Source organism: Pipistrellus kuhlii, unplaced genomic scaffold, assembly GCF_014108245.1.
Source record: "Pipistrellus kuhlii isolate mPipKuh1 unplaced genomic scaffold, mPipKuh1.p scaffold_m20_p_15, whole genome shotgun sequence".
Classification (NCBI taxonomy): domain Eukaryota; kingdom Metazoa; phylum Chordata; class Mammalia; order Chiroptera; family Vespertilionidae; genus Pipistrellus; species Pipistrellus kuhlii.
In genome coordinates, this window is record NW_023425460.1 from 3,531,367 (window position 1) to 3,673,112 (window position 141,746).

A 141,746-nucleotide genomic window follows, 5' to 3' on the forward strand; every position below is an offset into this window, starting at 1 on the left:
GTACATCCAGAGAGAAACCGCTTCTAGACTGTAAACAACTACAGAGAAACAGTTAACGTTTTGATCTCACACAGCTTACACACAAGCACACCCCCCCACACACACACACACACACACATACCGTGGGCTTTGTTTTCTGTACTCTATATGACCCTGACCTGGGCAAGCCTGTGCTATGGAAAACTTCACCAGCTGGCCGCCACTGGTGGGCACATAAGTCATAATAAAACTCCCCTTCATGGCCACTCCTCCAGCCTATTTCTTTAGAATCAGCAAGAAAAAGCTGACGTTTTCTTGGACCCCGGCTCTTTGCATAATGACTAAGTGTGTATTGAGCCCTGTGAATGCAGTCTCTGTTCTCTGCAAACCAACATTCAGTAAGTTCCCACTCCCAATTACCATCAGCAAGGGGAAGTCAGAACTCCCCAGGAACTAAGAGGGAGGAGTTTCAGGACGTGCCCACTACATACCTTTCAGCATCACCTTAGAAACTCTGTGGCCTCCCGCTAAGGCTCAGCTCTCTAACTAAGCTGGGCTGTTTCTGGGTACTAAGAAACGTCCTGGCCTATACATCTGCTTCAGATGCTACAAATACCAGTTCCAGGTTACCTCAGGAAAAAATACTTAAGTCAAAAGCAAGTTGATGACCCGATATTTCTGTTGGCACAACAGCATGACTGCAGAGTGGGTGAGTTGCTCTCTCCAGTGGTTGGTTCTCCAATTCTTTGTCAGTGCCTATTTCTGCCTTCCCAACCACTTGCCTTTGGCACCTTCACTGTAAAGCAGATGAAGTCCCCCAGTTTTTGCAATGCTCCCCTCCCCACACCAAATCCAAACAGGGCCTAGGCTAGACTTGGAGAAAGGGCAAGACCCCCTGAGCTAGGGGACCTCTTCCCTGGGGAAGGACTGGCCTGGAGGGAAATTATAATAAAAATAAAAGCAAGTTGATGAACATGCAATTTGATTAAAATGATCATCTGGCTAAAAAGAAAAAGGCAACAATAGCAACAGGTGATTTTAAGAGTTTGGGGTTCTGTACAGTAGCTTTGTTTTCTTTAAGTGTTTTTCTCCCAGGTCTCCCCACCCCAAGGATTTGGAAACACATTCTCCACTTTTTGGGTGCCATGAATTTTTAATTCATTTTCCCCATCATTTTTGTGATGTTAAAAAATTAAACTTAAATGTCCCCAACTCTGGTTAGTCCTCAAGTTTGTCTAATTAAAAAACATAACATTTTCCTTCTATATATAGATATTTCAAATATAGGTATTTGAAACAGTATTTCATCCATTCATTTATTCAATAAATATTTCTGAGCTTCTACTGTGTTCCACAATTGTTGTATGCAGAGATGAGCAATATTGTGTTTGTCATATCCAAATTTGGGTCATTTTTTCTTTGTTTTTATTTTTATGAAGACATTACATTGGCCTCTAGGTGACACTCTTTTCTCTCCTGATATATGTGTTCAAAGGGAAATTATTAAGCATTTTCACTTCCTTCCACTCCTACCCTACCATGAAATACTGCTCATTCATGAGATGTTGAACTCTGTCAAATTGTAAGCAATGTGCAGCAATGTTCCACAAGAAAGAGTGGCATTATTCACCAGGAGAGAGGATGCTGGGAAGGTTCCCCTCAGGGCACAGGTGAGAAGGAGTAAACTGGGAACAGGCCGAAGGGCCCTATGGGAGTCCCATTACTGGAAGTCAACATGTGGATTTGTGGGAGAAAAATAAGGGCTTACCTTCTCACAACTATAGCTAAATCTATCTAATTCAATATATCACCCGAGAAAATGCCTTAAAAAAAACAGCTTTAAATATTCTAAAGGTCAGCAAAACAAGAAATGATGTGTTAAAGGATTCACAAAATATTCCTATAAACAGAAAGTCGCACCATGACCAAGAGTAAACATGTCTGACAAAGCTATTTAACATCCCTATTAAAGTATTATAAAGCCACACTCCATAAATCTGATGAATTTTGCAAACTGACGATTCAGCAAATTGGCTTTGAGCACATTGAGTTTGGTTGAGATGATTTTGTGTAAATTGCCTGTTCATTGAATTGTATTTTCTCAGTGAACGTTAGCCATTTGCATGCCTCATCCTCCCTTATCACTGCACTTATTTCATTAAAGACTAACAGTAGTAAAAAGAATAGCTAAAGTTTATTAAAATTTTACTTTATGCCACCTCTAAACTAACCACTTCAAAGGGCATATTATATATATTTTTTTTGGGGGGGGGGGGATTTTTTACAGAGAGGAGGAGAGAGAGATAGAGAACTAGAAACGTCGATGAGAGAGAAACACCAACCAGCTGCCTCTTGCACAACCCCTACCGGGGATGTGCCCACAACCAATGTACATGCCTCTGACCAGAATCGAACCTGAGACCTTTCAGTCCGCAGACCAACGCTCTACCACTGAGCCAAACTGATTTCGGCCAAAGGGCATATTTTTAAAAATTTATATAGGCCAAAATCCTATATAAAACCTAATCATCACCATCATTGTCATCATTAATCATCATTATTTGAATCTGAACACTTTTAGGCTAGACAACCACACACTCCTTTTACCACATACACTACAGATTATCTCTGCCCCTTCATTCAGGTGTTGATTTAATGCCTTGAGGATATTTCTCTCTGTCACCTCTGAATGCAAGATCTCATACTTGAAGGTCAAAATGGTCAGTGTATTAAAACATTAAGTTATGGTCAAGACCAGTTTGGCTCAGTGGATAGAGTGTCAGCCTGCAAACTGAAAGGTCCCAGGTTCTATTCCGGTCAAGGGCATGTACCTTGGTTGTAGACACATTAGGGGGTGTGCAAGAGGCAGCTGACCAATGATTCTCTCTCATTGATGTTTCTAGCTCTCTATCCCTCTCTCTTCCTCTCTGTAAAAAATCAATAAAATATATTAAAAACAAACAAACATTAAGTTATGCTGCCTCTAGCAAATCCCTATTGATTTGCTTGTCATCAGACATACACTGTATCAACCTGACACTTGGTCTTGTTCATTTATCTTGTTTATCTCTAGAGTCTTAGCATCGAGCCTGACACTAAACAGATCCTTGGAAATATTTTTTTTTTTAAAGTGCCACTGACTCACCTTGGCTAAGGGATCAATCAAAACTCCTCAGTTTGAAAATGAATGCCATTAATGACCAGGACCCGACTACCTGCTTTTTCAGCCTCCCCTTCCCTCAATTTCACATTTTTCCCTCTTGCAACAATACACTGCTAATTCTCTGGACACACAGTGCTATCCATATTTCCATAAATTTCTTTATATCACTCTCTCCTTCCATGATCCTGGGGAAATGTGGGGTTTTTGCTGTATCAGCACATGCTCATCCCACTCTCCATCATCAGAACTTCTCTAGAGGGACTATTATCTCTCTACCTAACGTTACCACATTGTTTGCATTTTACTGTTGGGTTGAGGTAGGGTCTTAAATATTTTTCCCAAATAAATAACCAATCATCCAAAGATAGCTTAATGAATAATCATTCTTTCATCCTTAATTTGAAATGTTAGCTTTATCATAAAATAAATGTCAGGTCTATCTCTGGAGTGTCAATTCCACTGACTTGTATGTCAAATGCCAGATGCTTTTTGTTATAGTTCATTATAGTGTGTCTTGATACCTTGTAGGCCAATTTTAATGCGGAGGGGGAGAGTAGACAGTATTTTATTTTTGCTTTATTTTGCACATCCCAAATTGCCCTACAGCTGAACACCTTTTCATGTTTCTTGGCCATTCATGTTTTCTCTTTTAAGGATGTCCAATTCATATCCTTTACCTATTATATACACTGAGTGGCCTGATTGTTATGACCACTCCATCGGTACTTCATTGGGCCACCTTTTGCCTTCAATACTGTGGCGATTCTTCTTGGCATTGACTCCATGAGATGTTTAAAGGTGATGCGAGGAATCTGACACCATGCCTGATGAATAGCACTGCCCAGTTCTGTGAGATTTGATGGTTGTGAAACCATCTGCCTGATGGCTCTTTTAACTTTGTCCCACAAATGCTCAATTAGATTGAGATCTGGTGATTGTGGGGGCCACCTAAGCAAGGTAAAATCTCCCTCATGTTCTTAAAACCACTCCTGCACAAAATGAGCTCCATGGCATGGCACATTGTCTTGTTGGAAGAAGCCATTTCCATTGGGATACGACATCAACATGATAGGATGAACTTGATCAGCAACGATACTTAGGTACGTTGTGCTATTCATATGTTGTTCCACATGAATTAAAGGGCCCAGATCATGCCAGGAAAACATGCCCCAAACCATAACACTGCCCCCACCAGCTTAAAGGGTTGTACTCATGCATGTGGGGTGCATATTTTCATGCTGTTTCCGCGAAATTCTCACTCTGCCATCTGCATGATGCAACTGGAAACATGATTCATCGAACCACATGACTTTTTTCCAATGCTCGACTGTCCTATCCTTGTGTTCCTGTGTGAATTGGAGACGTTTTATCTTGGTAACTGCAGACAGCAAACGTGTTAGAACAGGCCAGGCCTTCAGGTTCCATATCCCATACGATGCAGTGTATGGCTCCCTCAAACGTCAGATGGTCATAATAATCTAGTCACTCTGTATATTGAAGAATTCCTCCCTCCTTCCAGGTCTTTCTACTGTATGGTGCCTTTCATAAGAATAAAGTTTTAGGATGTGAGGGCGATCTGGCTGCGACATCTGTCACCCATTGATCGCCAGGGTTGATTCGGCTAATCTGGCTGGCTAGGCGGGTGTCCCCCTCCTCCCTCACTGATCCATGTGCGCCCCTCCTGAAGCTGTGCGCTCGGTCGGTCGAAGAGGACAACTTTCCCCCAAGAGGAGAGGACCGGTCTTCGGTCGAGGATATACGAGTAGCTGCGCTCCCCTGCTAGAACCTCCAAACAAGCTCTCAAGAATAAAGTTTTAAATTTAGATGCCATTAAATTTTCTATCTTTCCTTCTATGGCTTTTAATTTTAATAACTTGCTCAAAAGTTGTAAAACTCTTCTCCATATTTTCTGAATTATTTTCAATATTTAGGCCACTAATCCATGTAGAGGGGAGAGAGCTAAATTATAATAGGGTGAGAGATTAAAGTTATAATAGGGATGGCGATACAGGATACCTGGAGGATAAAAAACTTAGCAACCCCTGTCACTTGTGGAGAGGGTGAGTTAGAAGTTAAACTGAGGCACAGAAGGGTTAGGTAACTAGTCTAAGCTTACGCAAAGTTAGTGGCAGAGCCCAGCAATATACTTCGCAACCCCTTTTCATAATTGCTGTGCCCTAAGGTTTCAGACATCTAATGAAAAGGAAGAGCATTATTTCTCACAGGGCACGGCCCAGCTGAAGTTCAAACATTAGACTGGTGGTTAGTAGACTTCTACGTAAAGCACTACATATTTCCAACGCCTTTATCTCAAACGCGGGAAAGTGACGCTGAGAGAGGGGTCTCCCCAGCAAATGAGGTCCAGCCCACCAGGCCAGAATCAAGCAACAATCGCCCTGGGAGTTTCCGAACCCGCAGAACCTGCTTCTTCCCCGGAGGGAGGAGGTGGGAGGGGCGCTGGCCCAGGCCCCGCCCCCGGCCCCGCCCGCCCCGCCCCCGAGCGATCGAGCGGTGCCCCGCGCACTCGCGGGGTCCGCTGCGGCGATGGGGAAGGCGGCCGGCGAGGAGGCTTTCTTCCAGAGGGGCAGTCTGTTCTGGTTCACGGTCATCACCCTCTCCTTCGGCTATTACACGGTAAAGGCAGCGAGGGCAGCGAACGAGCGCTCCATTGCACGCAGGGCCGGCGCCTGCGGGAGGCGAAGGCGGCGGTCGCGCAGGCGCAGTTCAGCGCGGCCGCTCTCGGAGGCGCGGGAGCGACCTGCCCGGAACGGGACGCAGGCGCACTGGCCGGCCCGCGCCCCTCGCCGGCGCTCCGGGCCCCGAGACCGGCTCCTCAGGCTCTCCCGGAATGGGGGCGGGGGCGGGGGCGGGCGCGGCTCTCCACCCCGCGGCTCAGTGTCTTCACCTCCCATGATGGTGGCGGCCAGGTCGGAGGGCGGCAGGGCTGCCACCGCCTACTTCCGCACCGCCAGACCCTGGCCCTCGCTGGTCACGGCCCTCGCGCTCGGCTATTTCGCGGTGAGGCGTGGGGGGCGGGGCCCGGGTGGCCCTCATTGGGTGAGGGGCGGGGGCGCGGTTCTGCGCCTGCGCTCCGGGCGGTTGCCTAGGTTACTGGAGTAAGCGGAAGTTCTTGGGCTCACGGGTCTGTTTCTACTTAGGAGGGTTCCAGCCTTTGCATCCCCTCCGCTCCAGGGTTACTACGGTTTACCGGAATCTCAGAACCCAGGAAGCCAAGGTTACTGGCTGCCAAGTCAGAGCAGGGCTTCCGAAGCAGAATCTTGGGGCAGTTAAAACTGCTTAGGAAACAGAGATAAAGCCCTGGCTAGTTTGGCTCAGTGGATGGATCCTTGTCCTGAGGACTGAAGGTCCCAGATCGATTTCGGTCTAGGACACATGCCCAGGTTGTGGGCTCCATCCCCCTTAGGGGGCGTGCAGGAGGCAGCCTATCAATAATTCTCTATTATCATTGATGTTTCTCTCCCTTTTCCTTCCTCTCTGAAATCAATAAAAACATTTTTTAAAAAAGAAAACGGAGATAAAGCTAAAGGATGGGTGAGACTTAATTGGTAAGGAGGGATAGAGAGGATGTAATCTGGAACCAAGGCAGATGATCTCTGATGAGAAGAGGGGTGACTTGTTTGACAGTGCATTTCTAAAAATAGGTTGGGGACTGAGTTGGTATAATTTTGAATGAAGGCAAAACTATTTGGATGTTGCCATGTAGATGCTGGTGATTGGGGATTGAAAGTGTGTTTGTCGTGTCCACAGTGTGTGTTGTGAAACTGGACCACCTTTGTCCTGATTTCCCCATATGTAAAATAGAGGTGTTGAACTGAAAATTTTCAAAGGTGCATTTCTGTTCTATGATTCTGCATCGCTGATTAGTTAGAATATAGACTGAGGAAAGCTTGAAGGCCTCAAATTGGGATATTGTGGATAGATGCTGCCCATTCCATTCCCCTTGGTTTGGGAGAATGGAGTGATATTTTATGTTTTACTTAAATTTTAGGTGTGTAACAACATAACAGGAGTAGTAGTATTGCTCTTGGCTGAATATGAATGGAACAATACATTTTGGACCTATTGGGACTTAATTATTCTCAAAAGCCTACGGTGACAGAGGTCACAACACAGAGACTGAGGGAAAGTTGCTAAGATTGCAAAAACCTTATGTGACTAAGTGGTTGCTGTGAGCACTTCACAAACCTGATCTCACCACTTTTCCAGTGGATCAGTCCCAGTTTTAGACACAGAAAAAGTGAAAGGAGGCGATGGGATTGTAAATTAAATGGAGATCTGTCTCAAGCCATAGTTTCTGCAGCAAAGAAACAAGTCAGGACAGATAAACTCTTAAAATGTGTTAGTAACCTGTATAAATTAATGTTTTAATGGAATTCATTAAGAACAGAAGCCATCCAGCCTGGGCACTGAGTCTGATAACCACATAGTTTCCTCAGAATGAGTCTCCCACTAGGACAGTGTTTAGGAAATAGAAGTCAAGATGTCTCAGATCACATTTCTTGGGTCTGTTCTTACTGTAGAGTCAGGATTATTTCCTAGCCTCTCTCAAAAATAACCAGCATTTGCTGGTTTCAGTGACCTAACAGGTATCCTGTGCCTCTGGTTCTCTTTCAGTGGGTTGTCTTCTGGCCTCAGAGTATTCCTTATCAGAGCCTCGGGCCCCTGGGCCCCTTCACTCGGTACTTGGTGGACCATCATCACGCCCTTCTGCGTAATGGGTAAGGAGGGCTGCGGAAGTGGGGTGCGGACACTGCCGTTCTAGTCCCACTGTGGACCTGGGAGGCCTGCAGTGGCCTGTAGATATCTGAGTGGTGTGAGTTCACAGTAAAACATTTTTTTTTTTTAAATAAAGGTTTTTGGGTTAGATTTCACCAGCAGATAACCATCACCTTAAACCTGGCTGACTTTTGTTCCAGGTACTGGCTTGCCTGGCTGATTCACGTGGGAGAGTCCATGTATGCCATGGTATTGTGCAAGTAAGTGTGTGTAATAGGTACTTGTTGCTTTGCGCTCGGTATCTAATTTGAGAGCAGCCACATTTAAATCATTCATGGGCTTGTAGACTGAGAGCATTCTCCGGATAGAGTTGAATCCCCACACCTAATGCTGGGCCTAGCCCAGAAGGAGTACTCAGTAAATATTTAATGAATGAATTTATTTTACTTGTGATAGCTCATCAGTTATTTCGTTGCTTAATGTAGATGATTTTTCTTATGTTTAAAAAAAATTTCTGTGTATGGTCCCCTGAAAAAAGAGCTTAGTCCCTGACCAGGGCTGATGATTCTCAATCCTAGTTTTACAACTGAGCCACCTGAGGAGCTTTCTCAAAGTACACAAGCCTGGTTTCCAGACCCACAAGGTCCTGGCCTGCTTGGCCTTGCTTCAGACATGGGAATGTGATTGCTACAAGCTCCACAAATCATTTTGGGATGCAATGCAAGCCAGAAGCCCCTTGATTAAACTCCACTCAGCAGATGCCAGTGTAGGTTAATACTGTGTGAAAGTATTAGAAAAGATTCTCTTTACATTTGTACTTCACGTAGCATATACGTGAAAGGCGGTGGAATGAAAAAGGTGTTGATGCCAAATTGCTATGCAGTTGATTTTTTTTTCTGGTCAAGATTAACCGTCACTTCTACCCTGTTTCCCCGAAAATAAGACAGTGTCTTATATTAATTTTTGCTCCCAAAGATGCAGTAGGTCTTATTTTCAGGCGATGTCTTATTTTTCCATGAAGAATACGGTACACATTTATTGTTAAATGAAAATAAAGGAAATTTATTACCTGTATACGGTACGGTAGTACGGTAGTTGTCAACACAAACCAGACAAATTGTGAATCCTACAGTATCAAGAATTTACTCATTTATTCAGTGACAATCATGTCATCATCTTCTGGAACATCATCATAACAATCCAATTCCTGAATTTCCTGTGACTCCTTTTCTTTCAGAATCAGTGGACCAAATCTCTCATGTTTAGCAATAGCATTCTGAGACAGAGCCTGGGGGGGGGCGCTTATTTTCGGGGGGATGCCTTATATTTCACTCAGAAGGAAACCTGTAAGGTCTTATTTTCGGAGGATGTCTTATTTTCGGGGAAACACGGTATTATTGCTGTACGAGAGACCTGATGCACGAAATTCCTGCAAGACTAGGCCTTCCTTCCCCAGCTGCCGGCACCAGCTTCCCTCTGGCACCTGGGACCTGGGCTTTCCTCACAGAGGGAGGCCCCATCCACCCACCTCAGCTCACCTATCGGTGGCCTGAGCCTCCCTCTTTGGGGCAGTTTGGAGGGCCCTCCCCCATCCCATTGATCACCCAACCAGCCTGTGGCCTGGGCTTCCTCTGCTGGGCAATCATGGGGCGATGATCAGGCCTCCAAACAATTGCATTGCACTCACTTTGGCTGGCCTGGCGCCAGTCGGTGTCATAGCACGGTCCTGGATGGTCGTCCAGAAGATTGTCTGGATGGTCGTTCCACTCTTCGGCCATCCAGTCTAATTAGCATATTACACTTTTATTATTGTAGATTATTTCTAAAAGTGGAAAATGTGATACTTTATTACTACGGTGTTTTAATAATAAAAATAATAATTCTTGAGTACACACTTGCTCTGAAGCCATCCCAGTGCTGTTTAACCTATCCAGTCATCAGAATCACGTGAGAAACAGTTCTGTGGTACAGCTAGGCAGTAGCCAGGCTGCTTCCCGGGAAAGCGTGTACCATCCTAACTGCACAAGGAAAGTGAAAATAAATGAACTAACCATTCGAGTTAAGAAGCTGGAAGAAAAGGCAAAATAAACCCAATGAAAGTAGATAGAAGAGTACAGTTAAAAAAAAATAGAAGATAATGACTCTGTGAAACCATAATATTAAAACTATTTTTTCTCTTAAGGTCTAAAGGCATCACGAATGGTCGGGCTCAGCTACTGTGGTTCCTGCAGACGTTCCTCTTTGGGATAGCCTCCCTCTCCATCCTGATTGCTTACCGACCAAAACACCAAAAGCGCACTTAAAGGAGATCTCCAAGCCTCTCCCTGCACTGACATCCAGCCTCGCTTTTATCTGGGGGCGGTGTGTTTACTCCCCTTTCTGGAAAGTTACGACCTTCTGGTATTCATTATTTCATATTCTCTAGTTGGGTTTGAGTAGATAACAGGAAAACGTTTAACTTTCCAATTCTGCAGTCTAACCTATTGAGCAGAGTCCTTCTAGCTACCTTCTCGAAGGCCTAGGCTGTGTTGGTGCTCTCTCCCGCCATCTGGTGTAAGCCACGTACTAAATTTGCTGGTTGGTATACCTGTGCTCCCATCCTTTGACTAAAACACCTTACCCATACCATCTCCATCTTAGCTGATGAGGGGTTGCTTTTTGGTGAGGTAAGATATTTCAGAGCTAATCGATGGAAATCCAACTCCGATTTTGTAAAAGCAGGGTCCTCGCCAAGGGAAATAATGACAGTAGCATTAATGGTGCCAGGAACAATATGGTGCATTATTGAATGAAATGGACTAAGGAATAAAATGCTGTGAATTGTCTCTCCATTCAAATGCTGTATCTATATGTCAATTTTGATATGTTGTCACACCTTTCATCCTACCTTTTCTCAAATAGACTATTATAGGACTGTCTGTCCAGCTCAGATAGCAGGGTATTTTTCCCACAGAGAAATACAGGAAGCCCTGGTTGTGGTTCGTGTCCTGCTTGTTATGTTTAGAGAGCTGCCCACAGCCCACTTGATTTCACACACACTGAGCCACAGGCTGGCATGAGAGTCTCCTTTTATTGCAGGATTACTCTCTGGTTTCCATTAACACTTAATTTAGCTTATGATACAATCTACACAGAAGTGAGAGGAGTATTCTGACTTTTTTGTTGTTGTTATTGACAGTATTGCAGATGTCTCCCATTTTCTCCCTTTTTGCCCCCTTCACCACCCTCCACCCCATACTATAGCCTATGCCCATGGGTTATGTATCTACCCTGTTTCCCCGAAAATAAGACAGTGTCTTATATTAATTTTTTTCTCCCAAAGTTGCGTTAGGTCTTATTTTCAGGGGATGTCTTATCTTTCCATGTGCTAGGTCTTATTTTCGGAGGATGTCTTATTTTTGGGGAAACACAGTATGTTCTTTGGTTAATCTCTTCCTCTCCCCTCCCACTGCCCCCACCCCTGAGATCTGATATTCTGTTCCATTCATCCAAACCTCTGACTAGTCTGAGTTTTTAAATGCCAAAAGTATAAAATCCTGCCATCTTATTTGGGGCATTATCATGCCTTGTAGCACAAAATGATCTTAGTGGACAAATGGTGCCGGTCCTTCCTTTTACAGACCCATGGATGCATCCCATCCAGGTGAGGTAGCCATCGCACAGAGGGGCCAGCCTCTCACTGGGCCTTGTGTTTCTCTCCTTCCCAAACCACAGTGGTGTCATTGCTTTTGAACTATTCAATGGACAGCAGGTACTTAGAAGTAAGTGTGTGAAGCAAAAAATAAACAAACATGGGGACATCTTGGCTTTGAATGGCGGTCATAGTGGTGATACAGAGAAAAATCTTTATGATGAGTTTGGATGAGAAAAGGCTAGAGGCATTTTGGTGAAAGTAGCAGGATAGTAAGAAGCCAGGCAAATTCCTTGACAGGAATAAAGAAACAGGTGAAATAATTAAACAAGGCCAAACAATTTGAGCAATTTACAGCCAGCTAATGAGTCACAAGGTTTTATCTCCCCTAACCAAGGATACTTAGAAGCAAATGGTTGACACATTCCAGACCATCCTGGTCCTGACCCCTCTTTTAATTCTTTAAAAATAAAGCTAACCAGCCGAAGTCGTTTTGGCTCTGGATAGAGCGTCAGCCTGCGGGATGAAAGGTCCCTTGTTCGATTCCGGTCAAGGGCATGTACCTTGGTTGTGGGCACATCGCCAGTGGGGGTTGTGCAGGAGGCAGCTGATCCGATGATTCTCTCTCATCGATGTTTCTAACTCCCTATCCCTCTCTCTTCCTCTCTGTAAAAAAAACAATAAAATATATTTTAAAAATATAAATAAATAAATAAATAAATAAAGCTAACCAGTCCAATGGTTGAACATTGACCTATGAACTAGAAGGTCACAGTTCAATTCCTGATTGGTTTTTAGCTCAATCCCCGGTGTGGGGCATGCAGGAGGCAGCAAATCAATGATTCATCATTGATGTTTCTCTTTCCTTTTCTCTCTGAAATCAATAAAAATATATTAAAAATAAGAACCTCAAGCGGCTAAAGCTGCCCAAGCCTGGCATCTCTCCTGCCTCTTCTCCAACCTTGAAAAAGTTACCAAGGACACTAGGCGATGAAATAACTCACTTTGAGCCCACTAAAGAAATGCAGAAATCACTAAGAGTCCAAATAGATAATTTAATATCTTAATGTTATTAGCATAAAACATGCTTGTTTTGACTGGGTTTACAGAAAAAGTTCATGTTATCTGTCATATGCCTTAAAAATTTAAGTGTATTTGCCAATGCAAAACCAAAAATCCTGTTTTTAAGAGTTATGAAATATATTAGTAAATTTTGCAATCTGAAAATACTAATTACTTTTTGTTGTCACTAAAAATTAAGAATTAATTTTAATTCTAAGAATTAAGTATTCTAATTAAGTTAGAAAAAACTATGGCTTTGATAATTAAAAGTGTAAGTTATGGCAATATATTTGTAAGGAAATAGTGAAAAGATAGTTATATCTAACTCCAACTAAAAGGAACTAGGAAAGTCGCAGAAGGATTGTGTACATCACAGAACCATTCCAGACTATCTCAGGCCAGACAGGCCTTGGTTTTAGTCCTTGCTTAATGACATTCTTGAATTTTTTTTTTTTTTTTAAGAGGAAAGAGAAGCAAAGAGAGACATTGAAGTAAGAGAGAAACATAGACTGCCTCCCAGACACTCCCCTAGCAGGGATCGAACACACAACCTGGATTTGAGCCCTGACTGGGAATCGAACCCTCCACCTTTTGGTGTACAAGATGGTGCTCCAACCAGCTGAGTCACACTGGCCAGGGCATGACATTCTTTAAAAATAAAACTAACCAGCCTCAGTAGTTCGGCTCAGTGGATGGAGCTTCTGTCTGTGGACTGAAGGGTCCTGGGTTCAATTACAGTCAAGGGCACAGTCCGGGTGGTGGGCTTGATCCCTAGTGAGGGGTGGGGGTGTGCAGGAGGCAACCAGTCAATGATTCTCATCATTGATGTTTTAATCTCTACTTCCCCCTTCCTCTCTGAAATCAATAAAAATATATATTTTAAAAATTGTAATAAAAGTAACCAGAAAATAATCCCTGAAAATAATCTATGCACACATTTTGATAAAGTAGCATATTAAAGGACACACTTAAAAGCTAATTATTCTGTTAAGACCCTCCCCTGAGACCTCTCCTAGGATTCCCATTAGCCAACAAAAGAAAGCCCTCAAGACAAGGACCCACAGCAGGCTCTCACTAGGGCACACCCACACCTTGTATATCTGCTGTATTTCTTCTAAATTCTACGGGTCCCCATGAGACTTACAACCAGGGGATTAGTGGGCAGCAGCAGCTCGTCCCGGGCTTACACCCTGAACCTGTCTTCAAGGCCCCCATTTTCTCTGATTCTCTCCTGTTGCTTCTAAAACCTTTCTTTGTTGCATTCTAATAAACATACTCTCAAAATCACCTGGACTATTTTTGTGAAGTCTTTCCTACACCAAGTCAAGAACCCACACACTACCAGCAGGCCCAAGGCAGACCCTCTCTGGGCCCAGACCTTGTCCGGAATCAGAAGTAACTGTGGAGGCCAAACTAAACTGTTTTCTTACCCACTTCCTCCTCCCACCCCAAAATAATTGTCAAGAACTGGTATAATTTGGAAGAACAAGAAAGGATCACTAGAAAAAAAACACCAAAAAAACTCCCACAAAACTAATGACCTCACAACTTAAACAGCAACAGGCCAGATTTATAAACTAATACTATTTCCTACACTCACCAAGTTTATTACTTGGCAATCCAAGTCTAAATGTGTTTTATGTCATGGTTTTAAAATGTGTCTTGGGTTTAAGAGGTTATGTTCCTATTTTAAAGGTTATATATTCTGCTAAAAAAAAGTCTTTAGCAAAACACCTTGCCGTCTGAGAGCCTGTGTGTGTTTACATGGAAAGTCTGAAATCACAGACGTTATATCACCCACCATTGAGGTCAGAGTACAGAGAGCAATCATATTTTTATCTTTGCCCCAGCCCTTCCTGGGGCCTCCTTAATTAGTTATTTAGATACTCAAATTTGGCCAGTGGGAGCCCCTTCAAAGTGATTCTGTGTCCTTTTGAAATGCCTTCATCAGTTTTTGAGTATTTTCAACGAGTTGTCATTTTCCTGCCCTGGACCTAGAATCAGCCATTTCCCCAAGCAGTTTGGCTTCCTTTTACTGGAGAAAAGTATTTTAAAACAACATCTGTGTGTCCCTTGTTGTCAATGGTGTCATTGCTTAAATATTCAATGCACAGAGCTGAGGATGCACTTTTTTTTTTTTTTTTAAATCATGAATTGACTAGAGGCCCAGTGCATGAAATTCCTGCATGGGTGGGGACGGTTCCTATGCCTGGCTGGCGATCAGGGCCGATCAGGGTCTTCTGGCTGCCGGCCAGGGCCTTCCTTCTTTCCAAGCCACCCCCTGGTGGTCAGCACACATCATAGTGAGAAACACCCAGTCGAACTCCCAAGGGGGCAATTTGCATATTAGGTTTATATATATACTGTGTTTCCCCGAAAATAAGACCTACTTACAGGTTTCCTTCTGAGTGAAATATAAGGCATCCCCCCGAAAATAAGGCCCCCCTAGGCTAAACATGAGAGATTTGGCCCACTGTTTCTGAAAAAAATGGAGTCACAAGAAATTCACCAGGAAATTTAGGAATTGGATTGTTATGATGATGTTCCAGAAGATGATGACATGACTGTCATTGAATAAATGAGTAAATTCTTGATACTGTAGAATTCACAGTTTGGTTTGTGTTGACAACTACCGTACTACCGTACCGTATACAGGTAATAAATTTCCTTTATTTTCATTTAACAATAAATGTGTACCGTATTCTTCTTCATGGAAAAATAAGACAATCCCCTGAAAATAAGACCTAGCGCATCTTTGGGAGCAAAAATTAATATAAGACACTGTCTTATTTTCGGGGAAACGGGTAGATACTGACACCTTGTAATTCCAATTCTTCCCACAAGAGAGCATTCTTCCTCTCCTGTGTCTCCTCCCAAGGGAGAGCTGTAGTTGGAACAATGTCAGTGTATCACTCAATCCTACAGCAAGCACAGAATAGCTTTTGAATATCTCAGTTTGCCAGCCAATATTACTATGATCTATACAAACTTTCTTTGAAGTTCTTTCAGTTTTTACAATATATGTCATAGGAGTTATAGTTTTTCCCCCCTTCTTTTTGTGAATATGCTATTCATTGGTATTAGGTTTTAAGTTCGTTTGCTAATTTGTATTCAATTTTAGAGTTTTCTTTTCCCTCCATCCTTGATAATTTTCTCTTATATCATTTAACATGGTTCTTACACCCATCAACAAGGTTCAAAAGACAGCACTATATCAAAAGACATCAGAGAAGTCTATTCCATCCTCTGTCCTTTCAGCTCATTCACACCCACTGCCTACAGGCAACCGTACTTTAAAATCTCCTGCTAACCCGGAAAACCCTCTCCAAATGTAGAAAAGAAAGAACAGTTTTATTATTGAATAAGCATAAACCAGACTATGATATATGTCACAGGCAAAATGTTTGCTAATGAGATTGCAAAGGCAGAAAGAAATATCACCCTGTAAATGGCCAAGCAGATACCAACCATTACATACATGTTCTCAAGATAAATGGTAGAGCCCTGGCTGGTGTGGCTTCATTGACTGAATGTTGCCCTGTGCACCAAGAGGTCACTGGTTCAGTTCCTAGTCAGGGCACATGCCTGGTTGTGGGCTTGATCCCCAGTATGGAGTGTGCAAGAGGCAGTCAATCAATGTTTCTTATTAATGTTTTGCTTTCCCTTTCTCTAAAAGCAATACAAATATATTCTTAAAAGAAAAAAAGATAAATGGTAGCTAGTCCTCCTGTAGTGTACTTGGCAAGATCATTTTCTGTACATTCTTTCACAGTTGCTCCTAAACTCCCCTGGTAATTGAGTGTCATCTGTATTATTTGCTTCCATCTTTTTGTAGTTAGAGCTTCAAGCAAAGCTAAACTCCCACTAGAGAGCTATCTTCCTTGGTATTTACATCTCAAGGAAAACATTCCTGGGTGTTAAGAGATTTATTTAGCTTTTATATGTTTTTCATGCATATCAAAGCGACAGGGAAAGGACTTATAAGCATGGTTTCTTCCATTTCATGCAGGTCGCTGCAAAAGATAAGAATTCCTTTTTTTATGGCAGCATAGTATTCCATTATGCTGAGTGAAATAAGTCAGTCAATGAAAGAAAAATACCACATGATCTCACTCATTTATGGATAATAAGGAACATTATAAACTGATGAACAAAAAGATAGATACAGAGACAGTAAAAGAAACAGACTGTAAAATTACAGCTGGGAGGGTAGGGAGATATGGGGGAGATAAGAGATCAACTGAAGGACTTGTATGCATGCATATAAGCATTACCAATGGACGAAAAACTCTGGGGAGGGAGGGCATGTATGGGAGTGGGGGTGAAGTGGGCATTGGTAAGGTATGTACACATATAATACCTTAATAAATAAAAAATGGGGGGGAAATAAAGAAAAAAAAGTATGGTTTATTCATAAATACAATTATATTGTTTAATATGTTATACTAGTGGCCCAGTGCACAAAATTTGTGCACATTAAAGGGGGATTAATTAGAGGAAATATTTTAATATTGCTATTTGCCCTTTCTCTTTATTCAGAGAATAAAGAAAATTAGTAAAATGTATATGAAAACCTTCCTCCTATCAGAGTCTGGGGCACACCATGGGACCCAGAGTCAAATCCCCGCCCACACACAGCAACTCAGAATCACTTGAGACCCAGACCCAGCTGGCCCCACCCTCATTGTGCGAGATCCAGACCCCTCTGACTCCATCCTTGTCAAGCCCTCCTTGGCAGGGGACACAGCCTCAGGTCACCGTCAAGCCCCGCCCTTTGGAGGATGCAGCCTCAGGTCCCCTGGCACAAGCCAGCGGGAGGTGCAGCCTCAGGTCCCCAAGCCCAGGGCTAGGGTAGGGGGCATGGCCAGAGATCCCTCGGCCCGGTGCCAGGGCAGGCGATGCAGACTGTGGTCCCCTGGCTCAGCACTGGGGCAGGAAGAAAACCTTGAGATCCCCTGTCAAGCCCCACCAGGTGGGGGGCGCAGCCTGAGGTTCCCTGGCCTGGTGCTGAGATGGGGTCCCCTGTCAAGCCCTGCTGGGCATGGGGGTGTGTGGTCTGAGGTTCCCTGTCAAGCCCCACCAGGTCCCCTGCCCCAGCCCAGCACCACGCAGCTCAGGTCCTTGCTGATTGCTCATTAAGGCTTGTTAGGGGAACTCATCCTCTGCTGTGGGTGCTGCCATCTTTTGTGAGGGTACGATGGTCAATTTGCATATCTCCTGCTTATTAGATAGGATTAGTTACACGTTATTAATATATCATCCTATGGAATAAAATGGTAATATGCAAATTAACCATCACTCTGTCACAAAGATGGCAGTGCCCACAGCCACAAAATGGCAGTGCCTGGAGTCCCCCAGTCCTGGGGGCAGGCAGCTGCTGAGAGCAGGAAGCATGAGCAGCCTGGCGGAATGCTTGCTTCGTTGCCACAGCAACAAGGCTAGTGTTCCGCATCTGGTCATGGATGGGCATCTGGGCCACAGAGAACCTCTGGGCAACAGGCGTGGAGAGCAGCGAGGCCCCACGGAGAGATACTGGTGCATGGATTTATGTGTAGGACTACTAGTGTAAATATGTTTATTATATTATATTAACTAGAGGCCCAGTGCATGAGTTCATACACAGGTGGGATCCCTTGGCCTGGTTGGTAATGAGGGCCAATGGGGAGGGGGACTGGTCAGCTGCAGGGAGGGACCATGGGAGGTTGGCCAGCTGACCGCTCCCCCTTCCAATCGGGGCCAATGGGGGAGACCGGCAGGCTGAGGGGAGGGACCATGGGAAGTTGGCCAGTCGGGAGGAGGGACTGCGGAAGGTTGATTGTCTGTGGGAGCTTGGCTGTGGGAGTGCACAGATCACCAGGGGGCAGCTCCTATGTTTAGCATCTGCCCCCTGGTGGTCAGTGCATGTCATGCAACCAGTCAAACGGTCATTCGGTTGTTCAGTCACTTAGGCTTTTATATATACAGATAGATTATAGACTCATAAATATTCTCAAGGAAATGTTCTTTGAAAAGATCTTTCCAAATAGGGAAAATTCAATCCTATTTTCATTTACCTTACATAACAAATATTATTCATTTCTACTTTATCTTTTCTGTGTGAAATTTTGCAAATAAAAGCAAACACATATAAATATTCTTATTTTGCTTTTTCCATAGGTGTCAATTTCTATACTAGATGCCACCATAGTGTAGATTCCCCAGACAAAAATAGGCAGAGGCTGTTTCACCAAACACCTGCTGTGGTATTTTGAGTGTTCATCCCTGGGAGAGTGGCATACAAGATTAAGAAATAAATTTTGAAAAACTTTTTACTTTCTAACCCTCTAGAGTCCTCATGTTTTCAAAATAAATGGTAGAGCCCTGGCCAGGTGGCTCAGTTTGTGGGAGCATTAACCCATACACCAAAAGGTTGCAGGTTTGAATCTGGATCTGGGCACATTCATAGGCTGCAGGTTTGAGAACCAGTTGGGGCATGTATGGGAGACCACTGATTGATATTTTTCTCTCATATCAATGTTTCTCTCTCTTCTTTTTCTCTTTCTAAAATCAATTTTTAAAAAAAGTCCTAGTGGTACATACAAGAAGGAAGGAAGGAAGGAAGGAAGGAAGGAAGGAAGGAAGGAAGGAAGGAAGGAAGGAAGGAAGGAAGGAGGGAGGGAGGGAGGAGGGAGGGAGGGGGGAGGGGGGGGGGGGAGGAAGGATGGAAGGAAGGGGCAGCAGAATGTAATGGAATAGGGTCCTGGGCTTTTGAGTGACAGTTCTGTTCAAATTGTTACCCACTATTCACTAGCTATATCATCTTGGGTAAATTTTATCCTCTTTTTTAGTCTCAGTGTTTACTTCCCTCTTGATTTATTTCCTTTTGTCATCATTTTCCTCCTGCCCCCACTTCCCAGGCAACAATTCCAATGTGTTTGCTGTGCCTATGTTCTTACAAAATGTACTCTGTTGTTTTGTGAGCATGTGTTTCTAATTAACAGTGTTTTAAACAGACAGTGTTGTGGTAAGACCCCATCGTGTTGCCATCCATAGTGGGGCAAGAGTAGGTTTAGCATTGTTCATATGGAAAGTAATACAATAATCAATAAATAATGATACAAGAATAAACGAGTGTTTCCCCTATTCACAATTGTAAACCTGCTTTTGCCCCACCCTGTATGTCAACTGCTGCTGAACTTTGACATCTTGAGAACGCGAGGACAGTGTGAGTTTGCTTACTTCATCTGATTTTCATTTAATTCTTGACAATTTGCCAACAAGAGCTGAATTGCCCACATTCCATGTTGCTCCGTTGGCGGAGGGGAAAAAATCTGTCTCCAAGACAGTGTGAGAGCCAAGTGAGACCCACGAGGTTTGAGAACAAGACAGATGACGACAGAAAAGAAAGCCCAGGCTGGCCAAGTAGCACAGCTCATCCTGGATGCCTCCGGAAATCTATCTTCATTTTGCACGACTTCATCAGAATCGCATTAAGCTACACAGGATGTGAGATAAAACCAAGCTCTGGCCACTTGCAATCAGGATTCTGGAAGGGACTGCAGCAATCTTCAGCGAGACCCCCTTACTCCACACGGGGAGAAACGAAGGGCCTAGGAAGCAAGGTAACCAGTAAGGTCACACAGCCAATCTGAGTCCTCAATATTTCACCACGCTGCCGGTCAGCAGTGTAGGATGAAACATCCAAAGAGATGTTCTCAACAGCATGCCTCACCTCCCAAATATTTTTCAAATATTATCCAAGAATGACCCATTAAGAGTGAGAATACTTTCCATCGTTGTTAGCTGCCCTAACCCCCTGCATCCCATCCCGTTCATGTTCCTGGCGCCTGCCTCTGATACTGTAACCATGGCAATGGACAAATACCGTAAACACTCTGCAGACCCAGGGGTTTCTTGCCATTGGTAAAAGGTGCAGCAATAACGTGTTGCACATGCACACAGAATAGAGGATTCTGTAACATTTATGAAGCTGTGACATCTGCACAGCTACAGAGCTTGCTGACTTGTCAGAGGATTGCAGAGGATTTCCTAGGAAACTCAAAAGAAATATAGTTATAAAATTTCAATTTCATTATGTCACTAATATTGTCCTGGCAGCCTGGTGTGCCGGTTGCAAAACACACTGTTGGCCAGAGGCAGGAATCCCTTATATAATCTCATCATATCCTTTGAAACTTCACGAATCCCACAGAATGTCCCCTTTACTAACAGTAATAAGAACAAACACTAACTGAACACGCGCTGTGTGCCAAGCATTGTGCTTGGCCATTTTCCAGATAGAACGCTGAGGCCTAATGAAGTTGAGTCCCTTGTTAATAATCAGAGCTAGCAGTGGCCAAAGCAGAAGTCAAATCTAGATCCCTGTGACTCCAAAGACCTTGTCTGTAACATCTGTGCTCCTGGCCTATTGGTTGTAAACTACAGGTAGAGCCATAGTATCTAAAATCACTCCCTGGAGGCAATAATTTCTTTAAAAAATTTTTTATTAAGATATTACATGTGTACATATCTTACCATTGCCTCCCACCCCAATCTCATACATGCCCTCCCTCCCCAGAGTTTTGCGTCCATTGGTTATGCTTATATGCATGCATACAAGTCCTTTGGTTGATCTCTTATCTCCCCCACCTCTCCCTAACCTTCCCGCTATAATTTGACAGTCTTGTTTCGTGCTTTACTGCCTCTGTATCTATCTTTTTGTTCATCAGTTTATAATGTTCTTTATTATCCATAAATGAGTGAGATCATGTGGTATTTTTCTTTCATTGACTGGCTTATTTCACTTAGCATAATGTTCTCCAATTCCATCTGGGTTGTGGCAGCAATATTTTCACAGTGAAATACACCCCTCGTGAAATACATATTTAAAATGGATGCCACCAACTAATTCCTTATGTAGAAATTATTTCATTTATGTTTCAAGCAAGGGATCCCGCTGAAATGTCTATTTGAAATGGTATCAGGAAAAGACGCTTTCACTGGAACATGAGTCTGAACACAGATTGGCTAACGCCCCCTGCTGGGGCCTTTGGGAAATGACACCAAAGAAGCTCAGTCCCTGTGAAAAATGGCAGTGACGCTTCCTGATTTCTCACCACAAGGAGTTAATTCAAAGGGAGGAGGAGGAGGAGCCACTCAGGAGCACAGAGCCAGCCAGGAGGCATGATACAAGGGCATGTCAGTGGCACTGAGGGCTGCTGTGGTAGGTGTGGCCAGGCACCAGCTCTGAGCAGGTACCCAACCTTTCTTCCATGGTCACTGAGGGGGCGAGAACCCCAAGCAGGTCAGCTGTAACTGCTACATCTGGACTAGTGGAGGGGGTAGGTAAATGAACATTAGCCTTCAGGGCCTCAGAGACCAGGCAGCTTCAAGCAGAGTCAAGGTAAAAATTAAGATCAAGGTGGGACTAATGGGGGCTGGGCACTCAAAAAGCCACACCCAGAGAGCTGAACCAATCCTGTGACCCTGAGGTGGTGCTGGGAGAGGATTGTCCTGCAGAATGTAGAAAGAAGAACCTGGACTTCATTGTCCAGCAGTTCTGAAATAGAGGCTCTTATCCTGGCGCCCATGGAAGGGTCAGTGAACTTGATATTCTCTAGATTAGAATCCAAAGAGGTCCAGAAAACAGATAGTTCCTCTTCCTTTTCTCTTTTGGATCTTTTCCCTGTGGTTCTTCTTGAGTGTTTTTCTATATCAACTTTAAAATCAGCTTATCTGATAATAAAAAGATTCCATTTATATTTCATTTGTGGTTTATTTACATATAGAATGACTTAAAATTGACATCTCCATGATCTTGATTCTTCCTATCCAAGAACATGGTACGTCTTTCCACTTGTTCTAGTCTTCTTTTGTATCTGCCAATAACATTTCCAAATTTTCGTTATGGAGATTGTATCAGTTAGGTCTTGTTGTATAATAAACCATCCCCAAATGTAATAGTTTTAAACAATAGTCATAATTTACCTCATGAGACTGCACATTATCAATTCAGGCTGGGCTCAGCTGGGTGGTTTTCCTGCTGATCTTCGCTGATCTCAGATGGACTCACTTGACAACCTGTTTGGGAGGACTAGAAGGACCTAGGATTCTACATGGTATCTCATCCTCTAGTTTGGGCTTTTTACTCCATGTCTCATACACTGAGATTGGTCAATAGGACTTTGAAATTATATGCAAAGTTATGTGCTTATGTGTGAGTGTAGGTGCGTACTCAGGGCACAAGTCCTCTGCTTTTATCAAATCCTAAAAGGAGTCTGTGTTCCAAAAGAGATTAAGAAGCAAAGGCTGTGATCCTCCTGCACCTACTTCAGGAAGCAGAGTCAGCTGCTGGCTCTTAACTTGGCCAGTAGTTGACTTTCCTTACTCCTTGGGAACAGGTCCGAGGGCCTCCATAGACCTGTCAGGCACTGCGCATACCCTTCCCAGCCTCAGGAAACTCCCAACCTGGGAATAAATAAGGCAAGGAAACAGGGACGCTCAGGAATGCTGGAAAAGCAGGTCAGAGGCAGGCAAGGGAATTCACATTTTCCACTGTGATGTGGGTGTTGTTGTTATTCTTCTTTGCTGGTGAGGAAATTGAAGCTCAGAGGAAGGACGTGACCTGCCTAAGGCTACCCAGCCAGTAAGGATAGAATCAGGGTTTGAAGCCTCCCTTTACCGAGGGATTCTAACTGAAATGCTTTGAGTAGTCAGGAGGCAAACCAAGTCCTCAGACAGTTGACATTTTAACCAATTCCAACCTAAAGGGGCAAAATGAGATGCTCCTAGAGAGCCTGCAAACAAGGTATAATAAATGGCTCAGGGACACGTCAATAGTCTACCTGACCCCCAGGCACACAGAGGATCCTGGAATCGTGGATTAACTGAATGGCCAATGAGCAATATGAATCTGTGCAAAACTATCTCCAAGCCAAGCAGGTACAACCCATTTCGCCATCTTTAAATGTAGATTCATCCCTTAAAAAGCACACTGCTGGGAAACTGCTATTGCCAGACTCTGGAGCAACCACAGAGCCCACCTCATACAGCGAGTAGCCCCGATTAACCGAGAAATGAAACACATGGTGCTTTGAACAGTGCTTGACACAAACTCAGAATCGATGAACCTGGGCTGTCAGGTCTGTGACTATTAATACTGTTGTATAATCGTTAAGAATACACCTCTACCCTCCTTCCTCACTTCACTTCCGCCTGGGCCCAAAAGATTTTCCCTACTTGCAAGGAGTCAGGACTATACGTAAGTGGGTACAAGATTAAAAAATGAAATAAAACAAACAAACAAACAAACAAAAACACACTTTTTAAAAAAGAATATATTTTTATTGATTTTTCAGAGAGGAAGAGAGAGGGATAGAGAGTTAGAAACATCATTGAGAGAGAAACATCAATCAGCTGCCTCTTGCACACCCCCCACTGGGGACTTGCCCGCAACCAAGGTACATGCCCTTGACTGGAATCAAACCCGGGACCTTTCAGTCCGCAGGCCTAGGCTCTATCCACTGAGCCAAACCGGTTTTGGCAAACTCACACTTCTTAAACCTCCACATGTCAAGTCCCCCTTCTTTTTATTCCCCCAACAAAGACATTCATACCCACACCCCACTGGTACAACTTCTCCGACCATAATTTATGTGGCCCTGGGCCCCGCATCTATGTGCGGAGGAGGAGGCCTGGCCCACAGGGCTGAGGTTCTCCTGGACCCGGTCTTGCCTGAGCCAAGACAGGGAGACAAGGAGGCTTTGTGCAGCTCCCACCTCCCGGCACCAAGGCCCTTTCACTCGGCTGTCCCTCACCCCCCTCCATCTGCACAGGAAAGGCCAGCCCCTATTTCCTGTTTCCCTGGCTGCCTGCCAGACTCCCCACATTGGTGCCCTCAGCACTGCCAGGCTGGGAGGCCCATGGGCATCCTGTGCCATTGCCTCTGGAGGCATAGGTGCCCTGGGAAACCACTCTCACATTTCTACATGGGCACCTCCCAACTTCTCCGACCTCACACGGTGCTCACTGTGGACCCTGCTGCTGCCTGCCAGGGTGGCAGGAGCCTACGGCACTTCATTTATGCAGGAGGCTGTGGGTGGGCTCCCCCTAAGTGCTAAGAACTTGCTACTCTGAGCCCACAAATGCCCCATTTGCCCTCTTCTCCTTACTACCTGGCTACTCCCCTAGGACCCGAGAGTGAGCAGGCATGATAATGCTTAAGAGCATGGGTTTTAGAATCTGATCGACTCACTTCCAGTCTTGGATCTGCCACTCTCTGACCTTCATCAAATATATCATATTTGAAAAATGGAGAAAAGGACACCTTTCTTATAGGTCTAATGGTGCAAGGAATACATGAGCTAACACAAGTACAGCCTTAGCGCAATGCCAGGTTCAAAGAAGTTTAGCAAATAACAGACGAATGGTACTTACTGCCATTAATCCCAGCTGGCCATCAACTTGCTTTCAGAACTGGCATGTGGGTGGCATATTTCCCAAGTTCCTGGCACTGGTGTCAGTTTCCATTGGTCATTTCTAGAGAATGTTGGAAGGAGGACATCAGCAAACTGAGTCCTTCCTGTCATCTTGCCCAGAAGGGTTCCTTCAAGGGGTCAGGCTGGTTTCTGTTGCTTTGAGGAAATAAATGACTTCCAAGCACTTATCTCAGTTCTTTTAGTTCTACTGAATTTTCTAAAAATCAACAGAATCTCCCACTATTACCAATGTTTTGTCTCCTTTGGAATTGCTCCTCTTTTAATTTGTGCTTCATTGATCAGACCATGAATAACTAATAGTGGTGATGGTGGCATTTTTACCTCGTGCCTGGCTTAATAAAAGTGCTTTCTCTCTGTCCTCCTTGCATGCACATGTGAACTATTTGTTTAAGATAAAATAGTTCCCTTGTTCAGGAAATGCCCCCTTTATTTCCTTTTTTCCTGCCTCTTAGAGGTTGTTGTTGTTTTTAAGTCTGGGATGGCTATTTAATTTCATCAAATAATAGTTTCAGTAGCTATTAAAATGATAAGCTTTTATTTTAGCTTCCTTGACCTCATGATAGACATGATGGCTAGAGAACTCCATTTAGGAATGAACAGCTAACCAACAATTTATTTTATGTTCAAATTAGGGGCTAAAGGATGGCCTATGCAATAAAGAGCATTAGGATTTTAAATGTCCATTCAGGAAAAAAATTAAGTTTTAATCTTTCCTCACAACCAATGCAAATTCTAAATGGATTTGAGATTATGCCTTTAAACACACAAACACACACACACACACACACCACCTTTTAAACTATTTGAAGAAAATATTGGAAAATTTTTATAGTCTTGGTATGAGGAATCATATACAAGTTGTAAAACTTAGAAACCATAAAAGAAAATAGAGATATGAATACCTACATATCTAAATATTCTGTATTATGAAAGACCCAACAAAGGAAATTAAAGCGATTGGTAGGATGGAAAAAACATTGTCAACATACACAACAGACATTGAATTAATACTCAGAATATGTAAAAAGAAAGGGGGGGAATATTTGAATTGGCAAATAAAGCTCAGCTTCACTCATGATAAATAGCATATAAATAAAAACAACAAGGTAACGTTTTTCATAATCAAACTGCCTATATTTTAAAAGCTATATATCCAGTGTTGGAGAATGTACAAGGCTACTCGACCTACAACTTCAGGTCTCTCCACTACAGAATTCTTTTATGTAAATAGCGCCCCCTGCAGCACAACTTCAACACAGAGCGAGATTAATTGGGGACCCTGAAAGTAGCTCTCAGTGCTACAGTCCCTTGCAATGGGCTTAGTGAGAAAGTTTGGCATATCCGGCAAAATATAAAAGGCCCTCTTCCAGGAATGTAGCCTTTTAGAAATACATGAGTACGATACATGTACATAAAAATATATACAAAAGTATGTTCCCTGAAGCACAGGTGGGGAAAGAAACAAACTACCTGTCCACCAGTAGAGGATTGTAGGGGATTGTCTGGGCAAATAATGGTGCATCCATTCATGATATATTTTGCAAGGCTTCAAAGGAATGAAGTGGATTTATGTGTACTGACATAGGATGATCTTCAAGATTTGATGCTATGAGTGAGATAAACATAAATGTGAAAGCAAGTTCCAAAAATGCCTATTTTTCAGTCCCAGGTACATGCTTGTGTGTATCTGAATATACATTAGGTGGATAGGGAGTGCACACACCAGGAGCGGGGAGAGTAGTCACGCTGAGGGGATGGACTAGAATCGCTGTGTAGGGGCGTTAGTGCCAGGGAGGAGTTTCACATTCTCCTCCGCCTGCTGTCCTACCCTGTGACTCACCACAAGAAAGTATTGCATGTGTGTCAGTTTCATTGCAAATTCAAATATTAGGTAGGTAGCCCACTGATTCTGGGCTGTTCTTTGGACAACGTCTCACCTGACTAACCTACCCAGGAATGTCCTACTAAGGAGTGTAAGACATTCTTGAAAGAAACCCTTCTGAGCAGCTCATCAGGGCATCCTAATCCCCACGAGAGCATCTTAAAAACTAGATCCACATCTCTGCCCAAGATCTGCTGCTTCCAAACTGGAATTTCTGTGCCTGGGGGGAAGAATTGAGCAGTGAGGACTGCTGGGTAGTGTGGTAACTGAATTGGAGAACTACAAGACCGGGATTGGGAATGAGAAGACAGAGACCAGCCTTGTCTGCAAGGACTCCCATTAACCCTAAGGGGGCCCTGGCAGGACAGATACCTTCTCCTGGGCTTGGTGATGAAGGCGCTCCACTGACACCAGGCTCCGCGCTCCAGGCTCTGCAGCGCAGAAATCAAGGCTGCTGCAGCTTTGGTTTTTGTTTTCACTAAAACTTGGGTTGTTTTGCACTTGTTGGGGGTGTGAATCCCATGAATGAGGCTTTGACTATTGTGTTCTAAACTGGAGGAAGGTGGATTGGAAGTTCACTGAGAAAGCCACCCAGCTCTTGCTCTGGGCGTGCTTACATGAAGAAAGACAACTTGGTTCTCAGGAATGCTGTGACAATTATTATCTAAGGCAGTGATTGTCAACCCGTGTGCTATGACACACTGGCGTGCCACGTTTTAAAATATGCAATACCTGACTAATTAGACAGGGGCACTGACCTCTTTTCCTTTAGATTGTCAAATAATAAAAATGGCAACAGTCAACACAACAATAGACATCCCATGTGAATGAATTAAAATTATGCCTATTTTATTTTTATTTGATATCCATAATTTATCATCAGATCGGCAAAATAGTGTAATTTTTGACATGCCACGGAATTTCAGTAATTAGTTTACGTGTGCCATGAGATGAAAAGGTTAAAAATTGCTGGTCTAAGGACTGGCCTGCAGAGACAGGAAGACTGGATTCAAACCCTGAACCCAGCCAGGTGACTGTCAGCAAGGAGATGCCAGCAGGTGACTGTTGGCAAGGAGATACTAGTAGGATGATTGTTGGCAAAGTTCTTAACATTTCTGGGTCTCAGTTTCTTGGTTTGAAGAATGGACGTAATGATGGGGTTGCAGTGAAGAGCAGAGGAAGGGTATATGGATCAGTTAGTCGATCAGCGCTCAGCTACTGTTTATTAATATTATGGTGGTTTCTAGGCCGTTAACTCCTGGAGGGCAGACATACGTGAATGAGAAGTCTTTCATCCACTGAATCAGAATCAGAGTTCAAACACAGGGCTGGACACCGATTCTGATTCTATTAGGGCTCCAGGCTTCCATTCCTTTAAGCTGTTTAATGAGTCTGTACGTCGATAGGAATGCAAAACGATGCTTGTCCAGATGTATGTAAACCAGTCCTGTTTGGGCTCAGTTAATTCTCCCCCAGTTTTCTTTATTTGCACATTCATAGCCATATTCTGATCTGTGTCTGTCCTTTGGCTTGTTGTCACCCCTTACTGATTCCCTCATTCGTGACTTAAATAAAATCTTCAGCACATGCTCGTTTTCACCTCTCATGATTTTAAGTTTTTTTGTTTTTGTTTTGTTTTGAATTCTCTTCTAACATCACTATGACTCCTTTAGCGGAACAGCACTTTTCTGTAGAAGGCAGACGCACTTCTCAGGGCCAGACACTGTCCCATGCAATGAGAGTGCATGACTTGCTCGTAGGGGCTCTGGGTGACACGGGGGATGAAGGCACTGCCCTCAGCTTCCTCGGCCGGCCAGGCTGTATAACGGGCTCATAGCGAATGCCGGGCCGCACCCTCACCCCCTCGCCATTCTCCCTCTCCTCTGCGCCCCCCACCCACCCCCCAACCCCACCCCCCAACCCCACCCCCGGAGCGGGGACTCCAGGGCAGCCCCTCGCCGGGCAGGCGCCCAGGCTGGCACGCCCGCCCTCCGCCCTCGGGGTCTCTGGGCTCCGCGCGGCCCGCGGGCGCGGAGGGGCCTCTGGAGGGGGCGGGTTCGCTGGAGCCAGAAAGCCCGGAGCCGCCCAGGAATCTTGGCCGGGGCCGCGCGCATTTCCTCCCGGCGAGATCCCGGGGAGACGGCGGCGATCCTCCCGGGGAGGCGCGGGCAGTCGGCACCATGCGGCCCCTGCTGTGCGCTCTGGCCGCGCTCGCCCTGCTCCGAGCCGCGGGCGCCGACGGTGAGTGGGGCCCCGACGGGCGGGGACGGGAGAGACGCGCCGGGCGAGGGAGATGGAGAAGGGAGGGACAAGGAAACAGCCAGATGGAGAGAGAGAGATGGAGAAAGAGGGAGATGAGAGAGAAAACAGAGAGAGGGAGAAAGGGCAGAGAAATAAAGGCAGATGGTGAGAGAGAGGGCGGGGGAAGAACTGAGAGAAAGGTGGGGACTGTCACAGAGACTTTGGAGATAACGGGTGGGTGTGAACCATGGGCTAGAAAGGAGTTTGAGAGGCAAATGGAACAAGAGGGAAAGAAACAGAGGACCTGACATGGCAAGAGAAGTGGGCGGGGGAGAATCTAGAGGAAAAGGGAAAGATTCCAGACCAAAAGGAAGGGAGAATATGGGGAAACCCCAGGTCTGAAGGAGAGAGGGGGGAGGTGACAGGGAGCACAGGGTGGGAGGCCAGTCTGCAGGTGGGGCAGCCCCCTCACCTGCTCTTACCTCCCACCCTCACCCCCACCCTCACCCCCACCCCCAGGGTCAGCAGAGGCTGGGGCCTGGCTCCCTGGGCCTTGGAAACCCAGCTTCCACACCCATGACAGCCGGTCAGGGTGGGGCAGGCGGCCCAGGAACAGGGCCCATGCTTCACCTATCCGGTGGCCTGAGGGGGCAGGTCGCTGGGTGAGCAGCCAGTCTCCAGGCTGCAGGAGGCATCCCGGAGAGCCTGGGGGCAGGGTGCTCTGCGGGCTGGGTGCTTTGTCTTGCGCTGTCCCCTCTGCCCTCCCAGGTGAGGCTCAGGGCAGGTGTCTGCAAGTGCACTTATTTTTGGACACAGACGCTCTGCCTATTGCACAGTATGTTACAGTTTACAAGCCACATTCCCATTTTCCGACGTCCCGAGAAGGCCTCAGCCAGGGCAGCTGGTGCCCATCCCAGTTGGCCAGGGGAGGGGAAGGCTCAGATCTCACCAAAGTGCCAAGGCAGAGCCCTCACGAAGCACCCGGCCTCCTGCCCCAGGCCACGCTGCTCCCCCATCGGCCTGGAGTCCGTGGGTGTTGAGTCCCCCAGACCAAGTGCCCTGCGCCAGGATGGAAGGCCCCAACCCCAGTCCCCCTCGGGGCACAGCAGCTGTGGGGGTGAGCACCAGGGAAAGAATCGGCTGGTCCTGATCCGGGGCAGCCCTGGCTGAGTGGCCCTGGGTGAGTCATTCCACCTCTCTGAGGCTGTTGGGTGGAAGGTACCCACCCCACAGAGTGGTCTGCGGGGATTGGAGGAGAGAGGAAGTGTCAGGTGTGTCAGCACATTGGCTCCTTCTCCCGTCCCCCCAGCAGCTCCACTGCTCCCTCTGAGCCTCAGTGTCCTCACCTGTTAGGAAGGCCGTGTAAGTGTGGCTCAGCACAGTCCTTCTCCCCCAGTAAATAATATAAATTTTACTTCTTGTCTCCTGGAGCTGAGGAGACAAGGCAGGGTCTGTGTCCCCACAGGGAGAGGCTGGCCACCTGCCCACTGACGGCTGGTGTTCTGTGGCCCCTTAGCCACAATTGGTATAGACCCTTTAACTTAAAGGCATTTTAAAAACATGATTTCCTTCCTCATTATGCATGCTTATCGCTAAAGATTAAGTAAGAAAAAGGACAGTAATGAAAAAAGAATAAAATAAAATAAAGAAAAATATTAAAATTTAAAAATAGAAAGGAGGAAAGTACAAATGCATTAAAAGCGATCTCACACTGAGTTCACACATTTTTGTGTGTAACCTTTCAAACTTCGGACAATGTACCATTGTTTTTCTTAACTTTTAATTATGGAATCGTTGGATATAAAGGCATACCTCAGAGATATTGTGGGCTCGGTTCCAGACCACCACAATGCAGTGACTATTGCAAAAGAGTGAGTCACTAATGTTTTTTTTGTTTCCCAACATAATTAAAAAGTATGTTTATACTATGTCTTAGTCTATACGTGTGCAATAGCATTATGTCTAAAACCCCAATAATTTAAAAATATTTTATTGTTAAAAAAGCTCTAACCATTATCCGAGCTGTCAGGGACTCATAATCTTTTTGCTGGTGGGGGCTCTTGCCTTCAATCTGCAAAAAAATGCAATATCTTCTAAGCGAAATAAATCGAGGTCCGCCTATGAAACAGAATTGTATAATTAACCCATGTACCTAGCAACCAGCTTCAACAAGTATCAACTCATGGCCAGCCTGTTTCATCTATTAGCCCCATCCTTTCTCTCCTCCCTCAAATTATTTTGAAGAAAATTTTAGACATCATATAGATTATTGTTTTTAATTTTTTTAAAAATATATTTTTATTGATTTCACAGGGGAAGGGAGAGGGAGACAGAAACATCAATAATGAGCATCATTGATTGGCTGCCTCCTGCATGCCCCCCAGCCCGCATCCAGGCATGTGCCCTGACAGGGAATCAAACTGTGACCTCCTGGTTCATTGATCCAAACTCAACCACTGAGCCACACTGGTTGTTTTATTTCTAAAAACACAGGTTGTTTTTATTTCTAAAAATTTCCTGATGTATCTCTAAAAGATAAGTAACCTTTTAATAAACATAAGTATGATACTATTATCATAACGTAAAAATGGACAAAAATTCCTTACTGTCATCAAATATCCAATCAGGGTTCAAATGTCCCTGATTATGTCATGTTTTTTCCTTTGGTTAGTTTGGTCCAAATAAGGTGCATACATTGCTTTTGGTTGAGATGTCTGATGAGTTTCTTTAAATATGTAAGTTCTCTTCTCCTGTTCAGTTGTTGTTTTTTCTTAAAGTTCATTTGTTGAAGAAACTGGGTTGTTTGTCCAGTATCTTTCCACATAGAGATTTTACCCCCAGCTGTCATTTAAATGTTCTTTTCACCCTGTATTGTCTTTAAACCAGTAGTTAGATCTAGAAGCTTAATCTAATTCCAGTTAGAATTTTTCCCCCAAGAATACTTTAAGACAGTGTTTTAAAAACACATATGTGTTTTTATTTCAGAGAGGAAGGGAAAGAGAGAGAGAGATAGAAACACCAGTGAAGAGAGAGAATCATCAATCAGGTGCCTCCTGCATGCCCCACACTGGGGATAGAGCCCGCAGTCTGGGGTAGGTTGACGCTCAACCGCTAAACCACTCTGGCCGGGCTAAGAGTTTTCATTGCTTTCATTTACATTTCTTTGATTAATATCAAGATTGGGCTTTTTCTTCAAATACATATTGGGCATTTCTACTAAATCATTTTGTACTTTTTCAGTTGTGGTGTTGGGATAGTTCCTATTGGTCTGTGAAAGCTCTTTACATGTTGAGTGAGACAAACTTTTGTGTCACTTGTAGATAATTTTTTCTAGGTTCAGGCTTGGCTGAGCTTCTTTCCTATTCTGCCCTCAGAGGGATCTGAAGTCCCTTTCAGCCAGTATAACCATTGTTACCCATGCCTCAGGGCCCATCAGAATCTCTCACTCTCCACCATCGACCACTCCAGGTCCCTGTGGGCATCTGTCTTCCCATCCTGCTTTTTTTTTTTTTTTAATTTTTTCTTTATTAATTTCAGATAGGAAGAGAGGAGAGAGAGAGAGAAACATCAATGATGAGAGAGAATCACTGATAGTCTGCCTCCTGCACACCCGCCTCCAGGGATGGAACCCCTAACCCAGGCATGTGCCCTTGGCTGGAATTGAACCCGGGACCCTTCAGTCTACAGGCCAATGCTCTATCCATTGAGCCAAACCGACCTGGGCTGGACCCTGCTTTTTGCTGTGGGTGGAAGAGGAAGATACTGAAGGGCTGTGGTGAGGATCCCAGCATTTCTTCTTACAAAACTAGATGTTGTGGGGAGTGAAGCACTCAAAGACGGGTGGGTCCAAAGCACACATTTGGGCTCTTGTGGGGCTTAAAACAGCTGTGAGGGTGTCAGTTGTATAGGTCCCCTGCACCTGTCCAGCCCTTCATTTTATATAAGAGGCACCAGAGGCAGCTGAGGCACCTCCCAAATAGGTGGCTTTTGACTTACACAAGGTCACACCACTGTCAAGGCGTAGTATAGACAGTGTTGGATTCCAATCCTGTCCTCACCACTTACTAGCTGTGTAATCTGAGGCACCAACATCTTTGATCTTGGTTTTCTAAACTGTATTTAAAAATAAAAAAATAAAAAGGATGCAAGAGTTCTGAGCTCACAGCTGGAATTAAATGAGATAATGCATTTAAGAACTCACCAAAACCTTGGCACAGAGTAAGTGATCACAAGTCAGGAGTAGCTTTGAGGAGCTGGTCCGGTGTGGCTCAGTGGTTGAGCATCAATCTCTTAGTCAGGTGGTCACGGCTCAATTCCCAGTCAGGCACATGACCGGGTTACAGGCTTGATCCCCAGTAGGGGGCGTGCAGGAGGCAGCTGACCAATGATTCTCTCTTATCATTGATGTTTCTCTCCCTTCCTCTCTGAAATCAATAATATATTAAAAGAGTAGCGTTGAGGAGGGCAAAGCGGAAAGGAATGGGGAACGTTTGTAATAGTGTCAACAGTAAAAAAAGAAAGAGCAGCTTTAAATACAGAGTAAGCTTATGTCCATCCTAAAGGTGAAGAAACCAAAGATCCAACCATGGGCTTGGCGTAAAGGAGCACTGGGTGCGTGTTGGAGAAGCCCCTCCCAAACACCCTTTGGGCCCCTGCTTGGGTTGAGGTCTAGGGCAGGTGCCACCCCATCACGAGGAGAGCCGGCTGGAGTGATCTAACCAAGAGCACTGACTCCATGTGGAGGGGCAGCCACAGGGGGCTCTCACCGACCCACTCACTCGTCAGCTCACCTGGGCGATGCCCTGCGTGGCATCCCTCAGCAGTTCTGAGGCGTCTTCAAGTGCAGGATCCCCTGTGATCCACACGGTGATCCTGCAAAGTGGAAGAGCAGGTCAGATCCCTGGCAGACAAGGAAGCCAGTGAGAGGCAGAGCGCAGTCCGTGAGCAGGGGCGGGGCACTGCGTCTCCAACCCCCAGCCTTGCATTCTTTCCACAGCAAGCGGAGGGAGAGAAGCTAGATATCCAGGTCCAGCTTCTTAGATGTTCTCCACATGACGGGGGTTTTGGAATGTTCTAGCACATTATAACATTAGGAAGCACAGTATTCCACAATAGAAGAAAACTTGGTTTCTGTACGGCCTCAGGGAGCAGAACTGCTTGCCAGCCTTGACCACAAGCCAGTCTGCCTCTGAACTGATTCATGAGAAAGACATTAACTTGTGTATAATTGAGGGGGCTCTTTGTTACAGCAGCCTACCTTGTATTTTCAGCAAAATACTAACTTGACCAGATAGTGAAGGTATTAGAATGGCATTGCTATGCTCTCAGAGTGGATGGCAAGGCTCCAGCCACATCTGGAAAGTGACTAAAGACCAAGGGAGCAAGACATGTCTCACCCAAAACAAAACAAAACTAAACTAAACAAGAGTGTTTCTCAGACCCTGAGCGCGCGCGCTCTCTCTCTCTCTCTCTCTCTCTCTCTCTCTCTCTCTCTCTCTCTCTCTCTCTCTCTCTCTCGGCCTGAGGGCCCCTCTCCTGTTTCAGCCACAGCAGTTCCACAGATTGGAGTTCTTCACATAATTATTTGGAAATAATTTAAATTTAAAAAAAAATCAAAAACCACCGATGTCTTTAAATGAATCATAAATTTTAATACAAATATCAAATGTGACTAGATGTATTAGTCTATTATACTTAATGTGGTCCAATAGACTTAACCCCCAGTGACAAGAGCTGCTGGTCCAGCAGAGTGTCTTTGATGACACAGGAGGCTCCCCAGTCCCTGTCAGTGTCACTGCCACAGCAGAAATCATTTGTGTCGTGGGCACTTCCTCAGCGTTTGGGTCCCAGGTAACAAAGGTCTCCTCTGATTGTAAGTGGAGGGGCCGTACTTCCCGCCCCGAGGGGACCCCGTGTCCAGGCCTCTTTAACGGAGCCCGGCACCTCCTCCTGGGCTTCTGGCCTCTGCTGCAGCTTGTTCTCACCAGCGCACGACATTCCACCCCTGGCCACCGTCCAGGGCGCACAGAGGCCGAGCAGGAGCCAGGCCAGGGAAAACAGCCCGGCGTCCAAGAAGGTCCATGTCCCCGCTGGCCGGGGCAGGGCGGGCGGGCAGAGGGAGGAAGGGAGGACTTGCCCCTCCAAGTCCTTCCTCTCCAGCTCCTCCGGGTTCATCATGGCAATCCTTCAGCCTCCCCGACCCCTTCTCTTTCTGGAAGCCCGGGGACGCAGGCCTGACCGTGAGCCCCTTCCTCCTGATGAGGTCCCCGAGGCTCCAAGGTGTGTGTGTGTGTGTGTGTGTGTGTGTGTGTGTGTGTGTATACAAGCTCAAAAAAGGAAAAAAGAGAAGGCACCCAGGCCTTGCCTTGCTGGAGGGTCTGGTCCAGGAAGCCACTTGGCACTGACTCCTCCCTGTAGCTAATTCTGTGGCCTCTGGGCAGGCTCTGGAAGACCAGCTGCTCAAGGATGAGCTGTATCTGGGCAGCAGTGTCGTGGGGCCACCCCACCCGTGTGGCAGGAGCGGCTGCAGAAGCTCATGGAGGAGGGAAGTTTCCCACAAGCCCACAACAGCCCATGGCTGAGCCGGGCCAAGAACGCGAGGTCCAGTGTGTTTTCTGCCGTCACACGTTGAGCTCAGCGCCATGGGACCCCTCTCCGATCGGGAGGCCGGGCTGACTCAGGGGCAGTTGGGCGGTGGAGCCGGGCGGGGTTCTGTCCAGATGTGAGAGATTAGAGCTGTGCGCCGTGGAGAGCAGCTCAGGCCAGCCTTCTCCCCGGATGGGTTTGGAGCCAAGCGAGATCTCATCACAGACACGTACAGAGCAGTGGGTCTCAGGCCAATGGGAGGAGCGTGTCCGGGCGTTCGGGACGTACCGAGCTGGCAGAGCCCCACTTGCCCCCAGGGTCACGCTGCTTCCTCCGCCTGAGCTGGGGGAGAGGAGGAGAGGGCCTGGGAGAGGGCAGGCGAGGCTCAGAGGGGAAATTTGGCCAAAGGGCCCAGGGCACACTGCACAGGGCGGGTGGATCAGCCACCTCTTTCCTGACAGCCCTCCCCACGGGAGGATCAGCGCCTCCTGCCCCTCCAAGTCCTTCCTCTCCAGGCTGAGCAGCCCCGCTCCTCCCGCTGAGATAAATGAATCCAAATGTGGGTCCCTGCAACCTGGCGCTCCCAGGTTTCCTAGGGCACGGGGCCCAGACGGAGCACAGCCCTTCAGGCGGGGTCTCGGACCACCCCTCTGTCATCCTGAACATTTCCCACCGGCGCATGCTGCCCTCTGTGGCTTCTGTGTTTTTGCTAAACCCTATCAGACAACTGGCTTTTCTTATGGAAAATTTCAAACCACACACACACACACACACACACACACACACACACGCACACGCAGAAGAGTGCAGTGAACTCCCAGGTCCCCATCACCCAATTTCAACAATTACTAATCTTGTTTGCTCTGTGTTCCCACCCATGCCTCCTCCACGCCCAGGCCTGGGTTATTTTGAAATAAATCCAAGACATCCTAGCATTTCATCTGTAAATATTTTAGTGTAGATCTCAGAAAGCGTCCCTTTAAAACAGTAACCAGAGCTCCATTCTAACACACACACCCCCAAGGCAACAAGCAGCCCATTGTCTCAGGGGGAGGCTTCTGTGGGTTCTGCGGAGGGGAATGGTGGAGTGGGGGATGTAAGACACACATTGTTCGCCACAAGAGATGCCCAGAGTGGAAGGAAGTTTTGTCCCTGCTGGTGGTCCCGGCCCTGAGGGGAAGAGCTGGGGTCCAGAGGGAGATGGAAACAGAGGATCTCAGGGGGACGCCTCGGTGGAGCTCCCAAAGGCCAGCCTGCTGAGGGGGTCGGAGAAGGCCAGTGCTTGGGGTCCAGGCATTTGCTGGCAAGACACTCAACCTCTCCCGGTGGCATTCATCACCAGCAAAAGGACATAGCAGCTCCATTCTTAACTCAAACCTGCCGACTTCTGGGCAATTAAATGTCCCCTTGGACAACCCGGCCCACATGAGGCCTGGCAGTCCCAGGAGTTTTGCAGGGACACAGACCCATGGGGTAACTGTACCCCCTCTGCTCCAGAGTCCCGCCCATGGCCACACCTGCATGCTGTCCCTCCGCCCATACCGCCTGCTCCTTCTCTCCCATCAAGGCCTCCAGGCCCTCAGCCCCTCCACCTCCCAATGGCTCTGCTTGTTGTCCTCTTTTCTTCCCAACCCAAGCCAGACCCCAGAGCTCATCACCTCCACCCCTCGCTGGTCCATCCCTCACTTCCTCTGCTCTCTTCTCTTTCCTCTGCTCTCTTCTCTTTCCTCTGCTCTCTTCTCTTTCCTCTGCTCTTTTCTCTTTGTTCTCTGGCTGCACACATCCTGCAGACTCCCAGGGTCTGCTCCATCCAGCCACCGACTCTGCTGCTCTGTACCAGCCTGTGGGCCGCGGGGGCAGGGCAGGTGCTTCCAGAGCTGCTCCCGATGTCAGGCCATCCTGCAGTCCTCCTGCGCGGCCTCTGGTTTTCCTCGCCCCCTCCGGGACCCCCTCTTCACACAAGCCCTCCACCCAGGGGCACACTGTCAGTGCTCTCACGGAGCTTCTGTTTTAGTGGCTGTTTAACAGCGCACTCACAGAATTCCTGGACACTCACAGCTCTCTCCCCCTTCCTTAACCCCACCCGAGTGGTCAGCAAACAATTCTCCTCTTATTATACTTTACAAAGCGAGCAGAGGCCATCAGGTGGGAACCTGTTCAACTTCCTTGCACCCATCTTTGCTGTGCGCTGTTTCTCTTCCCTCAAGGGTTGTCCCTACCTGTCATTCCCTCCTCCCTCCTCCCTCCTCCCTCCCCTCCCCAAACCACCACCACCCCTTTCTGGATTGCAAGACCTCTCTCAAATGCTTTCCTCCAGCTCTCCTTTCTTGTTCTTCAGGCCCTAAGCATGGCGTGTTTCTCTAGTGTAAGAAAGCGGAAGGGACAGCAATCAGCTTTCTCCAGACCTTGTGATCTGTTCTCCTTCCCGCAGTCACAATTCCCGAAAACACTTCCAGGGACCTCGGTTCCCCCTCTGACCTCTCCTTCCCTTTTCATCCCACCGCAGCCTAAACCCTGCCCGGCCCTCCACCAGCCCCTGGAAGAGCTGGGGTGGGATTTGGCAGTGACGCTCCTGTGGCTGTTTCTCCCTGTTCCTGCTTGGCCTCTGGCTCCTTTGGGCCTCGGTGGCCACTTCCTCCTCCCGAAGGCTCTTTGCTTCTCGTAGTTTCTGGAACAGTATCCTCCCTCCTGAGTGCCGGGTTCTTCCAGGGTCCAGCCAATTCCGATGGGCCCCAGGCATCTCGGAGCCACCAGACCGGGGTCCGAGACTTCCATAGGAGGGGTGGCGGTGCCAAGAGGAGCCAAAAAGGAATCCACGTTGGGGAGAAAAATGATGAATCGGGTTGAGCAGGTTGAACCTCAAATCTTCCACTTACCAGCGGCGTGACATTGGACACCTCATGTCACCCGTCTGTGCATACATTTCCTGTGTGTATGTTAAGGATGATGATAGGTGGTTGTGGAACTGACTGAGTTAGTACATGTGTTTAGCACTGTGTGTGCGTGTAAACACTCATGGATGCCAGCTGTTACTAGCTGCTCACAGATGTCAGTGCTACTACTCAAACATCTCCACTCATTTTCTTTAAAAAAATCTATATATCTATATGTCTATATGTCTATCTATCTATCTATCATCTATCTATATATCTATATATCTATCTATATATATATATATATATATATATATTGATTTCAGAAATGAAGGGAGAGAGAGAGAGAGATAGAAGCATCAATAATGAGAGATAACAATTGATTGACTGCCTCCTACACATCCCACACTGGGGATCGAGCCTGCTCCCCGGGCATGTGCCATGACCGAAATTGACCGTGACCTCCTGGTTCATAGATCGATGCTCAACCACTGAGCCACGCTGGCCGGGCTCTCTACTCATTTTCTTCCTTTCAGTCCCTACTACTACTGCCCCCTTGCCTCACTTCTCACCCTGGTTATTGCAAAGACAAATGCCTCCAATCCAGTGTCTGTATTTTAAACATTCATCTATGGTGATGTGACCCTTCTGTTAACCCCCAAACGAGCACCGTGACTGGTTGTTAGGGCCCCTGGCTTGGCGTCTGTGACCCACCTCTCCAGTCCCATCTCCCAGCCGCCCTATACTTCACAGCCACTCTACCTGCCAGGGCTTGTGCGCTGAGCCGTGCTGTGCACGCCTCCCTGTCTGCACACGCCGCTCTCCCTGGCGGACACCTTCCTTGTTCGGGCAGCGCCTCCTTGAGGAAGCCCGCCTGGCCTGTCGGTGAGCCCAGAGATGAGTGAGTGATGAGGGCAGCCCCTCTCTTGCCCTGATCCCCCCTGAGGCTGCCTTCGCTTCTCTCTGTGTGTGAGTGTGCTCAGGGCCCGCCCCACTGAACCCGGCGCTTCGCAGGAGTCTCAGGCGTTACAGGGGAACAGGCCACAGTGACAGGACTTGTCTTCCCACAGCCGCCGACCCCTCCATCCCCTCCAGAGGAGACGCAGCTCGGAGCACGGGGTGTGACACACACGTGGCTGTCCTCAGCCGCTTGGATGTCCTAGAGGAGGTAATAAGGGTGACCGGGGAGGACATGCACCTTCGGAACCACCTGTGAGGCTGTTGGCTTTATAGGGCTCAGCCAAGCTTGCTTTGGAAAATTAGGGAAATCCAGGCCAGTCCTGCTCCCTGCCCTCCCTGGCTGTCGGACTGACCAGCTGCAGGGGACCCTGCTGCCCCTGGGACCCAACCAGAAATCTCTGCAGAATCACCAGGTGAAAAGGTAGAGATTTGATCACTGTGTTTTGTTATACAGCCAGTTTGTAATCTGTGGTCCATAAATTTATGTGGAACAAAATTATACTTTATTTTTAAAAAACCTTAGCATTCACATTTATTATAAACTAGAGGTCTGGTGCACAAAATTCATGCTCTTGGGGGAAGGTCTCTCAGCCTGGTCTGCACCCTCTCACAGTCCCTGGAGCCCTCAGTGGATGTCCAACTGCCGGCTTAAGTGGGGAGTGGGCCTAAGCCAGCAGTCGGACATCCTTAGCACTGCTGCAGAGGCAGGAGAGGCTCCCACCACCGCCGCTGTGCTTGCCAGCCATTAGCCCAGTTTCTGGCTGAGCGGCACTCCCCCTGGGGAGCACACTGACCACCAGGGGGCAGCTCCTGCATTGAGCATCTGCCTCTTGGTGATCAGTGCACATCATAGCAACCAGTCCTTCTGCCGTTGGGCCAAAACTGGCTCTCCAATATCTCGGAAGGTCCTGGATTTCGAGAAGGTGCAGGCCATGCCAAGGGATTCCACTGGTGCACAATCAGGGCTGGGGAACAGAGAGATGTGGGAGGTTGGCCAGCCAGGGAGGGACTGTGGGAGGGCTCCAGGGAGTGTCAGGCCTGTCTTGCTCAGTCCTGATCGGCTGGACCCCAGCAGCAAGCTAACCTACAGATATGAGCGTCTGCCCCCTGGTGGTCAGTGTATGTCATAGTGAGCGGTTGAACAGCCTTATCATGTTTTGATTGGTTGAACTGCTGACTGGACACTTAGCACATTAGGCTTTTATTATATAGGATATAACAAACCATAGTAGTATTATAAGTATCAATAGTACTGTGATTTTTGTCATCAATAGAAATCAGGTAATTTCATCCCCTTACAATTATTTTGAACATCTCAACATATCAGTCAGTTTAATCCCTATGTCAAAATTGCAGTAGTTGTTAGACATTATGGTGGATCATGTTGTTTAGTGAGTTAATAAAAACAAATTTTATATAAAAAATTTAATCCTGAATACTGAATAATATGTTAATGAAATTAGTGTCCTTGGAATTACTATATGTTTTATTATTTTTTTCAATTAGATCATTTGTCTAAGTTGGAGTCTGTACGTTTCACCAGACTATTAATGGGATTCATTCATGAAAAAAGTTAACAGTGAATAAAGAAAATTTCAAAATCCCAAACTTGTCATTTGGCAGAGTTGCCACCAGGGGGCGAGGCAGCAAAAGGAATGTGAGCTCCCGTGATGAAGTCCTTGAAAGAGACTGGAATCCTGGTCACTCAGATCCTATGACAGAGAAAAACCCATGCCAGCAGCTCCAGAGAGGGGGCCCTAAGATTTTGTCATCTAGGGAACCCGGAGGTGGGCAGGGCAGGGACTGAACAAGAAGGGCCCAGGTCCCCTGGCAGCCAGTTCTCTCCCCGCTGCACACCAGGTGCTCCTGACTAAGCAGGACTGGGCACCACTCGTGTCCTCTGCCCCTCCCCACCCTGTTCCCATGTCTCTTGCCCCAGACGGTGGAGAAGACGGTGGAACACCTGGAGGCCGAAGTGAAAAGCCTGCTGAGCCAACTGGAGGGGCTGGCCTGGACCCTGCCCCCGGGGCCCTTCAGCCCGGTGCCCGACCTCCTGGGAGATGGTGAGCGCCTCAGGTGGCAGAGGTGACAGCCCTGAGCTGGGCAGGCAGGGTGGGATTGGGTGCTCTGGTGCCGCCTGCACAGGCCAGACCTCCAGCTCCTCCTCCGGACAGAAGGGGGCAGGCATTTCCCCCAGCTCACGCCGAGTGTTCTCGGCCCCCACCGGGGTGGGTGCAGGCCAGTGTCCCATCAGGGTCCATGGGACACACTCCCCCCCTTCTCTCATCTCCCTTCCAGGGACCACTTCTGTGCCACCAGGAACCCTTTCCAGAAAGACCGGCGTCCCTCCGACCAGGCAGTGGAGGGGTTGCACCTGCTCCCTCCTTGAGCCCTGTGTTCCCCGGCACAGTTCCTGGGACTGGGGGCGGGGCAGGGTGCCTTCAGCACCCCTCACTCTGAGGCACCCTTTCTTTCAGATCATCAGTGAAGCAGGAGGTGGAGAAGCCCAGCAGCTGGAAGTAATACCCCTGCCCGACAGCTCTCCTCTGAGCCTTGCCTCTGGCCTTCCGTCCTCAGCTTTGTGCGAATAAAAGCTACTCCTCTGACCCCGCTGACAGAGTGGATCCTACAGCGGCAGCCCTTCTCCACCTACCCCCATGCCCGGAGGCCCACATCCCCCTGGAGGAGTGGGCCTGGGCATCCCCAGCCCGGCTGGGCTTCGGCCCTCCTTCTGTACAAGGCAGGATTGTTCACTGAGGTGAGGCACCTGACGCTGAGAATCCTAAGATGACTCTGCGGAAGGGCCCTTGTGGGAGCCTGGCTACTCACAGAATGGGCACCTCTGGTAGTTTGTCAAAAATGCAGAATTTGGGGCCCCAATCCAACCTCCTGAATCAGAATTTACATTTTAATGAGACCCGCCAGGGGATTCCTGTGCCCTTTAAGGTTTTAAAAGAGACTTCTATGGAGGTAAAGTTCACCTAACACAACCTTCAGAGTTGTAACCACGTTAAGCTGTACAAGTTCAGGGCCTTCGAAAGGCTGTGCCGTCGCCACCTCTCTGATTCCAGGGCATGTCCAGTAGCCCGGAAGGAAGCCCTGTCCCCATGAAGCATCGCTTCCTGTTCCCCTCCCACCGTCCCTTGGACACCACTGACATTTCTGTCTCTATGGACTTGCCTGTTCTGGACATTTTAAATAAATAGTCTCATACAACACGTGATCTTTTGTGCCTTTTTTGTTATTGTTGTTGTTGTTTTGTTTTTGTTTTACTTAGCCTGTTTTCAAGGTCCATCCGTGTTGTAACGTGTCAGTCCTTCGCTCTCTTTTGTGTGGATACAGGCTTTCATTCCTGTCGGGTCTATAACTCGGGATGGAATTGCTAATTCAAACAGTAACGCCGCCGGCTGAAGTTTTGAAGAATCACCAAGCGTGTTCGCCTCGCCGCTGGACCACTGCACACTCCCGCCAGCAATGCTTGTGTGAGGATTTCAAGGCCTCTGCATCCTCGCCGTCTTTTTTTGCTACAGCCATCACACTAGGTGTGTGGTGGTATTTCGTGGTGTTAGGTTGCATTTACCTAATGACTCGTGATCAGAGCATCTTTTCATGTGCTTGTTGACTATTTTTATGTGTTTTTGTGTTGTTGTGTGGGGTTGTTGTTTTTTTTTGCAGCAAAAAGCTTTATTGTTTCATTTGGTCCAATTTATGGGCGAGGGCTTCAGGGTGGTGAGGAGGATGCCTAACAGGCTCAGGCAGAGGCTCGGGCAAAGCCAGAGCCCAGGGGGATGCAGAGGGGCCCCTAAGGCCTCTGGGCCCAAAGGCTCCTCGCTGTGCCTGAGAGTGAGCCTTTGGAGGAGATACTCTCCCAGCCCAGCCCGGCCGCAGCCTGCGGAGGGGAGCCAGGTGCGGCCCATCTTGTTGGCGAGTCCCACCTGCTCAGCCAGGCGGTAGTTCACCAGGTAGTCTCGGAGCTGAGGTCTGTGTGGGTAGAACTGGGGCCTGCAGCTCCAAAGGCCTCGTTCAGGTTCTTCTCCAAGGCCATGGCGGCTTCCTGAGTTACCCTCTCACGTGGGGAAGGCTCTGCCAGCCCTGGCGGAGGACGCGGCCACCGCACCGGTTTTGCATCTTTAAGGGCCGCTCAGTGCCCGCTGCTTCTGTGCTGACCCGGGAAGAGGCGCCCACGGCCTCCAGAGCCACATTGTTGTGGTCAAAGTAGAAGCCCAGACTGAGGTAGGTGGGGAGGTTGAAAGGGGCGGGGGAACCGCAGGTGCAGGCTGGCCAGCGGTTGACCGCAGCCTCCTCCTCGGTGGAATAATTCTGATGAATCTGGGAGCTCATGGTTGTCCGGCAATGAGTTAAGGTAGAAAAAAAGCGGTGTGTGGCGTGTTGGCTGGTCTCGGAGGTGGTTCTGAAGGCGGTGGCTAGATAAGAGGCAGGAGAGTTGCCGGAGGCTGGGTCTGTTCCGTCCAAACACTGTCAAAGCAGGAGACAGATCCGGGAGCCGAGGGCACTGCCTTTATGTGTGTGGTTTCACTTTTTTATTTTTTTAAATTTTAAATATATTTTTACAATTTTTTCATTAAGGTATTATATGTGTACATATCTTACCATTGCCCCCTTCACCCCACTCCCATACATGCCTCACCCCCCCGAGTTTTGCGTCCATTGGTTATTCTTATATGCATGCACACAAGTCCTTCAGTTGATCTCTTATTACCCCCACCTCTTCCTTACCTTCCCACTGTAATTTGACAGTCTGTTTGATGCTTTACTGTCTCTGTATCTATCTTTTTGTTCATCAGTTTACAATGTTCTTTATTATCCATCAATGAGTGAGATCATGTGGTATTTTTCTTTCACTGACTGGCTTATTTCACTTAACATAATGTTCTCCAATCCCATCCAGGTATGTGTGTGGTTTTAAATGCCTATTCAAGTATTTGCCCATTTAAGAAATTGGGTTGCCTTTTGTTGTTAGAATTATGTTGTGGATACTAGGCTGTTATCAGATATATAATTTGCAAGTATTTTCTCCTAGTTTATGGGTGATCTTTTTACTTTCTTGATGATGTTCTTTATCAAAAGTTTTAATTCTGATGAAGTCCAATTTGTTGTTGTTGCTTGTGTTTTTGGTGTCATGTTTAAGAATCCAGTGCCAAATCCAAGGTCATGGATGTTGTTTTCTTCTAAGATTTCTATAGTTTTAGGTCTTACATCTAGTTCTTGGATCTATTTTGAATTAATTTTTATATATGATGTGAGGTAGGGATACAACCTCATTCCTTTGCTTGGGATACCTAGTTGTCCCAGCACTGCTTGCTGAAGGTAATATTCTTTCCTCATTGAATGGTTCTGGGACCCTTATCAAAATCAATTGAGCAATTTAGGTTGATTTTTCAATTCTATCTCATTGTCTTTGTGCCTATCTTTATGCTAGTATCATACTATATAAATTACTGTAGATTTGCATCATGTTTTGAAATTAAGATGTATGGGTTCCCTTACTTTGTTGTTCTTTTCCAATGTCATTTTGGCTATTTGGGGACCAGTCCTTTGCAAATCCATAGGATTTTTAGGGTCAGTTTATCCATACCTGCAAAAAGGCAATGGAATTTGATAGGGATTGGGCTGAATCTGTAGATCAACTTGCAGAATACTGTCATGTCAACAATACTGTCTTCCAATCAATGAGCACAGGATGTTTTATATTTTTGTGTTTTTCAGTGTACAAGTCTTACACTAATTGGTGAAATTTATCCTGAAATATTTTTCTTTTTGATATTATTGTAAATAGGATTGTTTTCATTTCATTTTCAGATTGTTCATTGCTAATGTTTAAAAATACAACTGATTTTTGTTATGTTCATGTATCTTACTCTACAACTTTATTGAATTCCTTTATTAACTCTAAGAGTTTATGTGGATATTTTAGGATTTCATATATACACTGAGTGGCCAGATTATTATGATATTATGATCTCTGAATGCATAATCTGGCCAGTATATATATATTAGAGGCCCAATGCATGAATTCGTGCATGGGTGGGTTCTGGCCAGCCTGGCCAGGGGGAGGACATGGGCCTGCCTGCTGGTCGAACTCCTGGTCAAGGGGACAATTCGCATATTAGCCTTTTATTATATAGGATATACACCGAGTGGCCAGATTATTATGCATTCAGAGATCATAATAATCTGGCCACACAGTGTATACAATTATGTCATCTTTGCAATTTAGATACCTTTTATTTCTTTTTCTTGCCCAGTTGCCTGGCTAAAACTTCATTCTTTCATCATGAAGTATATCAGCTGTTTTTCCACAGATGCTCTTTATTTCAGTTTGATAATTTTCCCTTTTATAGTTAGTTTCTTGTTTTTTTTAATCATTAACTGTTGTTGGGTTTCCTCAAATGCTTTTTCTGCATGGAGATGATCATGTGGTTTTTATCTCAATAATGTGTATTACATCGATTGATTTTTGAATAATTTCTTTGATTTACCCCACTTGGTCATGGTAAGTAATTCTTTTAACATGCTGTTAGGTGCAGTTTGCTAGTATTTCAATGAGGATTTTTGCATTTTCTTGTGATGTCTTTGTCTGGCTTTGGTATCAGGGTAACACTGGTCTCAGGGTGAATTAAGAATTTTCTTAATATTCTCTATTTATTGGAATAGTTACTTCTATATTTTGTAATAGTTTGAGAAAGACTGATGTCACGTCTTTAAACATTTGATAGAATGCATAAGTCTATTTTTCTTTATTGGGATTTTTTTAAAGTACAGATTTAATCTCATAAGTCTATTCAAATTTTTATTTGAGTCAGATTTGAGAATTTGTATGTTCCTAAGAATCTTCTATTTCTTCTATAATAGGTTACCTAATATGTTGTCATACAATTGTTAACAGTATCTTCTTGTAATCCTTTATTTGTATGTAGTTGCTAGTAATAACCCTTTCATTTCTGACTTTAGTACTTGAATTGTCTCTCTTCTTCATCTAACTAAAGGTTTGTCAATTTCGTTGATCTTTTCATAGGGTCTTTTCATTTCATTGATTCTATTGCTTTTTCTTTTACTCTCTATTTTGTTTATCTGCACTAATATTTATTTCCTTCCTTTTGGTTGCTTTGGGTTTAGTTTGCTCTTCTTTTTCTAATTCCTTAAAATGGAAAGTTAGGTTTTTGGTTTGAGATCTTTTTCTTTTTTTAATGTAGGCCTTTACAGCTGTTTCCTTCTGAACACTGCTTCCACTGCAGCCCACGTTATTGTTTTCATTTTCATTAATCTCCAAGTATTTCCCAATTTCTCCTGTCATTTATTCTTTAACTCATTGGGTTATTTTTTAAAGAGTATGTTGTTCTGTTTCCATCTATTCATGTGGTCATAGAAGATACTCTATGGTTTTTATCTTCTAAAATTTATTTACTTTTGTGGTCTATCTGGATATTTCCTATGTGCACTTGAGAGTGTATATTCCGTTGCTGGGTGCACTGTTCTCTGTTAGGTCTAGGTAGTTGGTAGTGTTCAAGTTTCCCGTTTCCTTTTCTACCTTGTCCAATTGTTCTAATAGAGAAAGTGGGCGTTGAGGTCTCCACCTGGGATTGCTGAACTATTATTCCCCATCAGTTTCCCTTTCAAACTCACTTGGGGCTCTTCACTTTACAAATGTCAAGAGGCCCAAAGAGGGAAGTGACTTTCCCAGGATCACACAGCCAATCAGTGGCTCAGCTGAGATCAGAACAGGGATGCTGGATTCCCAGGCCAGTGCTCTTTCTACCTCAGGACTGGCTTGTTGGGAAGGAACCAGGTTCAGGGTGAACTCCAGGATTAGGCAAAGGAGAGCTTTCCAAGGAGCCAGGGCTGAGGGCGAGAGCCCCTCGCAGAGTTGGGGGCCTGATTGGATCCTTTGCTGAGAGGGGACCCTGCATGTGTCAGGTGGAAGCCTGGGTGATGACCCCCCTCTCAGAGCACAGGTGGCAGGTGTGGTGGGTGAAAATGTAAGCTGTTACCTTCCTGGGGAAGAGGTTTAGGTTGATTTCTGTTTATAGGTCTGACTCCAGTCATATCAGCCAGGGCAGGAAGAAGCTGACCGTAGAACTAGGGTCAAATCTTCGGCTAGGATTATAACTCCCCATCCAAGTAAGAGAATGGGCATCGTATGGCCCTCCAGCTGTTGCCTGGGCCAGGGGCATCTGCAGAAGTTCACCTCTCAGATCCCTCGGACCTGAGCACACCCCTCCTCCCCGCTCCTCCCCTCCCTTGCTCTCATGTGATCCAAATCTCCGCCCTTCTCAGTGTCTGGGCCCCTCATAGATTTCAGAAACATCCTTACAGCCTGGGTCCCTGTGAACTCCTCATGCCCAGGTTTCCTGAGCACAAGTTCTATGTAAAGCCACATAATTTCACTGGCTAAATAAGGTTGGAACCCCTGGGGACAGAGCAGAATCACAAAGCAGAAGAAAAGAGGCCGTTTCCAGAATGTTCCAGAGCTGGCTGGCTTTAATTGAGAAACAGCTTTTGGCCATCAGCGTCCAGGGTTACGTAAGGCACATCCTGCATTACAGAGAGCCCTGAACCAGGGCTGCTCTAGTCCCTGGTTTTACATGAAGGAATAGGTGACTTTCTGTTTTTTGTTTTTGTTTTTTTCCTCTAAAAAGCAGTGAGTTTGGCACTAACAAAGCTCATGACATTCTCACCAGATTCAAAGATTGCCCTGAAAGGTCCTCCCTCTTCCTCCGCAGTGAGGACATGGCACGGCCCCCGACCGCTCACACTTCCCGAAACGGGTGGCAGCAGAGTGGACGTGCCTGCTGGCAATGATTATAAAAAATGCCTCCAAAAACATTAAAATCATGTGACTGAAATGAAGCCGAGTGTCTCAGCTACAAACAAAGGGGAAGGCTGCATGAGTCAGAGTCAAAACATCTACTTTAGCAGCAAGAGGCTGAGAGGGGACGGGGGGAAGAGGACGTATCCTGAGCATCCAGGTCAACCAGGCCCAAGGGCATAGTCAGGAGGGGCGGGGTGAGCACGGTCAGGAGGGGCGGGGGGGGGGGGCGAGAGTACGGTCAGGAGGGGCGGGGTGGGGAGGGGGGAGAGAGACAGGGCTGAGGCTCTGCGGGTTGTCGGCACTGGGGTTTGGTAGGAACAGAAAGACATTCTTTGGGCCTTTTCCTAGCATCACTGTGGCAGGTGGACAGTGAGCCACGGTCACCGCTCAGTCGTTGCCACCACAGATCTTCAGCAGGATCTTCCGGTAATCCCCCGAGGTGTCTCCCTGTCACAGAAATGGGTGTGTCAGTGAGGGAGATGTGGCCAGTCTGGCCTCCTGGCTCCTCATTTTCTAATCCCAGGTGCCCGCACAGAGCAGAGGCCCATCCCAGGGAAATGCCCCTCCCGCAGGCCCCAGAGCGGCCGCGACTCCCACATAGGCAGCGAGGGCCTTGGCAATGCAGCTTGGCCTCCCCCAGCCCCTTAAAAACCAGAAAGTGACATCACCCCAATATCAAAGTCAGATTCTGAAACACACACACACACATACACACACACACTTTAAACCACATGTGTCAAACACAAGGCCCGCGGGCCAAATCCGTCCCGCCAGGCCTTGCAATGTGGCCCGCACCGCGCTGCCATCACTGCACTCCGCTGCGTTTCCATCACAATGACAGTTTATGACTGTTCAGTAAACCATTCGGCCCGCAATTTAGGCTGGATTTTAGATTTTGGCCCCTTCTCTGATTGAGTTCGACACCCCTATTTTAAACAGTCAGACACACCACCACCCAGGGCTAACTGCTGGTGCCACCTCCCCATGCATTTCTGAGGCACCCAATGGGGATTACACTGTAAAATAGTGGGCCCCACTTGGGAAATGTGCCGGCCTGACAGTGGGGGCGCTGTATCATCTGGGCACCCAGTTCACACTGCTGTCTCCGCCCCCCCGCCCCCCCCCCCCCCCCCCCCCGAGCCCACGGGACTTCCTTCAAAGTGCAGCCTCGCTTAGCTAATGTCTAATCATGTCCTTCATTGAAGGCAAGGCCTGTGGGGTCTTGTAGATGCCCACAGCCCGCTGGCACAGAAGTGATCCTTTGTGGCTAATTACTAATTCTCTTCTACAGAGAGCATCATCGCTATAGCCAGGGCAACGGAGTTAGCGTCTCCCAGCGACATGCCCAATAGTACATGCTAATGGGTTTGAATTGGGACTGGGTCATGGTGACTGCCTTTGCAAGGCTCACGCGAGTTCAGAATTTACTAGTAACTGTGGGGCCACGCAGACAGGGCTCTGCACCCGGTGACTGTCAGACACACGTCACTCGCTGTGCTTTACAGGGACTGCCTCATCCACGTTCACCTCTCCCAGGGGAGCACCAGCACCTTGCGGTGCGATGGGAATGGGTTGGAGGGCTGAGGTAGATCACACAGATCTCGCACGGCAGAGGAGCCAGGGCTGGGCTCCACGCTACTGCCCTGCCCTCCTCAATGCTGAGGGGTGGGGTGGCAGCAGGGAGGACCTATTTGGGGGCAGCTGGATGAAGAAGTAAAAGCTGAGAGAGAGCTGAAACCGGTTTGGCTCAGTGGTAGTGTGTCGGTCTGCGGACTGAAGGGTCCCAGGTTCGATTCCGGTCAAGGGCATGTACATTGGTTGCGGGCACATCCCCGGTAGGGGGTGTGCAAGAGGCAGCTCGTCTATGTTTCTCTCTCATCGACGTTTCTAGCTCTTTATCCCTCTCTCCTCCTCTTTGCAAAATACAATAATATATATATATATTTTTAAAAAAAGCTGAGAGAGAAAGGATAAGGTCCACAAACAAGACACCCAGGCCTGCAGAGGCCCCACCGTGGGAGCTGTGGGGAGGTACAGGGGACTGTGGTGGCAGGGTGCCCACAGCCCAGCGGGCGGCCGTACCGTGATGTCGTGGTACAGTGACTTGCCGTACAGCCGCTTGTACTCCGCCCTGATGTCCAGGAGGTCGATCTCGCTGCGGGACACCATGATGCGAATCAGGGTCCGGTCCTTCGTTCCTGCTCCCTAGAGAGTCCACCGAGGTGTGAGCACGGGCCTCACCGTCCCACCCTCCCGGGCCCCTGGTGCCCTCAGTCCTCCTGGCTGAGCTGAGCTCCCCATGCCTTCTACCAGGAGCGCTGGTCCCAGCCAAGGTGAGGCTGGCCCCCCCGCGCCCCGCCCCTCCACGGGGAAGTTGCGTACCCTCATGGCCTTGTTGAGCCTTTCAGCAAAGAAGGCAGGGGTGTTCTTGAGGCATTTCACTGGAAGAGAGAAACAGCATAACTCGCTCTGCAGGCAACAGTCCAGGGCCACCTCCTCCCCCTTCTCCTCCAGGGTCAGTCAGCCTCGGTCCAGGCTCCAGTTCTTTGGATAAACATGCAGCCTGGACGGCACCCCGGCCTCTTTCCTGGCACCAGTAGGGCGAAAGGAGCCGTGTAGGGAAGAATGGAACGGCAACCCCCGGTGGGAGGGGTGAACTGGAGACGCTGAGAACCTTGTGGCGGAAGGACGGCCGGAAGGACGGCCGAGTGAGATGTCTCCCCAGGGTGCTCAGGCCATGGGGCCTACCACAGGGGACACGCAGGGAAGCAGGAGGGTTGGTCACCTCTCCCATCAGAAAGCTCCAAGAAAAGCAAAGCAAAAGCTGGACAAACCGTGTGTCTCCCAAGTGGGTTTAAAGAGGAGCCAACCCTGAGGGCGGGGCCTGGAGCGCTGGCTTCAGAGGGCGGGGCGGGGCCTGCCAGGAGCTCTCCTCCAGCGATGCTTGTGTTGCTGTTGCAACCACGTGTTTCCATCACAAACATCTGACAACTGCCCTCGGGGATGTATTTTTAGAGGGAACTTGGCAGGATGAGTCCTCTCTCCCAGCAGGGCAGCTGGTTCTCTCCCACGAATACCCACACTGCACGCCCTCCCCAGGGCTGCGCTTGAAATAGAAATAAGACACCTCCAGGCGGCTGGGGGCGCAACCAGGCGGTGATGGGGAGCAGGGCGACCCCCCACGTTCAGCCCGCTGGACTGGGCCATCTCGGGTCCTGTGGTTCTTTCACTGCTCTGCCTGCCCTCGACCAGAGGACGGTGAGCACCCTGAAAGCTCCCAGTACGTGCCAGTCCCGGCGGGCACACAGGCGGCAGACACGCAGGCCCAGGACACCTACCCACGGCCAGCATGCCATGCTCCAGGTCCCCGGACATCTCTCGGCAGATGCTCTTCTCAATGTCCCGGCCTGTCATTCGCTGATACTCGTTGAAAACTTGAGAAGAGACAAGGAACACATTGTGGGCTGAATTCTGTCATCTTCCCTCAATTCACATGAAGTGCTAGCCCCCAGGACCTCAGAATGCAGCTGTATCTGGAGATAACTAATTGCCGTTAAAGTGGGAATTAAGTCTGCGCTGGCCAGGTGGCTCAGTTGGTTAGATTAGAAAGTGGCACACACAGCCCCCCTCCATGGGGAAGTAACCTCCCTCATGGCCTTGGTGAGCCTTTCAGCAGAGAAGGCTGGGACCAGGGCTCTGGGGAGAGTCACACCTCTTGAGTTGACCTCTTGCCATCTCAGAACCTCTAACACTTAAAAAAACAACAACATATTTTTATTGACTTCAGAGGACCCCGGCCCGGAATAACTACAAAGCTGAATCCTGTAGCTTCTGCTCATGTGAACAGGCTTGGGGTTATGTTACTGTCTGCTTGTCTTTTTCTTTTTTTAATATATCTTTATTGATTTCAGAGAGGAATGGAGGAGAGACAGAAACATCAATGATGAGAAAGAACCATTGATTGGCTGCCTCCTACACGTCCCCTACTGGGGGATTGAGCCCAGAACCCTGGTATGTGCCCTCACCAGAAATAAATGGCTCAACCACTGAGCCACACCTGCTGAGCCCCTTGGTTGATTCCTGCATATGCCCTGACTAGGAATCGAACCTGCAACCTTGGGGCGATGGAACAATGCTCTGACCAACTGAACTAACCAGCCCGGGCCAAATCTCTTTTCCTGCTCGAGATCACCTGGTCATAGTCACACAGACCCAGACAGGATGTCGGAAGAGATTTGTAATAAACTTTTAAGGTGAAGGGAAATGTCTTGCTCATCGTTCGCCTGAAATCTTGGCTACCTTGATATTGCACTGTGTGCCCACCACCCAAAGTCAGATCATCTCCCGTCACCATATATTTGGCCCCCTTTACCCGTTACTACGAGGCGGTGAGAGCCCATGCAGGGAGGAGCTGCTGTTGTACCTTGTCTGCCCTCCTTACCTAGCCCGGGAGGCCTGGCACTGCCTTACCTGCCACCAGATGGGCCCGGCTCCGGGCGCACAGGATTGCATTGAACTTGGACTCATCTGTTCCCAGGCGGTTCTCCCCAGCTGCATACAGCTCCTGGACAGACAGAGGGGACCATGGCATCCCATGCAGGCTCACCCGACACCAGGTCCAGGTCACCCACGAGAGCAGGGCAGAGACTCCGGGCCCCGCAGGCGCCGGGGGGAAGGGTTAGGGCCAGTGCCCCGCTGTGCTCCATTCACTGTGCAGGACCGGACACCATCCACACATCCCTACCCCGGCAACACCACGGGTCCTGAAGCTGGGAGAACTCGGACCCAGGAGAACCAAGGCCGATGGGAGCCAGGATAGGGCATGAGCTGCTTTAACCGACCAAGGGAGTAGCAGCACGCAGGATAAAGGACGAGGGACCCGAGTCCTCGCTCGCAGCCAACTCGCCGCAAGGCTCTCGGCAGCCACTGGCCCTCTCATCTTTACAATGTGAACGCTGCGTTAGGTTTGGGGGTTACAAAAACAAAAGCCAATAGGGCCAGAGAGAGGTGGGGACCAAGGCTAACCACAGAGGGCAGCTACTTCTCAGCACCAGCGAGCTCTGTGACGGAGCAATGCAGGCCCTCTCTGCCAGGCCCGCTGCACACAAGCAGCCAGATCCTGATCTAAGTGAAGTTTCCAATCTTTCAGAGGAACATGGAGATGAGCATGACAGTAACTGATAAGTCAGTTACAGACGTGGGATTCATATGCAGGGTGCTTTCCCTGTGGTTGCATATGCCATGATGTTTGCAAACGGGCAGAATTTGCATTTGCCTGTTAAGCTTTTGAAAATACGAGTCCAAAATATTTTTCAATTTGCAGCCCTTGCAACAGATGGCTCCAAAGTGCCTTCCAGCCTCAGGTAACAGCTTTTAGATCTACAGGCATGAACATGCAGGGCGGAGGGTGGCCATCAGGGGGTCCAAGGTCAAGTGAGGCAGGAACAGGTCCAGGCCATGAAGGCGGAGCAGCAGGCACGAGACCTCGAGACTGAGGCCACTTCCGCATCAGCTGGGGCACGGCCCACACAGAGATGGGAAAACAGGAATGTTCCCACTGAGGCCAGAACCAGAGCCTGGGAGCTTTGAGATTGTCCGAGTCTAGAAACGGGAATGGGTGTCTCCAGCCAGGGGGAGGGTAAGGCAGACCCTCAGGAGGGAATCTGGGGCCAGGGGTCAGCGTATTCCCTGCAGGAACACAGCCAGGAGGCTGGGCCCTCGTCCAGGCTCTGCCTCCATGTTTCTCTGGGCACAATGTCAACCTTTCGAGTCTCAGTTCCCCATTTGGCAAGCAAAATGGACCAGATCCTAAGAGTGGCTCTCTTCCAACCCCAGCAAGAGGGCACTCCACAGAGGTGCTCTTCAGCTTGACCGCTGGGGGAGACAGGAGACCATGGCCGTGCCCGGGGAAGCCTGCCGAAGTGCAGGAGCAGTGACGAGGGAGAGGGAGGGCCGCTCTGTCCCACCAGGGAGCTGAGCTCTCTCCAGACTCTATGCTCTGAATTCATTCGTGGGAAACCCAAACTCCTCCAGAGGGGCACTCAGGTGCCTAGACCAAGAGAGGAAATGGGGACATCCCCCCTCTGTCTGCAGCTCACACCAGACTGGACACAAGGACAGAATGCTAAGGCTGCACAATTAACGCGACAGGTGGTTTCCAAGCTCAGACCTTGAAAAGCTTCACCAGGAAGTGTGGGTTCTGCCCATTTGCAGACATCATGGCAATGCAACCAACAGAAGTGCCAGGTCACACGAAGTTCCACCTTCATAACCGCAACCTACCAACCTCTCTGACAGTCCTCACAGAAGTTCCCTCTACAGGTAGGAAAATGCGCCCCGCGGCGGCCGCCGATAGGGCCTCTGGAAGTCACACATCCGGGACCACTCCTGCCGGTTCTTGGTCCATCCTAGACTGCCGCCCTCAGGAAGAGGAATGGCCTCCCACCAGCTCGGGAAGCCCGGGCAGGTGCCTGATCTGGCCACACACTCACCTGGACATCTCTCTGGACGAGCGACATGTCCACATTGGTGCTTTCATCCCGGTTCCCCTGAAAGGAGACAGGCTGTGTGGTCAAGGCCACTGCCTGGGGCTGCCCCTTGCTCCCCTCCTCCCCCTCCCTGCTCAGGGAGGCCCCGCTCCACGGCGTGGGAAAGGCACCTGAGAGAGAGAGACGAGGAGCCGCTGGAAGTGTCCTGACGTGTCACTTCGAATGGCCTCCTCCAGGGTCTTTCTGCATTCTGGGAGAAGAGAAAGGCCCACCTTGTAGCCTGGTGGACTGAGAGGCCCACTGCAGACAGTCACCGGCCAGAGAAGGGCCCGGGTGTCCTGGGCTCGAGACAGGTGGCCCCCGAGGCTCCCCAGGAACACACACATTGGGAAATCTTTGTGTGGGGGGGGGGGGGGGGGGTGGGGGGGGGTGGGTGGTGAACTCCAGGTTGTCCTGGCCTCTTGTCAGGCTTGGCCCAAATCTGAATCCAGGAAGGAACAGAGGCCATGGGAGAAGGTGTGACCGGGCCCGGGACACACAGGGATCTGGGAGGGCCTGGGCCTGGGGCAGCCTACCTGCTTGGTAGGCTCTGCTCAGTTCCCGGATGTGCTCGTTGCTGCGGGAGGCGAGGATCTCGATCAGACAGGCTTCGTCCGTGCCAGCCCCCTGCAGAGGGCACCGCAAACCACAGTTAGTTACGCTTCCTCACTGGCACCCAGGAAAGAGCCAGCGCCGTGCCACTGCCGGGCTCCCCAGGTACAAATCCCAGCAACAGAAGCCACAGAGCCCCTGTGCGGCTGTCCCTCTGAGCGCAGCCCGCCATCCTCCGCAGCCCCAGGTGACAGGGATGTGGCGATGAGGGGACCACACGGAGGATCGTTCCCCTTCTACCCACCGGGAACCTGAGAATCAGAGGCGTAGTGACTTGTCCCAGGCACAGTGGGTTGAGATGGGGGCTCGGAACTGTGCTCTCCCCAGTTCAGCTCATGAATGAGATGAGAACAATGAGAGAATGGTTTAAAGCGAGAGTGGGCAGGCGGGAAAACGAGCCTCAGCATGGACCGTGGGCATTGGCAGACGTCCAGGAACGGTGAGGACGAGGGAGGCAGGGCACTGCTGCGGACTGGTTGTGTTAACTCACACGCCACTCGGCCCCCCTGGCCTCAGCTCACCGGTCCATACACTGGGCAGCCACCGTCCCATTTCACAGGCGCTCAAGGACACACCGCTAGTCAGTGACAGCTGACCCCACGCCTGGTTGCTTCCAGCACCCCACAACAAACAACAACTCATGAATGGCTGGGGCAGGGGCTGGCCAGAGGTCTAGGGCCACTCCCAGGTGCCCTCCCCAACTGCCTCCTGACCCCTCAGGAGAAGAAAGCACACAGGATGCTTCAGGGGGGCCTCTCCCTCCAGCTCCTCACCAGGCGCTCTCCCTCTCCTCCTGGGGCAGGGAAGGTCACTGCGCCTCCCCGCCTCGCCTCTCCGCCACGGAGGAAATGTTCGATTCCTCCCAGAGCACCCCTCTGTGGGCTGCCCTCCCATCCACAGGGATCCCCACTGGGGGCCTGGGGATCCCCGGGCGTACGGCAGCAGAGGATTCCCCGCTTGGTCACAACTGAGAGGCTGGGCAGGTACGAAACCAAACCGAGCCATTCAAAACCTGGGCTCAGGAGCCGCTGTGGCTGGACCTCGGGGGGGTAAATGGACAGGGGCCTCGCCGAGCAGACGAGGAGGGAGCAGGAGCAGATGGAAGCACAGAGTGGACTCAGAAGCAGCGGCGAGAGGGCCCGCCTGGTGCCTGCAGTGACATCCCTGTCCCTCTGTCCCCACGCCAGGCTGTTCCTCTCTGTTCTGCCACAAGTGCTCCGCGTGCTTCTGCCATTTGCTAATGAATGAGGATGAGCCCACCCGTGCCTCATACCCCTCTACAGCCCCAGCTCCCACCACGTCATTAAGGTGGAGACACTTGGATGGTCCCTGACAATGAATGACCCTCCGCTTTCCTCTTGGGGAGTCACCGGAAGGTCCCGAGGGGCTGGCGGAGAGCCAAAATGACAAAGGTAGCTAGTGAGCGGGCTAAGACACACCACGTGATCCAGGCCCTCCCCTGGGCTGTGTCCACATGTATGAACACACACATACACGCATGCTTACGCACCTTGATGGCTTCCTTTATCTCGTAAACATCAAAGAGGATTGGGGTCTTCATCAGCGCCAAGATAGTCTTCTCGAAGTTTCCTGACAGTTCAGATTTCAGGTCTTTGATCAAATCCTGTTTGGATAGTCAAACAAACAACAACCCCATTTAGAGACTCCACAGGTGCCGGACAGGGACTACTTCACAGATGTGAGGAGGGCGCACTGGCTGGTCCACGGGGCACTCTCCATCCCCAGCCCAGCCCTGCGGAACCGGAGCTGCGTTCGCACCCGTCCCAGGGGGCCCGTGGCACACTGATGCTGGAATACTAGCCTACACGATACTTACGCAGTTCTACCTTCCTAAGATTCAAAGGTTCCAAATATGCCCCTTGCCTCTGGTCAGTGCTGAAAGCCTTTTCCTTCAAGCCCTTCTCCCAGCCAAGCCTCAGGGTGGCCGAGAAGAGGGCAGGACAGCAGCCAGGAGAGGACCAGGCCGGGGGGAGGGAATCCCCTGCCTAGGGGCTCGGTGATCGAGGCAGCACTGGGGCAAGAACCCCGATCTCTGGCGCCTGTCATCAAATCTCAGTTCCCTGTGGACTCCGGTTTCCCCCTCAGAGCATCCGATTTCACCCCTAGAGATGCCATCAGCCGTGGGCAGCAGGAATACCCTGATGTGCCTCACTGCCCCCAGGAAGAGCAGGGCGAGCAGGGCTGTGCTGGAGGCCGCCTCGGTCAGGGGGACCGGCCCCCCTGGACCTGCCCCCAGCCCCTCACCTTCCCGTACGCCGTCTTGAAGGACAGGAGGATCTGCTGCCGCTGCTTGTTGGAGCGACTCCCCAGGCAGTCGATGATGGCCTGCTCGTCAGTCCCTGGGGGAGGCAGAGGTGGGAGCGGGCAGGGCTGGGGGTCGTTCTGCAGCTGGAAGACTCCCCTTCTTCTGGGTCCCCCAATGCACCCCCATATCCATCTTCTCTCCACTACCACTAGGGCCAGGCTGCCTCGACCCAGTGACCCCCGCCCACAGAGCCACCGGGTAACTGCCTAGGGTGTGGGGGGCGGGGGATGAGCATTTGAGCCATCGGGAACGCTCACCAAAGCCTTTCATAGCCTTCCGCAGGACCTCGGCGTCTCGCAAGGGGTCAAAGCCAGGAGCGTCTGTGATGGTCCCTCGATTCCCAAACTGCGGGACAGACAGACAGGTAAGATGCGGCATCCCCAGATGGACTGCCCCGCCCGACTCTGGGAATGACCTTTATGTGAAAGTTGGGGTAGCTGAAGGAGCTCAAAGTGAACAGCACAGGGGAACCCACTGAGTCGTCCTACGTGGCCATTATCTGTCCTGCGTCCTGGTACTGACGCTCTGCCTGGCTCGCTCCCGTGGCTAGGAGCCCATCTACAGCCGAGTCCTGGTGCTGAAAATCGGCCCTCCCCCCAGGTCCTCCGGGGTGGCCTGGGCTCCTGCTGAAGGGGAGGCCTCAGGCGCAGGAGCCGCTGGCTTCTCCTCGATGTCTTACCACCAAAGCATTGCTAATGGAGCCTGGCTGGTCCACGGAGCACCTCTGTGCAAACTGGAAAAGGTGACTCCTCTGGGGGGATGTAGGTGCCCACCCTTCACGATGGCCCAGCAGCCTGACCACCTCCTGGACCAGCACCAGCTCCTGGCACCTCCTCTAGACTCTATAACCTGCTGCCGCCTCACTCCCCGACGCTGGCAGCTGGGCTGGGTGGCAGCCGTGCTCCCAGCAAACTTCATTTCCCTGCCTCAGCCGCCTCGCGGTGGGCTAGCTCCTGTGGCTAATGCACTGATTTTAACAGCTAAGGAGATAAACCCAGGGAAGAGATGAGGTGGAAGGGAGGGAGGGAGGAGAGCAGGGCAGGGACAGGGGGATGTAGGGCGTAGGGAAGAGAGGGGACCCTCTGTTTGAAAATAGTCATCAAGCACATATCACTAGCACTGCACTTGGCTGGCTTGGCCATGTAACCATGACAATGAATTCTAGGTTCTGCAAACACAAACTGCTCTCCCAAAGGAGCCAAGAGCAGCTCTGGAGGAAAGGCCAACCATGTTCCCTACAGGGAGGTTTTACAAATCCTCTCAAGTGAGGGGGTTGGGGGGTGGGGGCCCATCCAGGAGCTGAAGGCTCAGAGCTGTCGGGCATAAAGCCTGAGCCCAGGCAGTAGGTAACCAACACAGAAGCATGGAGAGCAGCCGGACATTCACCAACTCGCACTCAGAACATCTAACCAAACCGGGGGAGAAGGGGGCAGCTCCCTGCTCTTCAGGAATTCACACCAGGCCTGGGGAGTCTGAGAAAGTGACACTCCGTTAAAACAAGAAGTAGTCACAGCCCTGGTCGGTTTGGCTCAGTGGATAGAGTGTCGGCCTGTGGACCGAAGGGTCCCGGGTTCAATTCCGGTCAATTGAACCTCCGCAGCCCTGGCCCTGGTTGGGGCACGTGCAGGAGGCAACCAATCGATGTGTTGTTTCTCTCACATCGATATTTCTCTGTCTTTCCCTCTCTTTTCCACTCTCTCTAAAATCATGGAAACATATCCTCGGGTGAGGGTTAAGACAAGAAGTTATAGCTAGAGGCCTGAGCCCAGGCCTGTCCACCCACACCCTCCCGGCCTCGCTGGCAGGACACAGGGCCTTTGGAGCCAGGCTGGGACGGAGGGCAGCGCAGGGCTGGCACTCACCTGAGATGGGGGCACGGCAGGGGTGACGGTCCCGGAACCTTGAAATGATGGGTAGCTTGGCACCGGCTGCGGGTGCTGCCCAGGAGGTGGCATGGGTGACTGCCCAGGGTAGGTCATTGGCGGCTGCCCAGGGTAGGCTCCTGGGGGCTGCTGTCCGGGAGGCGGCATGGGCTGGCCTGGCGCAGGGGCCCCTGGGTATGCCGGGTACGAAGGCATTCCGGACGGCGGGTTTCCTCCAGGGGGTGGGTATGAAGGCATCCCAGACGGCGGGTTTCCTCCAGGGGGCGGGTACATTCCATATGGAGGAACAGGCTGCTGCGTGGAAGGGGGCTGCCCAAAGCCCCCAGGCGGAAGAGGAGGGTAACCACCCCCAGGGGCGCCAGGGGCACCAGGGGGGTATATGTTTGGCATGTTGGCTCCTCCGAATGTCCCGGACACATTGGCCGCCTGAAAGTCCACAAAGCAGAGAAGAGCCTAAGACTAATGAGGAGGCCAAGCAGGCCCAGGACAACATGCAGGCCCCACGGAAAACAGCCGGGCGAGCAAGTCAACCCAGTCCCCTATCAGCCTTCCCTCCTCTCTGCCCTGCCCTGCGCCTGCAGGCCCTGGCGCTGCCCTCGGAGCCCGAGCACCTGCACTGCTGACCCCGCCAGCTCTTGGGCCCAAAACCCCCACACTGGCTCTAGCATCGCACGGTTACCATGGCAACTGCCCCAAACCCCCACACTGGCTCTAGCATCACACGGTTACCATGGCAACTGCCCCTCTCTTCCCAGGGGGTAACAAGCATTCCAGGGCTAAGGCCATGGGGTGTTTCATTCACAGGTCCCAGTACCCAGGATGGGCCCAGCACAAATTAGACTGCCTACTGGGTGCACTGTTTACACTGAGCATACATTTGCTTAGATTATAAAGTACGCCATTTTAGATTATATTACAAAAGCAAACCAACAAGTAAGAGTAGCATGTCCGTCCATGCTACCAGGAACCCACTCCCAGGCCCAAGCTGAACAGCCACCCACACAATCATACACACACAAACACACACACACAGATGGACATTTGTACAAAGCGCATGCACGCATACACATACCCACCCTCACCTCCCTGCTGGTCCTATTCTGAGCTCATACAAAAGGCACCACCCTACCCAGCCCCAAAGAGCCAAAAAGGACCTAACAGACTGCACGCCAATGTATCCCCCATCACTAATTTCTCTGCCTCTGCAAATGTAGAGGCAGAGAGGGACAGTGAGCAGGTGAGAGCCCCGACAAAAGCCCCTATATCCTAAGATGCCCCTCAGTACATTCAGCATCCACACGTAACACACACAGCCCCCTTGACACCCTGGAAGCCAGCAGCCTTACGCCCTGGCCATGCAGGAGTGGGCCCAGGGCAGCCCAGCAGAAGGGCTGGACTCACCATTCCCGAGAGGTAGTCCTGGTTGAACTGCCCCGCGTAGTTGGCCACGTTATCCAGCCCAATAGGGGGCATGTTGGGCTGTGGGGGGTAGCCAGCACCTCCCCAGGCACCACCACCTGAAAGCAACACCAAGCCCGTTAGCCCCTGGTCAGCCCCCCAACAGGGAAAGGCAGAGACGGCAAGCTCCTAGGTGGCCCAGGGGCAGGCCAAGCAGGGTCTCGGAGACAGCATTACAGACCACACAGTACACACAGGCAAGCAAGTCTAACTCAGTCCCCCTGCCGGAGGAAGGGAAGGAGGGCCCTTCGTCTCTGTCCGGGGAGGGAAGGAGTAGTTCAGCAACACTCCCAAGCTGTCTGTGGGGTACTAAGGGTGCGGGAGGTCAAGGGCAGGTCTGCCTCTCCACCCTCACCTCAGACTCCCCATCGTAGAGCAAGAGGGCAGACGCAAGGACAGGTCATTTTAGGACACTGACAGCAGGAGCTCAGGGAGACTGAGAATCCAAGGAGATTCAAACGCATGGTGGAGCGGGGAGGCTGACACGGTGGCTGTGAGTCTACAAGAGGCAGGGAGGAGCAGGTTGGAGGAGGAAAGGAGATGGGCCTGAGTCACGTTAAACACAGACACACAGACACCATTCTTGTGGGGACAGAGGGGGACATCAGTAAAAAGCCCAGCTCTGGAGCCAGCAGAACCAGGTGCTGTGTCCTAGGGCGGGCGCCCACACCGAAGTTCCGTTTCCTCTGGGGTCAAGGGGACAATAACTAGTGTTTGCTTCACACTGCCGTGCTGAGGCTGAGCTAACGCCCACCAGGGCCTAGCTGGGTGCCCAGGGCGCTATGCTGCCGCGGTCACTGCAAGCAGCTCGCAGCCCAGCTGGCGTCATCGTGCTGGCTGCTGGCCTGTTGGATGCATTCTGTTCTCGCCAGCAAACGGGCCCTGGGGCCTCGATCTTTTGTGCTACAGGGCTCTGGACACTCAGGACAGAGCCTTCCCGAGTCACCTGCCTGCTCTCTTGCTGCTCAGGTGCTCAGACGATAGGATTTCTACTACCGTGTTTCCCCGAAAATAAGACATCCTCCGAAAATAAGACCTAGCGCATGGAAAGATAAGACATCCCCTGGAAATAAGACCTAGCACGACTTTGGGAGAAAAAATTAATAGAAGACACTGTCTTATTTTTGGGGAAACAGGTTAGGGAGAGGGGACTCAGGCCAGCGCAGGCAAACCAGGACAAGGGCTGGCTCGGAGCGCAATGGCCCAGTCCACCGATGAGCCAGCGGCTGAGCCTCCCAGCGCTGGGCCTGACCGTCACAAAGGGCCCTCAGTGCTCACACTCCAGAGCCTCAGCTCCAGAGAATTGAATGTGCTCAGGGATCTTATGGGGCGAGGGACATCGCAGCTCTGGCCACCTCAGGATGACCAGTCCAGAATGGTCCCTTCCCTTGTCCCAGGAGCCCTCATGTGTCCCTCCTACCCGGGGGCCAGGCCCGAGAAGATGACCTCTGGGTGTGCAGAGCAGCATTATGGCTGGTGCGGCTGCAGGACGCGGGGCCCTCAGAGTCCGCCTTCACTCCCCCACCCTCTCCCCGACCCCACAGGGGGACCCTGAGCCCTGAGCACAGAAGTGACTAGCCACCTGATAGTGCACCCAGGACACAGTGCCAGAGGCTTTGGCTGGCTCTCGTTAGCATCTGGGACAGCCCAGTGGGGGAAGAGATCCGTGAAGCCATTTGCAAAGCAGACAACAGAGCCAGGAGAAGCCTCAGGGCCTCTGCTCTCCTCCAGCCACCACCCCACCTGGCTATACTGTGGGGAACAATCTTATTGGGGGCCTCTTCTTTCCACACACACTCTTACCTGGTGCAACTGGGGGGTAGCCGCCTGCGGGCGGGGGGTAGCCTGGGTAGCTCATGGTCAAATCTGAAAGGAAGAAAAAAAAACACTCAGGCTCTGCCGGGAGCTCCCACCAGCTTAACCACAAGCCAGCCCCTGCAGGAGAGATTGCATCAGTCTGGACTGTGGCAACCAGTTTACCCTCTACCTGCCAGGGCCTCCAGCTCAGCACACCCACACCCACACCCACACCCACACACTCACACACTTACACTCACACTCACACTATAGGACTTGCCACCCACGAGCGGTGGGCTTCCCTGAAAACCTCTTTCACCTAAGTTTCATTCCTGGGGAGGGAAGGAGTCTGTTTGTCTCCATCTCCCAGTGCCCTTATCACCATCCATCCAGCACGGGGCCAGAGCCCAGCTCCCTGTGCCCAACCTGCGGATTGGCCAGCCTGGGTACACTCTCATTCTCCAACCTCTGGTTCATTCCTCAAGGGAACCTGGCAGGGAATCACTGTCCCAGGAACAAGGAGGGACCTCAGGAGCTCACCTGACCCAGGAGGTGGAACCAGGCAAGCGAGGCAGCACCAGGCAGCTCCTAAGAACCAAGGCCAGGAGCTCAGCAAGGGTAAGCGACTTGCAGATCAGAGGTAGGAGGAGGAAACAGGCCCTCTGCCATGTCCCAGCCAATTCAACTGCCCAGGAGCGATGCAGATCTGCCGTGACATCGGCCACTCTTGCTAATCAGTGGCCGCTGCGGTTTGCAGAGGCACCCAATGGCAGGCGAGGGAGTGTGACCAAACCTGTAGGCCCCCTTAACAATCACACCTGCTGGCCCGGTGAGCTGCTCCTTCCATGCTGGGCCCCACTGGTTCCCAAACTGTGGGCACCAGAACCACCTGGAGGCTTGTTCAACTCCACAGTGGGCTCCACCTACAGAGTCTGGGTTAGCAGAACCAGAATCTGTGTTTCTCACAAGTTCCCAGGTGATGCTGCCTGCGGGTCCAGGGCCCCGCTGTGAGACACTGCTGCCTACCTATGAGGTTCCAGTTGCTCTTGGCTGTGCCAGAGAACTGGGAATGCACTTTTCATGGGGGCTGCAAGCCTTTCTTAAGGTACTACCGGTCCCCACAGGGTGGCCTGGTTCTTAGCCTCATGGCAGAGCTCGTTTGTTTTGGTCTATGGGCAGAGCGATGACGGTAGGCAAAGCAATCTTAAGGCCAGACGATGGCTACGTGACCTTGGAGAGAGCTAGGACTGGCTACCTGCAGCATGGACCATAGACCCCTTTCCTTGTACGCTCTGGTCTGATGGTCAAGATGTGAGAGTCAGGACAGCATGAACCCCAATAGGGCTGCCCTAAGACTGATTCATCTTCCTGTGGTTGGTGAGTGGTCAGCACAAAGCCTTCCAGGTCCTGCCCTCAGCCTGACCCTCTGCCAGAACCTCAGACCTTGCTGCTGTGGACAGGTCCCGGGATCTGAGTGATGGTTAAGCCGGGAGTGATGGGAAGCAGAGAGAACAGGTGAGCTGCGGTTGTTTCCTGACATCCTTCTCTCTGGAGACCATCCCTATGCTGAAGCTTTGGGCACCAAAGACCACTGTCCACGTCTCATCTCCTCCCAGAGCACTGAAGCCCAAGGCCCACAGGAAGGTGGCAGAAAAAAACCACCACAAAAGCAAGAAACTACCTGTTCCATCCCCCAAAATAAAATTCAGCCAGACCAAAGATTTAAATGTAATAAGTGGCGTCAAACCCCAAAGATATAAAATTAATGTTCTGCATGGTAAGAGACAAATAAGGAAAACAACCTAAAGACAAGAGAGCCGGGCCAGTGTGGCTCTAGGGCTGGACACCGACCGGGCCTATGAACCAGGAAAGTCATGGTTAGGTCCCAGGTTGTCGGCTTGATCCTCAGTAGGGGGCGTGCAGGAAGTAGCTGGTCAATGATTCTCCCTCACCATTGATATTTCTATCCCTCTCTCTGGATCAAAGAAACACACACACTCACACACACACACACACACACACACACATTTTAAAGACAAGAGAAATGACAAACTTAAGAAAAATGTTTTATAATAAAAAGACCACTAGAAAAACTCAAATGATGTGAGCAGGCAATTACAGAAAAGGAACTAAAGATTAAAGATGTTCACTCTCACTGTACGCTGAGAACGCCAATGAAAAATACAGCAGTGTCAAATTTAAAAATGACACCCTCTTTGACTCAGAGACTGGACTTCTGGAAGTACACTTTCGCAAACACACGGACACCGTGGGAGGGGGCATCCGCACATGGCGACGGCAGCACTAGTTACAACAAACCCCGTGTACCCTAAGTACATCACCACGGAGCCATACAATGGGTACTCTGTAGCTCCTTTTAGAATCAGCCAGCTATATATATGGGGATATGAAATGATCACCATTATTAATCAAGGAATAATACTAATATTTTTAAAAAAGAAAACCTAACCATACAAACTTAGTGGTGTGTGTGTATATATACACACATGCCCAAAGATGATCCCTGGAACAAGAAACAAGAAACTGGGTAACACTGGTTGCCATTGGAGAAAAAAGAGGAGACAGAAATGAAGCTTACTGTTTGTATTTGCATTTTTGCCACGTAAGTATTGCCTATGAAAAACAACTTTAAAAAGGCCCAATTCAGGTGGGGATTTCTGAGCTCACTGGAGGCTGCGGCTGTTCTTGCAAGATCTGTATAGCACACACAGGGTCCATTCAGTCCAAGACGGCCCCTCTCTGAGCCTGGCGTTAGCACGGCTAAATAAATACACCAGACTGGGGCCTGGACCCTGACCGCAGGTCAGCCTCCGCCTGCCTCCAGGGTGCTCGTGGCGAGACCCCAGCAAGAGCCAGGATCTCCCCTGGCAATGAGTGCTGCCCTCGGTGCCCGCAGGCTGGGTCCAATCCCAAGTCCAAGGAGCAGTCCTTCCTCTCTGGGTCTCCCTCTCTCCCCTAGACCTCCAGGCTCCCCTCCTGAGAACAGCCATTTCCCTACCATCTCCGGCCAGAGTAGCTTCAGGGCTACGCCCCACTCCCTTATTTCTCAGAGGCCCAGGTGTGGGCTGGAGAGTAAAGGTGGGACCATCCTTTCCCTTCCCCCTCCTACATCCTGTACTGGCAACACGGGTGTTCTGGATAGCGAGCCCTGAGGCAGGCAGATTCCTGTCACATTCCTCCCTTACCTCTGCCAGAGTTCAGCCTACTGAGATCTCCTGGGATTCTGACCAACCTCAAACTTCTCAGTGCTCACTCAGCTTTATTTAACATCCACGATACAGAAAGGGCCAAGGACAGACACTGCCAAACTCACTCCTGACCACCCCCACCCACACTACAGCGGCACAGGTACCAGCAGCCAGCGGGCCACCTCACCCAGCACAAAACAGCACACGTTCCCCCACGTTCACAGCAGTGTAAGAGGGTCTCGATCAGGTAAGGGTGTAACACTCTCCCACACCCAGAGCCTTCCAACCTAACCGCCGAGAAAGGCTGGCAGCCTCGGGGTGCACCACCCTGGCTCCCAGTGCCCCCCTTCTTCCCTTCCCATCTATGGCATGTGCTGGGAGGCTGCAGAGATCCTCCTGCTACTCTAACCCAGCATTCACACTCTTCCCCACCTTTTTGAAAATTAAGAAATCTGCTCATCTAGTCTTTGGGTAATTCTGGCCTCTGGTTCTTCTCAAAAGAAGCCACCACCGGGGCCTGCTGTCTTGGCAAAGTTGTTCCCGGGACCCTGGGGCTCAGAAGGGAGCTGGGCAGGGCTTTCAGGGGCCCCTCTCCACCTCCCCCCACCCCGCACCCCCAATGCCTGTCCAACCTCACTGCCCAGGACAGCAGGGAAGACGGTCGTTACAACCCAGTAGGCCGGCTTTCTCCTCCGCACCCAGGAGCATCCCTTCTGTGCTCCCCCAGGCCTCTCCTATTCCCGTTCTCTCACAGAGAAGGCTGCCTGGGTGGGATTCTTCCACTGCGGCCGCTCTGTGCGGCTCTGGACACAGACCCGATGGGGTCTCAGGGCCAGCCGGCACGTGGCCTCTCAGGACTTCTAATTCTTAGAAAGCAGCCTCCAGGGAATGTCAGGCCCCTCCCTGGTCCTGCCTCATGAGGCTGCTGCAGTAAACGCCACCCTCCCTCCTTGAGGGGCCCGTCTACCTGCAGCTGCACACCGATTTCATCCAGCTGTGGCCCTCCCCCAGCTGTGGTCCTCCCGCTTCTCAAATGTCAGTCAGCAGCGCTTCTTACATCTGACTGCCGGGTCCCTCCCCCAGTGTCTGAAACAGCAGGGCTGGGAGAGGACCCCAAAAGCTGCTTGACTATGAACCTCACTCTGAGCAACACCGATCACCACGCACGAGAGTCACCTGGAGAGCTCGCTAAAAGCTGCAGCCGGCTGGGCTCCGTCATTCTGGGCCTTTCAACCTGGATGGGCCCAGGAATCTGAAACTTAAACAGACACCCCAGCCCCGCCATCACCCCCAGCGATTCTGTGCTCCACACTCTAGGAAACACTCCTTCTAGCGTCTAGCTTTTATTCGCAGCAGTTGCCTGAGGAAAAGCACCAGAGCCCGGTTGTCCCTGGATCCCATCAGAACCGAGCCTCGGAGCAGCTAGGGGACTCGGGACCGGAAAAGGACCTGCTCCCTCGGGCTGCACATGGACACACAGTGCACCATCCAATCCCAGGCTCTGGGCCCTGCAGTTTGGGAGCCAGTGGGCCCCGCATGGAAGGACAGCTCACCGGGCCAGCAGGTGTGATTGTGGGGACAGGGTGGGGCTGGGCTGAGGGAGCAACAGGAGATGTGGGAGTCAGGACAGCACGAAGGAGAGAGGAAGGGAGGAGTGAAGGTGCAGGTTCCTTCTCCCAGACCAGGCCCAGCTCTGCAGCGGAGCCCTGTGAATGGCTGTGCTGGATTTTCCAATCACCCCAAGGAGAAATCCCCAACAGGAAACTGGCAGTGTTTTCTTTCCATCCTCTGCATGCCTGAGTGCCAACGCCTGGTCCACGCTCCAGGAATGGGGCCAGCCAGGAAGCAGAAGTGGAAGGTTGTGCGGGAGGCTGGAGGCACCTCTGAAAAGACCTCTAGGAGAGGAAACCGGCCTGGGAAGAGGGACTGAAGGAGGCAAGGCCTTGGCCTGCAGAGGCCCAGCTCTGTGGGCACCCCGGAGCCTGGTGTCAGTGCAGCTGGCTCTCGTATCCGCAGATTCTGCATCCACTCATTTATCCCATCACTGATCAAAAATATTTGGGGAGGAGAATCCAAGATGGCTGCTCGGGTAGGCAACTAGCCGCAGCCGGACACAACAATTTCAACAAAATACAACTAAAATATAAAATGGACATTACCCAGAACTACAGGAAAGTCGACTGACTAGAAATTCTACAACAAGAAGCAAGGAGAAAACCAGAAGGAAGCACGGAGGAGCTGTAAAAGCCCAAGGTACGGAGACACGCGGCGCGCGCGGAGAGGACAGAGCCGGAGAGGAGGGAGGCCGAGTGCCTGGCTGGCGGTCCCAAGTGGGAAGGAGAGAAAAGCTCCGACTGTGCTGGGCCCAGCTCCAACTGCTCTGAACCCCAATTCTAGGCCAGACCCCGGGGACCCAGGCTCATCCATAGGGAGCTGGGCTGTAAGGTGGGACGCGGGATTGCCCTGACGGGAAGGAGACAGGGGCTCCAGACTGCTCTGAACACCACCTCCAATCCCACTACCAACTGAACTGAACCCCAATACCGGACCCATTGGGGGAGAGCATAGACAGTTTGGCAGCAGGCGAAAATCGAGGGTACCTTTCTCTCAGAGGCGCTCGCAACAAGTACTGAAGGACCCTGAGTCTCAGGAGTCGCATAGGGCGGGGCTGACGGAAGCCAAGGCTGTAGGCTCCACCCTGAAACCCCGCCCCATCAGGAAAGCTGCCTGCGAAAATGCCTAAACCAAATAGATCACAAACGAAAGAAATGGAGGACAAAAAGCGACTGGATATAGAGTTCAAAACCACACTTATAAGGTTGTTCAAGAATCTCCTAGAAAAGGCTGATAAAATAAACAAGACCTATGAGGATATGAAAAGGGATCAACTAGAAATAATAAGGGATCAACAAGAAATAAAGAATACATTGTCTGAAATAAAAAATATTTTATGGAGTCCTAAAAACAGAATGGAAGATCGCAAGAATCAAGTCAAAGATTTGGAACATAAAGAGCCAGAAGACACTCCTCCGCAGACGCAAGAAGGCCAGAGAATCCAGAAAGTTGAAGATAATGTAAGAAACCTCTGGGACAACTTCAAGCGAACCAACAGCAGAATTATGGGGGTCCCAGAAGATGAGAGAGAGCAAGATATCGAAAACATACTGAAAGAAATAGTGACAGAAAACTTTCCCCACCTGGTGAAAGAATTAGACTTACAAGTCCAGGAAGCGCACAGAACTCCAAACAAAAGGAATCCAAAGAGGACCACACCAACACAAATCATAATTAAGATTCCAAGAGCAAAAGACAAAGAGAGAATATTAAAAGAAGCAAGAGCAAAGAAGGTAGTTACCTATAAAAGAGCACCTATACGATTGTCAGCTGATTTCTCAACAGAAACCATGCAGGCCAGACGGGAATGGCAAGAAATATTCAAGGTGATGAATAGCAAGAACCTACAGCCAAAGATAATCTATCCAGCAAAGCTATCACTCAGATTCGAAGGTCAGATAAAGAGCTTCACTAATAAAAAAAAGCTAAAGGAGTTCATCACCACCAAACCAGAATTATATGAATTGCTGAAGGGGGTTCTTTCAAAAGAGAAAGTAAATAAAGATAAAAATTATGAACAACAAATACGTAACTATCAACAAGTGAATCTAAAAACCAAGGAAACTAAAAAAAAAAAAAATCTGAGGAACAATATTAACTGTTGATTATAATAAAATCAGAGGTATGGAAGGGGAGTGAACTGTTTATTCTTGGGGAAAAGGGGAGAGGGGGATGTGGGAAGAGACTGAACATAAACTGTGCACCTATGGATGAGGACAATGGGGGGTGGGGAAAGGGCAGAGGGTGGGGTGAGAAGGGGGGGAAAGGAACATTTGTAATAATATGAACAATAAAAATTTATTTAAAAAAAAATATTTGGGGAGAAAAAATTCCAGAAAGTGATCCCTAAACAATAAAATATAACAACTCTTTACATAGCATTTACACTGTATTAGGTATTATAAGTCACCTAGAGATGATTGAAAGTATTTGGAAGGGTATACACAGGTTATATGCAAATACCAACCCATCTATCTATATATATAAAAACCAAAGTGACCGGTTGGCAGGCCAGTAGGTATGATGCACACTGACCACCAGTATGCAGATGCTCAATGCAGGAGCTATCGAGTGACAGCAAGTTTGCAGAGTGCCCTCTCGCAGTCCGGGACCTTTTGGGGGAAGTCGGACTGCCGGTTTTGGCCTGATCCCCACAGGCCAGGCCGAGGGACCCCCCACCTGCAGAAGGGACTCCCACTCATTCCGCAGATGCCCTTTGAACCCTGGTGCCACTCCATGTGCATGGGGAGGGACTGCAGGAGGTTGGCTCCAGGGCGTGTCCAGTCTGTCTTGCTCAGTCCCACCCCACTGGCCCTTTCAATTAATTCCCTTTCAATGTGCATGAATCCATGCACCAAGCCTCTAGCTTTATATCAGTGACTTGAGCATCCTTGGGTTGTGGTGTCCAATCCCCAGCAAATACTAAGTGACAGCTATACTTCCACTCTTGGCCCCCCGCCTGACAGATATCATGTTCTCTCCTCTCAGCTGCCTTTCCAGACCAGGTCCTTGGAACTGAGAAGGGGAGGGAACAAGGCAGTAAGGACCACTGTCACATGCACAGAGATTCATCTGGGAGGTCTCTCTACCAGCCCTCCACCGCACAGCTCTGGCAGACCCAGCTCATCCCTGTTCATGGGGACAGGCCCCTCTGACACCTGCCCACTAAAGGGGCTTCTGGAACAGCCATCATGTAGCCAAATGCCAACCCAAATTAGAGATTTTGAAGGAGTGGGAAGCAGACAGCAGAGGAAGGTGAATCCAGATATGGTGCCAATCATATCTGGCTGAAACCCAGGCCAGAATGTGACGGGGCTCAGGTTGTGGTCCTTGTAGACGCCAAGGTCCCTATGACTATGGCAGAAATTTTTAAAAAATCTTTCCACCCAAGTCTGAGTTCAAGGTATGGTCAGGATGAGGAAACACCTCCCCCCTCAAAAGAAGGGGGAAATTGCGGGCTGTGCTTCTAAGCGCAGCTCAGGGTGGGAGGCAGACCTGTGTCCTTGCTTCACCACTTCCGCCGGAGAGGCTGCTCCCAGTTACACCACCTCCCAATTACACCACCTGCCGGCAGGCCCTCCAGGACCAGCCCCAGAAACCAGGTAGGAGGGACCAGCAGACGTTAATCAACCACAAGTCCCCGAGATGTCTGAGCCCCCCAAGTCGCCCCACGTAGCTCTCAAGTCCCTCCATCTCCTGCGAAGTCCAACCCCAGTGCTGTTTCTCTACGATCACCTCGGCCCACAGGGGGGCCGCACACTCCCAGCCCCACTGCAGTTAACATCAAACACAGCTGTGCCGGAAGGGAACTTGGGGAGCCCCCTCTCTGAACCCCTCCCTCGTCCGGGTGGGGAAAGGGGAAGCTGAGTGGTTCATCCCAGCTCATGCAGCCAAGCAGCACCGACACTGGGCCTCAGAATGGCCAACTCAAGATCCTTCCACCACCCAGGGATTCTCTTCCATCTCGAAGCCAGTTCCCCGTCTTCACGCAACCCACACTCCCCCTCCCCCGCAATTGCCACCAACATCACAGGGCAGTCACAAGACTTCCCGGCTCTGCTGTGTTTCATCCACAGCCCACAGATCTGATACCATCGCCTAGCCCTGCTGGGGAGCCTGGGCGACACAACATTCTAGCTCTACCCCCTGCCGGCTGTGTGACAGGAAGTCACTTCGCCTCTCCCCAGCCTTTCTTCTTACCTGTGAAATTGGGGAAATGCACCCTCTAACTCTGTGGCTGTGAGAGTCTGATGCACTGGTGCCCACAGAGAAAGCTCTCTGCCATGTAGCTTATTGCCATAGAGCAGGTGCTCAGTTCATTTTCACTTACCCACTTCAGAAAGTGGTTCTGGGAAAAGTAGCTTCCCAGGGTGATCTGATCATAACTTCCTAATGGGACAGGCCAGGGGGGCAGTCGAACCCCAGGCATACAACTTCTCAGGAAAGGGTCTATTTTTGTCTTAAGCAAGCTTGCCTATTGCTTCTGTGCATCTAGGTTAATACACCTTGGAAATAAGCCCCAAGAAAGCACATAATCTTAATTTATCCTGTAACCCCCGGGGCTTCCTCCCACCTTCAGGTAACCTTCCTTAATAAAAGAAACAGCAAACGTCCTGTTAGTCTCAGAAGCATTTTACCTCAGTCTGCTGAGATCTGGCTTCCAGGCTCAAATACCTTTCTATTTAAATTCTCTACAGGCTTGGACTTTTCTCACATCCTAAGAAGCATTACTGGCCTGGCAGCCAGGGTTCAGGTCCCAGCTCCAACACCTGCTCAGTGGCTTTCACTGACAGCCCCTCTGACCATCCCGAGATGTGCTCCGTTGGAGTTACCGAGGACTGAATGAAGCGAGAACAGGGAAGACCTGTGTAAAGTTCTCACTGTGACCAGCTCACCCAGTGTCGTTCTCTCCCAAGTGGGACAGGCTCGGATGCTCAGGTGTCTGGCTCACACTGGGGGGTCGGGAAAGAGGAGAGGGGAAGACTTTTGAAAGCCCAAGATCAAGGCACCATCACGTTCCTTGATTAGGTCCCTCAAAAACACCGCACCAGACAGTCCCCACCAGATCCCCCAGAACCTGTGACTGTTACCTTACGTGAGAAAAGTTATTTGCACATGTGATTGTAGTTACCAACCTTCAGATGGGTAGGCCCGATTTAATTACAAGAGTCCTTTCCTGATTGTGTTCAGGATGAAAAGAAAGAATAAGGAGAAATTAAGGATGAAAAGAAAATGATAAGCATGAGAGGGACACCATCCCAGGAGGAGCCGGGCCGGGGCCACATGCCTTGCCTTGCGAGGCAGAAGATAAGGATTCTCCCCTAGATCCTCCAGAAAAGATGTGTCCATGCCTACAAGCACTGCGAGACCTGTGAGACACGTTAGAAATAAAGTCATTCCTAGCTGGTTTGGCTCAGTGGACAGAGCGTTGGCCTGTGGACTGAAAGGTCCTGGGTTCGATTCTGGTCAAACGCATGTACCCGGATTGCAGGATCAATTCCCACCCAGTAGGCAGGAGGCAGTTGATCAATGGTTCTCTCTCCTTATTGATGTTTCTCCCTCTCTCTCTCTCCCTTCCTCTCTGAAATCAATAAAAATATATTAAAGAAAAACAAAGTATTTTTTAAAAAGTCAGTGGTGGTCCATTTCCAAGGCAAGGCATTTAACCCTGAATGGAAAATAACTAGTAGTCTACTTGCATTAGCCTGCAAACGTGACAAAGTTCATGCACTTAGAAGACCCCCAGAAAATAGGATGTTGTTGGGGAGGAGCCAAGTGACAAAGGAATTTAAATTGGGAAGGGGAAAGAGAGAATATCCTATCCTATATAATAAAAGCCTATTGAGACTGTCACAAGATGGCTACTACAAAGGTGGCCATTGCAAGATGGCTTCCCTCATGTCATCACAAGATGGCTGCCACAAGATGACTGGCAGGGGAGGGCATTTGTGGGCAATTAGGCCAGCAGGGGAGGGCAGTTGGGGGGACCGAGCTGGCAGGGGAGGGCAGTTAGGGGTGACTAGGCTTGCAGGGAAGGGCAGTTGGGGGCCATCAGGCCAGCAGGGGAGCAGTTAGGTGTCAATCAGGCTGGCAGGGGAGCAGTTAGGGGGCGATCAAGCTGGGAGGCAGAAATAGTTAGGGGCAATCAGGTAAGTGAGCAGTTAGGAGCCAACAGTCCCAGATTGTGAGAGGGATGTCCGACTGCCGGTTTAGGCCAGATCCCTGTAGGGTCCCAAGGGGTCCCAGATTTGAGAGGGTGCAGGCCTGGCTGAGGGACACCCCTGCTCCATGCATGAATTTTGTGCGCCAGGCCTCTAGTAAGGAAATAATGAAACTTAAGCGACCTCCAGGAAGATTGTACACTCCATGGTACCCAGCCAATGAGGAACCAGGGGAGGAAACTGCACACTAGGGAATAAAATTTTGGTGGTAACCACTTTGAACGTGCCTGCCCACCAAACACCTGATCTTGCAAGATCGACATTAAATGCCTCACTTTGTGTCTCCTTGTCCTTTTTAAAAAAAAATTTTAATTGTTTCTCACAGGCAGAACTACAAGACAAAGATCCTGGTGGTGAGATGGTGCTGAGGTAGCAAACAGTAGGGTGGTGCCTCAAAAAATTAAAATTTGATCCAGCAATTCCATTTCTGGGTGCTTACTCAAAACAATTGAAAACAGGGACTCAAACATATTTGTACACCCATGTTCATAGCAATGTTACTCATGTGGACAAAAAAGGAGCCTACTCACTAAACTGACAAGCTCAGGGAAGGCCTGAATGGTAGTCTTACAATCTCTGAGACTGAAAGTAACCACACAGGATGGTCTGAACATACACCATCAAAACCCTCCCATTTACCCTGGCCGGTATGGCTCAGCTGGTTGAGCATCACCCCAAGCACCAAGAGGGCACCATTCTATTTTTTTAATATATTTTATTGATTTTTTACAGAGAGGAAGGGAGAGAGATAGAGAGCTAGGAGCGTTGATGAGAGAGAAACATCGACCAGCTGCCTCTTGCACATCCCCTACCGGGGATGTGCCCACAACCAATGTACATGCCCTTGACCGGAATCGAACCTGGGACCTTTCAGCCCGCAGACCGATGCTCTACCACTGAGCCAAACCGGCTTTGGCATGAGAGGGCACCCATTCTGTAGCAGAGGTAGACAGCCATGAGCAGAGCAGGGGCAATGGGCCGGTTATAGAAGGTCTCCAGGACAATGTCCCGGACACCTAGCAATGGGGGGAGGGGGAAACTGGTGGAGCAAATATTGGAGATTAGTATTATCATTCAGTACCTTGCCCCTGAGACCCCCTGTCCATCCTAGAATGCCTCGGGTCATGCAGGTGGGATTCTCCTGACCCTTCTCCCCTGGCTCATGGTGAAGCCTTGTGGGAGACCCCCACCCTTAGAGAACGAGGGGGCTGGAGGAAAGCCCCACCTAACTGCCACACAAGGACGGAAGACGACTGGACAGACCCTGACTGGCCAGTGGAGAAGAAAGCCGCTAACCGCTCCAGGGGTTAGAAGGAGCCCTGGCCCGCTCCCCAGGCCGCTCTCTGAGTAGCCTGCTCCAATTTCCCTTTGCTTGCCTAATACATCTTCTCTAGCGCGTCTGCCTTGGCTCTGACTTCTTTTCTAGCCAGGACTCAAGTACTCAGGTTGCTGAACCCAGGTCTGGTCTGACCCCACCAGTCAGACACTTGGTGTGGCCATTCCCAGGGCCAATAATTGGACTGCTGATCAGGGCACATGCCCAGGTTGTGGGCTTGTTCCTCAGTAAGGGGAATGCAAGAGGCAGCCAATCGATGTCTCTCTCACCCTCTAACATCAATAAAAACATACTTTAAAAAACAACAAACCTTCCAGTTTTGCCCTGGACGATGTGGCTCAGCTACTTAGCGTGGTCCTATACATGGAAGTTCTGGGTTCAATTCCAGATCATGGGAGGCAATTTTGTTTGTTTGTTTTCCATTCTCATCAATGGGGGGAGGGAGATTAAAACACACACACACACACACACACACACACACACACAAACACCCTTCCATTTCCATTCTCTTCCTCCAAAGAAAACACAACTTGGAGTGTCCTTCTAGTTGCTAGATGAGATACTGGATTCGTGAATTGCATCAAGTTTACTGGGTTAACACTGGTCACCAAAAGATAAATCATTCCACGTATGAGGTACCGGGAGTAGTCAAATGTCTGGGGAAGGGGAAAGGATGATTACTGTTTCATGGGGACAGAGTTCCAGTTACAAGACAAAAAGAGCTTGGAGAAGGGCGGTGCTGATGGCTGCACAATGTGAATGTATTCTACGTCACAGAGCTGCACGCCCAACAACGGCTAAAATGGTAAGTTTTCTGTAATATATATATTTTACCGCAAAAAAAAAAAAGTAGTGCGTTTAAGCCACTAAGTTTGTGGTAATTTGTTTAACAGCAGCAATAGAAATGAATGCAGTGAGCACTGCTCTCTCCCTCCCTCCAGGGCCCCCCCACATGGAAAAGGCCTCTGCCCTCTGTGCACTCAGCAAGCTTTCTCAGACAAGGGAAGTACAAGGCCACACAAAAACCATCCCAACAGAGAACAAGGGCCCAAGGAAGGCCCAAGGAACTCACCTCTTCTCGGGGCTGGGAGTAAGAGCTCAAAAAAGCTTTGCTCACTCCCATTGTCAGTTAACAGTCACCAGGTGAGACTCTGAATGGGTTCCCTGTGGCCAGAACAGGCACACCCAGCAGGCAATGCAAACGCTTTAGGGAGGGAAAAGGTCCCAGTGTGATCCACCTGAGCAAGCTAACCACGCCCAGTGGGCTGGGGCCCTGCATCTATGACCCAGAGCCACTCAGCCCTGGAGATGACTCAGTTCATTCCTACCCACCCCACCACCACTCATTTCACAAATGGGGAAACAGACCATCAGAGAGGAGGAAGTGATGGGCCAGGTGACACAGCAAGATCCTAATGGACTGCCCAGGACCCTCACCTCCTGCCCCCAAGCCAAGAGCTCACTGTCCAAAAGGCAGGAGGCCAGCCAATGGCCGGTCAAGACCAGCATCATAGCTACCGTAGACTCATCTGATAAGTACATAAACCATAAATTTTAGTCTTAAAAAAAGATCTTTTGTGAAAACAATGTGTGATAAAGCAAGTGCTATATAAGTATCTGACATGTTTACTTCTGTTATTGTAAAAAAAAAATTATTAAAAACAGAGAAGCAAACTTAAAAATATATCTGTAAATTACTCATTAAAAAATAATAATAATAGGCCAACCGGTTTGGCTCAGTGGATAGAGTGTCGGTCTGCAGACTGAAAGGTCCCGGATTCGATTCCGGTCAAGGGCATGTACCTTGGTTGCGGGCACATCCCCAATAGGGGGTGTGCAAGAGGCAGCTGATGGATGTCTCTCTCTCATCGATGTTTCTAACTCTCTTCTTCTCTGTAAATAATCAATAAAATATATTTTAAAGTAATAACAACAGGCTACGTGGGCCCAGGAGCCTGTACAATATTAGGGGCTTGAGGAATGGAAAATAACTGACTTTGCCTGGAGGGTAGAAAGTTGCTACTAACCCCTCCTGGGCCTGAAGGCCAAATAAACAGTCTGGGGTAGATAAGCCTGAAGGCCAAATCAGCAGACTGTTAGTTTAGGCTAAACAGACAGGACAAACCAAGAAGGGAGATTAGGCCATCTGGCGGATGCATGCAACCATAGAAACGACCTCCAACCCCCTTTTTTACGACCTCCACCCCCTTTCTTTGAAATGTATAAGCAGCTGGATTTGGAAGCAGGGGCTGCTGTTTGCTGCCTGCTCCGAATCTGTAATAAAATCTGTAATAAAATTTGTAATTAGACTCCGCAATTGGCTAGTTGGAGTTAATTCCCGGGTAAGGGGGCTCTGCCTCATGGGTGGTCTGGGCTCCATTTAACAGGGCTCTCTTTAAGAAAATGAATACAGAACACTTTTTGCTAAATTTTACAAAAGCACATAATTTTATTATTTCCCTCGCAGGGCAGGGCGTTGGGAGGCCCGCAGGCAAGGCAAGGGGTCTGAGCTGGAGCTTCACTTTGCTTAGCTTCACAGTCAGACCACCTGCAGACTAGACTCCCGGGACAGAGGGAGAAAAACAAAGGCTCAGCCTGCCCAGGCTCAGGCTCCTTATCTGGGGAGGGAAGCAAGATAGCAGTTTTAGGAAAACCCCACAAAGACCTCTGCTCAGAGCCATTCCCAGGGAGAATGGAGATAAGGCTAACAATCAGCAAACAGGATCTTTGGAGCTGGGAGCGGTGAGGGGAGTGTCTAGAAACTTCTCTCTGCCAGCAAACCAAGGCTCAGCCAGCATGTCACCTCTCAAGTGAGTGGGCCTGTGGAAATCCGAGTTCTTAATCCTGCTTCCCAGAACCTGGGTTCTGTGAAGGTTTTATAATTCACAAACAATTATTTCTCTGTGGGAGGGGTGCTGCTGCAAGAGGGACTCTCTGACTTAATTTTGTTGTGATGGAAAAATAGGAGACGGGCAATATGCTGATGCTTTGCAGCTGCCCCGTCCCCACCTATGTGGTGTCTGAAGGCACCTGTAGTCAATGGAATAGATGTCACTCAGGGCCCTGCCACCTCCATATGGCCGTCTGTCATAGGTCCTCCCAGAATGAAATGGGGGGATAGGGTGGTGGCCAGGGTAAGACTAACGACCTGAAGGCAGCAGAGTTCCCTGGCCTCTACCAGGGAGGTCCTGACTGAAAGGGCAGGGCGGGGCGGGGGCGGAGTTATCCCTAGCCCTCAAAACGCCTGGACCGGGAGAAATTCGCTCTCTTCCGCCATGCTGCCGGCATGAGTGGGAGGAGCCCATTGCTAGCATGGTACAGGCTCTTTTGTTTATTGCATCGGACTCGGCTCCCTGGTGGTCCTTGGGGATCACGAAGTCTGGGCATAACAGATGGGGGCTCGTCCGGGATCCCCGGGACCATTGGGGAAAACCCGATCCGGAGAGTCTGACTGGCCGCGGTAGGTGTGTGCGCGCTCTGGAGGGACATAAAACCCCTCATGGAATTGGTGCCCGAAGACGCCTGGTGGACGCACCATGAAGGCTACGGGCAGGAGGATCAGAAGACGTTCTGACCTCCCGGGAGGGCCCGAGAGGGACCCTCATATGGGGAGAGGAATGGCGTGAGCCGTTGCCTCACCTGCGGAAAGTGAGCCTTTCCCAGGTCTGAGTTTGGTATCTGTGGGCGGCATGGCGCCCCGGGATGGAGTCTTCAGGTAAAGAATGTGTTCATTTGCATTTGTATGCTGCTCCAGCTTCAGGGAGTGGCAGGTAATTGGTGGTGAAGCAGCCCACAATGGTTAGTCTTCCTTGTCATTGGTATCAGCTAAGCAGAGTCATATAGCTACTTAAGTATGAATTGTGATTGACCTATGATTTTCTGACATTGTCTTAAATCCTAGTAAACTGCCTCTGGTGTGGAGAGGTCTAGGGGAGGCCGGAGAGCGCAAGACTATTAGCTCTCCTACAAAGAGATTATTCAGTGCTTTGTTTGAACTTCAGAAAAAAATTTTGAGATCTGAAAAAACTGTATGGTTAGATCTGTTGCTGAAACTTTACCCTGAATAAGCAGGATATAATAGAAATGTAATATTATTAATCTAAGAAATGCCAAATTTATTTGACTTGCCAGCTTTAAGTATAAGTTGAATTAGGAAAAGTTAATTGCAGTAACTAGATGCCTAGAATATGGCAGGCTAAACTGTATTATATATGTTAAGAATAAGCAGTAATGATCTAAGATCTCAAGGATTGATTTATTCTCATTTGTCAGATGAAAAAGTATGTAATGCTTACACTTAAAAAATTATTTTAAGTCAGTGATGCAGTATTTTTTTTAAGTCAGTTTTTCTAAAGTAATGTTTAATGTAACATATGAAACTTTTATATTTGATTTGTTTTGTTTTGCTTTTCTCATATGCCATTGTTGTTGAATTTGGGCTTGTACCTGCATCTTGTATTTTGTTTAAACTTTGGGAATCATTTTTGTTTTCAGTCATGTGTATCTACTTTATAGGTTTAAGTAGACTTCATCACAAAGGTTTATAATTTATTTAGAATTGTGTTAAAACAATGTGAAAACAATTATTTGTATGATTTAACCCCCTGCAACTGCTTGGACAATTTTCACCGATGTTCTGCAGTGGGGAGTAGAGGGGCTTAGAAATGTAGATAAATCTTTATCTGTAGGGAAAATGTGGCATTTTACATTTCAGGTGGCTGTTAGAGGCCTGGGAACAGGTACTGGACCTGCTTCCTCCTCCCTTGCCTTTTCTTTAACATTTGAGGCATGGTTATGTATTTTTGGAAGATAAGATTTTTATAGAAATTATAAAGAGTATGTCCTGACAGGTTAGCTAGGAGAGGCAAGCCTTTTAGTTTCCTGATGGGCGTGGGGGCACCCTATTTAGTCTTGAGAGAGCCAATAGGACCCGTACATCAGCCCAGGAAGCCACCGGACAAACTGCCTGTTTTCCTTGGACATCAAGAAGGACTGTGGTCCTCGAAAGGAACACGTACTGGGGGAATGCAGCTGTTGAACTGGTCCAAAGTGGAACAACGGATCTTTGAGGAGCTAAAGAAGGCTCTCATCTCAGCAGCTGCCCTAGCCTTGCCGGACGATGCGGAGCCCTTCCACCCCTACGTGAGTGAGGTAAGAAGCATTGCCAAAGGGGTTCTCACTCAGACTCTAGGTCCCTGGAAGGGACCTGTTGCCTATCTGTCTAAGAGACTGGACCCTGTGGCAGCCATAGCATTGTTGGTGAAGGAGGCAGATAAGTGGACTCTGGACCAGGAGCTAACCTGGATGGGCCAGGCTTTTCTCCTGGACCAGCCCTGTGTCCAGATTCAGAAAACTCTGGCCATCAACCCTGCCAGCCTGCTTCCAGATGATGATGATAGAACCCATTCATGACTGCACAGAGGTAACAGACGACAAGGTACTGTTCACGGATGGGAGCAGTTATGTTCAGGATGGGACCTGATATGCAGGGGCAGTGGTAGTCACCTTGGACCACACCTTTTGGCCTTAATCCAGGCCCTTTGATAGAGACACTGTGCCATCCACAAAGAAAAGAGGGTTACCAACTGCAGCCAGAAGGAATTGGCTGACCAGAAGCAAGCCACTGAAGGACCAGATGGTTGATGGACCCTCCAGATGACAAGACTGTTGGTCCCAGAGGCTCTAGGTCAGAGTTGCCCGGTGACACCAGGTTAAGTGTCACCAAGACTTCTGAACTTCTGTGAGGCAGAGTTGCTAGAAGTACTGTCTGTGCACAGATAAATGCTAAGCAAGGTAAGGGGATCCCCCCTGGGAATTCAGGTCCCAGGGAACCTCCCCAGGAGAGCATTGGTAGGTGGATTTCAGAGATTAAACCACCAGCATTAAGGTCTAGTTTTTATAGACACTTCAGATTAGGTTGAGGTATACCCCACTATCAGATAACAGCCCTCCCCTTGGTAGCTAAGGTATCTCATAGCTCTAGCCTTAGGACAGGCGAGACTCTTGAAAAAGGGGTTTAACTAAATGTGTCTTAGATTCGGTGAAAATTGGACCAACCCCCTGTCCTTTGCCCTCTTGAGGGCCAGGTGTACCCCTTATTGGGACAAGTTTCCCCTTTTTGGGAGGGGATCATGTATGGTAACCATTTCCTTGCTCAAGTCCTTACAGGCTCTGCAGTTTGCTTGTTCCAGATGCACTGCCAGTGCCCACCGCAGACCCTGTAGCCCTGGAACTCAATGTGGGTAAAGAAATTTGCTGCCCAAGGACTCAAAGGGATGCTGCACTGTTATCCTGAGCACGCCCACTGCTGTTGAAGTAGATGGCACCCAGACCTGACTACATGACTCCCAGCTCCTGCATGGCCTGGATCCTGGCAACTACAGGCCAGGAGGAGAACTGATGCCTGCAGGAGGGGAACTGGACTTCAGTGAGGACAATACTGATGGGAACTGTGGTACTAAGGGTCTTGATAACTGTATTTGTTGTTTATGCTGAAAGGAAGTAGGCTGCTGAGTCAATGATTTGACTAGGCACATTAGACAAGGGGGGAATGAAAGGGCAGGGCAGGGCGAGGATGAGCTCCCAACTCCGGGCGGAGTTATCCCTAGCCCTCAAAACGCCTGGACCGGGAGAAATTCGCTCTCTTCCGCCATGCTGCCGGCATGAGTGGGAGGAGCCCATTGCTAGCATGGTACAGGCTCTTTTGTTTATTGCATCGGACTTGGCTCCCTGGTGGTCCTTGGGGATCACGAAGTCTGGGCATAACACTGACATGTCCATAGCTCAACCAAGCCGATTCCTCAGCATTTTGCATCAAAGTCCCTCGACTTGCTCTGTCCTCCGGTCTCCTCTATACCTTTCTTAAGGTGTCAGTCCTGGATAGTCGGGGCGACTGCAGATGAGGAAGGTGCACTTTGGGTGCCAGCACCCATGAGCCAAGGCTGCCCTGACTGAGCCTCGCTCGCTGGGGGCCTAGCGCACTCCTGCCTGGCAGCGGGTGACAGGGCAGCGAGTGACAGGACGCTTTTCCGAGTTAATGAGAGGAAACTCTGATTCTCCCGCTGCCCGCGAAGGTGGAAAGTGGAGTGGGAGACATGCGGGGAGTGAGTGAGGTTAGGGGGGTTCCAAACCTGCCTTTGGTTCCTTTCACCACTGACTAGAGATATACAGGTGTCCCCCCAAAATATATACACACTGAATACCTGCTAATTCCAATGGGTTTATGCATGAAAAGAAACAAACAATGGAGCTGTCATCTGTTAAAGTTGGACATTCTCAGAGGGGTCCTGGATTGGAGAGGGTGCAGGCCTGACTGAGGGGCCCCCCTCCCCTCCACCCTGAGTGCACGAATTTTGTGCACCAGGCCTCTAATGTTCTAGTGACAGCCCTGTTCTCCAATACCTACAATGAGTACATACATCACTTTATTATACACCCCTCATTACTCTGGGGCACATGGCAGCCCCAAATAAGGACTATGTTCCTACAAGATATTATCACCTCAAGGGAACTAAGGTTCAGAGGTGATTCTTGACAAGCAAGGGTCAGACTTGTGCCCCGGCGAGGGTTCCTTTTTCCTCGGCCTCCCAATGAGATACAGTGTCCAGGACAGGCCTCTCCTCCTGCCACCGGCTGGCACAGGGCTGGGCACAGTGAGGCCCAACACACGCCAACGAGACACCAGCGGACCCTGACTCATCTCTTCCACATCCTGGGTGGCACCTGCTCTGAAGGCCTCTTTGGGCGGAGCTTCTGGTATGTAGGCTCCAGGAATTGTGGGGGCAGACGACACATCTAGGACAGTTCTCTCTCCCTCCCATGCCAAGGCAGGACCTCAGGGGTGTATGAACATCCCTAACTGCTGAGAAGGGGGTAGGTGGCCTACTCTCTGCGCCCCAGTGCCCTGCCCTTATTGGGCTCTGTCTCACCACTGAGGTGTGGGTCACGGATGCCATTGAGCCACAGAAACAAGCCAGGGAGCCCCAGGGCAGCACTCCCCCGACCCTGACTGTATCTCTCACGCAGGGAACAAAAAGCCCACAGAGGAGCTGCTAAACAGTCAGCTCCCTACCCACACGCCAGGAACTAAGAATAGCCGGAGCCTACGTCAATCATTAGCCAGACAGTGCCTCAGACCTTGCCCTCCAAGGGTTGGCACCTGGGGCTGCCCAGCCGGGAGAAGGCTGGGCACAGCATGGCAACGGGGCAGTGTCTAGGTGTGACCAAGGGGCTGCACTTGAGCAAGCAGGTTCTGAAAGATACCTCTCAGAAGTAAAACATCAGTCACTCAAGGATCCTACAACATTGGAGCTGGAAGGAGCTTCGTGAAATCGTTTGGTTCCACTGGCTCATTTTACTCAGGTGGGAGCCCAGGCCTGGAGCCCAGGCCCAGAGTCCAGCCCAGTGTTCCAGGACTGGCTGGGGCAGGAAAGACTCCAGAACCGTGTCTCTCCACTTCCAGGCAGAGGCACTATGACCCAGGCTGGCTCCCCTCCACTCAGCACACTTCCTGGGCTCCACTCCACCTTCCTGGCTGCAGACTGGACTTGGGAAATGTAAAGCCTGTGCCCTGGGAAGGGCAGGATGAGAAAGTGACTCTGCTGCCTCCCAAATAAACCCACAGAACCGAGCCACCCAGGAGGTGCCATCTGCTCCAGGAAAGTCATTGACATCGTTTCCCCCCAAGTTCACCTCCCTAAGACTTAGCAGCTGCTGACAGCAGGGTTGGCAGCCACTGGGGTACCAGGAACTGCAGAAACCACTGGCCCCAGCTCAGTTCAGGGTTCAAATGGTCTCTGCCCCCAAGCTCTCCCAGTCACCTATGTGTAATACCTGAAGTTGGGGGAGCTTGGGTGGCGGGAGGAGCACAGTAAGATCCTCTGCACCCCAAGGCTGGGGGTCGTGGAGCCCTCTCCCATGCTGTGGGGCCTATAAAAGCGGACATTGGCTGCAGTGGCAGAATGTGTGGCTGCCAGACCTGACTAGTGGGAGGCGGCCCATCAGCAGCTGCCCGTTTCTTCACCAGTCGCAGGACTGGAGGCTGCAGGACTCCCACTGCCTGCTGGCTCATCACTGCAGGAGACACCCACCATCCCACTTCCTAAGCTGAGGAGTAGTGGCTTAGCCAATAGCAACACTGACAAGCACAGTAGTAGCTTCAAATTAAGGACAGCAGTGGGTGGTGTTCCACAAACGCCATCTGTCCCCTCTTCCTTCTACACAGAACACTAGCTGTACTGAGGCAGCCCCAAATAAAGACTGTGTTGAGTCTCCCTAGCAGCCAGGCAGGCCTGTCAGGTAGATGGGAAGGTCAGCTGTCCTGGTTCGGGCAGGTAAGGGAAGTGCTGCAAATGAGGAAGAGCAAGGCAACCCAACGTCTGGTCTCCAGACTGGCGGGATCAGCACAACTTGGACACCTGTTAGGATATTTTCAGGACCCACCACAGACCTCCCACCTCAGAACCTTTGGGAGTGGGGTCCAGGAATCTGTGTTTTAATAAACCTCCCAGGATGTTCTTATATGAACTCAAGTTTGAAAACCATAGCCCTACAGGACGCTGGGAGCAACTTGGCATAGGGAGTGTGGTGCCTGTACAACCTCACGGAACAGACACTAACCCTCCAACTTCTGAAGAGAGGTAAGCAACTCTCTTAATTCATAACCAAATCTGAATCCTCCTTCAGCCAGGTGGGGAAAAAGAATGAAGAGAAACCTAAACAAGATAACAGCAATCAGGGAAAAATAACATCCAAGTACAATAAATGATCAACAGAACACAAGATGCAAGGGATAAAATCAAGATACTGGTTATGTGAACAGTTTGAATTCTCTACCAAACACACAGGCACCACCTTCAGTTTCTTATCGTCATTGTCTTCTGCATTCCTTTCTCCCTCCCCTGCACCAGTCATGTGCTGCTTTTAAGAGAAACATTCTTTTTAAAAATAACATTCTGCTATCCCTTCTCCCTCCCCATCCAAGTCATGTGCTGATTACAAGAGAAACATTTTATTTGTTACTGAGAAAGAAAGGTTAAAAATTAAGGTTGGCCGAGCCAGCACACCTAGTGGACAGCTTCAGACTATATACATGGAAGCCCCACTACCCAACCACCTCCACAAGCAACACACTCAAGGGGTGCACTCAGTAAGCACCAGAGCCCAACTGTCCTCCACAGTGGTCACAGCCAGTCCTAGCAGCTGATCACCATGGGGGTAAATCCCTTCCAATGACATGCCAATAGCAATCAAGGCTCAACTACAAGAAGGTGTATGTACATAGCCCACACCGGGGGCACACCTCGAGTGCTCAGCTTGAGTGATTAGGGAGGCTGTGCCACTGGACCCAACAGAACACTGACTACAGAAGGCCACTCTACCAAGCCTGTGATATGTACCAGCTTTACCTAATGCATACTAGTAGAAACAAACACAGGGAGGCAGCCAAGAGGAGGAGACAAAGAAACATAATCCAAATGAAAGAACAGAAGAAAACTCCAGAAAAAGAACTAAACAAAATAGAGACAAGCAATGTACTAGATGTAGAGTTCAAAACATTGGTCGAAAGGATGTTCAATGAACTTAGAGGAAGAGTTAATGAACTTAGAACTTCAACAAAAAGAGAAAACATTAAAAAAAAAAAAAAAAGTCAGAAATGAATACATTAACTGAAATGAAGAATACATTAAATGGAATTAAACAGTGGAGTAGATGAAGCAGAGGATCAAATCAGAGATTGGTAAGATAGGGAAGTAGGAAAAAAAAATGAGAACAAAAAGAGAAAAGAATCTACAAAAATGAGGATAGTGTAAGGGGCCTCTGGGACAATTTCAGCATGCCAACACTAGCATCATGGGGGGTGTGAGAAAGACAAGAGAAAGAGCAAATAGTTGAAATCCCATTTGAAAAAATAACAGAAAACTTCCCTAACTCGGTGAAGGAAATAGACATACAAGTCCAGAATATCTAGATTCCCAAACAAGATGGACCCAAAGAGGCCCATACCAAGACATATAAAAAAAATTTTTAAAAAAGCCAAAGGTTAAAGACAAAGAGAATTTTAAAAGCACCAAGAAAAATGCAGTTTGTTATCTATGAGGGAACACCTATAAGACTGTCAGCTGATTTCTCAACAGTAACTTGCAAGCCAGAAGGGACTGGCAAAAAATACTCAAGTGATAAAAATCAAGGACCCACAACCAAGATTAATTTACCCAGCAAAACTATCTACACTAATAACAGACTAATATGTAAATTGACCATACCTCCACAATGCCCACAGATCAGGAGCGAGTATGCAAATTAACCCAATGAAGATGGCTGACCTGTGGGTGTCATGGAGGTATGCAGGCACCAGTGGCCAGGAGTGGGGCGGGATGCCACACCATCGCTGTAGCAACGTGGTAGGCGTTCCTGCCCCTCCAACCCAGCAGCTGGGGTAGGGTGGGCGTCTCCAGGACCCTGACCACTTCAAGTTTGTGGCCAGCACACGTGCACACCTGTGCTGAGTGGCCAAGGTCCTGGGGACACCACTGAAGTGTCCGGTCATACTAGCCTGGCCTATGGACAGCTGGAGTTCGCAATCTTTTTCATTTGTGCAGCCCCTGGACCAGAAGCAAAATCCAAGAGCATGGGAAGCACCAGGAATGTTGGGAATTATAATTCTGGTGGTAGCCCCTGGACAGGAAGTGGAAGCCTAGAGCGCGGGGAGCACCAGGAATGCTGGGAATTGTTGTTCTGGTGGCAGACGCATTGCAGGATCTCCTAGACTAGGGGTGTCAAACTCAATCAGAGAAGGGGCCAAAATCTAAAATCCAGCCTAAATCGCGGGCCGAATGGTTTACTGAACAGTCATAAACTGACAATGTTAACCAGAAATGTGAATTTAAAATGAGTGGAAGAATCTTTTCCTTAACAGTGCTGTTAACCAACTCACATGCTATCAAGGATTTGGCCTGCAGGCCTTGTGTTTGACATATGTGTCCTCAAGCCTGGAGCAAGTTACTGTTGCAGGTGGGGGATGGAGGGAAAGCAAAGGTGAGAGACACAAGTAAAAACACACACACACACACACACAAAAAAAAAAAAAACAAAAAACCAAACACCTCTATTATTCTGTGAGCACCAAACCAAACTGGGTTGGGGTCTCACCTCTATAATTCTGTGAGCACCAAACCAAACTGGGTTGGGGTCTCAGACAATTCACTCATATGACTGCAAAGACAGAAACTCCCAGATTAGAGAGGGCTCCCCTGAGGGCTCCCAGGTGGGAGAGGGTGCAGGTTGAGCTGAGGGGACCCCCCGCCCCATGCACGAATATTCATTTAGAACTGAAGAACAGATAAAGAGCATCCCAGAAAAGGAAAACCTAAAAGAATTCATCATCACCACTAAACCAGTATTAAGTTTTAAAGGGTCTTCTTTAAGAAGACAAAAAGATAAAAATGTGACCAACAAAATGGCAATAAATACATATCTAGCAACAATTGAATCTAAACATAAACAAACAAATGAGCCGAAACCGGTTTGGCTCAGTGGATAGAGCGTTGGCCTGGGGAATGAAAGGTCCCAGGTTCGATTCCGGTCAAGGGCATGTACCTTGGTTGCGGGCACATCCCCAGTAGGGGGTGTACAAGAGGCAGCTGATCGATGACTCTCTCTCATTGATGTTTCTAACTCTCTATCCCTCTCTCTTCCTCTCTGTAAAAAATCAATAAAATATATATTTAAAAAAATACTATTTCCCCTTTAAAAATAAATAAATAAATAAATGAAATAAAAATTAAAAAAAAACAAAAAAAAAAAAACAAATAAATAGAACAGAAACAGACTCATTGAAACAGAGAATAGCCGAAACTGGTTTGGCTCAGTGGATAGAGCATCAGCCTGTGGACTGAAGGGACCCAGGTTTGATTCTGGTCAAGGGCATGTACATTGGTTGCAGGCACATCCCTGGTGGGGGGTGTGCAGGAGGCAGCTGGTCGATGTTTCTAGCTTTCTATCCCTACCCCTTCCTCTGTGTAAAAAGTCAATAAAATATATTTAAGAAAAAAAAGAAAAAGTAACAGAGAATATTTTGATGGTTGCCAAATGAGATGGTTGAGAGGATGGGTGAAAAAGGTGAAAGGGTTAAGAAGTACAAATTGGTTGTTACAGAATAGTCATGAGGCTATAAAGTACAGCACAGACAATATAGTTAGTGGCGACCTAGCACTGACTACCAGAGGGGGCTGTGGATCAGCCCTGGAGAGAGGCCTGAAGAGAAAGGCAGGGTCTGATCCACAGCCTCCGTAGCAACTGTTGATCAGCAGTTGCCTCTCTCTTTCTCTCCAGGCTTTGCCAGCAGTCCCACCTCTATTTCTCTTTGCACCTCTGTTTCTCTCCACGGAGGCTGCTGATCAGTTCTGCCTCTCTGATCAGGCCTGTAGACACTGAATGGCATAGAAACCAATCAATCAGAACCAAATCTGGGTGAACTGTGAGGAGCCAATGGCTGCCTAGGAGGCGGAACTTTTGATGGTGACTACTGTGTTTCCTGAAAATAAGACATCTCCGAAAATAAGACCTAGCACATGGAAAGATAAGACATCCCCTGAAAATAAGACCTAGCGCAACTTTGGGAGAGAAAAATAAGACATTGTCTTATTTTCAGGGAAACAGGGTAGCATAGAAACCAATCAATCCAAACCAAAATGGCCAGCAGGAGAGGGCAGTTGAGGCAACCAGGCTGGCAGGGGAGGGCAGTTAGGGGTGATCAGTAGGCAGAGGCAGTTGGGGAAGGGATCAGGCCAGCCTGGGAGGGCAGTTACACGGGCAATCAGGCAAGCAGGCAGAGGGGTTAGAGACAATCGGGCGGGCAGGCAGGCAGCAGGCAGGTGAGCAGTTAGGAGCCAGCGATCCCAGATTACAAGAGGGATATCCGATTGGAGAGAATGCAGGCTGGGCTGAGGGAACAACCTCGTCCGTGCACAAATTTCATGCACCAGGCCACTAATCTATTATAATAAAAGCATAATATGCTAATTAAACCCAACAACCTTCCAGGCAAAGCCCAGACTTCAAGGGAATCCCAGGTCCTGAGTGCCTGCCAGCGACGGGAGGGAAGCCCAGGTCCCAGGTACCAGAAGGAAGCCAGTGCTGACAGCCAGGGGAAGGAAGGCCTACTCTTGCATGAATTTCATGCATCAGGCCTTTAGTATTGTAATAACTATGTACAGTGTCAGATGGGTGCGCAATTTATCAGGATGATCACTTAGTAAGTCATGTCTAATCACCAGGGTGTATACCTGAAACTAATGTAATAATGTATGTCAACTAGAATTGAAAAATAAAATTGCTTTTAAAAATTTAATTTGAGCTCTGGCTGGTTTGGTTCAGTGGATAGGGTGTTGGCTGTGGACCAAAGGGTCCTGGGTTCAATTCCAGTCATGGGCATGTACCTTGGTTACAGATTCCTCTCTGGTCAGAGGTCATGCAGAAGGCAACCAAAAGATGTGTTTCTCTCACATTAATGTTTCTCTCTGTCTTTCCATCTCTCCTATTCTCCCTAAAAATCAATAGAAAAATATCTCTGAGTAAGGATTAACAACAACAACAAAAATAAAATAAAATAAAATAAAATAAAATAAAATAAAATAAAATAAAATAAAATAAAATAATAATAATAATAATAATAATTTGAAGGGTTGGGCAAAAACATATTAGATACACAGAGAAAAACTAGCAGTGAAAATATTAACATTAAAAATATGTTGAAGACTTTTCAATAATTCTGCCTCAGCAAGCTGAAGGTTTTTCCAGCCATTTTTCAGCCATTTGCCTTCATCTTGAAAAACAGAACTTGGAAAACTACTCACTAGGAGTTCATGGCACAACAAGGCTTAGCTATTCCCTTTAAATAGTATATGTGACTTAATACACACCACAGAAAAGAACGTAAGACTTGGAGGTCCAAGTCTTTACATATGACATTTGGCCCTGGGGTCCTTGTTGTGCACTAACTTTTTTTTTGTCTTATCCCTTGGGGAACAGAGAACGTCTATCTTGCTGCCACAAATGAGGAAGGATACACATAATTACAATCAGAACAATTGGACCATCTCCTTGAAACTAAACAAAAGCAGGTGGGAACCAGAAGAGAGAAAAGAGGACAAAGCCTGACACTGGGGTTTGCCCACAAATCTCATTTCATCCATCCCTCCAAATCCGGCTTTCAGTGCAGGACGGGGAGCTCATGATAATGGAGAGCTGAGAAGAAGGTGGGGGGACACCCGATTACTATCTATCCCCACCCTGAATTGAAAACAAAGGGGCATGGATGATCCCTCTCTGCCAATGACACCTGCCTCTAAATTTCTGAGTCTCTCACTGTTTTATAAAATGCTCTTATTTATTAACTTTAGGACTGTGTAAAAAGAGGGGTTCCTCTTTTTATAAAGATCCTTTGCAATATGTTTTCCTAAGCACACATAATATGGAATTAATGGCCAAAGGTCAAAAGCATTAAATAAGCAACAAATGACACAGGGTGCAACGCACAAAGATAAGCTTGATAAAACTGCACACGTCAAACATAAAGGCTGAATTCATAAAGCTAGAACAAATACAAGTGGGGCTTGACTTAAAAAAAGATTACAGTGAGACTTTTTATATACTTCTCAGAATCAGACAGATAAATAAGCAAGGATAGAGGAAGATAAGCTCAAGTTAACAGAAAAATCTCAAGTGGTCTCCTACAGAGAATAGTCTTCTCTCATGTCCATGAACCTTTTAATATTAATCATGTAGTTGGCCACAAAAAAGATCTTAGTATAGCCCGATAAAGAGATTTTGCTGATCCCATTCACTAATCATCCTATATAATAAAAGGGTAATATGCAAATTGACCCTAATGGCAGAACGACCACTCGACCACTGGACCAGTCACAATGAAGAACCCGTGATGGTGGCAGGGGGGTGGGGGAGTGGGAGGGTGGAGCCAGGCCTAGGGACCATACCGGTGCACAAATTTCGTATGCTGGGCCTCTAGTAACCCAAAAAATGTAGCAGTTCACAATAAAATATGAACATACCATCCACCCCCACAAAACTAGTCAGAAATTCAAAACCCCATCTTATAAATAATCCTTGGATCAAAACTTATCTACACAATCATCATGGAAAGGTGAGCATTTCATGCAAAAGCCCATTAGCTACAGCTGCATTCAAAAGAAAATGTGGAGCTTTATAAATTAAAAGACTAAAAATAAATGAACCAATTTACAGTATATTGTAAAAGTAGAGCAACCAGAAGAAAGAAGGAATGAAGAAAGACAGAGGTTGAATTTAATGACCAGACATAAAATAGAAAGGATACAAAAAATTCTGGGTGCCTGCCGGTGACCAGAGGGAAGCCCGGCTCCTGGGTGCCAGAGGGAAACCCAGGTCCCAGGTGCCAGAGGGAAGCCAGTGCCAGCAGCCGGGGGTAGGAAGGACTACTCTTGAACGAATTTCGTGCATTGGGCCTCTAGTGTGCATCGGGCCAGCAGAGGGCAGTTGGGGGCGATCAGGCTGGAAGGGGAGCAGTTAGGTGTCAATCAGGCCGCAGGAATTGGGCCTAAACCGGTAGTCTGACATCTCCAAGGGGTCCCAGATTGGAGAGGGTGCAGGCCGAGCTTAGGGACACTCCCCTCCCCCCCATGTACAAATTTTGTGTACCTGGGGGCCTCTAGTGTATATATCGATATGTGTGTGTGTGTGTGTGTGTGTGTGTGTGTGTGTGTAGCCAGTTAGAATCAGTTAGAATCTAGTAAAGACATATTACAAGGTCTGTAATCTGTCCCTGACTTAGAAAAGTTAATATCTACTCCTTCTTATAAATACTAAATACATTCAATGACATCCCAATTAGGATCCTATAGGTTTTAAAAACTGTTCCAGGTTTTAAAAAGAGCCTCCTTGTATGCATATATTGCACGCAGACAGTGGGGGTAGAGAGGGCCTGGGGAGGGGGTGTGGGCAGGCTGGAGGGGGCCGATGGGGGGGAAAGGGGACATACGTATGTAATACTTGCAATAATGAAGAATTATTAAAAAAGAGTAACAGTCTCAATACCCATCAATAAGGGAAAAGCTTAGTAAACGATGGTACATCTGAACATTAAATATAGACCTGATACTGGCGTGGAAGAGTAGTAACCTGAAGTGACTGGTCACGATAAATTAATCAAAAGCACAAGCTGGAGTGCAGTATGTACATGAATCCACTTGGTGAAACAGGCAGTTTCACAGTGTGTCTGTGACAGGGAGAGAGGGGATCCTGACTGCAGGCCATCCACACAAACTTCTCAGGGGAAATGGGAGGAGAATGGGCTGAGGAACAAAAACAAACACCCCTCAAGGTGACCTCCAGCATCACCCAATCTTTCTCCTCCCCTTCAAAGCCCACATCTTCAGAGCTTGTCTATAGTTAGTAACCCCAGATCATCACCTCAGGCTAGGTCCCTACCCGTTCATTCCCTGAGCCTGCTGCTACTATCATCCCACAAAACAGCCCCAGAAAAGTGACCAGTCTCTTCCCACCACAGCTGTGGCCATTGCCAGAGGCTTCTGTGTGGGATGCTGTCCGGGTTTTCTTTCCTGCTCTTGAGCTGCTCTTTTTCTGGCTCCTTTACAGGGCATCCTCCTTGACTCAGCTGTTCTAGGCTGAGTTCCTCAATCTCACCATGTCTTCGACATAAGTTACAACCTAGACAAAAATGTCCCTCTCACCCAGACTCTTGAGCCCCAGACCCATCCACCTACTTGGTATTTCCAACACAACATGTCCCAAACTGAATTCATGATCTCCCCCATTCTCCAGACTAGTTCCCATCCAGTGTCTTCTAGATCCTGTGTCTCAGGGGAATGCAGGGAACAACCCAGGCTGGGTGAGGCTGGCCTCCGCTTTGGTGTACCCAGCATAGGGCTAGGCGAACAGTGGGTACTCATAATAAGGAGTTAGACAGAAACATGCCTGTCACCCACTTCCTAAAAATAGCCGTGACCTTTTAGGTAGACACATCAGGCTCACATCTACTATCACCAGCATGCACCCCACAGACACACCCTTTTCCCCACGATGCCACTCCCCCAGGCTTCATCTGCCATACACTCCCTACACCTCCCTGTTAACAGCCTCTGAATTTCTCTCTCCCTTCACTCTGATCGCTCTCATCTTGTTAGGGGCAAAAATAGAGTATTGGGAACTAGCTACGGTTGTGGGAAATATAATCATGCTCTGTTAACTCTGATTGCCTTGTTCTGGTTAAAGGACTTTCTAACCTGGCTGGGAGTTGTATGCCCCAGGGACCTGGGTATAAACCTTGGACTTTTTAATATTAATTATGTAGTTGGCCACAAAGGGGTCCATTCTCATTCAAGAACTGCCTATTTTCATGGAAAGATTAATTACTGTGGCCCAAATAATGGAGTCCCTATTTCTCGTTTTGCATACCCATTATTCCTGTTGCCTACTTCCCCATGTAATCTTTGTCCTGCCCAATATAAGCAGATGGCTTATGGGGGGTGCAGAGCAGATTTTTGTGGATGACCTGCTGCTCTCCCACACTGCTAGTGTTATTGGAATAAACACTCACATATGATTCAACCCTGTTTCTACTTAATTGCCTCAAGTAGTGGCAGGCAGGCGTGTCCAGTTTCAATTCCTCCCTCTGTTCTGTGAAGGCAGTGGGACCTTCAGGAGCACAAGCATCTGGCAGACCTGAGCGTGCCACTTCCAGCTTCAAGGTTCCTTGCAGTAACACACCCAAGGTATCACCACCCCCTAACTGAGCTCAAACCCCCTTTGCAAACATCTCACTGGATTCTGCAAACAACCATTTGAGGCAGGCATCTTACCATGCAGAACACAGAGTCTGTGTGGTTACATGGCTTGTGCCTGGTCATCTAACACAAATGAGCTGTCTCCTGACTCCTTGGTTACCCTCACTCCTTAAGTTCTCACATCAGTGTAGCATGGTCAGCTGTGATTCAAGTCACTGTTCTGGCTTTACTTTTAAGATTCTCACACCATGTGGCCTTTAATTTCGGGGTTAGGGTCAGTAGACTGAATGTATGGCTTCAGTAGTTATTGGATACAGTGGCCTGAAGCACAAATGAAGATTCGTGTAAGAATGGGGCTTCGTTCCCCTGGCTGCCAGCATCGCCCTCACTCTGGCTGGAGCAGCCTTTCTGCCTTCCCACGCTGCACAGAGGCCCTGAGCGGCTGGGATGGTATGGAACGCCTGTATCCAGCCCTGTCCCTGGCCACTAGGTGCCTGTGTATTCAAATTAACCCTTCCTCTTTTTGTGGGTTAATTTGCATACTCACTCCTGATTGGCTGGTGGGTGTCACAAAGGTATGGTCAATTAGCATGTTACTCTTTTATTAGGTAGACTAGAATTCACGAAATTTGTGCAAGAGTAGACTTTCCTTCCCCTGGCTGCTGGCACCTGCTTCTTTCTGGCACCAAGGACCCGGGCTTTCCTTGAAGCTCCTGGAAGGTCACCTGGAAGGACATCCGGAAGGATATCCAGTCTAATTAGCATATTATACTTTTATTATTATAGATAGGTAGAGAATGCCACTGAATTTCAGCAACTCCTTTTAAAAATGCAAATTCCTACCAAGGAAACTTCCATTTCTTCCTTTCACCTAGAGATGTCCTATGCAGGCAGCATTCAAATTCCTGATGTTCCAGGGAAATGAGATCAGAGGTGATGCAGAGAAAAATCCAGAGAAACCTGAGTCTATTTGGCTATGACTGTGACGCACACTCACATACAGATTCTCCCCAAAGTGTCCCTTGGAACCAAGTGCCAGGAACTGCTCCAGGCTTACAGGGAGATGATGGCAGCTAAGAGGGAGGAGAGAGGGAGAGCTCTAGGAAGGTCCAAGGGCCTCTGAACAAATTTCGTTTCTACATTCACCGCCTTCCCACACTGGCTTTCTCTCTCTCTCTCTCTCTCTCTCTCTCTCTCTCTTTATTCTACAGTGAATTCTCAAGAAGAGCCCACACTAACCTATTCTGGCTGTCTTCCCACCTTCATTCCAAACTACCCAGCCTCGTGAAAATCACGTGACCAAGGCACTCTCATCAATCTTGGCCTTCTAGGAACAGCAATCCAGGATGGGCCCTGTTTGTCACCCTTGCCCTGGCCTCATAAAGGAACTCAAAGGCCTTCCTACTTAGCCTCTCGAGCAGCTCCTACTGCCACCCCTCATTTCCATCTCCAGGTCTAACCCTGCTTCCCTGGCCTGCCTCTTTTACTCAACTGACATCTACTGAGCACCCACATTAGGAAGGCCCATCCTGGTGCGATGCGGCTCAGAGATTTGTAAGAAACACCCCTCAAACTCCAGAGACAAAGGATAGAGCAGAGGTGAGACCCGTGGCCATACCACGAAAGGCCAGTATCAGAAGTGGGTCAGTGCCAAAGGAGTGGAGGGGAGGAGGGTATAACAGCATGAGCGAAGGCAGAGGGACAGATCAGAAGAGCACTTCAACTTGGCTGGCCCTTCAACTGCATGAGGGAGTGACAGCTATTACTACTGCATTATCAGTGACACACAGAGATGATTACTTACGCACAAGGCCCTGCTATAAACTTTATGTCCAATCCGGGGGACATCCACCTGAGACACACACGTATGGTATGAGTCACCACCTATTTGGGTCAGTGCCTGAGCTGTGTGGGTTGTTAAATGCATTCATTCATTTATTCCTCACCGTCACTCTGTAAGGGAGGTATTGTTATCACCCCCATTTTAAAGATGAGGAAACCGATGTCTGAAGACTAGTTAATAAGAGACAAGATTAGGGAGGGATGCAGGAGCCTGAGGTGAGGCACCAATGCCAGGGCAACCACCTACCCTGGCACCTTACCTAACCACGCTAATCTGGGAACAGCTCACAGCACAGAAAGTGCCTGGAGGGAAGGGTACCCGTTAATCCTCCCGGAATTCCCAACAACTGACTCAAGAAAGGAAGGAAGGGACTTACTGAGAGCCAGTTAGGGGTGAGCGACTCCTGGGCTCAGACTGGCACTGCCCTGCAAGCTTTTGCTCCTGTTGTGTGGGCAGGGCAGGGGCTTACCCCTCACAGCGCCACGCCATGCCCGGGCCAGGGCAGGAGGGGACAAAGTGAAGGGCCTGGGGAGAGGACAGAGTAGCTAGCTACCTCAGTACCCAGGCTTGGTCCTCAGCACCCATCTCCACACAAAGGCACTGGCTGGTGATGGGCGGGGACAGAAAGGGCGCGGGCGCACAGCTTCCTGCTTGAGCTGGAACCGCCTGGCTTGGCGTCTGCCCTCCACGTCTCAGGGTGAAGAACTTCCTTCTCTACCTCAGACGCATGTCTACCTGGTGAAGCCTTCAGGGGCTGAGCTGGGGCCCCGGAGGAGATACAAGTCCACGAATCCCTCCCTGGAACTGTCGCCAAGGTTGGAGAAGGTGGAAAGGCGGGGGAGGCGAACACAGGTGAACACAGCACCCGCTCTTTCCAATAAAGTGCCTCACACATAAACTCCAGCAGCAGCTGGGAAACTCCCGGGAATCGGCGTCCTCCCGGTTCCGGGAGAGAGTTCCTGCAGGCAGCCTCCCCCACCCCCCAGCTCGCCGGGGCAGCCTTTCCCGGAAGGGCGCACGCACACCCAGAGCCCAGCTGGGTCAGAGGGGACGGGGACAGGCCCGCGGCCGCCCACCCCGGCCCGTCACCACCCGGCCCGTTACCACCCGACCCAGGACCACCCGGCCCAGGACCACCCGGTCGGTCCCACGCCGGCCCAGGCCGTCAGGAGCCCGGGCCTGGGGGCCACGAGGAGGAGAGTCCCCGCAGCTGACCGAGCCGAGGCAGCCCGTCCGGGACCGACCGGACACCGTCCTCCCCCTCCCCACCCCCCGCGGGCCAGCCGAGACCCTCACTCACCTGGCACCGGCCACCGGTGCGGAGCCGCGGGGGTGAGGGCGGTGCTCCGGTCGGGGTGAGTTCGGTTCTCCGTCCGCTCCGGCTCCCGGGGTTCTCGGCCGGCGGGCTCCGCAGCCGCAGGGCGGGGCGGAGGAGGGGCCAGCTCAGCGGAAAACTCTGGGGCGCCCGGGGCGGGGCCGCTGGTGCGGGGGCGGGGGCGGGGAGGGGCGTGGTCTGTGCGCGGCCCCGCCCTCAGGCGGGAGCCCTCGGGGCCCCCTGCGGGGAGGGCCTGTGGGCGTGGCCTCCGGGCGCCGAGGTCTGGGGGCGGGGGGGATCCCCCACCTCCGACAGAGCCGGGTCCCGCCCAGCGTCGCCCTCCCGGGGTGGGGATTTCCCAAATCCCCCCAGGCCAGGGCGCCACAGTTAGTGCCTCTCCAGGGTGACTGTGTACTTAGGGCGCACAGTGGTGCGGATATGGAAGGGTGGGACCGGGTCCCCCTACGAGGGAATGGGGCTTCGCTCCGGCGGCCCCAGGGGAAGGCGAGAGCTAATGCCCAAGTCCGGGCCCTAAATCCCTCCCGCTGCGGGGGGCCGGGGGGGGGGGGGGGGGGGGGGGGGGAGAGTGTTCACGGGATGGGAGGCGCAGAATGGGAGGCGCAGGACCGGAGCCAATAGCGCTCCTCGACCCGAAGGGCCGTGAGGACCAGGACTGGCTGTGCTCCTGCAGCTCCCGAATGGGCGGCACCGATTTTGTTTTTAAATATATATATTTTATTGGTTTTTTACAGAGAGGAAGGGAAAGGGATAGAAAGCTAGGAACACCGACCAGCCGCCTCCTGCACATCCCCCACCGGGGACGTGCCCGCAACCAATGTACATGCCCCGGACCTGAATCGAACCTGGGACCCTTCAGTCAGCAGGCTGACGCTCTATCCACTGAGCCAACCCGGTTTCGGCAATTGATTTTCACCTGCGCCTCATCCTCCCAGGAGGGCGTGTGAATGGCTGGAGGTTCAGAAACAAAACTTGCCAGCTACTATAGTTACAAACCTTGTGTACAGGATGATGTGATTGTGGCTCTGAAGAAAGCGATCGGTGATGCCACTTTGAAATGCGAACCCCTTGCTCTTGGCGGGCAGCATCTCCGGTTACAGGATGCACAGATTGGGCCTTCGGGGCTGAAACTGCCAGGAGCACAGAGGGCTTATTAAGCCACAGGGAAAATAGATGGTGACAAAGGAATAGATCTACTTCCTATTAAAGATAGCAAATAGAAAAATGGAGGAAAATAAGAAGAGAATTGAAAGGTTCCACAACATGCTTTGGAAAGAGAAACTTACATCCCAAAGAGAAAGTCAATGAGAAAAATAATTCATATTCTTGTTAGGGCATAAATAGAACACACACTGGGGACTGGCGTGGTTATAAAAAAATATCAGGCTTTGCAGACGCCGCCGCCCCGAAGCCGCTCCTCAGCCTTAGTGAACCCCAAGGTGTTCCTTGACATCAATGGTAATCCCCCCTGGGCGGCGTCTCCTCCCAGCTGTTTGCAGACAAAGTCCCAAGGACAGCAGAAAACTTCCATGCTCTGAGCGCTGGGGAGGAAGGATTTGGTTACAGGGTTCCTGCTTTCACAGAATTATTCCGGGATTTATGTGCCAGGGTGGCAACTCCACTCGCCATAATGACACAGGCAGAGAGTCCATCTATGGGGAGAAATCTGAGGGTGAGGACTTCATCCTGAAATATACAGGTCCTGGCATCTTGCCCTTGGCAATGCTGGACCTAACACAAACGGCTTCCAGTGCTTCATCTGCGCTGTCCAGCCCGAATAGGTGGGTGGCAAACAATGGTCTTCGCCAGGTGACAGAAGGCATGCATATTGTGACAGTCATGGGGCACGTTGGGTCTGGGAATGGCAAGACTAGCAAGACGATCACCATTGCTGACTGTGGACATCTCTAATAAATTTGACTTGTGTTTTATCCTAACCACCAGACCATTCCTTCTGTAGCTCAAGGAAGCACCCCGATTTGCTTGGAATCCTATCTAATAAAAGAGTAATATGCAGATTGACCATCACTCCAACACACAAGACGGCCACCACAAGATGGCAAGCAGGGGAGGGCAGAAGGGAGGGACCAGGCTTGCAAGGGAGGGCAGTTAGAGGCAATCAACCCTGCAGGGGAGGGCAGTTAGGAGTGGCCAGGCAGGTAGAGGAGGGAAGTTGAGAGCAAACAGGCTGGCAGGGGAGTGGTTAGGGGGGTGATCAGGCTGGCAGGCAGAAGTGGTTAGTGACAATCAGGAAGGCAGGCAGGTGAGCAGTTGGGAGCCAGCAGTCCTGGATTGTGAGAGGGATGTCCGACTGTCCGTTTAGGCCCTCTAAACGAGCAGTCGGACATCCCTCCAGGAGTCCAAGATTGGAGAGGGTGCAGGCTGGGCTGAGGGACACCATCCCCCTTCCCATGCACGAATTTCATGCACCGGACCTCTAGTGTTCTATAATCTTTGTGCTCTTGCCAGTTTATTGGGTTCCATAATTTCCTTACCCCTTCCCAGTCTAGCTGGATTGCAGAGTTAAGTTTATGATTATGAAATAAAAACTAAACAGTTAAAAAAAAGAAAAGAAATATTAAACATACTCTATTAACCATGGTTGTTTTGTTCTGATGAAAGAAAGCACATTCTAACCCAGCTGGGAGTTGTTCACCCCCAGGGCCTGGAAGTCAACCTTGGAATTCAGCCTATTATCCTATTATCATGGAAAGATTAACCACCCTATTGCTTAAACAATGGCCTCCTGCCCTCAAGCCTGTAACCTGTAACAATCATACCCATTTTTATTCCTTTTGTCTACTTCATGTCATCTTTGTCTTACCCAAAGAAAGCAACTGGTTTATGGGGCGGGGAGAGGGGGGGTAGGGGAAGGGGGTGCAGAGCAAAATTTCATGGAGGACCTGCTGCTCTCCCACACTGCCGGCATTATTGGAATAAATGCTCATCTATGACTCAACCCCATCTCTGCTTAATTGGCTCAAGTAGTGATGGGCAGCCCAGTTTCATTCTCATAAGTAAGAAAATGAAAAACAGCACAAGGCAAACATACTACTAATAAATTATAAAGAACTTGAAAATGATGATCCAGGAAGGGTATTACTATCATCCCTGAAGATTACCTTTTAAAAATAGCTGTGTATGTTTCCTCATTAAGTGCCATATTTTTCCATGTATAAGACACTTTTTTTCTAAAGCCATTTGACAGAAAATTGAGGATCGTCTTCTACACAGAAGTCAGCCTAGGAGGGAGCCACATGGGTACATAGCTGCCCATACCTCATCAGACAAGCTTGATCTTATTGTTACTGATCCAATCATGAGCCTTATTGTTACTGATGTCCCGCCTGCCGGTCACGCCACAGATTGGCCCTGATCACTGGCCAGGCTAGGGTCCCTACCGTATGTATTGGAAACAGTCTCTTATATTTAAAAATTAAATCCTGGCAAGGCTACTCTAACACTGAAAAAACAATGATGACATGCATGGACTCTGGCCTGCACATTTTGTGGTCAGCCCTGATTCTGACACTTACACCTGTGTGGCAAAGCCAATTACTTAACTTCTCTCTGCTTCAGTTTTTCCACCCATAAGGTGGAGAAATGGTACTACTACCTTAGAAGGATCATGTTATGTACTACTTTTTATATAACCAGGGCAAAAAAATGTAGCTGCCCATACAATAGCAAGATGCCTTTCACTTCTATGAGAAGATGGTGCATGCAGCGTCCTGGATTATGAGAGGGATGTCCAACTGCCGGTTTAGGTCCAACATCCCCCAAGGGGTCCCAGATTGCGAGAGGACGCAGGCCAAGCTAAGGGACAACCCTCCCCCCTCCCTCCCGCGCAAGAATTTCATGTACTGGGCCTCTAGTATTCTCTAAAATACCTAATTGGTAGTCCTTAAAGCTGTGAAAGTCATAAAAAATAAGGAAAGTCTAAGACATAGCTCTGTCTCAGCCAAAAGAAAACTAAGGAGATGTGAAAATGAAATCTAATGTGGTATACTGGATGGGCTCCTGGAAAAAGGACATTTTGTCCTATAATTTAAAAAAAAAAATGTTTTTATACTGAGATCCACTCTTTAGTCCCTCAACCCACTTTTTAGGTGTGCACTTGCAGATCTTTCTGCAGCACATTCTATGCATATACAGGGTGTCCCCAAAAATGTATACACAAGTTAACAGCTGATAGCTCAATTTTGGAAATGAAATGTATTTTAATAAATATTGCCTTTATAATTACTCACAGTGTGTATATTCAGTTTGTTGGGACACCCTATATATTGTGTGTGCATATTCACGTAGATATATTATTCACAGAGCGGCCTTGCAGTATTTCTCTGCCACGGGCATTTTACACTCTATCTTGGAGGGTCTTTCCGTGCAAGCAGAGCCGGACCAACTTGTTTCTTCCTAGTGACCGCACAGTATGGGTCATCGTGCGCATCACCATTCCTTATCACCTAGTCCCTACGGGAGGACATTCAAGTTGTTGGCTATTTTAGGCTCTTACCAGTAAAGCAGTGCTGCAGGCCCCATTTGCCCTTATACAGCTGGCTGAGCAGGAAGGACTGGAAGCGGCCGGCTGAAGGGGAAGGCTCTGGCCTCTGCTTTGTCCTGGCAGGAGTGCAGGTACTGGGGAGCCGCGCCCTCTGGGCAGCTAGCCAGAGCCTGTGAGGAGCCCTGGGGACCCAGTCATCTGCCACAGCCTCTCCAACAACCCCTCCTCCCCCAAGGCGTGGCTCCTGTTCCAGCCTGGGCTGCATTTTTTGGAGATGACTGGGCCAGTGAGGGCTCAACTGAGGCCAAAGATTCCAGAACAACTTAGAGAACACAGCAGTCATGGGGGGGGGGAGGTGCAGTGGCCAGGTAAGTATAGTAGCTGGCCGGACTAGCAGGGCCTGTGGGAGGCCCCCATCTAACCATCCAACCCACAGCATTAGAGGGAACATTTATCTATCTCCCCACACACTCCCCCCACACTCTAGCGAAGGGAGAGGGGAGGATTGGTCTGTGAAGGCCACCTGGCACCCACCCAGCCCCTCTGCCTGGACACCCTGCACCACCCACCCACAACCCCCACTGCTGTCGCAACCACTAAGGCGAGCTTCTCTGAATGACTCCATTTTTACATCCGAGTGAGTGGTTTTTGAATGACCAGGTCATTTAGGGTGGAATTCCTCTGTATGTAGCACACACTTTCCTGCCTCAGAACTGAGCTCTAACTATACCTACTGCCCCTCCCCCTTTCCCCCCAGTGACTGCTGTGTTCTCTAGGCTGTTCTGGAATCTTTGGCCTCAGTTTAGCCCTCACTCGCCCACTCATCTTCAAAAAATGCAGAGGATTATTAGAGTGGGGGCTAAAAAAGATACTTTCCCTCTCACTTTGTATGTTCTGGCTGGGCTAATTAAATTAACAGAGATATTAACAAGAGAAAAATCAAAGTTTCAAAACAGGCCCCTGGGGAATTCATATAGGCATGGAAATTCCACCGGCAGTGAGGCATCTTGGGAAAGGACGTTTTGGAAAAAGGAGAATGCAAGGGGACAGGGTGTTTAGATTTCAGGAGTGAGAGTGAGTGATTTGCAGGTAGCTGCAGGTGCCTCTCTCACATCAATGTTTCTCTCTTTGTCTCTCCCCCTCCTTTCCACTCTCTCTAAAAATCAAAGGGGAAATATCCTCCGGTAGAATTAACAATAAAAATAAAATTAGCCCTGGTTTGGCTCAGTGGCTAGAGTGTCAGTCTGTGAACCAAAGAGTCCCAGGTTCCATTCTGGTTGGGTTCATGAACCTTGGTTGTAGGCTCCTCCTCGTTAAGGCCTGGCTGGGGCACATTCTGAAGTGGCCAATCAACGTGTTTCTCTCATATCGATGTTTCTCTCTGTCTTTCCCTCTCTCTTCCACTTTCCCTAAAAATCAATGGAAAAATATCCTGGGGTGAGGATTAACAAAAAACAACAACAAACATTAAATGAGGCTCAACGAAATTATTGAACAGGCTATCTCTTTTTAAAAAATATATATATTTTATTGATTTTTCATAGAGAGGAGGAGAGAGGGATAGAGAGCTAGAAACGTCGATGAGAGAGAATCATCAACCAGCTGCCCCTTGCACACTCCCTACTGGGGATGTTGCCCGCAACCAATGTACATGCCCTTGACCGGAATTGAACCTGGGACCTTTCAGTCCACAGACCAATGCTCTACCACTGAGCCAAACCGGTTTCGGCAGGCTCTCCCTTTTTAATTATTTTTATTTTTTTAGACAAACAAATTTGTGGGAACCTGACAGTAGAAAGTGCTCAATCAAAAGGAATCTAAGCAAAGTTTGTATACTTATTAGTGAGGAATCTAAACAATGTTTGGTCTAGGGCAGTGGTCGGCAAACCGAGGATCATCTCTTTGGCCCCTTGAGTGTGGCTCAGCATTAGAACCACTTCTTCAAAATAGACTCCTCCAGGCCGAAAACTGACTTCTGCGCATGGGCCACGAAGTTTCAATTGCACTGTACATGCGTGCCTGTGGTATTTTGTAGAAGAGCCACACTCAAGGGGCCAAAGAGCCGCATGTGGCTGTTGAGCCACGGTTTGCCAACCACTGGTCTAGAGTAGTAAAGGAGTAACAGGGTATAGTTATACACATTTTTTGGCTCTGGATTATTTTTATAAATTTTAAAATCGATTTTAGAAAGAGGAAGGGAGAGAGAGAGAGAGAGAGAGAGAGAGAGAGAGAGAGAGAGATTGATTTGTTGTTCCACTTACCTATGCATTCACTGGTTGATTCTTATATGTGCCCTGACTGGGGATCAAACCCGAAACCTTGATGTCACTCTAACCAAATGAGCTCCTGGCCAGGGCATGGACTTTCTGTTTCTTGTGATAAGGTTGTTTCTCAGTCCTTCAGGAACAAGTAAATCTATCATGGTGATTTATGTCCAGCTTTAAGGGGGACAGAGGAAAGTCAGAGAACTCCTTCTGCATTGGTGCTTCTTAGGTGATTTTAATTAGAAAAGTATGCCATTGTGGAATATGTTGGGCCCCCACACGTGAAATGAGAAAGGAAAGGTAGGTGCCTTATGCAAAGACCATGTGCTGTAGAGCTCTGACTAGCACAGTACCAGAATGTTTCCTACGTTGGCTTCTTCAGCAGCAACGGGTAAGCACAGCCAATGAGACTGGCCCTGTGCCTGGTGCCACTGACAGGGGCGCAGAGGAACCCTCTCTTGTCTAAATAAAGGTCTTGGTCTAATGGAAGAACAAATCGTAAATACCTCACCTAAAAGAGTCTTGCAAAGGGTCCCTGGTGTCAATGAGAAGCCGGTGAGAGGATCTTATTCAGAAAGGCTTGCCAGACTTTGCAAAAAAGTGACTTTTAATTTTTAAAATTATGTTAAACCTTTTTGTTTTTTTAATTGTTTATTGCTTTAATTTCTGCTTTTGTCTTTGAGTTCTGTTCCTTCTAAAACTTTCTTTGGGTTTCTCCTGGTGTTCTTTTTCTAGTTTTTAGAGTTGAATATTAGGGGCATTTATTTTCAAATTTATTTGTTGTTGTTTTCTAGTTTAGGGGTGTCGAACTCAATCAGAGAAGGGGCCAAAATCTAAAATCCAGCCTAAATCGCGGGCCGAATGGTTTACTGAACAGTCATAAACTGTCATTGTGATGGAAACGCAGCGGAGTGCAGTGATGACAGCGCGGTGCGGGCCACATTGCAAGGCCTGGCGGGACGGATTTGGCCCGCGGGCCTTGTGTTTGACACATGTGTTCTAGTAGATGTGTACAAGACTATAATCATCCTTATAAATCCTGCTTTAGCTACATAGCACAAATTTTAATATGCCACACTTTTGTTATCTCTCATTCATAAATATTTTGGGGATATTTTTCTGTTAAGATTTCATCCTTAACTCATGAATTATTTAGAAATATGTTTTTCTTTTTTTGTTTAAAAAGTTATGGCTTTAAAATTTTTTGTCATAGATTTTCTAACATTAATGCTTGAAATTGAGAAAATGTGGTACTTTTAGAATTTATAGAGATGTTTTTGTGGCCTATATACGGAACTTTTTTTAATGTCACAATTTTTGTGAATATATATTCATACTTTATATGCACGTTTCTCTCTACAGCTCTTCACCCAGTTTGCTAAACTGGATGTTTACATTGTTTTCCCAGTCGTTGTTATTTTTTTAAATTTCAATTCATTGATTCTTTCCCCCCAAACTATAAGATAAAGTTTATTGAGAAAGTCCCAGAGGCAGAAGTGAACAAGTGAACATAGAAGAAATGGACTCAGGAAATGAGTTAGAGAGAGAGATGCTCTCATTGAAAGTTGAAAGAGGGAGGGAGGGAAGAAGAGAGAGAAAGAGAGAGAAGGAGAGAGGGAAAGGAGAGAGAGAGAGAGAGAAAGAGAGAGAGAGAGAGAGAGAGAGAGAGAGAGAGAGAGAGAGAGAGAGAGAGAGAGAGAGAGAGAGAGAGAGAAAGAGAGAGAGAGAGGAAGAAAGAGGAAGAGAGAGAGAGAGAGAGTGAAGAGAGGAAGAGAGAGAGAGAGAGAGAGCGCACTCTTAAGGGCTTTTTTCAGGAGTAGTGGAGGATTTCAGGAGAACATTCAAGAACATTTACCAGCTTTCCAGGTGTGCCCCCTTAGGGTCAGGGTGGTGGTCTAACAGACTGGCACCAGGGCAGGGGGTCACTAACCAGTGCAGCTGGTCCTCATGCCAGCCATCTGCTGCTTCTCTGGGCCTGGAGCTGAGACAAAACTGAGGCCTAGATGTCACCTCCAGGGCTTAGTGCTTAAAGAAGTGGTCATGCAAGAGCTTGTAGTTTTGCCGTTGCCAGGCACCCAGAGCTCCCCGCCCTGGCAACCCTCTGCACCTGGCCTATTGTTTCTACTCTGCTCTGTGTATACCTACCTACCTACCTACCTACCTACCTACCTACCGTGTTTCCCCGAAAATAAGACATCCTCCGAAAATAAGACCTAGCGCATGGAAAGATAAGACATCCCCTGAAAATAAGACCTAGCGCAACTTTGGGAGAAAAAATTAATATAAGACACTTTCTTATTTTCAGGAAACAGGGTACTTACTACATAAATGCCTTTCTTCTATTGATGTAATTGTTCCCCTCCCCTTCACAAATACCCATTGCCTCCGTCTCTTAATCAGAATGTTATTTGGGCTTCTGCCTGAATTAATGATTCCCAAATAGTTATTCTTTTTTTAAAAATGTATTTTTATTGATTTCAGAGAGGATGGGAGAGGAGAGAGAGATAGAAACATCAATGATGAGAGTAAAGCATCCATCAGCTGCTTCCTGAACGCCCCTCACCCGGGATTGAACAGGCAACTTGGGCATGTGCCCTGACTGGGAATCAAACTGTGGCCTCCTGGTTCATGGCTGTGTTCAACCATTGAGCCACGCCAGCCAGGCTAATTAGTCTTTTATTTTTATTTTTTAATTTTAGAAAGTAAGAGAAAGGTAAAGGAAAGTAGATAAAATAATGTGGGAGAAACATCAATGCACTGCCTCCTGTCCGCCCACTACTAGCCATGGTGAGCCACACTAGCTGGGGTGAGACCACAGGATTTGAGAGGGACTTCAGTTTGACCCTGCTGGGGAGAGGGGTGGGGAGGAGGCAATAGAAGGGGGAGAGGAAGCCTTGGCCTAGATGGAACCGGAGGGAACTAGCTTGGCTGCAGCTTCCAGACCCCCAGGGTACCAGCTGCTCTTCTTGTAGGAAGATGCTGGGCTCAACATCAAAGATTCTGGAACTTGCCAGCCAGGGACTGCATGGCTGCTAGTTGCAAAGGTCGCATAGTTGTTTCCGTATCTCTGGGCACCGAGGACAGCCCTTTGCTCCAGGTGGCTGCTGCTGCCTTTCCAGTGAGGGGGATGTCCAAGTGGTTCTTGGTCACCGGAGGGTGTGGGCCCTCTGGGCAGGACTTCTCCTTGGCTCAGGACCAAGCTGTGAGAACCTGGTGGCTCTGTTGCTGTGGCCACTGCACATGTGACTCCTCAAGAACCTTCAGGGGCTCTTGGGAAAAGGGGAAGCCTCTTAACCTGACACATAGGACCCGGCCTCTCCGTCTGCAGCCCGTGTACCTCCTAACTCTGGAAATGTCAAATTGCTCGAAATCCCTCCTCACTTTCTCACCAGCCATACCGTGTCCTGTCCCCCTACCTTCGCCCATGCTGTCTCCTCGTCGGTGATGCCCTTCTCTCCCCTTTTCACTTTGGCAGCTCCTTCTCCTTCTTCGAGAGTCTGCTTTACTGTCATTTTTTTTTATGGAGCAGGAACTCTCTGACTCCTCTTTGCACCATAGCAGACAAAACGCATGCTCCAGTCTCTCCTCAGCTCCACACCCCAGAAATGACAGCAAAGGGGGAAAAGCATGACCTCAACAAGGATGGCTGAGAATGTTCAGAGAAGCAGGAGTGCTGGGGAATTTCTGAGAAGCCCAAAGCAGGCAGGATGGGATTTAACATGGCAGCCCAGCTTATGGGCAGTGGTCACAAATACAGCACGGGCCCAGCTGGCATGAACCAGGAGGTCAGGGTTTGATACACAGTCAGGGCACATGCCTGGGCTGTGGGCTTAATCCCCAGTAGGGGGCATGCAGGAGGCAGCTGATCAATGATGCTCTCTCATCACTAATGTTTCCATTTCTCTCTCTCCCTCTCTGTTCCTCTCTGAAATAAATTAAAAAAATGTATATATTTTAGAAAAGGAAAAGAATTACATCATGGGTGTGCTCTTCCTCTCAGGAGCATGCTCACCCCCTCCTCCCCCCCGTAATGTATTATCTTTGCCTTTCTCTCTTATCTTTGCCTTTCTCTCTCCCAGGCTTCAAGGGCCCTCCTGCCTCTGTAATTTGTTCCCTGAGCCCACGCAGCCCAGCTGGCTCACTTCTACTACCTCTGTAACTTTCTGAATAAACTTTCCTTTATATTTTGGGGGAAAAAGAGAATATAGTATGTATATTCTTGAGTGTATATACTACAATATATACGACAAAAGTGGGAACAGAAATAAGAGTACTCATGCCCAGAGGCAGGGGAGGCCTGGAGTAAGAGGGAGCCAACTTCGTACCCATGGGTGAGTCAAACAAACTCTTCCTTGAAAGTAGCCAGGTGAGTTGACTCCTGAATATCACCCTGGACCTGAACCCCACCGTTGCAGACAAGGGGGCCAAGACAGGAGCCTCTGTCTCCAGGTAGGAGCAGTGATAAAGATGGGGGACAGGGCAGGGCCCTTATGGAAGGCAAAGCCAGAGAGTACTGGGCAGCAGCTAAGCCCCAGAGGCCAAGTACAAGGACATCCACCCACGAGTGGGTCCTGGGTCAAATAGGGTTTATGGCTACACACCGGCTTTGCAGTGTCTCCAGGACAATTTTGACTGGTATGGCACTCTCTGGTGTGGAGCTGTGGGGCCTCGATTACTCATCCGGGGCATCCTTAGAGAGCTCGCAAAATCCCCTCTGCGCAGAGCTCAGCTTTACCCACAGAGGCTGCCTTGCTGGTGCCTGACTTTTTGTAAGAGGATGTGGCTCAACCAGCTGGTGTGGCTCAACCCAGCCAGTGTAGCTCAGTGGTTGAGCATTGACCTATGAACCGGGAAGTCACAGTTAGATTCCTAAGCAGGGCACATGTGTGAGTTGCAGGCTCCATCCCCAATAGGGGGCGTGCAGGGGGCTGCTGATCAATGACTCTCATCATTGCTGTTTCTATCTCTCTTGCCCTCTTTCTTCCCCTCTGAAATCAGTAGAAAGATATATTTTTAAAAAGTGCTGATGCATAAGGGGATCTAATCAAAGTCGCGGCTCGGTGGCCTATTTCTCAATTGGCAATGGGAGGTGCCAACTCTCCAGGTAAAATCTCAGCCTAAGAGAGATGCTGCTCGCTGCCGAGGGCCTGCAGAGTGCACCCTGGACTCCCTCGAGAGAGAGAGAGAATTTTTAATGTTGCTGTGTTACCCAGAGCAGTGGAGTTGTGTGCCTCCCGTGGCTTCTCAAAGAATGACTGCTAGTGCTTTGTGCCTTGGTTGGTGGCCTCAGCCTACACTGAGGGACGTTATACAAAGTCTGGTCTGTAACATTGATCCCCTCTCTGTGTAGAGATGTTGAGCGTATCACTTCTCATGTCCACAGGGTCCCTCTTAGGACTCCTCAGAGAAGTGAACATGCCCTTTGGCCTCACTATGTGGAATGGTTGTTTTTCCTTAGCAACTGAAAGGACTGGATCTTATAATGGTCACATCCCCTCCCCATCAGAGGCTAGGGTCTTAGAGCTAAGTTGGTGAAAAACCATGAGACCCCACAAAGGGTACTAAACATCTCAGATTGGTGCCACTGGTGACTATGGAGTCAGAACATAGGGTATTGGCAAGATGCAAGCTGTGTGCCGGGGAACCCCTCCCTGGACAAGGGCTGGAGATGAACACAGGTCCCTCCAAACCAGTCTCACAGAGGTGCCTGCAGACAGCATCCCTCCCCCTTAGGGTTAGGGTCAGAATCAGCTATGGAAGTCAGTGACATGGGAGTCAGGTACATCTCTCTCACCACTTTACCTCCTTTTACACACACAGCATTGCTGGAACCCCGTGGCCACTGCATGTGAAACCAAGCACTGTGTGCTTTCCACTGTTTCATCATCACATCCCCAAAGTTCGCTTCTGGAATGTAAGCCGGGGAAGCGGGACGCTATAGACGTTAAAAGCGTGGGCTTTGGGTCAGAGGGCCAATCTCAGATCCTGCCTTCACACTCACTAGCGGAACACTCGCTAGTGGAGTGGCCGGGGTGAGACCCTGAGCCTCTTCATCTGTGGACAGGAACAAAAGCACGCTCACCAGACACAGCTGCTACAGGAGGCACGGGCTCTCACACGTGAACCGCCTCGCACAGATCCTGGCCCAGGATGGCTGTTGGCTATGAAGAAACACACTCTGGTGCATAAGAGCTTGGCCTTGGGAAAGGATGTACCTGGGTTCACATTCCAGCTCTTCCCTGCCCAACTGTGCAATGTTGGGCATGCTTGTAACTTCTTTGTTCCTCAACTTTTCCATCTGCAAATGGGGCTCATAATTCAAATAAAGCTCCTGTGCGAAGTTTGTGCTCCATAATGACAACTCTCATTGCCGGCTGTTTACTGATCATGCTGAGGGGTGAGGGGGACTGACTGAGGGAGGTTTGAGGGGCAAGAGGGACTGCCTGGGGGAGGTTTGAGATCCGTGTGGTAACAGGAACCCTTGATGGTAACGGGAGGCTGAGTCTCCGTTTTCCAACTGGAAATGGGATTCTTAAGATGCCTTCCCAGCCCATTGCCCCCGAAGCTGCTGTGGGAATCAGCCTTCCCTCAGGCAGACAGGTTCGTGCTCCCGTGGTGTATCCTGGTGTTCTCCTCCACCACCATGTCCAAAACTGGGGCTTCTGGAAGATGCTCAGGGCATTTCCTCAGCAAAGGGGGCGTAGGTGGGTGCTTCCAACAGGAGTAGCGGGCATTCCGTGGCACCGACAGCAGGGTTTGGCGAAAGGAAAAGAAAAACCAACTTTTCTCCCTTTAGACCTGCGATGGGAAGTTAGGAGCCAGAAAGCTAAATGCTGTCCCCTGCTGGTCATTTTCTGTGTAGCAGCATCGAAACGTTCACAGTTCCACAAAGCTCTGATTTAAACGTAGCTAAGGAAAGAGGAAGATGCATGGATGGACCAGCACGATCTGCGAGATCCAGAAGGAGGATGTTACAGGGGGCTCCGACAAGGAAAGGAGGAGGGGTCCTAGGCAGACGAAGAGAAGGTTTCAAGACATGCCCTTGGGAAGCCTGCCACGTGTCCCCTTCGCGTGACTCCTTGTTTGTGAAGCTGAGGGCTAGACTACAGATGTCTAAGTGCCCGTCCTGTTCTGACATCTGCTCAGGGAAAGGGACAGAGACATCAAAGGACTTCTGGAAGAAAGGATGAAATAAACACCTGCGTAGTCTCCACCAACTTTAAGGAATAGAACCATATTGTTACCTTAAAGGTATTCTATTATATGAATATGCTATAATTTATTTACATATTCTATTGTGACTGAACATTTGAATTATTTCCAACTGTTTCCAGTATTCGGCTGCCTAGACATCGATGAGCATGCATTTCTGTCCAGTGTACACCCAGGGGGTGGGATTGTGGGGAGTAGACCGGGTGCATTTTCAGCTTCGTAGATGATGACAACTTACTGTCACAAGAGGCTGTACCAACTCAAACTCACACCAGAGGTGCGTGTATGAGTCCCTATCATTCTAAATACACTATGAGCACTTATTGGCAGATATTTTAAAGTTTTAATCATTTGGTGGGGTGATGACTGACTTCTCCCCAATTATCGATAATAATAAGCATGTCTTCATGTTTGCTGGTATTTTGAGTTCCTTTTATGACATAAGTGTTTATTTCTATTTTTCTATTGTTTTGTCTTTTTTCTTATTAACATGTAAGAGTTTTTAAATAGATACTACTCTATTGTTTATATATATTGTAAAATTCTTATCTCATTCTGTAGCCTATCTTTCCACTTTCTTATGTTTCTTGAAGACAGAAGTTAGCAATTATAATACAATTGTGGTAGCAAAATTCTGAGGTGATCCTCAGGAATCCCACCATGGTATATTGTCCCTGCCCCCTACCCAGAGAGTGGACAAAACCTGGGAATGTGACAGGCATCATGTTGATGATGTCATATTGTTGGCTATCAGTCAGGATCTACCCTGTCTAGGCCCAGCCTGCATTCCCCGGAGGCCCCTCCTTCTTCAGAGCTGGCTGTGGCAGTCGCCTGTCTCATGCTTTGACTCTGACTTTTTCTCTTTCTGACCTCCAGACCCAGGTGCGCAGGATCACATCCGTTGGTCAGGCCCATCTGGACAATCTCCCTCTGGATGAACTCATCCTCCGTTATTAGTGATCCTAGTTATACCCTCGAACAAGGACCTGGGGACCTCAGTCCCACAGCCTACAGGAGCTAAGTCTGCCCCAACCCCAGGAGCTGGGAAGAGGACCCAGAAGTACGGAGGAGACCACAGTCCGATCACCACCCTGATTTCAGCCTGTGAGACCCTGAGCAGAAACCCAGCTGCGTCTCACTCAGACTTCCGGTCTGTGAACAAACAAATGGGCGCTGACATTATTCACACGTTAAACACTTGCAACATGTTCCCCAATTCTCACTCACTTTTCCATATCTTTCATTTTTTTCTTCTCTGAGTATCAATTTCAGTATTTTCTACTAACCTAACTTTCATTTCTTTAAACTCTTCTGTTTTTAATATATTTTTTAAAATTGATTTCAGAGAGAGGAAGGGAGAGGGAGAAAGAGATAGAAATGTCTCCTGCATTCTCCCCTCCTCCCACTGGGGACTGAGCCCAAAACCTGGACATGTGCCCTTGACTGGAATTGAACCTGGGACCCTTCAGTCTGCAGGCCGACGCTCTATCCACTGAGCAAAACTGGTTAAGGCAATCTCTTTTGTTTTGTTTAACTTGCTGTTAAACATAACTATTGGATTTTTAATCTCAATTATTTATTTGGAAATGTCTTTTGTGTGAAGTGTATCATTGGGCATGTGGAGGTATTATTGATATGAGAAAATGCTAAGTAACTGATTTACTATCTGAAAAGGGATTTACTATCGGGGAAAGGGAGGGAGGAAGAGACTGAACATAAACTGTGCACCTATGAATGAGGACAATAGGGGATGGGGAGGGGGCGATGGGTGAGGTGGGAACCTGATGGAGGGGGGAAGAAATGAGGAACCTTTGTAATAATATGAACAATAAAGATTGATTTAAAAAAAAATCTCAATTATTTTTTTTCAATCCTGTAATTTCTACTTATTTGTTTGTTTGCAGTCACTACAGGTTTCCCTATATTCCATTCTCCTTTTTTCCTTTTGAAAATTGAGATGTAATTGACATATAGCATGTAAGTTTAAGGTGTACAGTGTGCTGCTTTCATACATTAATATTGTATATTGTCATACGACTTCCACTGCAGCCCATCTAACACCTCTATTGTGTCACATAATTACTATTTCTTTTTTGATAATTAAAAAAAGTGGAGAGAATATTTAAGACCTGGTCTCTTGGCAACCTTGAAGTATGCACTACAGCAATGCTGACTATCATTGCCATGCCTGCATTGGCTCTCCTGGCTTATTCATTTTCTAGTTTCTAGTTTTATTTAATTCCTCTTAAAAACAAATTCCAGGTATTGATGAAATTCATCACATTTTCATCTGTTCTTATGACTACTAGTCATGGTTATAACTTCTGACAAGAAGCGGGATCATTCGTGGGTCTCTTGCTATTTTTCTCTGTTGGTTTCCCATCCTTCGGCCTGTCTCCTGGTAGACCAGGTGTCTGAACTGCAGAGACTAAGCGAGGACGGTGTTTTTCCACAAGAGGTGATGCAGCTTCCTGCCTCTGTTATGCGGTGAGAGCCTGGGCAGGTCGCCGTGCCCTCAGGGCCTGAGATAGTTCACAGTGGGGTCATGCTCCCGATGGCAGCTGCAAGCATTCCTTCAGGTTCTTTCCATGTCTATTATGTCTTGGGATACATTTCCCTGTACTGGATGTTCCTCATCTGTCTTCCATATCTATACTTTTCTCTCTAATCTATTGTTTATTCATTCCAAGCACATGTCACTTGATTTGGGGTAAGATAAAGAAATACCCCATTTCTTTTTGAGTTTTTCAGTGTTTGTTCTTTTGCTGTTCCCAGTAATTATTTATTTCTGATATGTTTCTTTCCACGTTCATTCTTTTTTAAAAAGATGTGTTTTTATTGAGTTTTAGAGAGAGAGGAAGAGAGAGGGACAGAGAGATAGAAACATCAATGAGAGACAAACATCATCAGTTGGCTGCCTCTTGCATGCCCCTGGCTGGGAATCAAGCCCACAATCAGGGCATGTGCCCTGACTGGGAATCGAACCACTAGTCTGTGTGTGTGTGTGTGTGTGTGTGTGTGTGTGTGTGTATGTTCACTTGGGGGTTGAGGGGGTGGGGTGTAATGTGTGTGATGTGATGTTGATGTGTGTGATATGTTGTGTGTGCATAGATGGTGTGTGTGTGTGTTTGTGTGTGCATAGATGGTATGTGTGTTATGTGTCTGTGCTATGTGATGATGCGTATGTGTGAGTGTGCATTAGTGTGTGTACGTGTGTGTGTGTGTGTTTGTGTGTGTGGTGGGCATGTTCTCATCAGTGTGAATAGATGTGTGATGTGCAACCTGTGTGAGTCTATGTGGCCTAGTGTGTGCATGTGGGGAGGGCAAGGCTGTACTGGGGGGCCAGGCAGGACACCTGCACCCCTAGGAGCACACCTATCAGGGTCACGGCCCTCGGGCGCCGACCCGGCGTCACTGCCCAGGAGGTCTGCATGCCCAGCTGAGGCCTGCTCCATGTGTTGAGTGCATGTTCCTTTGTTTTAAACACGGCCACATTTTTGGCACCGACGGGGTTTCACATGGGCCGTCCCTGACGCAGACACTGTCCGGGCCACACCAGCTGCCCAAGCTCCAGCAAACCCTCCCTCCACAGGAGAGCCCCCCTGGCCGAGACCAGTCACCAGCCAACAACCCCTTTCCTCCCCACCCCCGAAAAAGACAAGCGGAGCGCCTGACGCCAGCATGCTAAGCACTCAAATCCGTGGCTGAGCGCGGGTGGCCTCAGCTGTCATCCTGACGGGGAGACAGCCTCCCCCTCTTTGGAATTGCAGAGCCCCCTACCCCCAGCTCACTCCTGACCCCTTTGTGGCCCCTTTTCCTCCTGATCATTCACTCCGCCTGTGTACCCTCTGGCCCCTCCCTGGAAGGCAAGCTCCTTGAGGGCAGGGTTCTGCTCGGCCTGGACCAGGGAGTGTGCAACATTCAGAGGCACTGAGAGGAGGGAGGGGGCCTAATCCACCTTCCGCTGGGCCTGGGCCTGTGGTGAGGGGCATGGGGGAGCGGCCTCTCCCCACTGGTCCTCCTGCTTACCACCTGGGCACAGCCAGGGGCAAGGGCAGCCTGGGGCGGCGGATGGGGCCTGAGGGAGGGCACAGCTGGTGGGGGGGAGCAGGAGGGAGGATGTGCTCAGTGTCTGGGGACAGAGCTCTGGCCTGGGGCAGACTTGCTTTAGCTGGAGACTGGCCCTGGGAGGATGGATGTTGTTCTGTTCCAGGCTAGAGGCTGTGGCTGGGAGGCAGCGTGTGGTTCAAAGGTGGCACTAGCCACAGGGACCTGAGGCCTGCCCCAGCGGGCGTGAGGCCAGCCCCTCCTTGGGACAGTTCTTCCTCCAGGAGGACAGGCCGGCTGTGCCTCCCCTGCCCGGGCCACGCTGGGTCAGCACAGCAGGTTAGGGCAGAACAGCCTGCACACCCGTTTCACAGTGTGGTCTCACCTGGGCCCCACAACCCCCTGCCAGGGAACTCAGGCTTCCATTTTACAGGTGAGGAGAGGGAGGTGTGAGAGAGCGAGGCCTGCAGGAGCAGCTAGTAGAGGGTGGGGGTTGGGGGGACCCAGGGCTCCAGGGCCTTGCTCTGCCTTTGCAGCTGTGACGGAGGGAGGCTGTGGAATGGGCCGCCAGGGAGGTGGCACCCAGGCCCATGCTGATGTCATGACAATGGGAATCAGAGTGCCCAGGGTTGGTCTCCAGTTTGGCTGCAGATTGGGCAAGCCACCACTGCTCCCGGGACTCAGTTTCCCCACCTGGGCACCAGGCCTGTCGCGTTGACGGTGCCCAAGTGGGCTTCAGAGAGACTCAGACAACACTAGGTTTTGTACTCCACAGACTCCTCTCACTTTGCAGAAGCTTCCAGAGGCTTTCCCCAGTGCCCTTTCTCTTCCCTGCCATCTTCCCCTTCTCATCCCACCCTCCTGTCCCCCCGCTGGGCCATGTGATCTGAACAAAGGCCAGAGCACTCAGAGCTGCTCTTCAGGGCCCAGCGCCCAGCAGCTGCTCCGTAAGCCGCCGTGGCCGCCACCGCAGCTGCTGGGGAGCAGGTGCCCCCTGTGCCCCCTCCCGCTGCACAGTCCTTTGTGAGGGGAGCTCGGGGCGGCTCTTTCTGCTCACCCCGAGGTCTGAGTGATGTTGGGGGGGGGGGCCCAAGCTGTCAATACTGTCACTTCCAAATGGGGCCAAGGCCCCCCAGTGGATGAGTGGAGACAAGATGTAGCAACCCGTGCCATGGAATGTTGTCCGGCCGTAAGAAGTTGATGGCCCCCTGCTCCCAGCTTCACCAGGAAGAGCCACCGGATGTGACACCTGGATACAATAAGACTGTGGGGAAAGATCTGCCCGCCCTTGCCCATTATGATTAGAGAGAAATGGAGAGGGAGAAAGAGTTAGAAACATCAATGATGAGAGAGAATCGTTGCACACTTCCTGCACACCTCCCACTGGGGATTGAGCCCACAACCCAGTCATATGCCCCTAATTAGAATCAAACCTGAAACCCTTCAGTCGGCAGGCTGACACTCTATCCACTGAGCCAAACTGTCCAGGGCTGGCCAATTTCTTTTACTCTGTCATCTCCCTGCAGCCTCGCCAGGTCCCGGAAGTACAGTGTGACGTAAGGACCCACAGGCAGCCTCTGCAGCTGGAATTCCCTGTTCAGTCCCACTTCCACCTCTTAGGCACCGTGTGATCATAAGCTACTTACCCTCTCTGAACCTCAAGTCCTTCACCTCAAAACAGCTGCTCTCACGTCACGGGCTTATGACACCTCCGTGTTCTGCCTGTGTCACAGGAAGCACCACACAAGGCTGTGATTGCAGCCCATACTTCACAGAAGCTAAGCCTCGGAGAGCTGGTGCGAAAGGGCAGTTGGGCCCAGGATTACTTTAAGCCCAAACACAAGCTTTTGAAGCAGAGAAGAGCAGGAAGCACTTCTTTGGGGCATGGGGGCATCTAGTTGGTTTGGGGGAGCCTGTGAGGACCCGAGCCTGGGTAGGATGTTGTCAGAACAGGGGGCATCAAGCCAGGGGGACAGCGGGAGGTGGAATTGTTGGGAAGCCAGGGAAGGCTGTCAGGCCCACAGACAACAAAGCTGCCTTTCTCATGGAGAACAAGAGGTGATGGTGCCGCCCTAGCAGCAGATCTAGCAGCCAGCCCTGAGCCAAAGCTACCACTAGTGGTGGGCAGAGGTTTCATGGGGCCCTAGGCAAGAGGTAGCTGGCATTGGGGTGAGCACGGGCCCCCGGCTTGGTCCTGAGCCTCCACTAGCCCAGACGGGTACCCAGGAGCCTCTAGCATCTCCTAGGATGCTTGTCCAATAGCTGTACCTGACAGAGGTCACTGGGCCCGGAGCGGGCGTCAGTGACTTGTCAGGGTCCCACTACACAGCGGCGTGGGGACCCAGATCTCGGTCCCCATCCAACACTTCTTCATGGCACCACGCAGGAGACCTAAATGGGGAGGGATGATGGGGAGCTCAAGGTCCCACAAAACCCAGGTCCAGTGTCCCCCCCGATCACCCCAGACCCTACATCCCACCGTTGGAGGCAATTTCCCTGTAAGGGACAGCTATTAGATGTTTGGGATTAGTTTGTCAAAAATTATCTTAAAGACATCCTAAGAGTCACCTGGTGCACCCGTCCATGCAGTCAAAACAAAACCACGAGGCCCCGCCCATCCACTGCTTCCTTGGTGAGCTCAGGTAAAGCAGCTGACTTATGTGTCATGGCCACACATACCGCACCTTTATGCTCACCCGGAGTCACGCCCATCACAAAGAGGAACGTGCACTGCGCCAGAGACGGGATTCAGCCAAGAGCGACAGACCCAGTCCTCCCCCCCACCCTCCGCCTCCCCCCGCATACTTCCTCCCAGCATAAGGGCGTCACAGGTCTCCCGTGTGGGCGCCCATCATCTCAGCTGAACCTGGTCAGACGTGTTCAGCTGACATGGCTCAAGTCCATGGCTCACATGGTGATGGGGGCATGGAAAGGGAGGTCAGAGGTCGGACACCTGGAAGGTCACACATAACAGTACCTTTATGTAGGAAGGCAGCTGGAAAAGACATTTAGGGAACTTGGAGGGGGGTGAGGGGAGGTGGAGAGGCTTGTCGGTGTCCAGGTGGAGGTGGACCGTGTAGCTGCCCTGGATGCTCCTGGGCAATAGGACGGGCTGGCCTTTACCAGATCATGCGGGTGAAGGGAGAAAGAGCATGGGCTCCAACGTCATTAGACCATGGGAACTGTGTTCAAATTCTAGCTTAGCCATATCCTATTTCTGTGAGTAAATTAAGTTTCTTGTCCTCTCTGGTTCTGTATTTCCTTCTTTGACAAAGAGAAAAAGCAAGATAGTTGAGGATAAAATAAAGCAAGCTTTTCATATACTAATAATAAGCATTGTGCATGTATGTGTCTGTGCGCACGCGCGCACGTACGCACATGCACACACACACACACACACACACACACACACCCCTGTGAAGTGGCAGGTGTTGAAGGACATGGACAGGGAGGTCAGAGGTCAGACACCTGGAAGGACACACAAAACAGTGCCTTTATGTAGGAAGGCAGCTGGAAAAGACATTTAGGGAGCTGGGTGGGGTCAGCTGGGAGGCTTGCAGGTGGGGTGCTGCTGAATCAAGAGGCTCCACCCCACGTCCGGTCCCACCCCCACACTGGGGAGAGGCTCTTGGGCAGCCCAGCCAGCCAGGGGGCAAAGGGATGGACAAGAATCCAGACATCAAAGCTGGGGCCAAGGCTTCGGCCAAAGGAAGAGCAGCAGGGAATGTCTCCGAGCTGTGTCTGAGCTGCCTGCGGCTGCAGAGACCTGGCCTGAGGGGCTGGGAGCCTCCTGGACTCTGTCCAGACGCCCGGCTAGCCCTGCTCCACGCCTATTTGGGGGAAGAGAGGAGAGAAAGCGAGAGGCACGCAGCTGTTCCTGAGCTGGGGCCTCAGAAATTCAAGCCGAGCCACAGGCTGCTGCAGGCAGGGAGGGCCTCCTGGAAGGCGACTTCTGAGGTGCTGGCCCAGCCTCTCCAGCAGCCCCAGGATTAGCTCAGCAGCCTCGCAGTCCCCTACTCTCCTCTCCCCACTGCCTCCCCTCCCTGAACATCTGCAGGAGGCCACTTCCCTCTCTCCCAGCCCCACGGGGCAGCCCCTGTGGTGGGGGAAGGGGAAGCAGACAGCTGCCACCTGGAGGGGCCCCAAATGGCCTAAAACTCAGGGATTAGGACACAGCCATGGTACAGGGGCCGCCTGGGGCTTCATTCCAGAAATGCCATCCCTTCCCCCATTTGTGAGCTCCAAGCAAAAGAGACAAGAAGAAAAGCTGATCCTTGCACCGGTGGGCTCAAGGTCGGGCTTGCTGTTTCCATCCTTCAGTTGAGGAAACAGGCTCAGAGAGACTGAGTAACTTGCCCACAGTGACCCAGTAAATTGGAAGCAGGGCCAAGATAAAAACCCAGGCCAACCTAATTCGGAACCCTGAGCCCTCTCTTTATCTGGGCCCCGAAGAATTAGATTAGAACCAGGCAGGTCAGATGGAAGCCGGGACCGGGCCAGCCTGCCAGAGGCTCAGGGCAGTCACTGGCTGCGTCCCTGAGGTAGAGCCCTGCTGAGGCGGGAAGGGCAGCAGGTTTTGCAAATTGCTCCCGGAAGTCACGTCCAGTTCTCATGTTGCATTCTGTCCAGAAGGAAAGGTCAGGTGAGAAGTTGACTAACCGTCACAGGAGGCTCTGGCTTAGACAGGACTTGGAAGAGGCTGGGTTGTTGTGGGCCCTGAGCAGACTTGTTCTGTGGGACAGATTCAGCCAAGATAGTTTAGGTTTTGCTGCAATAACGTACAGCCCCCCAATCTCAGTGGCTTACACAATCAAGGCTTATTTCTTGCTCATATCACATGTTCGGCACAGGCCAGGAGAAAGCTCTGCTTGTTCCAGTCAGTCTGGGATCCAACCCAAGTCGGCTTCCTCCATTGCGAGTCCCCCAAACACTGCAGTGCGAGAAAGAGTGGGACTAGGCGCTGGCTCCTGGAGTTTCTCACTTCATGGGATGAAGGGAATATTGAAGTTCAGGAGGCCATGGAACTCAGTCCCGCCCAGTGCCCAGGAGCAGACGGAATTCTTGGATGGGCAGCCCTGACTGCCCAAAGGCGTCCCTGTGGCTCTGGGTGAATGCATTACGAAGTTGACCCTGAGTCCATGTTAGCATGAGCTTCCCAGGGTACAGAGAGGTGTGCGAGCCGAAGCAGGAGGGACGTATTACAGGAAGGTGGTGGAAGCAACTCCGCCATCCCTGGAGGGAGGGGAGACAACCCGTGTGGCAGCAAAGGGCAGTGGTGATAAAGGCAAGGGCTGTGGAGCCAGAGGCGCCTGCATTCATACCCCATTCTCTTAATAGCTGTTACTTTGTGCAAATTACCTAACCTCTCTGGGCTCCAGTCTCCTCCTCTGTTATGTGGGGTGGTTAACAGCCGCACAGGATGGCTGTGAGAATTAAGTGAGATAGTATATGTAAAACCTATTGTGCATCATGCTGGCACATGGGAAACTTAATCAAGTCAGTTGCTTTTGTTGGTCTCATTCCTACCCAAGATCCTGTGATCTCCTCTCCCGGAATCCTTGGCCACATCCCTTCCCAGGCCTCTCACATCCCTAAGACATTAGTCAGCGGCCTGGGCAGAGCTGGGAGGATTCTATGCTCTGGACAAGCAGGCTGTTTCCCCCACAGCTGTCACATGGCCCGTAGAGGCAGGGTGCCTTCTAGGACTTTCTCTGGCCTCCCCTCCCCCTTTACATTTCCCTTTCCTCTTGCCTTCAGGCCTGGCTGCAAAGCAATTACCTTCCTCAGTTCACCCCCAAATCCTCTTTGACAACAATTGATGTAATACGATCCCATCATGTTAAAAGCCTTTTCCCACAAGCTGTCTGTGGTCTATCCGTTTATCTGCTTTGTTGAGGTTTGGCCACAGTAGACGGGAGGTGACTCTGTCCCCTCCAGCGTTCTCCTTGTCCAGCTTGGTCGCTGGTATTTGCTCCTTGGCTGCTGTCTCTGTAACCCTAGTTAGCATGTGTGGCCTTTATCTGTAGACCGTGTCCCTCCGGCTTCATGCTTTCTGAGACAAAGCTCTCGGTGTCTACCACGACCACTTTAGAGGCATCAGGAGGAGGGACGGCAAATGGGGGTAGAGTGCTTTAGGAATGAGTGCTGCAGGAGCTTAGAGAGGAGGCAGAAGTTGAGAGAGGCTTTCTGGAACAGGCAAAGTATGAGCCTCATCCACCTACTTGCCTAGGGCAGCTGCTGGTCAACCTCCTCTTTGGGGCTGCACATCTTTACCTGCAGTACCTCATCTGGACACCAGGGGGGAGACAAGTGGTTTTGCTGGGACCCCTATGCTCAGATGGAAAGAAGGCTCATGGGGCTCTCCCCACCATTACTCCTTTGAGCAGGGAGAGGAGGAGCTGACTCAGCTGTCAGCTCTCTATGCCAGCAGAGGCTTGAATCCACGAATATACTGTAGTTTCCAGGTCTCTGTCCATTGATACTGACTCATCTGCCCTCCAGATTCTCAAACTGTGTTCCCTAGACCGCTTGTATAGGAATCGGTTTGTAGACATGTGGATTCTTGGGTCCTGCGCTAGCCCTCCTGTCAGGAGACAGGGCCTGGGAATCTGCATGCTTTTACTTGGCCTTTGCTCCTGTCATATACAGGAGAGACAGAAGCTCAGGTTTGAGGCTTTCCACCATCTTAGCCCATCAAACCTCTTCCCCCTTTTCTCCCCTATTTTCCACATCACTTTCCAGGTAAAGTGTAATTTGGGCATATTTGATTCCTGGAGAGTTGTAGTTCATACCACTATGTTAAAAGCCCTGTATGACTTTGGAAAATGTAGCATTTTCCTAAGTAATGGACAGGGAAACCCAGTTTCCCATGTTTAATACCTACTTACATCCCGTAGCACATCTTAGGAAGATCACCCTGAATACCACCAGCCTGAGCCAGCTGCTCTCTGTGCTCCCTGCAACCACCATGCACTTAGCCGGTTCCATACCACTCCCTAAACTCCCTGAGACACGCAGGGAACTAACTCCTCCTCCCCCCCCAAAAAGTATCCTAGATCTCTGCAGCAAACCCAGGGCTTTTGGGGGCAACAGCCTCACTATCTATTCCCCTTATATTGCATTTTTTTGGGGTCACTTTCTGGATGCTGAGCTCTAACCATTTGAGTAAAACAAAACCTCTTTCCTCACTTCATTCTTTAGAAGTGGAGACACAGGGCCCTCTGGACAACATCTCCCAGAGAAAGAAAGATGAGACTCATTCCAATCCCCCACAAGTTCAACCCAGCCCATAGCCTGAGCCCAGCAAGTTAGCCTGGTCCCTTCCCAGTTCACAGTTTCATCAACCATGCTGCCTGGTGCAAGCCACCAGCTCACTCATCACCTCCAGAGCAGCAAAGGTAAGAGCATATGCTCAGAAGGAGGTAAAAGTCACTGCATCCAAAGTCAGAGACCACCTCACCCTAGCCAGTTTGGCTCAGTGGAAAGAGCGCTGGCTTGGGGACCAACAGGTCCCAGGTTCGATTCCGGTCAAGGGCACGTACCTTGGTTGCAGGCTCCTCTCTGTGCGGGCCCAGTGTTTCTCCCTGTCTTTCCCTCTCTCTAAAAGATCAATGGAAAAATATCCTCAGGTGAGGATTTAAAAATAAATAAATAAAAAATAAATAAATAAAGTCAGAGGCCAACTGAATTTCTACCCTCCATTTATTTAGCCCTGTGGTTCTCAGACTTTTGGATTCAAGGGCCTGTAAGCAACTCTCAATTCGAAGGGCCAAATCAAGTTTCTAACTTTTAATTTTGCCAAGAAGCCCATTAAAAAAATCATCTGATCTGCACATCTTTATTCCTAAAATGTAGTTCCTGGAGATTTTGAATGGGAATAAGTTATCATTTTATAAAATAATTTTATTACTAATTTTAGTTTATTTATTTTTTATGAAATATTTTAAAAACATTCTTTTTATTATTTTTTAAAATCCTTACCAAAGGACATGCTTAGAGAGAGGAAGAGAGAGAGTGAGAGAGAGATAAAGAAAGAACGATGTGCCGAAACCAGTTTGGCTCAATGGATAGAGCGTTGGCCTGCGGACTGAAGAGTGCCAGGTTCCGGTCAAGGGCACGTACCTTGGTTGTGGGCACATCCCCAGTGGGAGGTTTGCAGGAGGGAGGCGTGCAGGAGGCAGCTGATCAATGTTTCTCTCTCATCGATGTTTCTAACTCTCTATCCCTCTCTCTTCCTCTCTGTAAAAAAACAGTGAAATATACTTAAAAAAAATTTTTTTAAAAAAGAAACAACGATGTGAGAGAGAAACATTGATCAGTTGCCTCTCATTCATGCTCTGGCCTGGGATTGAACCTGAAACCCAGCTATGTGCCCTGACTGGGAACTTTCGGCGCATAGGACGATGCTCAACCAACTGAGCCACTTGCTGGGCACACATTTTAATATCAATATTTTTACTTTAATACCAAAACAAGAAAGAGAAACAGACTGTCCAAATAAAGAAAGTCTTCTCAGTTAATAAATTTAACTTTGTGGGACAGTCATTATATTTTTCTCATTTTTTCTGTTTTGCACAAACAAGTGAAAAACTGACCACAAAGCAGCTGTGTCCTTGGGCCAGGGTTCGGGGAGCAGGCCCGCGTGAGCACATGGTTTGAGCGTAGCTCCAGCCATGTTCGGATTGCAAGAGTAAGGTGGTGTCGGTACTGGGCATTCAGGACAATTTTTTGTGAAATATTAAGACCTGACATTTTCATGGCAAAGGAGGTATTATTGCCATTGCTTTCTATATCTGGTCCTTTCCCAAAGACTGAGAGTTGAAGAAATTTTAAGAAAGTGATAGCATCTATACTTCTAGTGTCTACTGTGAAGGGCTTAGCGTCTGTGGGCAGTATTAGGCACTGCCCTTTGGGCAGCCTGGTCAGGAGGGTGAAGGATGGGACCCCAAATGGGGGAGCGAAGGGAGGAGCTGGAAGTACACGCTACAGAAGATGAGCCCCAAGAAGGTTATCATTTGGCCATCTGTCTCTGAAGGCCTGGCCCAGGAAGCTGTCTTCGTTCTGAGACCCTAGGAAAAAGAGCCAGGTCCAATGGAAAGAAATCACAGAGAAGCAAATCTGAACTTAACAGGGGAAAGAAGTTCTAGGAATCAGAGATGCTTAAGTACAGCAAGTGAGCTTCTCATTACGACAGCAGAGGCGGAACAGTCACTGTCCGGGAGGTGATGGAAAAGACTGTGCGTTTAAATGAAAATAATAAAATTAAATAGAAAAAAATTAAAACAATAATTTTAAGTTTATCGTACTCGACAGCTAATAAATAGTTTGGGTACAGCTGAGTTTTAAGTTAGTCTTAACAGGTAGATAAAAATTTTTGTGACCTCAGGTTCAAGATGGCAGGTGGAGGATACACAGCACTGAACAAAACAGATAAAAACGCCTGCCCTTGTGGAGCTTACAGTGAGAAAATCCACAGACTTTATATTGTCCTAGAGACCCTGGAAGAACTTGAGGATAGGGTAGACTAAGACAATGCAAGGGAAAAAGAAAGGCAATGATAAACTCCAAGAAAAAAAAAATCAAGAAAAACAATGAAAGCAATGTAATTATAGCATACTGTTGATTATATTGTAAATATTATGTAGTTATAAGGATGTAAACACCATTTTTATTTTTAGAAAAACTTACCAACAAAGCATAGAAGCTTAGTGATGATTAAAGAGAGAATGAAAATGTTAGCAATTTTGCCAATATAAAAATGAATGTATAATAAATGTGTACTGGAGGCTCTCCTCTTGGGAGCACTCCCATGCCACCCCCTTTCCCCTCTCCCTACCCCTTCTCCCACCAGGCACGTTACCATTAGCTTCCCTCTTCCAAGCTCCAAGGGCCCTTCTTTTACCTTCATAACTTATTTCCTAAGCTCATTTCTTCTAGGAATTACTTCTTCCACCTCTGTAACTTACCAAATAAATGTTCTCTTACAAAAAAAAGGTATAGTTGAGTCGGGGGGAGGAGGAAAGGGAAATAAAGATGGAGAAGTTAATAGTCTAATGCTCATACTGAATTGAGTTGATAAAACAAGGGATAGAAGTATAAGTACATTATTTAAATGTTTAAATGTAACCAGTAGACATAGATAAATGGTAGACAGATAGATGGATAGATAGACCTGAAGAGGAAAATGAATGAATTTATATCAACTAAATTCTCGTTGTTTATATCATGGAGTCAATAGATTACCTAAAGTTGGTCAATCAAGAAATAGGTTCATAGCATTTTATTTGGAATTACAGAGGCTAGCTCCCTAAATAAGCAAAAATATAATTTGTTTAAAAAAAGTGAGCTTGGGGAAGTGAGTCAGGGTAGGGAGGGTAAAAAACTTGTTCTTTTTTTACACACATTGTATAGGACATTTCTTGATTTTAGAAGAATACAATGTAGTTGATTATTTTTGTGTTTTAAAATCCACCTTCCCCATTTCATAGACACCGAGGAGGGGCCGGGAACGGACGCCATTTTTACGAGGCCAGCTCCAGATGACCTGAGCTTCTTCCCAGAAACTTCCTGCTCCTCTGACTCACCAGCCATCCTTCACCACCCCTACTCTCTCCTGTCCTTCCCTGTACTCTGTCCACCCTTCATATAATGTTTATGTAAATGTTTGGTTATCCATCTGTCTGTCCACCTTACTCTCATTTGCTTGTCTGTGAACCCCTCAAAGGCAGAGGTTTGGTCCGATTCCACACTGCACCCCGGGGCCCACCCCAATGCCTGCCCCTGGGCTTCCAGAAGTGTCTGGGGGAATCTGTGAATGGGTGGAGCGCATGTGGCTTTGCCTCTAAGCTTCTGGGCTGGCGGCCCAAGGCGCTGGAGCCCGGCCACAGCCTGACAGCTGTGGAGGAGGCTGCTTTATTAGGTTCAAAATCATCCCTAAATGACTCTCCTACCGCCAGCCTTCATACTCCGTCACCCTCCAGTTTTCCTGCTCTCCTGCATCCCAGGGCTTATCTGCAAATCTCAGCACGGCCGAAGGCATGCTTTGGGGGCCAAGTGAAGCCTCCCATCTGGATCGCATTACCTCACCGGCAGAGCTATGTCCCGAGTCAGCAGGGGCTAGCTAAAGCAAGACTTTGGGAAGGGCTTTGACCTTTTCCCCTCAGAGCAACTACATCAGAGGAAAAGTAACGGCAGTCAGTGGGTGAATGCTGCCCAAGGGGCTGGAGCAGGGGGTGGGTGGACGGAGCAGCTCTCACCCGCGGAGTGTTCCCCTGGTGGGTTCTCACTGCCTCTGGGCCTCCGTGTTCTCACTGGCTAACAGGAGGGGTGATGCCTGCTGCGTGGTGGTGGGCATTCACCGAGACCAGGCGCGAGGGGCTGTCAGGAACAGCGCTGGCTCAGAGCACATGATGTTTTCCTTCCACTCTAGTTTTTTGTTTTCTTTTTCTCTGTTTTTGTTATTGATTTTTATCATGGACTTTAAGAGGCAACTTATTCTTTTGTTACAACTGTTTCCCACCCTGTCCTCTATTTATTTTTCCCTGGAGGCAACCACTTTCAACTCATCTCAACAGTTCTCTTGGTATTTACTTCCACATTTAAAAATAATTTGCTTGTATCGATACTTTTATTTATTTTATTTTTTAAGTTTTATTTACTTATTTTAGAGAGATTTGTTGTTCCACTTGTTTATGCATTCATTGGTTGATTCTTTTTTTTTTTTTTTAATTGATTTCAGGAGGAAGAGAGAGAGTGAGAGAGAAACATCAATGATAAGAGAGAATCATCAATAGGCTGCCTCCTTCTGCACAGCCCTTATTGGGGATCAAGGTGGCACTTGGCATGTGCCCTGAACCTTGACCTCCTGGTTCATAGGTCGACCGACACTCAACCACTAAGCCATGCCAGCTGGGCTCATTGGTTGATTCTTGTATGTGCTTTGACCAGGAATTGAATTCATAACCTTGATATATTAAGACAACTCTTTAACCAGCTGAGCTACCTGGCAGGGCCTGTATTGATATCTTTAAAATCCATCTATTGAAGGACATCTTTGTTGCTCTTAGTTTTTAGCAATTATAAATACAGTTGATATAAACACATGCGGGCAGGTTTTTGTGTGAATATAAGTTTTCAACTCATTAGGGAGCATGATTTCTGGATCCTGTGCTAAGAGTATGTTTAGCTTTGTGAGAAACTTCCAGACTGTCTCCCAAAGTGGCTGTAAAATTTTGCATTTCCACCAGCAGTGAGATTTCCTGTTGTCCCATATCCTCACCAGCACTGGGTGTTGTCAGGGTTTTGAATTTTAGCCATTCAAATAGCTGTGCAGTGTTACCTTGCTATCTATACTAATAAAAGAGAAAAATGCTAATTGACCCTACCTTCACTATGCCCACAGCCAATCAGAGCAAGTATGCAAATTAACCCAACAAAGATGGTGGTTAATTTGCATATGATGAGAGAGGGAGGAGTGAAGACTGAAGACAGCATAGAAGGAAAGGGAGGAAAAGCTGAAAGCAAGGTGGCTGCCAGAGAGAAAGTGCGGGCGGGGTGGGGCGGGGCAGGGCAGGTGGGGCAGGGGCGTGGGCCACGGCGGCCACTTGCAGGAATCTTCCTGCAACGGGCCCCGAGTTTTAATTTATAATTCCTAATCACGTATGATGGTGAGCTTCTTTTCATAATTGTCATTTGTATATCTTCGTTGAGGGAGTATCTGGTCAGACCTTTTGTCCAATTTTAATTAGGTTGTTTGTTTTCTTATTGTTCAGTTTTAAGAGTTCTTTCTATATTTTAGATACAAGCCTTTATCAGATGTGTGTTTTGCAAATATTTTCTCCCAGTGTTCAGCATGTCTTTTCATTCTCTTAATCTACTGAGCTTTTATTCTTATTACGAGTTTAATTTCTAAGAGGCAGTTTTTGTTCTCTGGATGTTCTTTCTTCAAGTTCCTTCTTTATTGTTTCATGGATGCAGTAATTCTTGTCTCTCTGGAGATGTTCCTGACAATTTTCCCTGAACAGCCTCTGTTTCTTTCAAGTTGCTTTTATTTCTCAGTGTAGGCTTCTCTTTATTTTTTTTAAATCCTCCCCCAAGGATATTTCCATTTATTTATTTATTTATTTATTTATTTATTTTTAGAGAGTGGAAGAGAGAGAGAGAGAGAGAGAGAGAGAGAGAGAGAGAAATATCAATGTGAGAGAAACACATTGATCCCGCATGAGTGCTGACCAGGGCTCAGGTTGGTCTAAGCCTCTAGTCTAAGGCATCTGCCCTTGACCGGAATCAAACCCAGGACACTTTGGTCCGCAGGCTGATCTATGCTCTATCCACTGAGCTAACCTAGCTAGGGAGTATAGGCTTCCTGTAAACAAGAGGTGGTTTTTGGCTGTTTTCTTGTCTGAGAAAGACACCAAAAATCTGACTGGATGCTGTGTGTGTGTGTGTGTTTGGGGGGTGCCTTCCTAGGGTAATGGGGCTGAACATTTTGTAGGGAGCCTGACTGGACCTGCTAAGCCTGGCTGCTAGTGGTTTAGGATTTGAATGGGGAGAAGACGGAGGTTTGAACATCCAGTACATACACTTCCATTAAATCTCCATTTCAATCCCCCACACATCTGTGCCTGGTATCTTCCTGTCTGGACAGCCTCATTTCGCCTCTCGAGATAAGGAGTCTCCAGGCTCCAGCTGAGATGAAGAACACACAGTCCCCCACCTGTGTCATGAGGGAAGGGATAGATCTGGGGGTTAAACTTCCCCTTAGACATTTTTGGCATTATGTATTGCATTGATTCCAAAGGGAAATCTCATTTCCCCCAGCGTTTTAGTATTCTATCAATAGGAGGAGAGCACTAATGTCTTTTCATGTTACGTGTGGACTTACATTTTAAAAGCAGGAATGGTGATTTCTGTGTATTTACACTAATTCCCAATGCTTTCTTTTAATAAAAATATGATGAAGTTATTTTTCTGTCACCTTATCAGATTTTACTAAGATTTATGCATTTCTCTCATTTGTTCATCCAAAGATTTGTATTTAGAATGATGGAACTTGGACAGACATTTCTATTAGGAGACATTTCTATATATTTTCGTTGGGTAGATCAGTGTTTTTCAACCTTTTTTGGGCAAAGGCACACTTGTTTCATGAAAAAAATCACGAGGCACACCACCATTAGAAAATGTTAAAAAATTTAACTCTGTGCCTATATTGACTATATATAAAGTAATTCTCTTGAAGGAATCAAATAAACACAAAGAAAGTATTTTATAATTACTTTATTATGAAATATTAAGTAAACAAAATAGTGAAAAATTATAAAATTCTTGTCTTGTCTGCACCTACGGCACACCAGGCAACATCTCGCGGCACAGGAACAGCGGTTGAAAAACGCTGGGGTAGATTATTCAAGGTATTCAGGCTAGCATTATCTAGTTAAAGTTTCCAAGTATTTATTAAAAATAAACTTTCTATTTAGTAGTCATGTCTCCTTAGGCTCTTCTTAGCTATGAATTTCTGAGATGCTCCTGGGTTTTTGATGACCTGACGAGATTGAGGAGTGCTGGTTAGGTGTTTTGTAGAATGGCTTTTAGTTGAGATTTGCTTGATGTTTCTCTTATGATTAGACCGGGGCTAGGTGTCCTTGAGAGAAAGGTCACAGAGGTACAGGGCTATTCTCCTCACATTGTCCAGAATACATCATACCAACATGGCTTAACGCTCATGGTGCTAACTTTGGTCCCCTGACCGAGGTAGGCAAAGTGACTGTCCCGCCTTGCCCTCCCTCCCATACTGTTCTCTTTGGAACCAAGTCACTATTTACAGCCATATTTACGGACTGGTGAGTTAGGCTCCACCTCCTGGAGAGAGAGCATTTGCATAAATTATTTGGAATTCTTCTGTATGGGAGCTTGAGCTATTCTATATTACTTTATGTAATCATTTATTTATACAGCATGGACACATTGATGTTTATTTTCTTCTTTGAGTTATAAACTAATATTATTTTATTTAGTTGCTCAAATTGTTCCAACTTTGACAATGAAGATGTCTTTCAGTGTCCTTTGACATGCCCCCATCATTGTGGGTGCGGGGTGTGTGTGTGTGTGTGTGTGTGTGTGTGTGTGTATTTGTGTGTTTGTGTACTTCCTTACTTTCTAAAACCACAAGATGATCTGGGCTCATTTGTACATTTTTCTGCACCAGTTATAGATCAGCAATTTCTCCAAGGAGTTCTGGTTCCTTTTATTGGACAGTGATGTTAGCAACCAAAATCCAAGTGCTAAAGGTGCTCATTGACACTGGGCTGATGTTTGTAGGCTTGCTCAGCTGATAGAACAAAAAATGTAGGAGTGTGTACTAAGTCATTTATATACACATGTCCATAAATATTCCCAGATGCAAAATAGTTTTATAGCCCTAAAAAAATTCCCTATGCTTTACCTACTTAATCCCCACTTCCTGTTTTATTTTTTTAAACTTTCTCTATAGTTTTGTCTTTTCCAGAGTGTCATGTATTTGGACTCATAAAGTAGGTAGCCTTTTCAAATTGGCTTCTTTTGCTTAGCAATGAAGATTCATCCATGTCCTTTCACAGTTTTATAGCTCATTTATTTTATTAATTTTTTATTTATTGACTGAGAGAGAGAGAGAGAGAGAGAAAAAGAGAGAGAGAGAGTGTGTGTGTCTAGAGAGAAACAGATTGTTGTTCCACTTATTTATGCACCCACTGATTTTTTTTTTTGCATGTGCCCTGATCCCCAGGGAATCAACCTGCAACCTTGGTGTGTCCGGACAACACTCTAACCAACTAACCCGACCAGGGCCCAAACTCATTTTTAAAGCTACTGAATATTATTCAACTCTATAAGTATACAATTTTGTTTGTCCATTCACCTATTAAAGGGCATCTTGGCTGTTTCCAGTTTGAGGCAATCATGAGTAAAGTTGCTATAAACATTTGCATGTGGGTTTTTCATGTGGGCATAAGTTTTCAAATCAGTTGGGTAATTAAATAGGCTTTTTGGCTCCACCTTCACACCCACTTCCAGAGGAGAGGGATGTTGCCTGCCCCCAGGCCTTTGGGGTTTGGCGCTGTAAATTAACCCGCTTCTTGGCTTTCTACCTGCGCTTTTTTGATTCAGCTTTCTCTGTTCTACTAAGTCAAGTTATCCTCTTACAGCTGCTTCCCAGCCTGAAAGATTATGTTGCATAATTCCTCCTTTAGTCCCATTATTTTGTGGGTCGACCTTTTCTTGACCCTTTACTGTCATTTTAGAAAATGATGGAGTGAAAGCTAATGTCAGTGTTCAACCCACCCTGTTCCACCATAAGTTCCTCCCCTTCCTTTCTCAGAGGCTGGAATGGGATCTCCCTGGGGAAGGAGGAGGGAGTGCTGGTAAAGTTGTGGAGACCGCAACTCCAGTCATGTGAGAAGACCCTCAGTTTCAAATCTCTGTGCCAGACAGGGTCTGAGTCCCGATCCCTGCCCTTGGTGAGTCCTTCCTTAGGGCTTTGAAGGCCCAAACCTGCTGGGAAGGGAGGAGTATTGGCTGAAGGCCTCAGAGCAAGGTCTATTGCTCAGCTGGGGAAATGACACAAACAGTGGGGTGGGGGCGAGGGGCAAAGAGAGCAAGAATCCCAGCAATAAACTTGTCTCTGGCACCTCCATCCTCATCTCCCTAATGCTGTCCTGCAGCGAACCTTCTGGAGGAAGTGATAGGGGTGGTGCCTTCAGGGTGAGAGTCAAGAAATGGAATGACAGGTCACTGAGTAGAATCACCTCCCTCTGAACACCCCCTGATACCCTTTGCCTTTATCTCTGTCACCCAGAGTGCCTTCTCCCTGGCGAGTCATCACTCAGTGCCCCCACTTAAAGCCTGCCTTCCTCGAAGAATGATGCTTCCCAACCTCTTGCACAGATTCGGGTCTCACAAGCACTTGGCAGTGCTTTTTCAAGTGTATTCTGGCTGTCATCCTCTCCTCCATAATAGCTCCTCTCATGCTGGGATAAGAACAGCTTCCCAGATCCCTGGTTTCCCTTTGGAAAATGCACTGGAGGTCTTGCTCCCATGGGAAGAATGGGATGGAAATCTGCTCCCTGGGATGACTCCACAGCTATTTAACAGATTTGTGCAACGTTCTCACTGTCCCAGGCCTGTCCCAGTAAGCAGTTACTGCCTATGGGACAGAGCCCAAATGCCTTGTCCTGAGAGCCACCCAACCCTGCAGCATTAGTGCTCTTCTCTGGAGGCTGCAAAGGGTCAGTAGAGTGAGGTCAGGAATGTGGGATCTGCAGCCAGACCTCCTGGTTCCCATCTGATGCTGGGAGACCTTGGGCAAGTCACTCCACCTCTTCATGCCTCAGTTTCCTTCCTGGCACATGATGGTAATAATAGTATATGCCCCCCAGAGTTTTGGTGAAGACTAAAGGAATGGATAAATGGGAAGGGCTCAGCACAGTGCCTGGTGCTCAGAAAGTGCTCTGTGGCTGCCAGTTCCTACATGACCTCTCTGCATCCCACTCAGACCGGCCCAATCCCTGCTCCCTCCCCAGCTCTGAACGTCCCTTCCATAGAGCCTCCCAGGGCGGGTGAAATTCTCCTCTTCCATCTCCTTCTCCTTTATTATCAATGATAACTACCATTTATCGAACATTTGCCACATGCTAGTTATGTTTGAAGTGTCATTTTTTCAAAACTCCCAGTAACCCTGAAAGGCTGGCAACGTCACTCCTGTTTAATAGATACAGAAACGAAGAAAGGAAAAGGAAGTGGCTCTGCTCAGAGGCAAGGCTGAGAGTTGAACTGTGCCCACCTGGCTCTGTCCTCCACACAGGCTGTCTCCTTCTTTTATCAAGCACCCGCTGCCGGCCACCCACCCTGCAAGGCCACGCTTGGGGCCCTCCATGCAGTGGATTAAGTCACTCACGATGATTTTGGTTGCAGTCGGAAGCCCAACTCAAGCTGACTTACACCAGAGAGGGAACTCGTTGTTCAGAAAGATGAACTGTCAGAGGAAAGGCAGACTCCGAGCTGGGGTGGGTCCCGTGGCTCACCGAGGGCCTGAGGGCCCACTTTTGGGGGTCCCTTGCCTGCTTCTTCCAGGCCCTGGTCTCCCCCACTGCGGCCTCCGGATGGCTGTCAGCAATCGGGCACGCTGGGTTGGATTCCCCACCTCCTGAGATGGGGATGTAAGAATATGTAGTTCACTTGGGAAGCAATCTCAGGAAACGTGAGTGGATAAATGGGAACCTGTGACAGGGAAGGGAAATAGTGCCTAAAGTATTATCTAGAAAATGGCCCTGGGAACCTAGAGCCATCTCACTGCGGAATTTGGGGGGAACGGTAGAAACATGTGTCAGAGTTACCCCCGCAACCTTGGGAGCAGGCAGAGTATGCTCCAGCAGCCAGAAAAGGCCTCAGGCCTAAACAAAAACCAAACAAACACAAAGCAAGACTAGTAGTTGGGGGGCACCAAGCACACCTGTTATACTGGTGTGGGCTTCCTCAGCCTTGCCCACAGGGAGAGGATGCCACCCTTCCCACAGCCATCACACCGCAGCCTGCACGCTACTCTGCCACCCCTGAACTAAGACCTACGTCCGGGGGCCCATTCGGCCTGACTGGCTTAGTCTTCAGTGACTGCCACCCAGCAACTCTTCCCTGTGGCATGGGATGGGGTCACACTGACTGGGCCTCCCCACACCCTTCTAGGGTTGTTGGGGGGGCCAGTCCACCAGGCCTCCCTGGCGGCTGTCCCAGAGGGCCAGGGGTGGGAAGGATGGGAAGGATGCCAGGAAGCAAAGAACAATGTTCATCCCATAAGTATTCCCTAGAATAAAGGGAATGGGGCGGGAGTGGAGCTTGGGAGAGGCATGCAGAGGCCCAGAAGCCCTGAGCTAGGAGAGGACTCTGGAGGCCACACAGCCTGAGCCAGTGGTGCTCAGAAGTGGCATTCTGTCTCAGCTCCCACACCTCCAGCAACAGGTGCCCACACTCAGAGCAACCCACATCTGTTCTGGAGACATCAAGATCCAAGTCTCTCCCATAGCGGGTTGGAATCTTCCTTTCTGTGTCTTCCCTGGGTTTCTAGCCCACATCTGCTTCATCCGCCCTAAATCTCAGGCTCTCAGAGAAGTATAAACAGTGATTGCATTTCCAAGACTCCTCTGCACAAGCCAGCCCCTCCCAGGCCTGTCTCCTCGGAGGTGGAGGCCACAGAAGGGCCCAGGGAGGGGTGTGTGTGTCTGGGGGGCCCTCAGGGCAGGCACCTTGGAGCTGGTGGAGCCACAGGTGAGCTTCCTCCTGGAAGCATCGGCCAGTCTCCAGGTCGCCAGTTTACTGCTCAAAACAATGCCTGGGTCACAGGGAGGAGCCCCAGTTCCCGGGGGGTGGGGTGCTTATTTGGAGGATGTGATCTCCCAGACACGCAGACACAGACGCTCTGCCTGCCTCCTCCCCGCAGCTCCCGCAGAAGCTCTGAAGTGTCTGGCCATGGCAATGTGCTCTGTAGCTGTAGTTTCTGAGGCCTCAGCTGCTCCCATCTGGCCACACAATCTAGGCTCCACCCCAGCCCTGGCCCTGACCCCCCACCACCCCAGAGGGCTGCAAAGGGTGAGGTGTACACAACAATGGAAGGAGGCCGAGCTGGAGTCAGGAGTCCTTCAGGGAATGTTGCTCCTCTGGGATGGGCTACTTTGCTCTCAGAGCCTCAGTTTCCTTTATCTGAACAACAGGGGGAAAACTCAATTGCAAAGATGCTCAGGGAACGCGAATGCCAGCATACACTGGGTTCCTAACAGGGGTGTATTATGGTGCTTGGTGGTGAAGGCCTCCCTGATGCTCCCCTGATTGACAGAATCTGCTGAGCTGACCGCTGGTCTTTTGTTGCATTAACCTTGCACCTCTGCAGGCACCAGATGGCAACTCTTCTGTCATTGAAACACATCCAACAGTGTTCCTGCACTGTCCGTCTCCAACTTTTATAGATGCCATGGAAAACAACGCAGTGCTGTCCTGCCTGCTTCTTCTTGGAGGTGCTTACCCCATTCACACGGCTGTGGAGGGAGCCATTTGCTGGGTGACTACTCGTCCCTGGCTCTCGGTTGACCTCATTCCCTTCTCTATGACCTACGCTGGGCTAAACAGTTCTCTGAGATTCTTCATGTTGGACATGGAAGAATCCTTCCTTCTCCAAGGTGCATGGACCTGCAGCTGCTGGAAGCTAGGTGGCAAACACTGGAGCATCCATCTTATATAAAAACTGCTGTTTGAAATTTTAACCCTGCTATTTGGCTTCTGTAAATTCTTGCTTGCTAAGACTACTCCCACTTCAGAGAAGCCATTAAACCTTCCCCAGACAAGGGTATCAGTGTTGGCGTCAGGACAGGCCTCTGGTTGAGATCTCAAGGCCCCAGTACATATGGGCTCTTTAAGAACTTGCAAAAGGGGCCAGAAACACTCCATATTTGGGAGACAAAAGAAAGTAAAAACATATAAATGGGGAAAATTCCTGCATGTTGGGGCCCAGAATTTGAGAGACATTTTCCTCTGGACCCAATGTAATAAATGTAACTCCATCTCTCTGGTATTGCTTTGTTCTTCTTTAGTTTTCTGTAACAACACCAGTAGAGCGAGGGAGCAAGGCTGACCCACAGAGGCAGGAGCAGGGGCAAATGCCACAGCATGTTTGAGTCCATGGGTCAGGTGTTCTTCAGCCTTCTGTCCCGCTGTGGAGTGGCACAGACCATCCTTAGAATACAAAAGAAATGTATTGTACTATCTTCCCGGCCTCTCTGAGGTCCAGCCGACTGGAAAGGGAAGGACCAGAAGCAGGATTGGTTTGATCAGATTGTACACGTCCTGGAACTGGAGCATAGAGTATCAGGGTCAGACAGCAGCCAGTACCATGCTCTAGAGTAGGGGTGTTGAACTCAATCAGAGAAGGGGCCAAAATCTAAAATCCAGCCTAAATCGCGGGCCGAATGGTTTACTGAACAGTCATAAACTGTCATTGTGATGGAAACGCAGCGGAGTGCAGTGATGACAGCGCGGTGCGGGCCACATTGCAAGGCCTGGAGAGACGGATTTGGCCCGCGGGCCTTGTGTTTGACACATGTGCTCTAGAGGGAAACAGACAGAGCCTTTGGGGGCAGTCACATAGATTCTTACATAAGCAGAGGCAGAGCTTGGAGAAGAGACAAGAGGGAGGCAGGGAGAGGGCCTGCCTTGGTTCCTGACAGCTCTCCCTTCCTGTTTTCACCCCCGTCCCCCCCCCCCCCCCCCCCCCCCGCATCCTGCCCTGCCTGCCCACTGGCATCGTGAACTATTTTGCACCTGATAAATCTTCCCTTCTGCTCAAGCTGCTTTGAGAGGGCTCCTTTCCCTATCCCCACACTTCCTGTTTCTTCAGCATAGTCCAAGATGGAGGCAACAAAGAGTCTGTATTCACACATAGGGGGCGCTGGAGAATGGGAGTCTACATGACCTAGGAATTTGCACTTGGCTTTTAAAATAAATATACATATTTTTATTGATTTCAGACAGGAAGAGAACGGGAGAGAGAGATAGAAACATCAATGGTGAGAGAGAACCATTGATTGGTTGCATCCTGCACACCCAACACAGGGGATCAAGCTGCAACCGGGGCATGTGCCCTGACCAGGAATCAAACCAGCGACCTCCTGGTTCATAGGTCAACACTCAACCATTGAGCTATGTTGGCTGGGCCTTCACACCATTTTCTACTACTCTCCACAGCCCCTGAGGCCCCCTAAACTGCTTTCTCTCTATATATAGATTTGCCTATTCTGGATATTTCATATAAATAGAGTCATACCAAAAGAGGCCTTTGTGTATGGCTTTTTCCCCTTAGTGAAATGTTTTTAAGGTTTATGTTGTAGCATGTATCATTACTTCGTTTCTTTTTATTGCTGGATAATATTCACATTTTGTGTATCCATCCATCAGTTGATGGATAATTTGGTTGTGTCCACTGCTTGGCTATTGTGAATAGTGCTGCTGCAAGCATATATGTACGTATTTATTTGAGTACCCATTTTCAATTCTTTTGGGTGTATACCTAGGTGAGGGATTGCTAGGTAATTTCTATGTTTAACATTCTAAGGAACCACCAAAGCTGTTCCATTTTACATTTTCACCGCCGATTTCTCCACATCCTCATCCATGCTTGTTCTTTTCTTTTTTTTAAAAAGCTATCTTAGTGGCTGTGTAACAGTATCGCTCTGTGACTTTGATTTGCATTTCCCTAATGACTAATGATGTTGAGCATCTAATGTGCTTATTGGCCATTTGCATGTCTTCTTTGGAGAAATATCTATTCAGATCCTTGTCTATTTAAAAATATTGGCTATCCGTCTCTTTATAAACGAGTTGTAATAGTTCTTTACATAGTCCGAATACAAATTCCTTATCAGATGTATGAATTGCAAAAAAAATTTTTATTCTATTGTTTTCCCTTTCACTTTCTTGTGCCCTGTAAAGCACCCCCAAATTTAAATTTTGATGAGCCCAATTTATGTATTTTTTTTCTCTTATTACTTCTGCTTGGGGTGGGCTATCTAAGATTATTCAGTCTTTTACCTTAAGGCCAAATTATTTTCTTCTGTGGAGTTCTAAATTTTGCCTAATGTTTGCAAATGTCTTTTCTATTACTCGCATCTTCAGCAAGACTACCCGTCTCAAAGGATAGATTCCCAGGTGCTGTGACCAATTCTGAAAAACAAGTCCATATGGTGAAACTAACTAAAGTTTTAATGATGGCTGCCATCATGACCAGGGGTCAGAAAGTCCTTCTTTGGGTCTAACCCCTTATGGCAGAACAAATCCATTTCCCTCTCACAGGTTCTGATGTGGAGGCCCCACAAAAAAGGGGAGACACCGAAACACAACGGAAGAGGCCAGCAGTGGCTGACCTGCTTGGAGCTTATCCACTGACAGCAAGAATTTCCACTGAGCCTGGCTTTCCACCAAGCCGAGGGCAGCAGTTGTGCTGGGACAGCGCTGGGGGCTGGGACTTGGCACTGCCTCCCCTACTCCAAGAGAGGAAGACGGTGATGCCTGGGCAGGACCCGGTCTCTAGCACTGGCAGCTCTGGCTACGGGTGGGGACATGGGCAAGGCAGGCAGGCGCAGGGAAGCGGGGAAGCTGCCACTCAGCTCCTGGTCTCCATGCAGCTGCTTTTGGTCGGCTATTACCAAGGAAAGCTTGTCTCTGGGGCTCTTCCTAGGTTCTGCCAGGGCAAGCCAGCCTGACCAGCCACAGTTGCCAGTGGTCAGGGACCACAACTGGTCTGCTCCGGGCCCCGGGCTGCCCGCACTCATGGACTTGGGCAGAACTCAACAGCACGTTCCAACCCAGCATCACTTAGAGAGCTCCTACTGTGTGCCCGTACCGCCACAGGGCCCTCACCCAGGACCACAGCACCAAGCCATGCACACTGTGGGGTTTGGGTGGGAGTCCAATGTCCCTGCTAAACTCATAGGCCCTGGGTTTTGGTATCAAAACAGTTTGTTTGCTGACTTATCATTTCATTCAAGTGTGATTTGGGGAAATCACTTAACGTTTTCAAATGTTTGTTTCACTTCTGGGAAAATGATGTCATGGGGGTGGGGGGGCAGGGCGGAGAGAGCAAACGGGGTGAGGCACACAGGGTCAAATGTCGCCTGGATGGGCTTGATACATGGAAGGTCCTGCATCATTTACTGCAGAGCCAGCTTGCAGCCCCGGTCTGGCTTTAATGTCTTCCTTTATCTCCTAAATGGGCATCTCGTCCCAGCTCTCTCTCCTGAATAGCCAACCCACCCCAGGCCTGTCCACCTGGAGCCTCAGGGCCCCAGAGCTCGGCATGTCCATCCTGAACTCCCTCCCTGAGAACTTGCTGCTCTTCCCATGCTGCTGTCTCGGGAAGACCTGACTATCTAGTCCGCGCCCCAGAGCTCTGCTCTTCCATATTCCCACACCCACCAGCCACAAACCTTCCTGGGCATCTGATGGCATCCTTCCCATCCCAGGGCGATGTGCAGTAGGGGCCATTGGTTTTATTCCCTCATTTCATTCAGGTCCTCAGAGAGGCCTACCCTGACTACCCCATTTAGAACACCAACTGCTGGCTTTTCTTAGCCTCCTTTTCTCCTTTGTTTTTCCTCTTTAGCAATTATAATTCCTAACATGTTATTTACTTATTTAATTGCTATGATGGTTAATTTTGGGGATCAATTTGAGTGGGTGCCCAAGTACTTGTAAAAGAACATCTGGGTGTGTCTGAGGGGTGTTTCTGGAGGAGGTTAGCAGGGGGCCAGGGAAAGCAGGTTGCCTTCCCCTATCGGACAGGCCTCATCCAACCAGAGGGCCTCAGAGAATAAAAGGCTAAAGAATGATTTTTTCTCTCTGCTGGCACTCTGGTCTTCTCCTGCCTTTAGACTCAGACTTGGACTAGATGAAGGCACAGATGGAGAGATAGAGATACAGATATAGGGGTTTGGGTATCTCCTATTGGTTCTGTTTCTCTAGAGAACTTGTACTAATGCACTTGTCTAGTGTCTAAATTCCTTCACAAAAATGTAAGCTTGCTGAGAGCAAAGGTTTTGTGTGTTTTTGTAGACTATTTTGTGTCCAGTTCCTAGAACAGGGCCTGCACAAAGCTGGTACTCGGTAAAGTTCTGCTTGTCAGACCCTCCCCCCAGGCTACCACATTGTGGCCAAGCGTCTGCCAATCATGCCATACCTTCAACCAAGAACGGAGTGGCCTCAGACTGTGTGATTGCTGAAGTTGTCCAGCGTCCCGTGATGGTCCAGCCAATCCAGAGAAGGCTGATGACAGATGAATCTACACTGGAAATTTTCTAGAAAGGTGAGATGCCAGGCCAATGGGACCAGTGGGATGCTGACAAGAATGATAGTCAAGATATACCAAGACAAGTAAGGAATCTGAGGAAAGAAGAAAAATGGGAGTAAGAGAAGGTGGGTGATGGTGTTGGAAGGAGAAGAGTTATGGTCAAAGAGAGATGTTTGCATTTGCACTGGCACAGGCGGGTGACACTGAGTGACGTGGCCGGAATGCGGCTGGGCAGTGTGAGGACTGGAGGGCAGAGAATGAAGGTCGCTGAAATGAGGCCGGCCAGGACTGAGAGGGCAGCATGGTGATGAGCCATCTCATTGCTTCTGGTCCGCCTCTGGCAGTGAAAGGAGGTGTCATTAATTTACAGTCTGCACAGGGGTGACTGTCCTGAGCAAACTGAGACACAGCCATCCTAACACTTGGGCCCTGGGCTGATGGCTGGCCTCAGGACAGAAAAAGGCAGTGCCCTGGTGTGATGTCACAGGGACGGAGGGGCCTGCAGGCAGCAGAGCCCAGAGTTGGGAAAGGTGACGGGCCTAGAAGCTCACCCAGTGGCAGAAACCCGGATGGGAAGCTTTGCTGCAGAGGTGGAGGGCACAGACCCCACCTGTGGACCAGGTGGGGTTATTAAGCTAGACCAGTGGTCAGAAAACTGTGGCTCGAGAGCCGCGGTTTACTGCTATGTTGACAAATGAGTTTGCCGATCATTGCTAGACTAAATGTTAGCGTATAGGTGGAAGCTGTGAGGATTAGGCAATTGTGGAATATTGTGTGCAAAGAGGTAAAGGGTAGTATATGATAGTGATGGGCAAACTCGCGAGCTGCAGTTTGCCAACCACTGAGAGACAGTGAGATTTTTCAACCTTATACACGAGTCACACTTTTTTAGACTTTTCCAAACATGTTTTTGCTGCCTCATAACTTCCCTGAGTTACCTACTGTGCTTCCCATTCTCAGTTAGTGAAACCAGGGCCGAGTGTGGATTAGGTGACTGTCCGAAGGCAAATCGAGGAAACTCCTGAAGTAGGTGCCACATAAGACACGGGGCACCAGGTCACGTCGGAATTTCAGTTAAATGACAAATCATGTTATGTTTTTTTTAAAAAATTATTTTTTTATTTATAAAAAAATCTTTATTGTTGAAAGTATTACATATGTCCCCCTGTCCCTCTCATTGACCCTCTCCAACCCATCCCCGCCCCTGCCACAGGCCTTCACCACCCTATTGTCTGTGACCATGGATTACATATATACATACAAGTTCTTAGGTTGAACTCTTCCCACCCACCCACCCTCCCCACCTTCCCTCTGAGATTCCGCACTCTGTTCCATGCTTCCATGTCTCTGGAATCACTCCATTCATCAGTTTATTTTGTTAATTAGATTCCACATATGAAAGACATGTGACACTTGTCTTTCTCTGAGTTATTTTACTTAGCATGATGCTCTCCAGGTCCCTCCATGCTGTCCCAAAGGGTAAGA

The 141,746-nt window shown here is 48.9% G+C and overlaps 3 protein-coding genes and 2 long non-coding RNA genes across 9 annotated transcripts; 4 read left to right on the forward strand and 1 right to left on the reverse strand.

Moving 5' to 3' along the window:
- Positions 1 to 5,613: 5,613 nt before the first annotated feature.
- TMEM254 (transmembrane protein 254) lies at positions 5,614 to 10,710 on the forward strand. 2 transcript variants are annotated; one of them, XM_036438071.2, is made up of 4 exons: positions 5,614 to 5,776; positions 7,778 to 7,881; positions 8,080 to 8,139; positions 10,062 to 10,710. In XM_036438071.2, the coding sequence occupies exons 1-4, from the start codon at positions 5,687 to 5,689 to the stop codon at positions 10,180 to 10,182; spliced, it is 375 nt and encodes a 124-aa protein (XP_036293964.1). In that variant the 5' UTR covers positions 5,614 to 5,686; the 3' UTR covers positions 10,183 to 10,710. The 2 variants fall into 2 exon arrangements, with proteins under 2 accessions (XP_036293964.1, XP_036293963.1); XM_036438070.2 differs by lacking the exon at positions 5,614 to 5,776 and adding an exon at positions 5,999 to 6,160.
- Positions 10,711 to 11,267: 557 nt separating this feature from the next.
- Positions 11,268 to 11,824, forward strand: LOC118719088. The gene is made up of 2 exons (XR_004988031.2): positions 11,268 to 11,595; positions 11,628 to 11,824. It is a non-coding gene; the product is annotated as an uncharacterized LOC118719088 (long non-coding RNA).
- A 17,125-nt stretch (positions 11,825 to 28,949) lies between these two features.
- Positions 28,950 to 42,805, forward strand: PLAC9 (placenta associated 9). The gene is made up of 4 exons (XM_036438077.2): positions 28,950 to 29,171; positions 39,700 to 39,797; positions 41,529 to 41,652; positions 42,067 to 42,805. Exons 1-4 carry the CDS (start codon positions 29,111 to 29,113, stop codon positions 42,075 to 42,077), a joined length of 294 nt encoding a protein of 97 aa, XP_036293970.1. The 5' UTR covers positions 28,950 to 29,110; the 3' UTR covers positions 42,078 to 42,805.
- A 5,252-nt stretch (positions 42,806 to 48,057) lies between these two features.
- ANXA11 (annexin A11) lies at positions 48,058 to 97,489 on the reverse strand. Of its 3 annotated transcripts, none has more exons than XM_045581684.1 (15): positions 97,346 to 97,489; positions 63,029 to 63,091; positions 61,169 to 61,284; positions 59,747 to 60,193; positions 58,142 to 58,229; positions 57,824 to 57,918; positions 57,069 to 57,182; positions 55,483 to 55,573; positions 55,078 to 55,157; positions 54,911 to 54,967; positions 52,890 to 52,983; positions 51,758 to 51,853; positions 50,802 to 50,860; positions 50,502 to 50,624; positions 48,058 to 48,866 (listed from the first exon to the last, which is right to left on the reverse strand). In XM_045581684.1, exons 2-15 carry the CDS (start codon positions 63,081 to 63,083, stop codon positions 48,807 to 48,809), a joined length of 1,575 nt encoding a protein of 524 aa, XP_045437640.1. In that variant the 5' UTR covers positions 63,084 to 63,091; positions 97,346 to 97,489; the 3' UTR covers positions 48,058 to 48,806. The 3 variants fall into 3 exon arrangements, with proteins under 3 accessions (XP_045437640.1, XP_036293968.1, XP_036293967.1); XM_036438075.2 differs by lacking the exon at positions 97,346 to 97,489 and having other exon boundaries at positions 59,747 to 59,968; positions 60,029 to 60,193; positions 63,029 to 63,094; XM_036438074.2 differs by lacking the exon at positions 97,346 to 97,489 and having other exon boundaries at positions 59,747 to 59,953; positions 59,996 to 60,193; positions 63,029 to 63,094.
- On the forward strand, positions 81,819 to 100,208 carry LOC118719087. 2 transcript variants are annotated; one of them, XR_004988030.2, is made up of 5 exons: positions 81,819 to 81,829; positions 82,422 to 82,434; positions 94,294 to 94,298; positions 99,547 to 99,550; positions 99,820 to 100,208. It is a non-coding gene; the product is annotated as an uncharacterized LOC118719087 (long non-coding RNA). The 2 variants fall into 2 exon arrangements; XR_004988029.2 differs by lacking the exons at positions 94,294 to 94,298; positions 99,547 to 99,550.
- The last annotated feature ends 41,538 nt before the right edge of the window (positions 100,209 to 141,746 follow it).

What these genes read in the sequence shown, in the direction of transcription:
- PLAC9 (XM_036438077.2), top strand. Translation starts at nt 29,111, where the DNA reads ATGCGGCCCCTGCTGTGCGCTCTGGCCGCGCTCGCCCTGCTCCGAGCC. An exon ending in CCGAGCCGCGGGCGCCGACG is followed by an intron (nt 29,172 to 39,699) that starts GTGAGTGGGGCC and finishes GTCTTCCCACAG; the next exon opens with CCGCCGACCCCTCCATCCCC. An exon ending in GCTTGGATGTCCTAGAGGAG is followed by an intron (nt 39,798 to 41,528) that starts GTAATAAGGGTG and finishes CTCTTGCCCCAG; the next exon opens with ACGGTGGAGAAGACGGTGGA.
- ANXA11 (XM_045581684.1), bottom strand. Translation starts at nt 63,083, where the DNA reads ATGAGCTACCCAGGCTACCCCCCGCCCGCAGGCGGCTACCCCCCAGTT. An exon ending in CTGCCGTGCCCCCATCTCAG is followed by an intron (nt 58,230 to 59,746) that starts GTGAGTGCCAGC and finishes TCTGTCCCGCAG; the next exon opens with TTTGGGAATCGAGGGACCAT. An exon ending in GGCTCAACAAGGCCATGAGG is followed by an intron (nt 50,625 to 50,801) that starts GTACGCAACTTC and finishes TGGACTCTCTAG; the next exon opens with GGAGCAGGAACGAAGGACCG.
- TMEM254 (XM_036438070.2), top strand. Translation starts at nt 6,053, where the DNA reads ATGATGGTGGCGGCCAGGTCGGAGGGCGGCAGGGCTGCCACCGCCTAC. An exon ending in CACGCCCTTCTGCGTAATGG is followed by an intron (nt 7,882 to 8,079) that starts GTAAGGAGGGCT and finishes CTTTTGTTCCAG; the next exon opens with GTACTGGCTTGCCTGGCTGA. An exon ending in TATGCCATGGTATTGTGCAA is followed by an intron (nt 8,140 to 10,061) that starts GTAAGTGTGTGT and finishes TTTTCTCTTAAG; the next exon opens with GTCTAAAGGCATCACGAATG.